The following is a 144,179-nucleotide window of genomic DNA, read 5'->3' as shown; positions in this document are numbered from 1 at the left end:
ATATTTTATAGAGTATTTTTGCATCAATGTTCATAAGATATCTATAGGTCTGAAGTTCTCTTTTTTGTTGGGTCTTTGTGTGGTTTAGGTATCAAGGTGACTGTGGCTTCATAAAATGAGTTTGGTAGTGTTCCTTCTGTTTCTATTTTGTGGAATATTTGAAGAGAATTGGAGTTAGCACTTCTTTAAAGGTCTGCTACAATTCTGCCCTGAAACCATCTGGCCCTGGGCTTTTTTTTGGGGGGGGGGAAGGGAGACTTTATGACTGCTTTTATTTCCTTGGGGGATATAGGATTAATCAATCTTTCTACCTGATCTTGATTTAATTTTGGTAAATGGAATCTATCAAGAAAAGTGTCCATTTCATTTAGATTTTCAAATTTTGTAGCATATAGGCTTTTGTAGTAGGACCTAATGATTGTTTGGATTTCCTCAGTGTCTGTAGTTATGTCCCCCTTTTCATTTCTGATTTTGCTGATTTGGATAATTTCTCTCTGCCTTTTAGTTAGTTTGGCTAAGGGTTTGTCTACCTTCTTGATTTTCTCACAGAACCCGCTCTTGGTTTCATTGATTCTTTGAGTAGTTTTGCTTCTAATTTATTGATTTCAGCCCTGAGTTTGATTATTTCCAGCCATCTGGTCCTCTTGGGTGTATCTGCTTCTTCTTTTTTTTTTCCTAGGGCTTTCAGGTGAGCCATTAAGTTGCTTGTATGAGATGTTACAAATTTCTTCTTGAAGGCACTTAGTGCTATGAATTTTCCTCTTAGAATTGCCTTCATTGTGTCCCATAAGTTTGGGTATATTGTGCCTTCTTCATTTTCATTGAATTCTAGGAAGTCTTTAATTTCTTTCTTTCTTTCTTCCCTAACCCAGCTACCACTGAGTAAGGGGTTGTCCAGTTTCCATGTGTGTGTAGGCTTTTTACTATTTCTGTTGTTGTTGAGGTCCAGCTTTCTTCCATAGTGGTCAGATAGAATACAAGGGATTATTTCAATCATCTTGTATCTGCTGAGGCTTGCTTTGTGACCAACTATATGGTCTAATTTTGAGAAGGTGAAGGTGTACTCTTTTGAATTTGGGTGAAAAGTTCTGTAGACATCTATTAGGTCCATTTGATTCAGGACCTCTGTAAGTGCCTTTATTTCTTATTTAACTTCTGTCTAGATGATCTGTCCCTTGGTGAGAGTGGGGTGTTGAAGTCTCCCACTATGAAGGTATTGGGATCGATGTGCAATTTAAGCTTTAATAATGTTTCATTTAGAAATGTAGGCGCTCTTGTATTTGGGGCATAGATGTTTAGAATTGTGATGTCCTACTGGTGGATTTTTCCTTTGATGAGAATGAAGTGCCCCTCCTTATCTTTTTTGATTAATTTTGGTTGAAAGTCTATTTTATTAGCTATTATATAGCTACCCCAGCTTGTTTTTTGGATCCATTTGCTTAAAAAAAAAACTTTTTCCATCCCTTTACTCTGAAGTAGTGTTTATCTTTGTTGCATAGGTGTGTTTCTTGGATGCAGCAGAATGTTGGATCCTGTTTCTGCAACCATTCTGTCAGTCTGTGTTTTTTTATTGTAGAGTTGAGTCCACTGATGTTGATAGATATAATGACCAATGAATGTTAGTTTCTTTTATTGTGGAGTTGGTGATTTTACTGTGATTAATTGCTTGTTTTCTTTTAATTTTTGTTGTGAAGGTTATCTGTAGCCTATGTTTTCTTGGGTGTAGTCATTTGTGTTGGATTGGAGTTTTTCTTCTAGTATCTTTTGTAAGACTGGGTTGCTGATTAGATATTGTTTAAATTTGGTTTTGTCATGGAATATTTTGTTTTCTCCATTTATGTTTTTTGAAAGCTTTGCTGGATAGAATAGTATGGGTTGGCATCTGTGGTCCCTTTAAATCTGCATGACATCTGCCCAGGCCCTTCTGGCTTTCATAGTTTCTGTTGAGAAGTCTGATGTGATTTTGATAGGTCTACCTTTATATGTTACTTGGCATTTTTCTCTTGCTGCCTTTAATATTTTATTCTTTGTTCTGTAGGTTTAGTGTTTTGACTATTTTGTGACATGAAGAGTTCTTTTCTCCACTAGTCTATTGGTGTTCTGTAGGCCTCTTTTATGTTTATCGAAATCTCTTTCTAGGTTGGGAATATTTTCTTCTATGATTTTCTTGAAAATATTTTCCAGACCTTGGAGACTGGAATCTTCTTCATCTATTCCTATTATTCTCAGATTTCATCTTTTCATGGCCTCCTTGATTTCTTGGATGTTTTGTGTTTGGAACTTTTCTGATTTTACTTTTTCTTTGAGAGAAGTATCAATTTCATCAAGTGTATCTTCAGGACCTGAGATTCCCTCTTCCATCTCTTGTTTCTATTGGTGATGCTTACCTTTGTGGTTCCTGATCTTTGATTCTAACTCTATTTTCATGCCTTGCACCATTTCCTTCATCTGTTTGAATGTAGATTCTTGTCTTTCTGTGATGGTTTCTATTTTTTGTTGTTGTTGTTGTTCATTTCCTTTCTATATGACACTAATTGTGCCTCTACTTGTGCCTCTATTTGTTTGGCTGTATTTGCCTATATTTCTTTGAGAGCTTTGTTCATTTCCTCTTTATTTGCCTCCATTTGTGTGGCTATTTCTTTGAGAGTTTTGTTCATTTGCTCTTTATTTCCCTCTACTTGTGTAGCTATTTCTTGAAAGATTTGTTCGTTTTTCCCCTTTATATGCCTCTAATAACTGGATAAGCACAGCTTTAAATTCATTTTCCTGTTTTTCCGATGGATTGAAATATCCATTGATGGTGGAGCCATGAGGTCCTGATTTTTGTTGGGTGTGTTCTTACACTGACCTCTGGCCATCTGCTTATCTGTAACTTTCACTGTTTGTTCCTGGAGTGTGTACTTCATACTGGGTCCTTCTTTCTCTGGTGCCTGGAGTATTCTTCAGGAAGATGAGAGAGGTCCACTGGGTTAAGAGTGTGCGTTGGTGTTTCAGCTGTACCAATTTTGGAGTTTCAGATCCTCTGCCCCTCAGATATGATGTGCACTGGTCACCACTGTCTTGGATATCTCCTATTCCTAACTTTTTATGAGGAGATAGGATCCACGGGTATCAAGCATTATCCTTTAAATGGATATAGGACTGCAGTCAAGGTCAGGTGAACCCAGCCCTAAAACAAATATGAGTGGGAATCATTTTTGGCACCCTGATTCTTTAATCCCTAGAGTTAAAAGTCAATGGAAATTTTTCTGGACTCTCTACCCCTCCTCATCATGAAGGCTATGTGAGTATTCTGGAAATAGAAGCTGTCTTCTGTCCCTGTCTGGAGAAAATCTCAAGCAGAGCTTGATTGCATACAAGATATGCCCTTGCCCTGGGTGAAAGTAGAGCATCATTGGCTCATGTTCACTGAGTACATTTTACTCTCATTCCAGCCTGTCTTCCAATTAGTCTTTATCAAAAACATGGATATTGCTCCAGGAAGGCATCTGGCCATTTTTCCCTAAGCTCATGCAAAGCTTCCAGATGAGGCAATGTGTGAATTGTCCATGAGACCTAAAGATGCTATCACCCAGCTGCCTACTCTGGAGTGAAAGGACATTCTGTGCCATGTTTGCTTGGTGGCTGTGTGTCTTTTCCCCTAGCCGAGATGATGCTTCTACTGCAGGACTCCAGCACCTTGAACTTCGTGTTCGTAGGTGAACATGGAAAAGCATATGGGCTCAGGACAGACATTTGACAAGATCATCATGCTAATGCTGGTGCCAGACTCAAAGGCAATAGCCTCCATGAATGTCTATTCTTTTCATTAACCTTCATTCTCAGCTTTCTTTTAGAACATTAAAGGCACTTTGTAGAACATTTTCATTATTTGACATTGGAAATGCTATGATAACAAGATATCAATGTACAATATTTACTCAGGGCAGATTTTCCTCTGTTTGATTTCTATCATCTTCCTTTTTGTGTAACCTTTAGCACTGCAATTTTTTTTTCTAAAATCTTTGTGCTATGTGTGAAAGGAAATTGAATTCAGTTTATTTTATTCTACATTTATCTTGTATCGGAAAGTTTGTGTTAAAGATCTACATTTTCTTTTTATTAGAAACTGCAAGGTGTACTGGAAAAAATGGATTTGTTTATAAGAAAAAGCCATAACACAGAAAGTATTGATAGCATCGAGACCTGGTTTTCTCTGTTTTCTTTAGAAATTAAAACTAACATGTTAACTGTGATGAATTACTAGAACAATGACAGATGTTTATTCTTTTAAGGTTTTATGTATTTTCTCTCTGTGCCAAGAATAGCCAACACCATATGAAATACAAGTGGATGATTTTTTTTTTAATCTTTAGTCACTGACTTTGGGTGAGTATGTCTTAAGCATGGAAAACAGATCTGACCGTGAGCTTTGCAGCTAAGTATATGCAAAAGTATATGCCCTTGTGAAGTAGAACACAATAGCTAAATTTAGGGGGGAGGGGGAAGCCAATATCAATATCAGTTTTTCTTTTTATTTAAAGTGTATTTGAGTTGCAAAATAAAATATAATATATTACATTTTGTGAGAGACCTATGTAGCCTGCTGTAAAATATCTAAGAGAAACATCTAAAATATCTAAGAGGGAAAAATATCTAAGAGAGAAAAGCTTGCTTCATATTTCTTAAGCAGTTATTTTTCTAAAAATGAGACTGCTTTTAGCAATTTTGCCAGTAATTTAGTAATGGATGTTAATCATAAAGTAGATGAACAAAACCACAAACATCAAATATTAGAGAACAAAAGCCAATGATTCATTAAAGATTTGAATGTTCAGTATCAATTATTTAGTTATTATATTAATATTCACATTTGTATATATTTACTTGATATTATTTTATGTATTATACAAATATTCAGAATATATGTAGATAACAGCAAGGGAGTAGAACTAGTATAGACACTTTATCTGTCTGGTATTTCTCAGGCAGACAGGTGTGATGCTCTGCCAGTTCATTTTTCATTTCAAAATATAAACCACATGAACTTACCTGAAACTATATGTCTGTTGAGGACAAAACTAAAGTGAATATGCCTCATGTGGAAAGATGTGGCAAATGTACTTAGTCCTTAGCTTCAGTTCTTAAACACAGCTCTGGTTAGATGGGGCTTATTCATAGCTCAGTTACTTTTAACAAGCAGCTTTTGTTTTCCTGCCTTGAATCACCTGTCAACATCTTGACTAATAGTATAAATGTGACTTTCTTTCTTTTTTATCTTTTTCCCCCCTCTACTGGTGGATAACACATTGCTATTCCAACATTCATGATACATTCCAGTAACAAAATGTTCTGACCGTATAAGAACACACACGCAAATAAACATTAGCTAACTAAAACATTAGCTTTAGATTTTCCTTAAAGCTTTATTTTGCAAAAACGGAATGTATATCATCTTGGTGGGAGGGGCGGGAGGTCTGACACTGCTTTCTCTATACAGGATTTATGGTTTGGTTTCTATCATCTACTCAGATCCAAACATCTGTTTTCTAATAAACTTTAAAAAAAAAATAAAAACCACTTAAGCAGAAACATTTCTTTTTAGTGTAGCTAATGGTGTTAGCATTTAGGCAGCCTGCTTCTCTGTTGCCTAGTAACCTATAATGCCATCATGTGTCCCCAGCCAGGTAGATGCACATGGCAGGCTAGGTTCAGCTGCTCAGGAGCTACAAATGGACCCCTGCCTCCTACCTCTCTCCCCTCTTTCTCTCTCCCTTTCTCCCTCACTTTCTCACTCTCTCTTCCTCTCTCTTGTTCTCTCCCTCTCTTCTACTCTCTCCCCTTTCTCTGTCAGGGTGCTCCCCCTCCCCTTCTTGTGCCATGTATCTCTATCTCCTTCTCTCTCTCTCTCTCTCTCTCTCTCTCTCTCTCTTACTCTCTCTATCTCCACCCAGTAAACCACTTCTATATAATATCTCTTGTGCACATCATTATTTCAAAAGGAGATCACTTTTCAGTGGACATAAAATATAATGGGGGATTATAGGAATTTTCATCATTTGAATGAAAAATATTTTTGTAATCAATGTAGTTTTTAAGTCTTCCTCTTTCTGTCCTTCTCTATCCAAGAACTCTAAAAGTCAACAGGGAAAGATCATGGGAAATGAAATGCTCTGCTGCAGGTGAAATGAAAACAACCTAGCTCTTAAGATGCTGGGGTAACACTGAATGCCTTCCATAGTTTTATAGGATATTTTCCTCTTTCCTCTGGCTTGAATCTGAAAGTATGAAGATCACAAAAAATGAAAATTCAATTAAGAAACAAATCATGAATAATATGTTTTTGTTGTACCCAGTTCATGAAACCCCAAAAGACCACGCCAAGAGTCAGAAATGGTTGGCAAAAACAAAGAGCCTTTATTTTGGCCTTAAACTTGGACTCCCAGAATGAACTGACACAGCAGTCAAAGGCCAGAAGCCCCTAGCCTAGAAAGAATCTGATTTTTATAGGGTTTTTAGCAAGGGGAAGAGGCTTCCATATTTGGCAGTTACATGATTGGCTAAAGGCAATTGGAATAACTATTTTGGCAACCAGAAGGAAAACATGTAATTGTTTTAGCAACCGCAAGGACAACATTCACTTCAACCAGTTTCCTGATTGACTGGTGTCCTGTGTCTTCTGGAATATTATGGTTTCCTGGAAGTACAAACACATTTTTCAGGTTCTGGGGTGAGAGCTAGGTCAATTACAAGATGGAGGCTAGTACCAAAATGGAGTCTGTTGTGCTCATATTCTTCATTTTTCATAGGTCCTACTATATGAGAAAAACATTTTTCTTTAAATGAAAAGCAGCTGGTGCCACATAATACCAGAAATGAGGTCCCTGGCTTAGCCCAAGTTCTTCTCCTTTTAGGTCACAGAGGACAATAGCAACCACTGAACAGTAGAAATGATCAAGCCCGAGGACAGGTCAGAGATGCTGATGCTTAGGGATGCAGTGCAAACTGACACAGGTGAAAACGCCCTCAGTCCAGATCTTACCCACAGCTCATAGGCTTTCTAATGCTGAGCTATGGTGCTCGTGAATATGGACAGATGGCTTAAAAATTAGTACTGAATATTTCCCTTGAGGGCTATGAAACTTCAAAGTTTGGACATTTTGCCACAAAAGCCAGAAGATGAAGCTTCAACCCTTCTTTGAGGCCCTTATCTGTGGAATCCTCCATTCTTTCTTCCTATTCCAGCACTCTACCATATCTCCAAATGAAGGTTATTTGCATTTCTATGAGAAGTCCAGGACAGAGAAAGGCTGTCTTGGGGGATTATGCACTGTCACTCTAGTCTCATCCAAGAGTTTTGGCTGCCCTTCTGCTGCTATACAGAAGCTCCTCAAAACCTTGCAAGAACTGACTGCTTCCTTGGTGGAGAGGAAATAGTTTACCCACTCCTCCTAGTCAGCCTTCCAATCTCCCAGTGCACAATTATGAGAAGTTTCTGTAGGACAAAGAAGAGACAGCACAGTCCTCTATGCTGATGAGTTGCTCAAGATGCCTGGAGAGGCTTATGGAAGAAGGATCTAAAACTAACCAAAAGACTTCTCAGTCATCCACCTTTAAAGCTGTTAACCTGGACTGTTTGGGGTCATAGGTCTGAGATTGTGGAGGTCCAGGGAAGGCAGAGCATAATTAAGGAAGTAGCACAAAGAATGTTTGGATTGCTAGAGCCGAAGTCCTTCCACAGATGAGGCCACTCTAGACAGGGAACAGACACTGAAGGTTGCAGACACTGAAGGTTGCAGGCACTGAAGGACAAGGGAGAGACACTGTGAAACTGTATTTTCAGATCTCAGTTTCCAGTCTGAAGAACTTCCACACCATTTTCCAAGGCTCCCTGGGGGAAGTGTGAAATCCCAGCAAGAAACATGCGTATGAAGTCAGCAAAATCCCAGACCCTATGTTTTTCTAGGAAAGCACTGAGGGGCCTTTTTCCATTCTTTCTCCATCCTGCTGTACCTCAGCCTGAAGTACATACCAACACCTCCACTGCACATGCCCTATGATCACCCCCCCATGGCTACTGAGTCACTCAGGAGTACCCTCACAGCCTCCCTGTCCCCAGCACCTGCACAATCACAAATGTAGCCTTTCCTACGTTTCCGCTCATACCCATCACACACACGGAGACACACACAGACACACAGGGATACACACACACAGGCACACACAGACTCACACACACACTCACACACACACACACACAGTCATACATTTCAAAATTCTACACTAACTCTTACTGCTGTGCAATCTGCCATCAACCTCGACTCTCAGACCGAGTGCATGCAGGCCCTACATTGTCAGGAAAAACAAAGATAAAAAGAAAAAGAAGCAAGCCAGGATTTCACTGTGCCCTTTATCACCACAAGCACTTTAGTTAGCTTCCTTCCTTGTATCATATACATGTGCAGCTTCTCACACCAAGCACAGGAGATGTGCTTGTTGGGACCCGGAGGAATTAAATGCCTTGGGCAATTTAGTCTGTCATCAGGTTCTAGCTTTGAGTGATCTCTCCTTGCAAGAAATTCTGCGTACAATGTGGAGAACAGCCTTTCTTCAAGGACCTCTGAAAAACTCATGCAAACACCAGTCTTGGGTAAATATTTACATCCTGAACTTAGAAAAAGAGAGGCAGGCACTCGGTTCCAGGGAGCCAGAGAGATTCTCAGATATACCTGCAGGACCCCACTCTGACCCCATCTGGTTACTCTCAGACATAACTGGATTTCCTGACCATCTCCCTCACATCACCTTTGCACTCAGTTAATGACAAGGTTTTGAGAGCCTTACCCAAGATTCAGCATCCTGGACATTCAATCCCTCCAGCTACCAACAGAAAACTCATGCAGGGTACCTTTGTTATTGCAGTCTGCGCTCCTCAAACCTGACACTGTGGACCTGAATACTGCTCAGTATATGGATCACCAGGAAGAAGAAGAGTTTATCACAAGAAGCTGGTTGGCCATGGGTGACCATCAGTGTGGCCTGCTATACTCTGCCTGATTTACACCTGTGTAAAATTATTACATAAATAGAGGCCACCATTAGGTTCATATCAATTTTTTTTTCTCAAAATTGGGCCAGGCTTTCAGTCTAAAGGGCCAGGATATGGTATTCATTGATATCTTTACTAGAATAAAAAGTTAGCCACAATTTCAATGTACCTAAAACAGGTTGTGACAGGCCCCATGTGTGACCTGTGCAGGTGAGCCATCAGCTTTAGACCTAGGATAAGTAATGAGTTATTCTAGTTCCCATAGGTAAGATCACCAGGTATCACTTAGAGAACATGCATCTGGGGATTAAGTAAATCAGTTTGAACTTAGTCCTCTGAAGGTACTAACCCTCATCATACAGCCTCCAACCGTTTAGTAAACATTCTTATGTAAGTGCTCAATCTTGGTAAAACTAAGGGTTGACTCATAACTTCTTAAATCACAGTTGAGTGCCATATAGTCCCCCATAATTGCCATGCAAGTTTCTTAGAAATCCCAGCATTCTACAAACCTTCAAAGCAGAACATCAATATCCCACTTAACACGGCACTAGTTTTGAATTTGTTCTCAGTGGTGTCTTATTTTCTGATTTCTTCAGAAAACAGACTTAAGGCCAGGAAGATGGCAAGGCAGGTAAAAGTACTTGCTTCACAAGAGTTAGAATCATGGCAATGTGTTACAGGGATGCATAAAGAGTATAGCCTAGGGCTGGGGAGATGGCTCAGAGGTTAAGAGCACTGTCTGTTCTTCCAAAGGTCCTGAATTCAATTCCCAGCAACCACATGGTGGCTCATAACCATCTACAATGAAATCTGATGCCTTCTTCTTGCCTGCACTCACACATGCAGGCAGAATTCTGTATAAATCATAAATAAATCTTTTAAAAAAGAGTATAGCCTAATAGCACAGGACTCTTGGCCTCCTGATTCAATATATGTATGATGTATATATTTTCAGATCCTTGGAGCAATTTGGTGATATGGTTCCCTCAACAAACATTTCTGCTGATGCCTCTGTGTTTGCAGTAGATAAAAATCATAGACCTTAAAATATGTGTAAGACTAATTCATGATCTCATACTATATATAATACTCAAAAATAATATTCCAACTCTATAGTCTAGTGGGAAAAGACCTATATAATAACATCATGACAGATGCATAGACATTGAAGGGTAAGATAATGTTTATCCTTAGAACTATAAGCATCTGAATAGTTTTCCAAAGTAAATGGACTACTGGTAGATGGCTCAGAGGTTAAAGGCACTGGTCAAGATGGACAACCTGAATTCTATCCCTGGGACATTCATGATGGAAGGTGATACCTGTAAGTTATCATTTGACCTTTACAATGTACTGTGGCATGCACACACACTCACAACCCAATACATCAACAAATGCAAAAGAAATAAAGAATCAAATTTAGGAGAAATTGTAAAAAATATATTGCCAATTACAGCATTCTAAAAACTGATATAAAAAAGTAATATTAAATAATTTACAAAGAATATGAAGGTGTTCCTAAAAGATACAGAAAAGCCACTGAAGAATGCCAATGTCCTAAGCCTCACCAGAAGGACTGAGGGTCATGTTCCTAAAACAAAATTACTGTGGCGATCCAGGGAGTGACTACAGTCTGCTTCCCTCACCAGGCAATGCTGCATGATGTGGTAAACCTATGTAACACTCAGCTTTCTGAGTGTTTCCAACCATGAGGACTGTCGAAGGTGGTATATGAGGATTCTAACAAGCCTTCTCTCTTTTTATTATTTGGCTTTTTAGAACATGAGTGATTATTGTGATTTTTGTTACTTTATGTAATATGAATAAAACAGGTTTTTTAGATATTGATAACCAGCTTCTATTGGTTCATAAATGATAGGGATAGAAGCAGAATTTGACTCCAGTTGGTCTGTCACTAAAGCATGGGCTCCTAATAGCTATTAATCACTCAACAGTTCTGTTTACTTAATCACTTGATGTCGCCTGTGTTTTTCTGCGTTCAGAACTGAGAATGTCCTCATGTCTGTTGTTTGATAGTCATTGTCCTGAGAACCTCTGAGACATACCTTCTGAGTTATGGATTCCATTCCACTTACTCCTGTAGCTGTGAGAGAGCACAGTGGTTCAAACACACCCAATTTGGGCTCCATCATTGAACACAGAGATGGGAGGAGTACCAAGAGTCTCAGTACTTCACATTTGCCAGACAGATGAGATGTTGGATTTTAAAATGCAACAGGGCCTGAGAGCAGCTGAAGTCAGAGGGAGGTTTATGTTTTGCCTAATGATAATCTGCCTGTTCTGGAGGAAGGCCAGCCCTGTGCATGCTCAGTCTTTCCTCATCTGCCTCAGCTCCCTTGGAGACAAAAGAACTTCCCTGATTGTTAAAAGGTAGAACCTGTCTCTTTCGCCTACCTGCAGATAGCCTCTGAAAGACTCTACCTAGCAGTGTATCAAAGCAGATACTAAGACTCATAATTAAACCTTCGGCAGAGTGCAGGGAATCATATGAAAAGAAGGGGGAGTTAATATGACGTGGAAAGGGTAGGAGCTCCACAAGGACCAAATATATCTGGACACAGGGCTCTTTTCTGAGACTGACACTCCACCAAGGACCATGTATAGATTTAACCTAGAAACTCTGCTCGGATGTAGCCTGTGGTAGCTCAGTAACCAATTGGTTTTTCTATAGTAAGGGGAACAGGGACTATTTCTGACAGGAACTCAATGGCAGGCTCTTTGACCTCCCCCCCCCAAGGGAGGAACACTCCTGCTAGGCCATAGAAGAGGACATTGCAGCCAGTCCTGAAGATACCTGATAAAACAGGGTCAGATGAAAGGGGAGGAGATCCTCCCCAATCAATGGACTTGGAAAGAGGCAGGTTGTTGATGAGGGAGGAAGGGATTGGGAGGGAATGAGGGAGCAGGATACAGCTGGGATACAGAGTTAATAAAATGTAACTAATAATAATTATTTTTTTAAAAAGTAGAACCTTCCAGAGGTTATTCTGAGCACCTCTGTCCTCACTGTGTGAACGATCATCTAGAACCTGCCTAGTGAGAAGTGTGGCCATCTGTTCTATTTTCTGATTGTGGTTCTATGGCCATCTGTTCTATCTCCATGGAATCAGAGAGTCCAAGTCGTAAACAAAGAATGTCCATCTTGTGGTGTGTGTAGATCTGTGACAACTTGGTGTTCTGTGGGAGAGAAATGACTTTCTCATGACACATAGTTGAGAGCCTTGGGGGGGGCGGGGCTGAGTCAAAGATACTTAGAATTTGTGCATGTTCACAGCTGGAGCAGCAGACACAGTACTCTCATGTTGTCTACCACAAATAAGAAACTAGAAATGTAAATACTTGTTACCGGGAGAAAAGGAAAGCAAGGCTATCTTACCAGAACACAAGCAGTGGGATGTAAACTGCCCTGTTCTTCGGTCTTCCCTCAGTGGTTTTCAAATGAATTACTCAGTCAGATCTTGGAAGGAGATTCCACAGTGTGTGTTTACAGTGTGGCCAGACCACACTGACCTGCAGGCTCTGGCACATTATCCATGCAGCAACTCCAACTGCTTGCTCAGCAAGGACATTTAGAACAAAACAAAATTTTCTCCTTATTTTAGAAAAGTTTGAGTTTAAATTAGTATGGTTCTTGTAGTCCTCAAACTCTGTTCTCTAAGCCAATGTCTTTAAAATGACTGCTTTTATTTTTCTTTCAAAATTTTTCCTCTAAGCCAGAGACTGTAGCTCCTACTGGGAAATAACAGTGGCGATGGTCTTCTGGTTCTAACTACACACACACTGCTACTTCAGTTAAATGCTTTCACTTATTTAGTTCCTATGGTAACAAGAAAAGGTGTGTGTTATTTTTTGTGTCCTTCTTAGGGAGAGCTAAGCTGACAGACAGTTGTCCTCTGACTTTCACAAACATGACATGGCATGCATGTTTGTTAAACATGCACCTCCTCACACATTCACACATGCATACATACACATACAAACATACAAACATACAGAAAGGAGAGAGAGAGAGAAAGTATTTTTAGCTTTCTATGAAACCTCCACATTACAGTGACTACAGCAGTTCATGCTCCCATGAACAGTAAATAAGAATCCCCCAACACACACACACTCACACACACATCCTTGCTAGCATTTATTTTTGTTGTTAATACCCATTTGTGAGTGGGGTAAAATGCAACTTCAAAGAATAGTTTCAATTTGCAATTCCTTCGTGGCTAAGGATGTGGAACACTTTTCTGTGGGCTGGCTTTTCCCAGGGTCAGATGATTGTTCAAGGTTCCTGAATAAACTGCATTGAAAAAAAAAAAAGAATATTTACTAGCCATTTATGTCCCTTCTGAGAACTCTCTGCTCTGCTGTATAGTCTATTTTTGGATTGGATTACCTATTTTCTTGATGTTTAGTCTTTGAGTTCTTTGTACAGTTTTCATATTAACCACTTGTCAGGTGAAGAGTTGGGAAATATTTTCCGTTATGTAGATCCTTTCTTCACTCAATTATCAGTTTCCTTTGTAGTAAGAAAAGTTTAAAATCACTGGTGGCCTCATTCTCTAAGAAAGAAAAATGCTGTTCAGAAAGTCTGTACCTATGCCCATCTTGTGAATGGTACTTCCTACTTTCTTCTCAAGTAGTTGATTTGATTTCCCACCAGTACTAGATCATAAGACCTTAATTCTTTTTAATTAAATTTTTATTTTTATATTAATTACACTTTATTCACTTTGTATTCCAGCTGTAGCCCTTTCCCTCATTCCCTCCCAATCCCATTCTCTCTCCCTCATCTCCTCCCTTGCCCCTCTCCAAGTCCACTGATAGGGGAGGTCCTTTTCCCCTTCCATCTGACCCTAGCCTATCGGGCCTCATCAGGACTGGCTGCATTGTCCTCCTCTGTGGCCTGGCAAAGCTGCTCCCCCCTGAGGGGGAGGTGATCAAAGAACCAGCCACTGAGTTCATGTCAGAAACAGTCCCTGTTCCCCTTACTAGGGTACCCACATGGAAACTGAGCCGCCATGGGCTACATCTGAGAAGGGGTTCTAGGTTATATCCATGAATGAGACCTTAATTCTTAATATATATATATATATAAACTTTTCTACCTCCATCCATTTGCCAAAAATTTTCATGATTTTCTTGTTTTTAATAGCTGAGTATAATTCCATTGTGTAAATGTATCACAGTTTCTTTATCCATTTTTTGGTTGAGGGACATCTAGTTTCTTTCCAGATTCTGTCTATTATGAATAAAGCTGTTATGAACAGATTGGGCAAGTATCCTTGCTGTGTGGTAGAGCATCTTTTGTGTATATACTCAGGAGGGTTATAACTGGGAGGGGTATAGCTGGGTCTTGAGGTAGAACTATTCCCAGTTTTCTGAGATAGCAGCAGACTGATTTCCAAAGTGATTGTACAAGTTTGCATTCCCATCAATAATGGAAGAGTGTTGCCCTTTCTCCACATCCTCAGCAGCACATGCTGTCACTTATGTTTTTTATCTTAGCCATTCTGATGGGTATAAGATGGCATCTCAGAGTCATTTTTATTTGCATTTCCCTGATGACTAAGGATGTTGAGCATTTAAGTGCTTCTCAGTCCTTTGATGTTGGTATAATGTTCTTGTGAAATGTATACAGTTTACGCTTATTCATTAAAATGATTTCTCTACACCACTAGCTGGTTTCAATCTAGACATTGCATTGTGATGCTTAGAATAAGCATCACCTGTCTCAAGTTTGTGTAAATATGCCACTATTTGTTCTCTGTGTTGCCAATAAAAACAAGCAAGCCAGTGCTGAGTAATGGAGAGAACAGGGTGGAACAACCTGGTCTTGAGGGGAGAAGAAAGAAAGAATGGGAAGACAGATCAGAGAGGAGAGGACCTGGAAACATCAGGGGAAGTGAACTGGACCTAAAATGTGACTAAAAAGCAATTATAATGTGGGAAATCTAAGGGGAGGAAACTTTGGGCTTGGAGGACAGAGTAATAATTGGCTAGCATTGTGCTCTAAGCTAATTAAATAAATCCTAGTCTCTGTGTAGTAATTTGGGTCCACAGCTGGTTTTGAAATAACTGTTGTTTAACTAAAAGATAAATCAATATTAAGTATTAATAATCAACATTTTGATAATCTGTTGAGAATTATGTATCTCTGAGCCCCATTTTTAAATTGGATTATTTGGTTTGTTGGTCTTTAATTTCTTGAGTTCTTTATGTATTTTAGATATTAGTCCATTATCAGATGTAGGGTTGGTGAAGATCTTTCCCCATCTGTAGGCTGATGTTTTGTTCTATTCACAGTGTCTTTTACGTTAGAGAAGCTTTTCAATTTTATGAGATCCCATTTATTGTTAATCTTACAGCCTGGGATCTTGGTGTTCTGCTCAGAGAGTTGCCTTTTTTACTAATGAGTTCAAGGATCTTCACCACTTTCTCTTCTAATATATTTACTGTATCCGGTTGTATGTTGAAGTCTTTGATCCACTTAGATTTTAGTTTTGTGCAGGATGAGAGATATGGATCTATTTCCATTTTTGTATATGCTATACCAGTACACTTTGTTGAAGATGCCTTTTTTCAATTGTGTAGTTTTGGATTCTTTGTCAAAAATCAAGTATCCATAGGTGGGTAGGTTTATTTCTGTGTCAGTTTGATTCCATTGATCAATTAGTCTGTTAATTTGCCAGTACCATCCAGTTTTTATTACTATTGCTCTGTAGTAGAGCTTGAAATCAGGGATGGAGATACCTCCAAAAGATCTTTTATTGTATAATATTGTTTTAGCTATTCTGGTTTTTTGTTTGTTTTTTTCCATATGAAGTTGAGGATGGTTCTTTCAAGGTCTATAATGAATTGTGTTGGTATTCTTGTGGGAATTGCAATGAATTTGTAGATTGCTTTTGGTAAGATGGCCATTTTTTTAACTTTTGATAATTACTTTATTCACTTTGTATCCCCCATTAACCCCCCCTTCCTCCCTTCCCAATCCCATCTTCCCTCCATCTTCTTCACACCTGCCCTTCCCCAAGTCCACTGATAAGGGAGGTCCTCCTCTCCTTCCTTCTGATCTTAGTCTATCAGATCTCATCAGGAGTGGCTGCATTGTCATCCTCTGTGGCCTGGTAAGGCTGCTCCCCCTCAGGGGGAGGTGATCAAAGAGCAAGCCAATCAGTTCATGTCAGAGGCTGTCCCTCTTCCCGTTACTATAGAAGCCACATGGACACTGAACTGCCATGGGCTACATCTGTGCAGGGGTTCTAGGTTATCTCCATGCATTGTACTTTGTTGGAATGTAAGACTCTGAAAAGACCCCTGTGTTCAAATTTTCTGGTTCTGTTGCTCTTCTTGTGGGGTTCCTGTCCTCTCCAGATCTTATTTCCCACTTCTTTCATAAGATTCCATGCACTCTGCCCAACAGTTGGCCATAAGTCTCAGCATCTGCTTTGATAGTCTTCAGGGCAGAGACCCTCTGTGGCAGGTTCCTAACTTGTTTCCTGTTTTTCTTTTCTTCTGATGCCCATCCTCTTTGCATTTCGGGATGGGGATTGAGCATTTTAATCAGGGTCCTCCCTCTTGATTAGTTTCTTTAGATGTACAGATTTTAGTAGGTTTATCTAATATTATATGTCTATATGAGTGAGTAAATACCATGTGTGTCGTTCTGCTTCTGGGACAGCTCACACAGGATGATCCTTTCCAGTTCCCACCATTTACCTGCAAATTTCATATATCCAAAAGAGGTTCAAGTACACAATAAGGACATTTGCTCAACCACGTTTGTAGCAGCTTATTTGTAATAGCCAGAATCTGGAAACAACCCAGATGCACTCAACTAAAGAATGGATACAGAAATTGTGGTACATCTACACAATGGAATATTACTCAGCAATGAAAAATAAGGAAATCATGAAATTTGCAGGTAAATGGTGGAAAACGGAAAGGATCATCATAAGATGGCCATTTTTAACATGTTAATACTACTGATCCATGAGCATGGGAGATCTATCTTCTCGTGTCTTCAATTTCTTTCTTGTTGGTATAATGTTCTTGTGGAATGTATACAATTTACCCTTGTTTATTCAAATGTTGATTTCTCTACCCCACTATCTGGTTTCACTCCAGAGATTGCATTGGGATGTTTATTCTAAGCGTCACCTGTCTCAAGTTTCTGTAAACATGCCACCATTTGTTCTCTGTATTGTTGATAAAACAACTAGCCAATGCTGTGTAATGGAAAAAATAGGGTGGGACATCCTGGTCCAGAGGACAAGAGTTGGAGAGGAGAGATTGGCAGGAGAGGACTTTGAACCACAAGGAGAGATGAACCAGACCTAAGATATGACTAAAAGCAAGTATAATGTGGAAAATCTGAATTGGAGGCAACTATGTGGGTTTGGAGGTTTAGGATAGAATAAATATTACCCAGCATTGTTCTCTAGGTTAATTAAATAAATCTTACTCTCTATGTGGTATTTTGGTTATATAGCTGGTTTAGGAATAACCACTGTTTAACTAAAAGATAAATAAATAATAATCAACAACACTTTCTTAAGAGACTTGAACTTCTCGTCATACAGATCTTTGACTTCCTTGGTTATAGTTTCACCAAGATGCTTATATTACTTGTGGATTTGTGAAGAGTGTTGTTTCCCTAATTTCATTCTCAACCCATTTATCGTTTTTTTATAAAGGAGGATTACTTATTTTTTTAGTTAACTTTTATCCAGCTACTTTGCTGAAGGTATTTATTAGCTGTAGAAGTTCTATGGTAGAGTTTTGAGGGTCAATTAGGTATACTATCATATCTGCAAATACTGATGCTTTTACTTCTTCCTTTCCAATTTGTATCCCCTTGATTTCCTTTAGTTGTCTTATTGCTCTAGCCAGGACTTCAAGTGCTATATTGATGAGCTATGAATAGAAGGCAGCCTTGTCTTGACCCTGATTTCAGTAGAATTGCTTTAAGTTTCTCTCCATTTAATTTGATGTTGGCTGTTGATTGCCTTATGTTTAGGTATATCCATTGTATCCCCAATCTCTCCAAGACGCTTATCATGATGGGGTGTTAGATTTTTTGTCAATGGCTTTCTCGCATCTAATGAGATGATCAGGTATTTTTAATTTTTTTCTTTCAGTTTGCTTATATGGTGGATTGTGTTAATGGATTTTTGCATATTGAACCACCCCTGCATGCCTGGGATGAAGATTACTTGATAATGGTGGATGATATTATTGATGTATTCATGGATTCGGTTTACGAGTATTTTTGCATCAATGTTCATAGAGGAAATTGGCCTGAAATTCTCTTTCTTTGTTGGGTCTTTGTGTGGTTTAGGTATCAGGGTGACTGTGGCCTCATAGAACAAGTTTGATAATATTCCTACTGGTTCTATTTTGTAGAATAATTTGAGGACTGTTGGTAATAGCTCTTCTTTGAAAGTCTGGTAGAAGTCTCCACTGAAACAAACTGACCATGAGCTTTTTGGTTTGTCTTTGTTTTTTGGATAGGAGATTTTTGATGACTGCTTCTATTTCCTTAGTGGTTATAGGACTATATCTTTACCTGATCTTAATTTAACTTTGGTAAATGGAATCTATTAAGAAAATTGTCCATTCATTTAGATTTTCGAATTTTGTGTAATACAGGCTTTTGAAGTAAGATTTTATGATTCTTTCAATTTCGTCATCATCTGTTCCTATATTCCCCTTTTTGTTTCTGGTTTTGTTGATTTGGATATAGTCTTTCTGCTTTTTTCAGTTTCACTAAGTGTTTATCTTGTTTATTTTCTCAAAGAACCAGCTCTTGGCTTTCTTGGTTCATTGTATTGTTCTTTTTGTTTCTAATTCATTGATTTCAGCCCTGAGTTTGATTATTTCCTTTCTGGATGTGTTTGCTTCTTTTTATTCCAGAGCTTTAAGGTGAGCTGCTTTAAGGTAAGTAGCTAATATGGGATCTCCAATTTCTTTTTTTTAATTTTATTTTTCTTATTAATTACATTTTGTTAATTCTGTGTCCCAGCTGTATCCCGTTCACCTCATTCCCTCCCCAGCCCCACACTACCTCCCTGGTCTCCTCCCTGCCCCTTTCCAAGTCCACTGATAGCGGAGGACCTCCTCCCCTTTCATTTGACCCTGTTTTATCAGGTATCTTCAGGGCTGGCTGCAAAGTCCTCCTCTGTGGCCTAACAGGACTGTTCCTCCCCTGGGGGGATGGGGAGGTCAAAGAGCCTACCCTTGAGGGGATCTCCAATTTCTTTATGAAGGCACTTACCATTGGTTTCATGGTGTCCTATAAGTGTGAATATGTTATGCCTTCATTTTCATATCTTGGGAGCATGTAATAATTTGGTATGTTAACAAATTGATTTCCTTAGTCTTGAGTGATCTGCTTGATTCTGGCATCAATGTCTTGTTTCTTTCCAGCATATCAAACCATGATGTCACATTTACTCTAAGAATTACCTCACATTTTCCAACACTCTATAGTCACAGGCTTAATCTTCTACACTGATTCCCTTCTAGTTTTTACTCTCTTAGGAGGAATGAAACTGCACTGTAGTCTTCAAGATCACACAATTTTTTCAATTATATATAATGCTCTTAAGGTGTGTACATGTTGGACAAACTTACTGCCAGTCATATGTAGAAGGTTTCTAAATCTTATTAATTCACTCAAGGTTAATGACAATAAAGTTTAAATCAAAATCATTCCACATTATTTGCATTTATAAGGTTTTTCAAGAAAATGAATATCTTGATATAAGGCTGTGTAAAATAACCTGTCACTGGAAGTTGTGGTAGATTCTCTTTAATGTGAATTTCTCAGGTTCTACATGTTTAGACTTGAGTTTCCTTTGTTTTCACGGGAATTCTCTCCAGTTTGACCTTTGTGGTTCAAACACTGATAAAAACCAATACAATGTTTATGATAGTATTTGTAACAGTGAGGCTCCTTTACAGCATGAATGCTGTACTGCAGACTTAAGGCTGGTGAAACCTCAAAGCCTTGTGGCACTGTCTCAACTATGGAGACTCTGATGATAACTACGGTATAAATAAGAGGAGAAAAATCCCCATATTGTTTACTTAGTTTATGTCTGTTAGTGTGATTAACACCATGATGAAAAATACTCAGAGGAGAAAAGGGGTTACTTCAGTTCACTAGCTTGCATGTCAACATCCATTGAAGCCAAGGTAGAAATTAGCCAAAATCTAGCGGCCAACAGGTGAAGTAGAAACCACAGAGGCATGCTTGCTTTCTGTCTTCAGTCTGGCTTAGGTTAGCCAGCATTCTTATACCCCTAGGACCACATGACCAAGCACAGAACATGCAAGGTGCACTGCCATCATCCAGTGGTCTAGACTCTCCTATATCAATTAGCATTAATGAAAATGACTCAGACATGCCAATCAGAAACAGTCATCTACCCAATTGAGACTCTCACATATTGTTTCTCTGTGTGAAGTTGAGAGCAGAAGTGGCATATGTCTTCAGGATTTCAGAACATCTCATCAGTGAAGGTTCTTTGCTGCTGCTGAAGAACAAAAGTATTTTCAAAGGCTTCTCCACATCATTTGGTTGTTTACACTTCTATGTTGATGATGGTTAGTGATATGACTGAAGGCTTTTCCACATAATTTGGGTATACAGAGTTTCTCACGATTATGAAGGCTCAGAGGATATGAAAGTAAAGGCCTTGCCATAACTATAGCATTTGTAGTGCACCTAACCAATATTAACCCTATGATGTCGATACAGGCATGAAAAACAGCTAAATGCCTGGCCACTCCCTACATTTACAGAGGCTCGTATGTCACTTCCTTGGTGTATAATAAGGAGTGAATGATAAATAAATACTTCAGTACTTTACAGTCATAAATTTGTTGCTCTGTATGAGTACTCTCCTTTTGTTTAAGGGAAAAGGAACTCTTAACAACATTGTCACACCCTTCAAAACTGTGGTGTTTCTCCGCAGGATAAATTCTATGGAGGTCAGAAATGTTGACTGAATGGAAAATAAGTCCCTATATTCTTCACATGTGTCTGGCTTCCCTCTACTATAGATTCTTTTAGGCTGTCAGGTTTATATGATTCCAAAGGCTTTACCACATTCCCCATACTTACAAGGCTTCTATTATGAGTGATTTTTATTATAACTTTTAGGAACTGAAGAAGTGTAAACATTTTATGAACATTCTGACATTTATACTTTTCACTCCAGTTTGAACTACCTTGTGTTCAAAAATATAAGAAAGCTCATTAAACAGTTTGCAACATTTTTTTCACTTGTGTCATTTCTGTCTATACAAATTATGAGGTGTTTCCAAAGTTCTTTGTAAGCTCAAAAGATCTGGCACTTTCTTCCCACTTGTGTAAGTTCTCCACAAATGAATTCATTGATATTGCTTAATATCAGAAGACTGCTACTATGTTTTGCCACAATCTTCACACTTGTAATCTTTCTCTTCAGTAAGAATGATCTGATCTTGAGAATGTGCTGTGAAACTTCTAAAGTCTTTGACACACTCTTTACATTGGAGGGTTGCTCTCCAGAATGAATTCTTTGAAGATCCCTAAAGTTTTTCATATGATTGCCACATTCGTTATATTTGTAAGTGCTCTCTCCATTGTGAGTTAGTTTGTGCTGACATAGGATTGACTCTATAGAGAAGGCTTTTCCACATTTGTAACATATATAGAGTTTCTCTCCAGAATGGGCTACCAAATGAACAGAAAGAATTTTGAAAGTTAAAAAGGCTTCCTTCACAATTGTAGGGTTTCTCACCTATATGAATTCTCTTGTGTTCAGAAAGTAATGATGGACAACGAGAGGCCTTGACACATACTTCACATTTGTAGGGTTTCTCTTCCATATGAATTTTCTTATGTTTAGAAAGTCATGATTGATACTGGAAGGCCTTACCACATACTTTACACTTGTAGGGTTTCTCTCCTGTATGAAGTCTTTTGTGTGAAGAAAGTAATGATGGATGATGGAAGGCCTTGCCACATTTTTCACACTTGTAGGGTTTCTCTCCTGTATGAATTTTCTTGTGTGAAGAAAGCAATAATGGAACACCAAAGGACTTGCCACATAACTTCACACTTGTGGGGCTTTTCTCCTATATGAATTTTCTTGTGTACAAAAAATAATGAAAAAACATGGAGGCCTTGTTACATATTTCATACTTGTAGGGCTTTTCTCCTGTATGAATACTCTTGTGTTCATAAAGTAATCATGAAAAACTGAAGGGCTTGTCACGTTCTTCACACTTGTAGGGCTTCACTCTTAACTGAATGCCCTGGTGCTTACTAAATTTTGATTTCCAATCAAAGTCTTTGCCACATTCTTTGCATGTATAGCAGTTCCCCCCTGGTGAGTAAAGATTGAGAAATGAATGAGTGCATAATTCTTTATATTTACAATGCTTATCTTCAAAAACAAATATTTATCACACTTACATTTTTCTATATAAATAATAATCTGCATTTAAAATTTTATACTCTATTCAATAAAGCCTAACTTAAAATACACAACAAGTGAGAATCATGCAACCTTTGAAGTGAAAAGAACATGACAACATAGAACACAGAAACAAAAGAGTATTTATCAAAGTCAAACATGGAAGGAAGGCACAGCATCAATGATCAAGACAACCCAAAATAGCATTATGCAATTGGAAATTTGCCCCTTAAACAAATATGGAAATATTATGACTAGACAAAACAATGTGTAAATATAGTCTAAATTAGAAAACGGCTGTATTCCCAGTTTGTACATATCTTAAGTACAAAATTTTGTTTTGGAAGTTATGAAAGTTAAGCCACACAATTAAAAATTTCCCATAATAATATTAAACAATAAATTTCAAGGATTCAAGAGAATGAGTGTTATATACATCTGTGAAGAAAGTAAATAGCTAAGTTAAACTTCATTTAGAAACAACAGACCTTTGGCTTTCACCTAAAACCAATGTAACTTCATGATAGGAGAAACCAATACTTATAAGACTCAAAGTATTCTAAATGTCAGATATATGTCCTCAACTGTCAGCAAAAGACAGAAAATTAGATCTTTAAATAATGACTTCCCTCCAAACATTGTGTCTCCATAGCTTCATGCTGTATCTTTGAATCTCCCACTCTGTGCTCTAACCCCCTCCTTCCAGCATACCTGGGGGCATGGTGGTAGCTGCTTGTCTCGTCACATCTGAAGACTCTTGTCTTTGCTCCAGAAATGTGATGACAAATGGCTTAGAGGAAACAAGACCTGTTAGTGGGAAAACGGAACAACAATTTTAGGGAAAAACAATTTTTACTCAGCTATTAAAAACAAGGAAATCATGAAATCTGCTGATAATGGATGGAACTAGACAAACTCATCCTGAGTGAAGTAACCCAGAAACAGAAAGACACACATGATATACACTCACTTATAAGTGGATATTAGCTGTATAATATAGTATAGTCATCTACAGACCTAAAGAAGCTAAACACTAAGAAGGACCCTAGGGAGGATGCTTAAATCTCATTCAGAATGATAAACAGGATAGGCAACAGAACTGGTGGAAGACAGGAAACAGGATGGGAGCCTACTACAGTGGGTCCTCTGAAAGGCTCCACCAAACTGGGGATCGAAGTAGATACTGAGATTCAGGACCAAACTTTGGGCAGAGCACAGAGAATCTTAAGGAAGAAGGGGGGGGTAGGGTTACAGGGACACAGAGGGGACAGAGGCCCCACAAGGAGACCAACAAAACTAAAAGATATGAGATCAGGGAGTCCCGCAGAGATTGATGCACCAACAAAGGACTATGCATGGGGAGGATCTAGAACACCTGCTCAAATTTGGCCAATTGGCAGTTCAATCTCTGTGTGGATCTCCGAGTGACAGGAGCAGTGGCTGCCTCTATTGTGAACTTGGTTGCCTGCACTTATAGCACTAGCCCCTGGTGAGGCAGCCTTGCCAGGCCCTGGTAGAAAAGGATACAGGCAATCCTGATGAGACTTGATAAGCTATGTGCAGATGGCAGAGGAGGAGAACTTCCCCTTTCAGTGGACTAGGGGAAGAGTAAAGGGGGAAGAGGGAGGGAGGAAGAGTGGAACCAAGAGGAGTTGAGGAAGGGGGATTCAATCGGGATATATAATGACTAAATTGTGGGGGAAAAAGTAATAAAAAAAAGAAAATGTTATAGCATACTGAAATCTGCAATCAAAAGAACACATTTATTACAAAAGAGCCAATTAATTTCTCACTGGAACCTTTGAAAGGCAGATGATCCTGGAGAAATGCATTCCAAGTCCGAAAAGACCAGGATATCCAACTTTAGCTACTACACACAGCACAACTCTCTGCAGTAGTTGAAGAAGAAAGAACATCAATCCACAATAGAAAGAGCATTAAAAATTTATATCCTAGAACTCAACTATACAGAAAATACTGGAAGCAATATTTTAGGCTGAAGAAAAGGATGAGCATTGCCAAGACACTATGGAAAGGAATAAGTAGTCAAAATTACTAAAACAATGAGAACACAACACCAAAAATCAGCAACAAAGTGACAATTAACACTATTCAAAAGACAGGCTGAGAGAATGGATCAAGAAACAAAATCATCTTTCTAGTGTCTATAAGAAATACATCTAAGAGACTTCTTTATAGAATATGACAGGTTTTCAAAATATTCCCGTAAGATAATCTAAATTTTTTGGTATCTGTTGTTGGTTTTTCTCATTCATTCTTAACCCTCCTTTTTCCACTCAGTCTATAGAGCCTATCTTTATAGACTTGACAGAATATGTTCTTGGACAGGTATGCTCTATATGTAGCTAGCTTTGTTCCTCAAGGAAATGCATGTATGCTTTGTTGTGCACACAGAATTGATTGCCACCAGAAGACTTTTCACCTAACTGTGCTGATGCAAGGACCTGCCTAAAACAAACAAGTAGGGATCAGACTCCTGACATTTGAACCTACACTTGCTCCAGAATTGTGTTGGGCAAATTGTCTTCCTGCCTTCTCTGCCTTGTTAACTGTACCCATGCCAGCCAGAAAAGGCCCTGCAGGGATACTGTGGAGGAGCAACAGAGATAGAATGGAGGGTACATGTGACCTCATGGGGAAACTGGGGAGACAAGTGAGGCAATAATTAGGGAGGCGGAAGAATATAAATATGGTTTTGAAGAGCGTCCTTGTACTCACTGAGAGAAATATTTTAACCCAAAAGCACTAAATGACACCAACCTGCGCTTCTCAGGTTTATTTCTTTTTCCTTTTGAAGGTCATCAAAATCAGTAGGGAACTGTCTCTGACATGAACTGTGTTACCTGCTTTTTGATCACTTCCCCATAGCAACGCTACCTTCCAGATCACAGGGTAAGAGGACTTGCTCAGTCCTGATGTGACTTGATGACCCTGGGTGGGTTGGTGGCAAGGGTGGGAGGGGCTCCCCTTTTGTGAGGAATAAGAGAGACGTGATGGGTGAAAAGGGAGATAGGGTGGGACCAGGAGGAGAGGAGGGAGAGGGCTAGATTGTGATGTAAAGTGAATAAATAAAGTAATTAACTTTAAAAATCAGTCAAAATAACACTGTGTCTTCTCTGCATGGCCTCTGACATGTACACAGCCACGACCAGGTACTAAATGACATCACCCAACACAAGCTCCCCTCACAGTGTCAAACATAACAAAGTTACTACTATCTGAGTCTGTTAAAACCCTAAGTCCTTAATTCATATCTTTGCTCACACTAACATTAGGATGAAATAAAATGAGCCTGCAAGGAAAAGGTGAGGACTGTATACCACAGGAGACTGGATACGTTCCTCAGGAAGAGGAGGAATACCACTGTAACAACTTAATGGCTGGATGGTGGTGATAGCACATGTGAAGGACAGTAGTAGATATGGTTGTCATTTTCCATTGGTAGAGTCTGAATTCTGTTCTGGAAAAACTCCAAAAAAAATTTAAACAAAGCACCATGAGGTCATCACAGAAAATAACAGAGAAGAGTATGCAAAGATAAAACTAACATTCCCTTCAAATACAGACAGTCAAGCAAGGCAAAGAGACTCTTTCTCCACACAGTAAATGCAAAGAAGTTTCTAATCATCAACACATGATGTCATTAACAAAAGGATGCTAGTGAAAAATTGGAAATTAGATTTCAAACACAGTCAGTAGAACTTCTCTAAGCACATGTTAAGTTTTGATAATTAGTAAGATGTCAATTGGATGGATTTCTGTCAGGTCGCTGGTTGCTCAGAAGTGACAGGAATCAGAAGAAGTGATAAACTATTTTTTTTAGAATCTTTTTAAAACACAGAGTCTCATGGAGCCTAGGCTCACTTTGAATGCTTATGATTCAGAGGATGACTTTGAACTCCAGGATTCCTGACAACTCCTTAAAATGCAAAGATAAGAGAGATTAATCATAGAATAGGCTTAAGTTCACTTTTCGATCTTAGGGCTATTTAATTCAAAATATATATACATATTTGGTGCCTGTAAGTTATATATGAACATGCTGCTGTATCATCCACTGTAAAGAAGCTGTTCTGCTGTCAAGCCAGTGAGCTTTTCCCACTTCATATGCTGTTATTATTTTTCCTACACATTAGCAATGTTAACTAGGGACGATCTATTATTTTATATATGGTTGGAAGCCCACTGAGAATTCCAGTAGACAGGACAAGGGGGTCTGAAGCCCATGCTTCCTAAGTATAGACTTCAATGTCATAAGCCAGTCTCCAGCTCAAAACACCTGGTTTGACTGAAAAGTGACAATATGTGCAAGGTCACCGGAGACAGGGAACGGATGTGGAGGAAAACCCTGAAAACCCTGTGTCTGCCTGAGAATGAGAACTCTTGGGAGGAGGCTGTCTGCAGAGACTGATGGCCCATGTGGGTGTTCAGGGCTGTGCAGAGACTGGAATGTTGCAGGTTCAGGGGGTCGTTGCCTTAACTTGGACTGGTTTTACCCTTCAGGAACAGTCAATCCCTGTCTCCCTCTGGGATGGACCAAACAGCTTGTGACAATAGAAAAAAAAAAAGCTTCCTAGAATCCACTGACTTTATTCTATGGACATGAGTATCTACCTGTCCAAAGCTAAGACTGTCATCAGATCATATCTTAGGACTACAGAATAGCCCCCGTGACACAGGACCTTCCCCTCTGGGTACTCACGTATATTTCAGACTTCCCTTGATTTATGACATTCTTTCTTCTGTAAAATCATGAGACTGCTTTCCTGTTGGAGCATGGAATTTGGGGTAACTTAAATATGTGTTTCAGAACATGGCCACTCAAATGGTCCCAGACTAAATTACCTCTTAACCCCTAACACCTGTGGGTTTTTCATCATCAAAAACCTACTCTGTGCAAATCACAAGACCCTAGTGTGACTCATATTTCCAAATTCATCTTATATTCTTTGTAACACAGTACAAAAACTTGGGCAAACTATTGTAGAACTATTCAGGAAGAAAGCATCAATGATCCTGGGTGCCATATTCAATGACAGAGTACATTTAAGGGTGTTCAGACACTGCTGATAATGGGGACAGAGAGATGAAAACCATATGATGAGAACAATGTACAGAGACAGCCAGATTATCAGGGCCACTTCTCCCCTCCCTTTCAGACATTCCAGCCGCTCCCAGAGATCACTTCTGTCATCACACCCAGCCATCCCTCACATATGAAAAGAAGTCCAAATACTACAGTCTCAGAATTGATGAAGTATTATTGTCTAGTGATTTTTACTCAAGTGTAAAATCTGTGATTATGTGGATTGTGCAAGAATAGGTTGATACCAATTACAAGATTTTTCTGCGCCTATAAACAGTGTGTTGTGGTGACTCGGATCACAGGGTACATTAAGGATTCCTGGCCAAAGCCATAATCTAATCCATTGATCTAATAATTCATTCCAAAGGAAAAGGCTCTAACATTCCAATCAACAACCGCTCTCACAGGACTCTCTGTCCTTGGAAACTAGGAACTTTGGGAAGCTTTGTGAACTCAAACCAGGAGTACTATGTGGAACATGAAGTTCAGTAGAGGCTAGATGTCCATGTGTTCTAGGAGTCCTGAGAAATCTGACTACAGCCATGTGAGCCTGGGTCAGCTAGGTAGCTGTTTTCCCAGCAAAAATGAGTCAGCTCCTCAGGCACAGGCAGTCAGCAGATCCAGCCAGCCCTTGAAATCCCGTTGTTTCCAAACTTCTTCCCTCCCTCTGGTCAAATTTGCACCCAGGAGCAGTGGCCCAGCCTAGGTCAGCACAGCATCTCCATGTCACCTTCCCGGTCTCCCAACCAATCAGCCCAGATCAGTTCCCTCCGCGCCGGACCCGCCACCGTGCACAGCCGCTCAGATTTGCAGGACGCCGCTGCTTCCTCCACCAATCTCCAGGTCAGAGATCCAAGCCCAGCGAGGAGCAGGACTCCCGCCTAACTTTGGAGAGAAGCTTAGTTTGAATAAGAAATGAGGACGTTTGATACCCACAGCCCTCTCTTGTGACGTCATAAAGTCAAGACTACATTTCCCACAACCCAGCGCGAAGGATTTCCAGAAACTCAAAGAAGAGGATTTGTACAGTTCCTTGTGTCCTGCTCAGCTGTGAGTGAGTAAATTTGGAAGGAAACCGGAAACCCGAATCCACGGGGATTCAGGTTGTTTTAAAGTCCTGTGGTCACAGCACTTGATATTAGTGTGTGTGTCGAGCCCGTCACAGTAATGTTTACATTTCCTAATTATTTCTGCTAAGACGTTGTGATTTTAAAACCCGATCTATTTACAGAACCTTACTGCCGCATGGGAAATTTAGATTAATGTGCTTTACTTAAAAATATGAAAGCAGAGGATGGAGAGTGCTGAGATCAGACTGTAAAGTTATTAAAGAAATAAAACGTAAAGAACATGAGTCACGTCCGTTTTCCACAAACTGTTAAGGCTAGGACCTCTATGATTGGCTCTAGCTGGTTGTAAGGGACCTAAAGGGAACAAGGGCCCACAAGTAGTACAGGCACATATTAAATACTTAACAGAAATTTATGGGTAGTTGCAGAGAAAGCTTATGGGGTAATAGAGCCAAATTGTGAAATCTAGAGTGGAGCAATCACGAAAATTCTAATGGAGAAGACAGAAAGATCATAGTAGATGATCAGTCTCCCTGTTTCTCTCTGGAATGGTCCCAGGAAGTCCCAAATGAGAGTGTGCATGCTGAATAAAGAGAGGAGCCTGTTTTTGTTCAGTAATTGTTTGAAGTTGAATTATGGCCAAATACAGAGGACCTTTAGCCGGTTTAACAACTGCTAAAGGTATGGCCTTAACATCATTAGAGCATATTGGCTGTCACTGAGAATATTAATGGGGTCTTGCCAATCTCCTAAATGGTCTAAGATAGCCAACAATTCCCCTTACTACACAGATCCCTTAAAGAAACTAGTAAGGGCTTTAGGTTTGTGGTAATGTCAAGAGTGAATAACATAGCCAAAATGTGTCTGTGAAGAGTCAGGAGTTGTCCTTTCTAATAAGTACCACCTATGAATCACAGCTTTAAAGGAAGCATGGATAGGATTTTAGTTTTAGAGAAATGGTTACTTTTACCTTGGAATTTAACCAAAAGAGGCGAGCAGCGTAGTGGGATGAGACCGTCCAGGCAGGTAAGTCCTGGGACACTAGAAGAGTGATTTTACCTGGCTTTTTACCAAGTAATAAAAGGGATGTTTTTAAGGACCTTTAGTGCAAGAGTGAAAATATTATCTCTAAAATGTGTAGCGTGAAGGGGAGAAGATTAAGCCAAATGAACCCAGTATAATATTATATTGGGCGGTTTGAAGAGGACACCAGTAGGAAATCCCTGCACAGGCATCACAAGGCCCAAAACCTCACTAGCAGAATCAGACTGATGTAGAAGGACTTGATTAAGGCCTACATTAACATCTTGCAGAGCCTGTTTTGCCGCCTCTATATTGGTTAAACTCTCCTCCGGCCCTTTGGCACCATGAAGCAGGAGAAAGAAGGGATGAGCTGTCCTGTGCTAACAGGAAGGCAAGGTCCAGTCCATGCCAAGTTGTCCAGAAAGGTCTGCATGGAAGCCAATGTGTGGGGTATGGGAAAGGAGAACTGTAACTTTTGGTACTTAATAGCATCGGGGGTAACTGTGTGCCCCCAAAACAAATATGGTTCTTGAGTCAGCACCTTTACAGCTGCAGTGTGAAGACCAGCTGTCCTTAGAGCAGCAGAGAAATCCTGGAGCTTGAGCTGTAAGGATTGTGCTCAGGGTGACCAATCAAAATATCACCCTTATATAGATCACAAAACTGGCCACCTTTTTAATATCCTCCCACACATAAATCTAACAAATAGTGCTACTATTTTTCATCCCCTGTGGCAATACACTCCACTGTAATCTGTTCACAGGTGTTTTATTATTAATTACAGTCACCTAGAAGGCCAATCTTTGTCTGGCTGATGTAGAGGAATAGAGAAAAAATAATCTTTACTGTCGATGGTGACAATATATATCCATAAGGGACTGTGTATAATACAGGGATACTAGTCCGGGTAGCTCCCATTGCTTGCATAGTAGCATTGATAGATCTGAAGTCATGTAAAAATCTAAATTTGCCTGACGTTTTTATAACAAAAAGAGGAGAATTCCAAGAACTAGTAGAAAGCTCTGTATGATCACAGTCAAGTTGTTCTTGGACACATTGAACAATTCCTGGTGTTTCTCTCCCTCTAACAGCCATTAATCCATCCATCTCAACTTTATGGGGGATTGGAATCCTGTTAAAACAGGGGCCCTTAGAATTGGGGGGTGCTTCAAATATAATTTATCTTCTGCAATGCAATTGTTATATGTCATAAAAGGCTTTACTGTCTGTGGATGACTACATCCATATCTTCTAAGACATCTCTTCACTAGAGGTTATTGGGAAGGTCTACTAGCATTAGGAGGGTAATTTCCCCCTTGATTACCATCATTGTCACACTATGTAATTGGTCTAGCTGTTTGCCAAGACTTCGTCAGGCCACCAACACCTGTTACAGGTGGGCTGAAATTTCCCAGAAGGAGGAACTTCGTCACATCTTAAGCAAGTTTTCTCTGCCCTGGTATCATTGATTTAACAAAATATGTTATCCTCTAGTTTTTTGTTGTTTTTTTTTTTAATGCAGTTTATTCAGGAACCTTGAAAAATCACCTGACCCTGGGGAAAGCCAGCCCAATTTAAATAGCCTCTGGGTAGCCAACCTCAGCATGCCACGTGGGCAATGCAGATAGGTCCACATACATGGAAGCAAGCCAGATCCTCAGCCTTAGCCAAATGTGGAGTTGTTTGTGACAGAGAGCACTCACCATCGGGAAGGTGGAAGGCGGAAACCAGCTCCATCTTTCAGGCGTGGCATTACACAGCTCTCTACAGTTCCCCCTTTTTGTTTTAGACGCATCAGGCAAGAGTAGAGGTCTGATATTAGAAATAAATTGGGACTTTGTACCGATGTTCATTTAGGTGTCATCCACCCAAAGAGCATCAGACCCGTCTGATACCTTTGTCTCAGAGGCGGGACCTGGGGCATCAACCCGCATGCAATCAGACATGCTCTTCTCTGGGTCCAAAGCGGCTGACCCTGAGTGCATGCTTAGCCTCGCATCCTGACCATAACATTGTGGCTTTTTATGGTAGCCAACCATGCTTGGGGAGACTGTTCTGCTTCAATGGCTGTAAAGGCCTGAATGGTCATGGCTGCATTACGCTGTTGTGAGACTCTAATCTTGCATTTATACCACAGGCAAACCAAGGTGACCAACACCAGAAGGCCTGCTAACACTCCCATGCCCGCCCATTCCTTCAGATGATTCATGGCTGCAGCAATCCATGATGATAATCCTGTGGCTAGTCCTGCGTCCACTCTGGTAGAATTTACCATGACAATGGCCACTCTCACCTGCTCCATCGTAGTATCGAATTCTCCAGTCCAATTACCTAAAATATAGCTAGAAAATTGTTTAGACAGATTTGCAGCACAGGGAAAATTCTCATGTTGTATGCTAGTGACACAAAGTCCAGCATACTTTCATTGACAGCCAAGTTGAGCGATTTTCCATAGGGTATCAATTTGCTCCTGTACGAGGTTAATCCTCTGATTGAACACCATCAAACCTCCTTTTAGTTGAGCATTAATTCCTTTTTGTACATCTAAGGCATGAGCTACATTGGCTAAAAGGTTATTCAGGGTCTGAGTAGGCTGCACAGTATGACTCATGGCTAATGCCGTGGTGGTAGCTCCAACAGCCGCCAATGAGATGGCAGTAACAATGGCAGCTGTAATTCCAGGATCCCTTATCTGTCTGAAGAGAGTCATAGTGTGAGGGCATTAACGGGCACAGGCACCCAGCGAGGCATGCGAGTAACCAGCTAGTAAATTTACTAGCATTACAGCATTGGGCAAAGAAGCAAGTATCATTACCACAATTACTTGGCTCTATCTGGCTAATAATGAATAAAAATGGGGGATATAAACAAACAGGTGTGGGCTTATAGGAAATATTATGAGAAGCCTTAACCCCCTCGTTGGAACATCCTGCATCAGTTCTAGAACTAGCAGTGGTGGTGTCCGAGGTCTGAGTAGGTTCAGGAGACCATTGCCCCCAGGGGCGAGACGTGCTCCATGTAAATTGACTAACTCCATGTTTTCCTCCACTTTTGAAAGTTATTTAAGGTTCTTAAATTATTTTTTCCCTTTTTTTTAAATTTTTCATCAATTATACTTTATTCATTCTGCATCCCCCCATAAGCCCCTCCCTCCGCTCCCAAGTCCACCCTCCCTCCTCCCTCTGCATGCATGCCACTCCCCAAGTCCACTGATAGGGGAAGTTTTCCTTTTCTTTCTGATCTTAGTCCATCAGTTCACATCAAAAGTGGCTGCATTGTCCTCTACTATGGCCTGGTAAGGCTGCTCCCCCTCAGGAGGAGGTGACTAAAGAGCAGGCCAGTCAGTTCATGTCACAGGCAGTCCCTCTTCACATTACTATGTAACCCAATTGGACTCTGAACTGCCCTGGGCTACATCTGTGCAGGGGTTCTGGGTTATCTCTATGAATAGTCCTTGGTTGGAGTATGAGTCTCTGGGAAGTTCCCTGTGTTCAGATTTTCTTGTTCTGTTGCTCTCTTTGTGGAGACCCTGTCCTCTCCAGCTCTTACTATTTCCCAGTTCTTACATAAAGTTCCATTCACTCTGCCCAACAGTTGCCCATCAGGCTTAGCATCTGCTTTGATAGTATGTAGGGCAGAGGCTTTCAGAGGCCCTCTGTGGTAGGTTCCTAGGTTGTTTCCTGTTTTCTTCTTCTTCTGATGTCCATCCTCTTTGCCTTTCCGGATGGGGATTGGACATTTTAGTTAAGGTCCTCTCTCTTGCTTAGTTTCTTTAGATGCACAGGTTATGGTGGGTTTGCCCTATGTTATATGTCTATATGAGTGAGTATATACCATGTGTGTCCTTTTGCTTCTGGGACAACTCACTCAGGATGATCCTTTCCAGATCCCACCATTTACCTGCAAATTTCATGATTTCCTTATTTTTCATTGCTAAGTAATAATCCATTGTGTAGATGTACCACATTTTCTGCCTCCATTCTTCAGTTGAGGCGCATCTGGGTTGTTTCCAGCTTCTGGCTATTACAAATGAAGCTGCTACAAACATGGTTGAGCAAATTTCCTTTTTGTGTGCTTGAGCCTCTTTTGGATATATGCCTAGGAGTGGTATGGCTGGATCTTGGGGAAGCACTATTCCTAGTTGTCTGAGAAAACGCCAGATTGATTTCCAGAGTGGTTGTACAAGTTTACATTCCCACCAGCAGTGGAGAAGGGTTCCTCTTTCTCCACAACCTCTCCAGCATGTGTTGTCACTTGAGTTTTTGATCTTGGCCATTCTCATGGGTGTAAGGTGAAATCTCAGGGTTGTTTTGATTTGCATTTCCCTAATGGCTAGTGAGGTTGAGCATTTCTTCAAGTGCTTCTCTGCCATTCGGTATTCCTCTACAGAGAATTCTCTGTTTAGCTCTGTTCCCCATTTTTTAAGTGGGTTACTTGGTTTGCTGCATTTCAGCTTCTTTAGTTCTTTATATATACTTGATATGAGTCCTCCGTCAGATAAAGGTTTGGTGAAGATTCTTTCCCAATCTGTAGGCGGTCGCTTTGTTTTGATGACAGTGTCGTTTGCTTTGCAGAAGTTTTTCAGTTTCATGAGGTCCCATTTATTGATTGTTGCTCTTAGAGCCTGTGCTGTTGGAGTTCTGTTCAGGATTTTTTTCCCCTGTACCAATGAGTTCTAGGGTATTCCCCACTTTTATTTCAAGCCGATTTAATGTGTCTGGCTTTATGTTGAGGTCTTTGATCCACTTGGACTTCAGTTTTGTGCAGGGATCTGTTTTCATTTTTCTACATGTAGACATCCAGTTGGACCAGCACCAGTTGTTGAAGATGCTATCTTTTTTCCATTGTATGGTTTTGGCATCTTTGTCAAATATCAGGTGTCCATAAGTGTGTGAGTTTATTTCTGGGTCCTCTGTTCGGTTCCATTGATCCACCATTCTGTTTCTATGCCAGTACCATGCAGTTTTTAAAACTGTTGCTCTATAGTACAACTTAAGATCAGGGATGGAGATACCTCCAGAAGATCTTTTATTGTAGAGGATTGTTTTAGCAATTCTGGGTTTCTTGTTATTCCATATGAAGTTGAGAATTTTTCTTTCCAGGTCTGTAAAGAATTGTGTTGGTAATTTGATGGGCATTGCATTGAATCTGTAGATTGCTTTTGGTAAGATGGCCATTTTTACTATGTTAATCCTACCAAGCCATGAGCATGGGAGATCTTTCCATCTTCTCATATCGTCTTCTAGTTCTTTCTTCAGAGATTTGAAATTTTTTTCATACAAGTCTTTGACTTCCTTGGTTAGGGTTACGCCGAGGTACCTTATGTCATTTGTGGCTATTGTGAAGGGTGTTGTTTCCCTAATTTCTTTCTCAGCCCTTTTGTCTTTTGTATACAGGAGGGCTACTGATTTTTTTGAGTTAATTTTGTATCCGGCCACTTTGCTGAAGGTGGTTATCAGCTGTAGGAGTTCCCTGGTAGAGTTTTTGGGGTCACTCACGTATACTATCATATCATCTGCAAATAGTGATAATTTGACTTCTTCCTTTCCAATTTGTATCCCCTTGATATCCTTCAACTGTCTTATTGCTCTAGCAAGGACTTCCAGAACTATGTTGAAGAGATATGGAGAGAGTGGGCAGCCTTGTCTTGTCCCTGATTTCAGTGGGATTGCTTTAAGTTTCTCTCTGTTCAGTTTGATGTTGGCTATAGGCTTGCTGTTTATCGCCTTTACTATGTTTAGATATGTGCCTTGTATCCCTGATCTCTCCAATACTTTAAACATGAATGGATGTTGGATTTTGTCAAAGGCTTTTTCAGCATCTAGGGAGATTATCATGTGGTTTTTTTCTTTCAATTTGTTAATATGGTGGATCACATTGATGGATTTCCGTATATTGAACCATCCCTGCATACCTGGGATGAAGCCTACTTGGTCATGGTGGATGATATCTTTGATGTGTTCTTGTATTCGGTTTGCGAGTATTTTGTTGAGTATTTTTGCATCAATGTTCATAAGGGAGATTGGCCTTAAATTCTCTTTCTTTGTTGAGTCTTTGTGAGGTTTAGGTGCCAAGGTGACTGTGGCTTCATAGAATGAGTTTGGTAATGTTCCTTCTGTTTCTATTTTGTGGAATAGTTTGAAGAGAATTGGTGTTAGCTCTTCTTTGAATGTCTGGTAGAATTCTGCGCTGAAACCATCAGGTCCTGGGCTTTTTTTGGATGGGAGACTTTCGATGACTGCTTCTATTTCCTTCGGGGATATAGGACTATTTAATTGATTTACCTGGTCCTCATTTAGCTTTGGTAAGTGGAATCGATCAAGAAAATTGTCCATTTCATTTAAATTTTCAAATTTTGTTCCGTATAGAGTTTTGAAGTAAGTCCTAATGATTGCTTGGATTTCCTCAGTGTCTGTAGTTATATCCCCCTTTTCATTTCTGATTTTGTTGATTTGGATGGTGTCTCGCTGCCTTTTAGTTAGCTTGGCTAAGGGTTTGTCTATCTTGTTGATTTTCTCAAAGAACCAGCTCTTGGTTTCATTGATTCTTTGAATTGTTTTATTTGTTTCTAATTGATTGATTTCAGCCCTGAGTTTGATTATTTCCAGCCATCTGCCCCTTCTTGGTGTGTCTGCTTCTTCTTTTTCTAGGGTTTTTAAGTGAGCCATTAAGTTGCTTGAATGCGCTGTCTCAAATTTCTTTTGGAAGGCACTTCGTGCTATGAACTTTCCTCTTAGCACTGCTTTCATTGTGTCCCACAAGTTTGGGTATGTTGTGTCTTCATTTTCATTGAGTTCTAGGAAGATTTTAATTTCTTTCTTTATTTCTTCCCTGACCCAGCTGTCTTTTAGTAGCAAGTTGTTCAGTTTCCATGTATGTGTAGGCTTTTTGCTATTTCTGTTGTTACTGAGGTCCAGCTTTATTCCATAGTGATCCAACAGGATACAAGGGATTATTTCAATCTTCCTGTATTTGTTGAGGCTTGCTTTGTGACCAACTATGTGGTCTATTTTGGAGAAGGTTCCATGAGGTGCTGAGAAGAAGGTAAATTCTTTTGTGTTTGGGTGTAAGGTTCTGTAAATGTCTGTTAGGTCCATTTGATTCATGACCTCTGTTAGAGATATTGTTTCTTTGTTTAATTTCTGTTTTGTTGACCTGTCCTTTGTTGAGAGTGGGGTGCTGAAGTCTCCCACTATTAGTGTGTGGGGATCTATATGTGGTTTAAGTTTTATCAATGTTTCTTTCACAAATGTGGGTGCCCTTGTATTTGGGGTATAGATGTTCAGGATTGTGATGTCTTCTTGGTGGAATTTTCCCTTGATGAGTATGAAGTGTCCTTCCCCGTCTCTTTTGATTAATTTTGTTTGAAAGACTATTTTATCAGATATTAGAATGGCTACTCCTGCTTGCTTCTTGGGTCCATTTGCTTGAAAAGCCATCTTCCATCCCTTTCCCCTCAGGTAATGTCTATCTTTGTGACTTAGGTGTGTTTCTTGTATACAACAGATTGCTGGGTTTTGTTTACGCATCCATTCTGTTAGTCTGTGTCTTTTTATTGGAGAATTAAGTCCATTGATATTCAGAGAAAGTAATGACCAGTGACTGTTAAATCCTTTGACTTTGATGTTGGCTGTGGTTATACGGTTGTGTGCTTGGTTGCTTTTTGTTTTATTGAAGTGAGGTTATTTATTTCCTGTGTTTTCTTGAATGTAGCTAGGTTTCTTGGGTTGTATTTTCCCTTCCAGTGTCTTCTGTAATGCTGGATTTTTTTGTAGGTATTGTTGAAATTTGTTTTTGTCATTGAATATCTTGTTTTCTCCATCTATGAGGACTGAGAGTTTTGCAGGGTATAGTAGCCTGGGCTGACATCTATGTTCTCTTAGGGTCTGCATGATATCTGTCCAGGCCCTTCTGGCTTTCATAGTCTCTGTTGAAAAGTCAGGTGTGATTCTAATGGGTTTGCCATTATATGTTACTTGGCCTTTTTCTCTTGCAGCTTTTAGTATTTTTTCTTTGTTCTGTATACTTACAGTTTTGATTATTATGTGGCGGGAGGATTTTCTTTTCTGGTCTAATTTATTGGGTGTTCTGTAGGCCTCTTGTATTCTTATTGGCCTCTCATTTAAGTTGGGGAAATTTTCTTCAATGATTTTTTTGAAAATATTTTCTGGGCCTTGGTGCAGGGAATTTTCTTTTTCCTCTATTCCTATTATTCTTAGGTTTTGTCTTTTTATGTTGTCTTCAATTTCTTGGACGGTCTGTGTCAGGAATTTTTTAGATTTATCATTTTCTTTGACAGATACATCTATTTCTTCCATTGTATCTTCCACACCTGTGATTCTTTCTTCCATTTCTTGTAGCCTATTGGTTATGCTAACCTCTGTAGTTCCTGCTTTCTTCCCTAAGTTCTTTCTCTCCACAATTTCTTCCATTTATGTTTTTTTTTTTAATTTTTCCAATTCTATCTTCAGGTCTTGAGCTATTTTGTTGGTTGCCTTCCCCTCTCTGACTGTATTTTCATGTTTTTCCGTCAATTCCTTCAGCTGTTTGTGTGAACAATCCACTGTTTCTTTTATTTCATTCAGTGATTTAAGCATTTCCTCTCTAAAGGCCACATACTTTTTGGCTTCAGCTTCTTCTATTTCTTTTCGTATTTTATTTGTTTCCTCTGTTATCATCTTCTTGAGCATAGATGTTAGGTCGTCTCCTTGAATTTCATTTATGCTGGGGTGTCTAGGGCTATTTGCCCCTGGATAACTGGGTTCTGGAGATGCCATAATGCTCTGGCTTTTGTTGGTTGAACTTTTACGCTGTCCTCTACCCATTGGGCTATCTTAGTTGTTTGAATTTAGTTTCTGGTTGTTCCTGGAATCTTGTAGTGGAGAGAATCCCTTTGGCAGGAAGATGTTTTTTCCTGAAGGAAGCCTTCCCAGCTTTTTGGGTATAGTCCCTGGATGTCCGCTGTTTTTCAGGAGTTGCTACAGCTCACGTCAGGCCTAGAGACCTGGGTGGTAACTGTGGTCCTGATTAGTCAAGAGGGCTCTCCTCTCTCCGGGAGAAGTCCTGGGGGCAGCTACCCTCCGTCTGGGTTTCTTGCTGTAAATTTAGTGATCAGCTGCGGTAATCTCTGGCAGGTGAGTACTGCTCTGGTGTCTTGGGGCACTCTGTTCTGTCTGTTTGCAATCTGCAGTCTGCTAGACTTTCCCTAGGTGACCCCAGCAGCACGGTTTCTTCCTTCTCTGTGGGGTCCTCTCTGGACAGGGGTTCCCAGTCCCTGTTGTCCTGGGGCGCACAGCTTGTCTGTACTGCTGAGCTAAGCGCAAAGCTCTCTGCGTGCGGCAGGAGCTCGGCTGTGATGGTGGCAGAGACCTTCCAGGGAGAGACTGGGTGACCTGCGATCAGACCCGCAACCTTGCTTCCCCGTCGGGTCCCCCCACGACTGGGACTCCCAGTCTCAGGTACCCTTGTGCCCACGGATCAGCCTGGGAAAGTGGCTGGGACCCGCCCACTTGCGGCTCCAGCCTGGAGACCCAAAGCCCGCGTTACCCGGTATTTCTTCTGGGTTCTGACTAGGTAGCCGTGAGTGGACCGGACCGATTCCCCCGCCGTGGGAGCCTCCCCTCACCACGATCGATGTAGTTTCAGGGCCCGAGTTCAGTCTCCTGATCTCTGCACGGAAAGTGCTGTCCTGCTGCTCAGATGCGCTGTTTTTCCGGCACCACCATCTTGGCTCCCCCCTATCCTCTAGTTTTAACAGAAGGCAGGCCTGGTGCATACTAACAGGAATTGTCCACAATATTTTCATGGGTTTCCCCTTTAATTGTGGGGCTGGGAGTTGTCCTGCTAGAAGTTTAAAGGCTGCCCATCTTTGGTAGCTTTGGAGCAGCAATTTTTGGTCCAATGAAATCCTTTTTTCACATTTTGGGCAGATTGATGGGGGGTGTTTTTTAATTTTGTCTGGTATCTTGTTAGGACACTGACAGCCAAGTGCCCCTGACCCCACATCTCCCATTCTGTCTTGCATTTACCTCCAGTGCCCTGTGTTTTTAAATAAATAGCTAGAGCAGCTCTCAAGCTTTCTGTCTAATGGAGGGTAGTACCTAGGTCTCTGGTGGCAGTTATCCAATCCCTCAGTTCCCCACTCTACACTATGGCAATGGCTCTATGAGCCTGCATGGTAGCCCTCCCAGGCGAGCACCTTTGTTAAGGAATCTGCGGCTGTGTAATGTTGTACCTGCCAATTGACCACTTCCTGCACTCTACAGACAAAGCTGGCAAAGGGTTTATTTAGTTTTTGTTTTAACCCACTGAGCGGTACTGCAGTACTTGGAAGTTTTGTGTATGGCCTTCATGACACACATGCACATCTGATCAAAATACTTAGGAGGGCCTAACATTTGAGTAGCGGGAGGACAGTTGACTTCTCCCTGAAGGTCCTGAGTAGAGATTTGAACATTTAGAGCCAAGTTCCCTTGGCTGAGGACTTCTCCCTCTTAGAAAGCAGATTTCCATTGAAGGAACCGCCCTTTGGATGAGCTTGCTCACGTATTTTTCCAGTCTTGAATGTAACCCATTATCATGAACTGCTTTTCTAAAATTATTTTTGGATGTTTGTTTATTATATAATTTATTCACTTTCTATCCCAATTGTAGCCTCCTCCCTCATCTCTTCCTGAGACCACTCTCCTTCTTTCCTCCAACCCCATTCCCTACTCCACAGAAACGGGGAGCCCTCCTCTTACCATCTGACCCTAGCCTATCAAATCTCATAAGGACTGCCTAGATCCTCTTACTCTGTGACCTGGCAAGGCTGCATCACCAGGGCAAGTGACTAAAGAGTGGGCAGCCTGTCCATGTCAGAGATGATCCCTGCTCCCTTACTAGGGAACCCACATGGAGACTAAGCTGCCTATGGGCTACATCTGAGCAGGGAGTCTATGTCCTCTCCATGCATGGTTCTTGGTTAGTGCATCAGTCTCTCCAAGACCCCTTGGGTCCAGATTTGTTGGCTTTTTTGTTCTCCTTGTGTAGCTCTTGTCCCCTCTGGGTTGTTCTATTCCCCCCATTCTTCCATAAGACTCCCTTCACTCTGTCTAACATTTGGCTGTGAGTCTCAGCATCTGCTTCAATCCCCTGGTGGGTAGAGTCTTTCAAAGGACATCTATGGCAGGTTCCTGTCCTTCTGTCACTCTTCAGCCACTTCTGCTGTCTCTTCTGTTTGGCATTTTGAATTAGAATTAAGCCTCCTCCCTATGGTTCTCCTCCTTATTTAGTTTCTTTAGGTCTGTGTATTTTAGTATGGTTATCCTGTATTATATGGCTAAAAGCTGCATATAAATGATTATAGACCATGCATGTCTTTCTGGTTCTGAGTTACCTTACTAAGGATGATCTTTTCTAGTTCCTGCTAATTTCATGATTCCTTTGTTTTTAATAGCTGAGTAGAATTCAGTTTCATTTTCCATTCTTTGGTTGAGGGACATCTAGGTTGTTTCCAGATTCTGGCTATTACTAATAAAGCTGCTGTGAACAATAGTTAAGCAAAGTAAATGTCCTTGTTGTACAGTGGAACATCTTCTGGGTATATACCCAGGAAAGGTATAGCTGGGTCTTGAGGTAGCACTATTCCCAATTCTCTGAGAGAGTACCAGATTAATTTCCAAAGAGGTTGTAAAAGTTTATACTCCCACCAGCAATGGAGGAGGGTTCCCTTTCTCCACATCCTCTACAGCATGTCCTGTCATCGCTTGAGTTTTTGATCTTGGCCATTCTGATGGGAATAAGGTAAAATATTAGGGTCATTTTGATTTGCATTTCCCTAATGACTACGGATGTTGAGCATTTCAAGTGTTTCTCCACCATTCAATATTCCTCTGTTGAAAATTCTCTCTTTAGCTCTGTACCCCATCTTTTATTTGGATTATTTTATTTGTTGATATATAATTTCTTGAGTTCTTTATATATTCTGGATATTAGCTTTCTATTGGATGTAGGGTTGGTGAAGATCTTTTCCCATTCTGTAGACTGTTGTTTTGTTCTGTTGACAGTGTCCTTTGCTTTACAGAAGCTTTTCAGTTTCATGAGGTCCTATTTATTAATTGTTGATCTTAAAGCCTGAGCTGTTGTTGTTTTGTTCAGGAAGTTATCTCCTGTGCCAATAAGTTCAGGGTTCTTCCCCACTTTTTCTTCTAACAGATTTAGTGTGTCTGGTTTTATGTTGAGGTCTTTGATCACTTGGACTTTAGTTTTGTGTAGGGTGATAAATATGGATCTATTTGCATTTTTCTACATGTAGACATCCAGTTCAACCAGCACCATTTGTGGAAGATGCTATTATTTTTCCATTGTATGGTATTGTCTCCTTTGTCAAAAAGCAAGTGTCCATAGCTGTGTGGGTTTATTTCTGGGTTGTTGAGCCCATTTCATTGATCCACCATTCTCTTTCTATGTCAGTACCGTGCAGTTTTTATTGCTGATGCTCTATAGTTACAGCTTGAGATCAGGGTTAGAGATACTTCCAGAAGATCTTTTATTGTACAGGATTGTTATAGCTATTCTATTTTTGTTTTTGTTTTTTTTGTCTTTCCATATGAATTGGAAAATTTTTCTTTCAAGGTCTGTAAAAATTGTGTTGGTATTTTGATGGGAATTGCAGTGAATCTGGAGATTGCTTTTTGTAAGATGGCCTTTTTTACTGTTAATCCTACCAATCCATGAGCATGGGAGTTCTTTCCATCGTCTTATATCTTCATTTTTTTTTTCTTCAGAGACTTGAAGTTTTTTCATACAAGTCTTTCACTTGCTTGTAGAGTTGCACTATATACTTTATGATATTTGTGGCTATTGTGAAGGGTATTGTTTCCCTAATTTCTTCCTCAGCCCATTTGTCTTTTGTATATAGGAGGGCTACTGATTGTCTTGAATTACTTTTGTATCCAGCCACTTTGCTGAAGGTGTTTATCAGCTTTAGGAGTTCCTTCGTAGAATTTTTTTAGGTCATATATGTATATTGTCATATCATCTTCAAAGAGTAATACTTTGACTTCTTCCTTTTCAAATTGTATCCCCTTGATCTCCTTTAGTTGTCTTATTGCTTTAGGTAAGACTTCAAGTACTTTGTTGAAGAGATATGGAGAGAGTGGGCAGCCTTGCCTTGTCCCTGATTTCAGTGGAATTGATTTAAGTTCTTTTCTGTTTAGTTTGATATTGGCTATATGCTTGCTATACATTGCCTTCATTATGTTTTGCTATATTTAGATATGTCTTTCCAAGACTTTAAATATGAATGAGTGTTGGATTTTATAAATGCTTTTTTGACATTTAATGAGATGATCATGTGGGTTTTTTTTTTCTTTCAGTTTGTTTATATGGTGGATTACATTGATGAATTTCCATATATTTAACTACCCCTGCATGACTGGAATGAAGCCTACTTGGTCATGGTAGATGATATCTTTGATGTGTTTTTGGATTTGGTTTGTGAGTATTTTATTAAGTTTTTCCACATCAATTTTCATAAGGGAAATTGGTCTAGAATTCTTTCTTTGTTGGATTTTGTGTAGTTTAGGTATCAAGGTGACTGTTGCCTCATGGAATCAGTTTTTCTTCTGATTCTGTTTTGTGCAATAGCTTGAAGAATATTGATATTAGCTCTTCTTTGAAGGTCTGGTTGAATTCTAGTTTGAAACCATCTGTCCCTATGCTTTTGTTGGATGGGAGAGTTTTGATGACTGCTTCTATTTCCCTATGGGATATAGGAATATTTAATTTGTTTACCTGATCTTGATTCAACTTTAGTAAGCGGAATCTATCAAGAAATTTGTCTATTTCATTTAGATTTTCAAATTTTGTGGTGTATAGGCTTTTGAAGTTAGACCTAATGATTCTTTGAATTTCCTCAGTGTCTTTCATTATGTCCCCATTTTTATTTCTAATTTTGTTGATGTAGATAGTGTCTTTCTGCCTTTTGGTTAGTTTGGTGCTTTTCTAAATTTTTGTAGGGTTTCCATGAAATGGGTTCCCAAACTCTTTGAGGAGGGATGACAACACCCCAAGGCTGGAGAATTACAGGAAAAGCTTGGCTGGTGTTTGTTGATGTGTTCTTATGCTGACCTTTAGCCATCTGTTTATTGCTGTTACTGGCTGTTTTTTCCTGGAGCCAGCTGGGATTTCAGGCATGCAAGAGAACCCCTGTCTGGGTTGTGTTTTGGGGGCTGGATGGCTTCAATATGCCTGCAGCTTTTCTCTTCTGGTTGTGACCCAATTGGACCTATAGGCAGGGGGATTCAAGTGTAGGTTTCTAACCTGTCTGATCCAGTGAGGTCCTGCCCATCTCCTTAAGACAGCTAGTAGAACCCTGAATCTTAGGCTGGATTGGCATGTCTCTGGAATACAGAGTAGTCTTCAGGATGGTGGGAGTACCTGAGAGGTCTGAGGGTGCTGCTGTGCAAGTCTAGCCATAGGGGTCCTCTCCTCTCTCTGGGGAGACACTCGGAGTCGCTGGCATTTCAGAGTCTGTAGTGTTCCATCTTGATTGACCTGCAGATACTGCATTCCACTATTGGTACTCAGACTCCACTGATTGCTGCCATCTTGGATTGGTGACCCTGTATGCTCCAATTGTCCAGCCATGCGGTGACCAGTAGAACCATGGATTAGAGGCTGGGACCCTGTCCCTGGTATCAGGGAGATGTCCTTGAGTAGGTGGGAGGAGTCTAGGGTCTGGTTGCTGGAACCTGTATTTGGGAATTCTGTTCTACTAGTCAGAAGGCACTGGGTGCTAGGATCTTAGGACCTTGTGTGACTCTTGGACCTGGGAATCATCGGCTGGGAGGTCTAGAACTGTGAGTCCCTGGAGCCTGGGATGCTCTCTCTCATCTGGGAAACACAGATGTTGGTGTTTTGGGGTCAACAGCCAGGTCACTCACTTGGTTGGTAGTCTCTGACCTGCTCCTCACACATGGTATGTACCAGTTGCCCCTATCTTGGAAAGTCCTCCCTCCCTCTCTCCCTTCCTTCTTTCCTTCCTTCTTCCCTCCCTCCCTTCCTTCCTTCTTTTATTTCTTCCTTTCATTGATCTTTTTACTTTTTCACTGGGTGGCAGTTAATGTAAACTAGTCAAAGCTGTGTCACTGCAAACCTACTATGGAGTATTCACCAAAATGAAGCATCTAGACTGTTTCCTCTGTTGTTCTTCACCAATTTCCCTTTATTTTGTTGAGCAAGAAGCCACCATTTCAGGAGCATGCTTTCACCTTCCTTGCCTACCTCTGTTCCTCTAATGCCCTTTATAGTTACTATGAAACCTATAACAATCATTATTACACACTGAGACTGGAGGACATGCTGATGACTTGTAATTAAATAAATATTCCTTACATAGAATAAATATGAGTAATAAGTAAATTGAAGTCATAAAATTTTTTAAATATATACTTTGAGAGAAAATAGTGTGGGCAAACAAAAACAAAACAGCTGCATATTCAGAAAAAATATTTCAGAGCTATTTTCTTAATAAGTAATTGTTCATCAACTGCCGAAGTACAAAATAAAATTCCAAAATAGACAAAGCAAAGCTGTGGAAGTGAACTTATAATAGATATTGCAGGTAAGGAACAAAAAATGCCCAACATAGTTATTCATTAGGGAGATGCAAATTAAAACTGAACCAAACACCACTACATATTCATGAGTAATTAATCTACTCCCCATGGCAGAATGAAATGCAAGCAATGATCAGAATGATTGGTCGTCTATGCATTTTTGATTCCCCAGACTGTTCTCATTATTCTGTTTGCCAGGGTAACAATAACAGAAACCATACCCCAGAGGAAATGGTGTTAGAATTTACCACAGTACAAGTTTATTTATAATTAAGTTCTTTAACCATTCCAATTGGAAACATTTTAAGCATAATTGCGTTCTATCATATATTTTGAGTTGAAGTATGTTCTTTAGGTTGCAACAGTAAAGGGATTTGGTATGTAATCATATATTCTCTTTATTCTTAAGGATTGATTCATCATAATCATCTTTGGTTTGAATGGCATATTCACACAATTTCACAGTCATAAAAGATGATGGCTGTGTCACAGAATGCGATTTTATCAATACTACATTTATGGATGTAATCTATTTACTTAGTCCTGATAATATTTTTGGATTCTTTTCTTTATTATTAGAAGCTGTGACTCACTAACCGTACTTTAACAAACAGAATTTACTGAGTGGAAGACTATCAATATAATTCTGCCACACAGAATCTTTGGTCAAAGTGTGTATATACTTACAGTTGTCCAAATTACCTTCCATAAAGCTGTGTCAATTTGTTGTTTTTAGCTTTGTAAGATTAGATGACTTAGTTAGAAGTGTTTTTTCATTAATCACTTCCAGTAGATCACAGCAAACTAAATCCCTAGACTGACCACTTTCAAGCTGGGCAGGTGCGTATACAGATACGAGCAGTGGGTGCTGAGTGTGGAGTTGAGCCCAACTCCAAAACATGGAGAGATAATGATGGATGATAGGCTGAAATGGATTATAAATAATATAATAAATGAGGATATGATTGATAGATAACAACTGGATGAAGAGAAAGATAGCAGATAAGGTAGATAACAGATGACAGATGTGATATGATAGATGATAGGTAAATGATGATAGATGGATAAATAATAGATAGATAGACAAATAGATGATAAATGGGTGGATATAGATGATAGATGAAAGACAGATAATAGATAGATGATAAATGAATGGATATAGATGGTAGATGACAGAGATAGATAATAGATAGATGGTAGGTGATAAATGGATGGATATAGATGATAGATACTAGAGAGAGACAGAGAGATAGACAGACAGATAGAATACATAGATGCTTATCTTACTGAATGTCTCAAGAATCTACAGAGATTCAAACTTTAAGGACTAATCATGACTGTTAAATGACATCAAGTATATTGTACGAACCCAAATTGTGCTTGCAAAGCATTTTTTTGCAGTATTTACTACTAGGGCTATTTACAGCCCCCTTTAACATGCTTCTCTAACTCAACAAGCTGTGTTTTCTTTCGGTACTAGATATATTTTCTTTGAATTTGGATTTTATTTATTACTTACAATAGCTAGATATCTTAATTTTGTTTTTATTTTACTACTTTTTTTTTGAGAACAGGTCTCATATTGTGACCCAAGCTGGCCTTAAACTCCCTGTGTATCTCAGACTAGCTCTTAACCCACACTTCACTCCCATGTCAGCCTCGTAAGTGTTGAGAGCACAGATATGTGCCAAATGCCTGGCTTACTTTGCTTTTTAATTTACTTGAATTATTTAATTTGTAAATTTAGTTGATATAGGAGCAATTCAAAGACATCAGAAGGGGAAAGAAGATAGCTTTACATTCTCTATGCTAAGTGTAGGGTTCACCTCAGAACATATACAGTCCTCATCAGTTCTGGGTCCTTCTTGTCTGGTCCATATTCCCAAGAGCAGCATAGAGAGACTATTTCTTTGATAAACTGTCCTTGATTGGAAGACACCTCCAGAATGGCACATAACACATATCAAAGAAAATAAGCCATCCCTTAATTCCATTTCTCCATCACATTGCATCTGCTTTCAGGCCACAGATGTTGGTCCCTGGGTGAAATTTCACTTTCAGCTACAAAAAAAAAAAAAAAATTCTGCTACTATCTTTGTCAAGGCACATGTGTGTGGCACTACAGACCTGGCTCGTTGGTGGTGTGGTGAGCACCCTTTATAGTTATTTCTTGCATGCATAAACTTGTTCATACAGCACACTGCTTGGGAGCGCCCACAATGTACCAGCCTTGTATCCAAGTTTTGAGAACAGTAGTCACATCTCAATCTCTCCCAGAAGCTCTTCCTAATCTGGTGCTCTGAAGTGAGAGGCTTACCACTTCTTTTTTTTTTTTTTTTTTTTTTTTTTTTCCGATCTGAGCTCACTGGGGACTTGCACATTACAATAAAGTGATGGAAAGCAAAAGGCAAGCTAGACCTCTGAACTCACCCTGAGTGCACAGAACAATACAGATCTCAGGTGCCAGAGCCTTAGCTCAACTCCCCTCTCACAGAATCTAACTGAAATATCTGGTTTGGCTGCTTGACCCTTTCAGATCCAGTTGGTCAATTGGGCAGGTCTTGATTCCCTTAGACATTTTTGTCCTTTGGATGCAAGGGTTTTAATGCGGACTTGTTTGGCTTCTGAACATTAGTCCATCTTTCATCTTTTTAAAGGTCTCTTCACCAGTGCTGACAGTCATTGTTATGTTTTCCATAATTAGTCCCCCAGAGGATTTTTATTTCTATTCTCTCCCCAATTTATTGCTTTCTGTGGCTCATTACTGCACAGCATTATTACCCAGGTGGGCAGAGATAACAGTAGCCATCAGCCTGCATGAGGTATAAAAGAGGGAATATGGAGCTAGCAAGATGGGTCAGGGTCAGATCGACCAGGTCATGTATGCCTAAGGAATCATCATTATGAAATTTTGTGCACAAGCAATCTCTAGCTTCTATTTTAAAAAGAAACTGGACTTTTTCCAAAAAAGAAATTATAAACAAATAGAAAAAATTCTAATGGAAAATATAGCTGTGTGATTGCTTTAGTCAAATACTAGACATTTTCAGTTGCAAATGGAGCCAGTTTTGCTTGCCGTCTTTGTATTTACTATAGTAAATATCTATGGCTAATGTAAGAGGGAGCTCTGTGGTTGGGATATAAAAGTAACAATAATAATAATAAAAGTAATAAACTTTAATTAATTAAAAAGAAACTGCTTATATAATTTTGTCATTGTATATAGACATGATGCTTCATATTTATTAATATATTTTTTGGAAATTTCATTCAATTTTTCCAGTATCAATTTCTTTCTTTAAAAAAATATGTCCTTTAAAATACATTAGCAAAGTTTGGTATCAGTGAATGTTTTCACCTTTAGATTATCTTGAATGTACTTTACCTTCACTAATGTCTAGCCAGTGTTTCTGGAAAGACAGTTCTAGGACATGTATTTTCTCTTGTTTCTTTGTTCATATGCTTCCTTGTCTTTTGTCTTCAACTTTCAAACCCTGGAAACTTTTTCATAACTTTCTACTAGATTTTTATTAACTGGGGTCTCACTAAATTGCCCAGATCAATCCCATACTCTTAGCTAACTCTTGCCTCGTGTCTGGTAAGTACCAGAGACTACACAACACATACTTCTACCTTTGGCTTTCTCTCTACTCTTTTGTCTGTGTTTTCTTTTCATTCCTTTTTGTTTGTTTATTGGCCTGCTACTTTGCAACATTCAAGAAACATTATTTTTTATTTTTAGTGACTGTATAAGCTGTCCATTCTATCTTTCTATTTGTGCCTTGATCATTAGCCATTTTACTTTTGAAATTGTTTCTCTGTTACCATCTCTACTTCTGTGATTCTGTTTATTAGTATGTCATATTTCCTCAGTTTCTTACCTTTTTCTTAATATCATGTGTGTAGGTGTATTTTCTAAAATGGAGCAACGTGATTTTCTTACAATGAAATCTTTACATCCATCCTCTAAGTAGTGGTATGTACCTAAGATCCATATCTTTTCTTATTTCTGTATTTTTGGTGGTGGTGGTAGTGGTGGTGGAGTAGGCTCTCTGATAGAAAAGACTCAGCATCCTGGAAGCTCAGTGTGTTTATCATATGGAATTGAACAGGGAGGCATGGTTTCTTCATACAGCCAAAGAAAGAAGTGAGATTACAGACAAACAAGGAAACAGGGTTTATATTATACATTTGACTAAGGAGGACAGGCTTACCTAATGATGGTGGGAACAGTCGTCAGGCTGTCAATGTCTGTAGAAATAAAGATATGGTGGACACTCTCTTCACACCAAATTGACACCCTCACATGGACGCAATGAAGGTTTTGCAATATTCTGAAGCCTTTTGAGGGGAGGCTTTGCCCATGGGGCTGCTATTAGAGTCTTTGGCCTGGCCATACCCATGTCAACAGCATATAGAAATTCAGGACTCAATTCACTTTGCTCAAGTTGATTTAGTGTACTTTGTTTTCTTGGTGTCTTCCATTCTTGTAGGCATAAGATTATTGTGTAATTAAAATGTTTATTTCTGTCCCCTCCCCCCATATCTCATTGCAGTCCTTGTTCTGAGACTCTCCTCTCATTGTTGTATAAGCTCTGATCTCCAATTGTACCCTGATATGCCAATAAAGCAGCCTACAGCCAATCGCTCAACAGGAGAGAGAATAGGGTTAGACTTTCTGCCAGACAGGGGAAGAATTAGAGGAGGAAGTAGAGAAGTCAACTACAGGAGAGGTCCAGGTGACATCATGAGAGAAGCTGAAGCAAAGAAGCAACAAAGTGCAAATATCTCTGGGATGTATGCTGGGAGGAAGCCAGATTAGCTTAGAGGGTTAAGAATGAATAATAACTGCTCAGTTATTGTGTTGTGAAGCTTATTATTAAACAAATATGAAAGAGTCTCAATTAGTTGTGTGAAAGCTGGGTTAAGAGAGAACCTGAGAAACAAACACAGTTTTATAACAATAACTTTAACATAATCTCCCAGGCTTCTACCTACTCTTTTTCTGCTTCTTTTTATGCAGGATTCTCTGAGCCCTCAGAGGAGGGATTTGATGGAGACATCCCATTTAGGGTTGGCTGATTGTTCCAAGGTCTCCCTGTGTCTGTCTCTCTTTCTCTTTCTCTCTCTCTCTCTCTCTCTCTCTCTCTCTCTGTGTGTGTGTGTGTGTGTGTTTGTGTGTAATATCTGGCTGGGGTCTCTGTATTTGTTCCCATCTGGTGCAGGAGGAAGCTTCTCTGATGATGGCTGAGCAGGGCATTGAAGCTCCCTAGCTTGAGATCTGCTGGACACTTGTAACTCTTAAAGAAAGGAATGCAGCAAATGTGATTCAGTCTGAATGTCAAGGCTAGGTCACAGCAATGTCACTGTCTTTAGGCACAGTCCTGTTGGAAGGAAGCATTACAGTATGAGAAACTCCATGTGCTGCATAGGGGAAATCTCAGGTTCAGGGGTCATATGTAATTGTTCTGACACCTGTGTAAATACCACTGAGAACCAGCATCAGGCTGAGAAGATTTCAGTCCCCTCTAGATTTCAGAACCTTAGTTGTTATTGATCATATACAAGCCAGCCTCATTTGTCCTTGTAGCCTGAACTACTGGCCTTAAATTCATTAACATAAGAAAATGATTGTTTTAGCTGGCACCTTTGGGAATGGGTGGGTAACATTATAGTAGACTCTGGGATGTGTATATTATATGTGTTATCTACGTTCTGCAGAATTTCCTGTTTTATCTCCAAAGACCTTATGGACTTTGACAGTAACACAAATTAAGCTTTATTACCAGTGGCTCCATTTTTCATCTCTATGTGCTTGCTTAGCTGTTTTTTAAATCTTGCTTATTCTGAAAATATATATCACTTTATATTTGGCTTTACAAAATTCTTGCATGTTTTATAAATCTCCCCTTTTTTAACAACCTAGAGTTGTTGTGATTTTGCTTATTATAGAATGATACTACTGGAATTCACTCATTGGAGGGCTTGTTTACTTTTATAGCTGGTTATATAAAAGTTTTCTCTCACTGATTGCAATGACTCACAGGAATGCCAATAGGTCAAGGCTCTAAACAAACACCAGCTAAATAAGTGGAACTCACACCAAGATTTCCAATTTACCTATTCTAAGCTCTGCTCTTTTCATTCCATTCTTGAAGCACTTATTTTTCTAGAGCAATTGTTTCCCAGCAATTTTTATGTTATGTTATGTTATGTTATGTTATTTATTTATTTATTTATTTATTTAATATGCATGAGGATATTTTTGGTTGTGTCTGTCATGCTGAGTATATTCTCCCCACTCTCTCTTCTCCCACCCTTTTCTCAACCTCAGTTCTTCCATTTGTCACCTTTGTTTGCACAGACATATTTCTGTTGCACCTGTGCTGTATGTACACACATAATTTTATACACCTAAGTGAACTCTAGGAATCACATGTGAATGAGAACACAAGATATTTGACTTTTTGTGTCTGGTTTAATGAATTTGATGCCATTGTTTCCAGTCCCACCCTTTTCCCTATGAGAGACATTACATACTTCATACTTCTTTTTGACTGAAAGAAATTCCATAGTATATTTATACCGAAATGTTTTAAAATCTATTTTTCTGCTGTTGACTAACAAGTTTGTATTTTCTTTTTAGATATTTACACTCTATGTAGATCCTTCAAAAAATCTATGGTATAATTGTTTTAATTCATTCAAGATCAATTTGTGCTGTAGGTAATCTGCCAGATCGAGAGAAAACCAAGAAAATCAATATATATGTATAGATAGATAGACAGATAGATAGATAGATAAATTTTACATAAATGTTTATATATATATGTACATTTAATTCATACCTTAAATGTGTTCTTTTGATTAAATTATATCTTTACATCAATAAGCAAATGTTGAAGAATTTTGAATGCATTTTGGAGTCAAAATTTATAGTTAAAGTGCTTATTAACATAGGTTAGTAAGGAATGTGAGTTTTAGTCGATATAAAGGGCAGAAAGCTGAAGGTGTGACAGTTCATAAATTAGGTATTTGATATATTTTACCTTTTAATGTTTTTTTATTCCTTCTTCAAAAAGGTCTAATTATACTTTTAAAAGAGGTTAAATTAGGTAATAAAAAGAAATTACAAACTTCAAATGTTCCCCCAGTTTATGGTTTAAAATATAAATGCCTTGGAATGGGACATTACCAGTAATTATTTTCCTCAACAGGAGATTTTAGATAAATCTCTCCTGATTTCATTAGTTTATTTTATGGGTTATTAGTCAACTATGTGTCTTCATACGTGTGGCGTTACGTGCTTCTTAAACATTTCAGCACATAAGAAAATAAATGCATTAACACCACTATTTTGGAGTCTGTTTGTAGTTCCTTATTAAGCAAGATGACCTTCTACCCCTAGCACATTGCTCTGAGGAGTTCAGGTTTGTTTATTATCCCTCCCTCCTTCAAAATAATAAAGAAACTGCTTTGGAATCACAGCTAGACTGTCATTGGTCACCTTAGCCTCCCAGCATCCCTTTCAAAGGGATTAGTTGGCATTCACATTAAAGATAATGCAGACTTTTACGGTAACTAAAATAATGGGATTCAGACAATAGATGCTAAGAACATATCCCCACCCCAAGCAGATTTAGAAAAACATCTGAGGACAAGAGAGTTTGAGATAGTGAAAAAGATGTTGATAACTGGTCAGGAAAACCTTATAATAAAGTGGGAGCACACCTTTCCTGAGGTGAGGGTGAAGACTGTGCATCCACTCATTTTACAGGAAAGTTCCACAACTATCTCGAAATTGCATCAACAGGAATTTGTGATCACAGGATTTACGTAGGATAAAATAAGAAAGAGCAAAGGAAGATATTGGTAAATAGTATCCTATAGAAACAAGATGCACATCCCATAATGGATGCTACAGGAGTCAAGGGGCAGGAAGCATACTGAAAGAGACAGGCACAAAGGAGAGGGAGGTGAAAAGGAGAGAGAGGGGAGGGATTTAATATAAAAATACCAGAATGGATATGTCATAATGATTTATTGCCCCATTTTGGACATGCTAAAGTGAATTTACATACAAACAGGCCTGTGCTGTGATCATATTCCATGCAAAGCTGTTAGCTCTGTGATTCCCTGAGCTGACCCACATGAGAGGCCATAGAGGCAGGGGTGATTTAGACTCCTCTTTGCCTCACCTGGCCATGAGTGTGGATAGGAAAAAAAAAAAAAACAAAACTACAGCTTTTTTTCCTTTTGCTTTTTAATTCAGAGTGCAACTTGAGGCCAATTTAACAGAGAGATTTCCAGGTTTTTCATAAACACAGGGTCTGACTAGTATTTTTTTTTTCTCTCAATGAATTAAGAGCCACAGTGGCTTACATATTAATTATTGAAAGAAATCAACTCTCATCACTAACGTTCTGAGTAAAATTTACTTTAAACTATTTTTCTTGTATTCTTTGAGAATTGCATAAAGTATTCAGTTGCTCATTGCACTCTGCATTCCTCTCCCCCAACCCCTACCACAACCTCTTTTTTCTATTGTTTGTTTGCTTTGCTTTGCTTTATAGCTTACTGAATTCAAAATTACTGCTACTCTAATGCTCATGGGTGTGAACCCACTGGAGCACGGGTAAAGTACCAAGGGCCAAACAAATCTGACTTTCCATTCTCAGCAGGCATCAGATGCCATACTTCCTCAGCCCAGGGAATGGGGTTCCATGAGCACCTCTCACCTCCATGCTGGAATGCTGACTGGCTTCAGCTTGTGCCGGTGAATAGGGCTGCTGTGAGTTCAAGCATGGCACAGCATGGTGGTACTGAGACACTGTTGTGTTTAGTTCTCCCCAACTTCTAGCTCTTAAAATCTTTCTGCCTCCTACTCAACAAGGTTCCATGAGCTCTGGAGGCAGCATGGATATCTCAGTTAGGGCTGAGCTATCTATCTTCTGGGATGAGTTACTGTCATCTCAGTAACTCCTCACACGTAGCTGACCGTATTATGAAAATCTTTCTTGCAATTCATCCTCAAAAGTCACTAAAGAACTGACCTAGAGAACAACTGAAGACCAAATATCTAAGCGTTTGGTGGTTGTAGGTGCATTAACTTCCATCTGAGAAAAATGGACACTTTGTCTTGTCTAAGGGAGCCAATGTGCTAGTATAGATATTTTTAACAATACATGGCAAGTTGGATTTGAAACGCTGATGCATTTTTTCTCATCTCAAAACAGAATAAAAGTGTTAGGCAGGCAGGTGTCGCAGTGGTGTACCATTCAGAAATCAGAAAAGTTACTTAATGTCTATTCAAATGATAGAGAGAAATGAGGCACTTGGGTGGTCTTTGAGTGTCATTGTAGCTCTTTTTGCAGTATTCGTTTATCAAAGACAAATGAAAAGCGTCTCATAACAACTCTGTGCACCTACTCTAGGCAGAGTACACTGTGAAGTACTAGGAAATAGGCAATTATTCAGATGAATCTGGTGCCCCACACCATGTCTGTGTGATCCGACTTGAACAAAGAGAATATGACAGTGTAAATCATGTGGAAGACAGTGAAAACATCCATTGAAGAGTGACATTGAAATTGAGATTTGAGTAGAAGGAAGGGTCAGCTCTATGCAGATAACTTGGGAAGGTAGTTGTTCCCAGGGTTCTAAGGCTGGTTTCAAGCTTTAGGGAGTATAAGAAGGGGGACTTACATGGAAGCTTTCAGATTGACAGGGAAACAGATGTGGCTAGAAGATGGAAACAGCAGGCCAAGACCACAGATCCTTGTAAAGCCAATACCTATTGTTTATTGTAAGCTGGTGAGCATCCATTACAGGATGTTAAATGGTGACATGCTAACACCTGGATCTGGTCACACTTTTAAATGGTCTCAAATTCTGTTAGAAAGCATGGAATGTGGAATTCAGGGGAGAAAGTGGACACTCAGATAAAAGGTAGGGGATATGGAAAATTCCAGATTATAATGGAAGAAGTGTCAACTAGGATCCAACATGGGTGAACTAAAGAGGCAAGGAATGAATAAAAATAAAGTCACATATAGCCCTGATCATGATTAAACACAAGTGTAGGCTGCAAAGATGCCAAACTCCATCCTGTTATACTCTCCCAGGGTGCTTTTCTTCCAACAAAATGTCCCATGATAGTCTCAGTGCTGGTCCTCTCAATAGTCATTTAACAACTCAAATGCTCCACTCTCCTCAGGTCTTCCTCAACAACACTGCTGAAGCCTCTCCCTGTGACATTGTCACAATAAGCACAGAGAGAGTAACCTGGTCCTGTTCATGTTCTTGTCACAGGGCAGATGGCCTCAAATGCTTTCTTCAACACTCTAATGTACTACTTGAACACATGGTTTTTAAACAGAGCAAGATAACAAATTAACAGCAAATCCATGGCCACAGGTATAGCAGGTGGTTGTGTGATGGAGAGAGGATGGAAAGACACTGGGATAGTACATGAAGGGCAGAGAAAACTTTCTACACAGAATGCTGCACGAACTGGAATGTAAGTGACAGGAAGGGATGCTAATTTGGGCTTAGCTGATTCTAAGAAATTTAGCTCCAGCTATCTAGTTTCTCTAAGATATACTGAAATGCTCCATTTTTCCCCCTTTGTTGTAAGCAGTGATTAATATTTACTATTGATTTATCTTCTGGTAATGCTTGCTGTTAAGCCTAACAGCTGTATAACCAAATCACCACACAGAGACTGGGTTTTTAGTTAACCTAGAACACAATGCTGGGCAATAGTTACTCCATCCTAAACCTCCATGCCCTCATAGTTTCCTAACATTTAGATTTCCCACATTATACTTGCTTTTAGTGATAGCTTAGGTCCATTCCATCTCTCCACATAGTTCAAAGATCTGTCCTCCAGCTCTGCTTTCAAGCTCTCCTCTCGCCCCTTCTCCTCCCACTCATTTCTTGCCCTCTGGCTCCTACCCTCTTTCCTGTCCTCTGGCTCCTCCCAGCTCAACATTGTGTCTAATTGCTTTATTTTAGCTTGTTTACACAAGAGTTGAGACAGGATGCTTAGAATGAGTATCACAATGCAATAACCGGATTGAAACCAGAGTGGGGGCGGGGGAGAAATCAGCATTTGAATGAACAAGGGTAAGGTATATACATTTTACAAGAACATTATACCAGCACCCCTTAATAGTCCAGTGGAGAGCACTGGTTGCTAATAAGGAACAAATTGAATATCTAGCTGTCTAGCTTGAGAAGCATGGCTCCAACCTTGGCTGGTTTTCCAGGCATTATATAAATGTAGTAGCCTATGTTGTAGCCTTTGCCCTTCCATAGATGCTGATCTGTTCTCTTAATAAAGTGACTATCGTAAGTTTTGAATGTCAACCAAAAGGTGGAGAAAAAGCCACTCTAATAGTGCAATATGGGATTGAAGAGGAGTATGGCCTTTGGCGAAGTTTGCCAGTGGGAGATACAGGCGTTAGTAGTAGTTAGCTAAACTCTGGGAACAGGAGTATCTGGATTTGGCCCTGGGTCAATTGTGTGTTTTAGCTCAGTGATAATAAATTAAGAGTCTCAGTCTCAAAAGATTTCCATTGTCTCTGCGTGGTTAAGAGAAGATATTGAAGTCTACTCACAGGGACTTCTCTGAACCTTAAATGCTGAATCATGCTCAGAGTTTCTCTCAACTTCTGAAATGTGGTGGAAATGAATTACTCAAGGTTCATCTCTCTTCATGAGGCAGACTCCTCTCTTTATGAGGCAAACTCCCTTGCAGTTCCAGGATGGCACAGCTTTCTGATCGCTCATGTCAAAGAAGATCCTGGGGTGCAGGCTCTCTTTACTCATGTGAGCCTACAGTCTTGCCTTGGAGTGAACAAGAGCCTTGTTCACTACCACCACATAGCTGCCATTAATACAGCTGTCAACACTGAGCCTCTGTGAGCCCCTCCGTGCCAGTATTACTTCTATACAGTCTGTGTGATCCTTGGTTGAAGGTAGGTGTCTGTACTCCTAAGAATACGCATAGGCCTGGCCCAGAGAGAGGTACCTGAGTCCTCACTCTCGTGGGGGACAGGCTGGCCCCAGACCCCCTCATTAATGCAGGCTATGTTTGTTCTTCACACCTTTTCACCTAGATTTAGTTTCTAAAAACATTTTACCAATCAAGACCTCAGTGGTACCTCCATGATTTCAGTTCTACACAGTGGAGTTTCACTGCAGCTCCTGATTGTACTTTTGGCTTTTTTCTTGTTCCTTGTTACCATTTGACAGTTTCCTGAAAAGAGAAGTGGCAATTTGCAGACTAAGTTTTACATGTTTCAAATGGGTTTTCAGAACATGAGATGTATTTTCACACTTAGCAGAATCCTCTGGTTTTTAAGCTTTTGTGAATTAGCGTAATCATCAAATGAATCCCATAATAATGAAAACTACTGGACTTGAGTATCCATCAGAACAACCAATTAAAAGTGCATTGATGTACTGCTCAGAGGTTTTAAAATTTGAGTCTCCGTAGACTCAGCGAGCAGACATAGCATAAGGCATTTCTCCCTTTGTCATTTAAAAATAAATTTACACATGAGTGCTATATTTACACCATTTCCTTTTCTCACCCCTCCTGTGTTCTCTCCAGCTCTCAGATCCATGGCTCTTTTACCTTTAATTATTATTCTTAAATGTAGATAAATACAACCTGCTGAGTCCCTTTAATGCTGTTCATATGCATATTCTTTGAGGAGTACCATTTGACATCATTAACCAATTAGCGGGCTCATCCTTTTAGGGAGCAGCTGTTAATTGCTTGTGGTTCTTCATCTAGGACTTGCTCAAGAAATGTCTTTCATCCACCTTTTCATATCAACTGATAGGGTCATTTTGCAGATCTGGTTTGGTTTGCCATATTTTGGTGATATCCTGGGGATAGCTTTCCCTGTCATATATAGACGACACAATCCAACAGCAGAAATCTTGCTTTTCTGGCTCTTATAATATTTTCATTCCCTCTTCCATGATGTCCCCCAAGCCTTAGATGTTACACTGTAGATGTATCAACGGAGGCTGCCCACAAGGTGAGTTGTTCTCTGCATTTTTACTAGTTATGGCTTTCTGTGATGGTCTCTGCTGCAAAGAGAAGGTGGTGTGAGGACAGAGCACTGAGCTGTGGGCATAAGGGTGCATCTTTAGAATGCCGTCAGGGATTATACTGCTTTGGTTCTCTAGGTTCCATGGCCTCAACAGGCATACGTAGTTGGCTAGGTTTACAGAACTAGGCACAAATTTCATTCTATTAAGTTGGTCTTAAGTCCAATTGAACAGCTTTAGGTTACTGCCAAGATACAAGTTCCACTATTGTACATTTAGAGATGACTTGCCATATTGGTAATTACAGTGAGGTGTCACTGTCATAGCCAGTGATATGTTACTTCTCCTGATGAAATAAGCCAATTCAAGCCGGATTTATGTATGACAGGGAATGCTATACCCATGATATCTCCAAAATATAGCTAACATAAACGAGATCTGCGAAATGACCCTCTCGGTTGAATGCCAGAAATTTCATGAGACGCAAGACCATATTGAAAGTATAAAAAAAGGCAGGTTTATTTGGGAACTGAGGCTCCTGAGTACTTTCAGCAGCCTCGGAGAACGGGGCCAGAGGAAGTTGCACCCAGACTATGGCGGTCAGAGTCAGTGGTTTTAAGGATTGCAGGGGAAGGAAATTTTCCTTCTATCCCCCCCCCATCAGTTTCCCCATTTCTCCCTTCACAGTACTTGGCATTGTCTTTTGCTTTCTAAGTTTTCAGGCTGATGTAAGCTCGGGCAGAAGCTGCTGAGGAAGCAGCTCCCTGGCTTCATTTGGTGTCTAGGGAGACTCCCTGCCATCCTGCCAGGAGGCTCTGGAGGAGGTGGGGACTTGGGGCTCTGAAACAGATGCTGCCTGTCAAAGAGTGAAGGAAGTGAAAACTGGTGATGAATTAGGGAGAACTCATGCTTCGCTTCACAGCACTTTGATTTTAATGATCTGTACAGAGCCACTGCAGCATGCAATGTTCCCAAATTAAACAAAAGGAAACTTCCCACATACAAAGATGCAATTCTTTCTCCAGACTGATAGGAAGGTTCAGAGACGTGAGCACATTACTGTGTGGGGGAGGGAGTTCAGCTTAGAGACACCTCTGGGTGCTTTCTTTTTCCTCCTGCCTGAACCTGAACCTAGACAACTGAGGAGATTGTGGTGGCTTCACTGTTTCTTTTAAGTGAACATATTTTATTTCTATTGCTTCACAGACTAGATTGTTATATCAGAAAAGAATGCAGTGACAAGTAATAGACAATTTTAACTGTATTCTTTTCAAAAGTTCTAGATGCAAAGATAATCCTTTTATGGGAAAGCAGAAGATAATTGTGGGGAAAGAATCCCTAGAAAGGATGAGAAGGAGATTTTGGAACCTCTCCAAAGCAACACTGTGAAGCTTACTTTAGAGCAACATAGATCAAATTTTTGAGGTCAATAATTTTCTTTGCCATCACAGTACTCGACTATCACACAGATTGCTCACAGATGAATAAAGATCCCCACATAAACCACTTTGTAAAGACATAAGAGACACAACGTAAGATTTACAACCAACACACCATTCTGTTCCAATGACACTCTTTATTAAGATGCAATCAAGAAACTCAGTGTGACACAAACAGGAAAGAGAGGTCTAATTCTGTTCACTCTTCAAAAGCAAACTCCAGCTAAATCCATGGTTTCACAGTTATCCACCCCTGTATCATGCCACCATGGAAACAAGCACAGGAGAAAGGGAGTTTAACCCTCCATTGATTCTTCCTTCTTAAGCTTGTACTGGTCACAGCCTTAGCATATACCAGTGTTCTCATTGTACAGCCTCCTAAAAAAAATCCCAGAAATATGGGTCCTTAGTACTTGCCTCAGGCTGGAATATTCACAGAATCAAAGAGGGTGATCATTTCTTTTCTTCAAATAGGCAGCTACAGAGGTGGATTTAAATTTTGATTATATATTAGAACTCAGTACTTTCTTTTTCTGTAATGAGCTTAGTAAAGATATAAGCTCTCATTGCATCTTAAGGAGGGTATAAGAATGGGTATAATATTGGTTTAAACAGTGCTCTAAAAGTCAAGACTTGAGTGGTAAGTTGGCATCATCGAGAAGGTGACCTCTGAAGGCACTCAACCCTGAGTTCAAATGCCAACTGATGGCACTAAGGATCACACACAGAATAGTTTAGCTTAATTCCCATTAAAAAGGATGAAAATAATTATGGCATTGAGACTCAAGCCTGACACATGGATCCACTATACCAATATACATGAAGCATTTTGATAATGGTGGTAAATGACAAGATATATTCAATTCAATATATGTTAATAACTTAATAAATTCTGGGAATTAAGGTAAATATTAGGTATCGCTCCAGAACCAAATGAATGTTGTACAGGTCCATAGGCAACTACCCTTTATTATAATTAATTGGAAACGGGAATTCTTTCAGTCACAATGACTATAATGTAGACTTATTGATATGAATAAGATCTGCTGCATAATCAGCCTACTGCCAAAACAAGTTCTTGGAGACATTTTGTGAACACACCGGTAAGAATTTGTAGGTGTTTCTTTAAAACCCCTAGGTTTCTGACTCTTTTGTGAACCTGACCTTGAGGACTCAGTCTGCCCTCCCAGAGCACCATGGTTGCAGTGGGTGGGCTGGCTTGCTTTTTCCACTGCCCTTTGAAGACCTCAGAGAAAGTCTTCAAAAACAGCTGCCAGAGTTCTTATCCATGTGCCTCTGACCCCTGTGCTCATATCCCTAGGACTTCTAATCTGGGTAGGGGACCTATTTGTGAAGGTATTGACAAGGGTGTATTTGTACAAGGAACTTTGTAGTTGACCCTATGCCTTTCAATGTCTGTTTTCTCTTGGACTTCTGGTAACAGGATAGAATATAAAAAGCAAGCAGATGCTGAGAGAGAGGAGAAAGAGGAGGGTCCAGCTGGCAGAAGAGTAGGGTCAGAAAAGACAATTGGTCCAGGGAGAAAGAATGAATAGGGCTAGAGAAGAGAAGACAGTTGAGCCAGTTGAAAGTGAATTGGGCTAGCAGAGTGAGAAAAGAGTGTTGGTGAGAGTTAAGCCAGGGGAAGTTGAGTTGAGCAGATAGACTAAAGCGGTTGTAATAGTTTGGAGATGCTAGTACTGGGAAAGCTGGGAGAAGGGACTCTTTAAGCACACTGTTGGGGAACTGAGGGAGGAAAACTTGGGAGAAATGTTTGAAGGGCCTGGGCTGGAAACTGGGAGAAGGACTAGACAGGGAAAAAAAAGAACATTAAAAGAAACATTTAAAAAGAAAAAGAAGAAAAACAAAAACAAAAATCACATTTTACCAGTGGTGCCCAATGACTCTAGGATTAAGAGTCCCATGCTCTACTGACTGAACGGTCCAGGCACTTAAATACACACACACACACACACACACACACACACACACACACACACACACACTTTAGTGTTTTCCTTAATGCTATTCTCCCAACTAGGACACCTATCTAGTTTTCCTTTTCCAGTTTCATCTCAGAGGAAGGGCATACAGCCTTCTAACCCAGTTCCTTCAAATGTTTCTTCCAACTATTCCTCCCTCAGTTCCCCAATAGTTCATTTCATTCTCTCTGGTTTTCTCTCCTGCTTCTCCTCTTCTGACTCATGGTCCCCATCTGACCTAAGCTCCACCTGCTTCTCTTCTGCCTGGTTACAGGTTTCTATATGTTTTATTAATCAACCAACTTCAACTTGTGGAGTAAGGTTTACACAACACCACTTGGTGTACATGAGAATGTGCTCCTCTGTAGGGCAGCCAGATCTTGGAGGCCAGTATTTAGCATTTGAATACATTGCACCAGACCAACCCCCAACACCACTATTTTCAATCTCTTGCTCAATCCCTTCTCTTCTCTAGCCCTACTCAATCTTCTTTCTTCCTGCACGAACCGTTTTCTTGAGCCCTGCTCTCCGACCCTACTCTTCTACCAGTTAGACCCTGCTACTACTCTCTCAGTCTCTGCTGGCTTTTTCTATCATCTCCTGTTCCCAGAATTCCAAAGGGCAACCAACACTGAAGGTCATAGGATCAACTGGGGATCCTTTAAAAGGCCAGGCACACAAAACAAATGACACTAAATGTTGTGGATCTAAACCTGCTTTTGTTTTGGTCTAGGGTGTGGGATGTGGGACTGATTCAGATGGTCCACAGCAGCAGACCTTTTGCCTCATGTGGGCTCTGAGAGGAGCTCTTTGCCAGCTGCAGATATTAAATCTGAGGACTCTGGAGAGAGAATAGATGCCAGAGCCCAGAGAGCGTGGAGATCAGAGAAAGAACAAGGCTGCTGCTGCTTCCCCCTGCAGCTCCTGGTTGCTGTTGTGAGACAAGAAGTTGGAGTTCTCCTGATTGGACTGGCTCCAAGGAACCTGGTGACCCTGTCCTTCAGGAAGCAGCTAAGAGAACTGTGCTTCCTCTCCCACTAACCCTTCTCTTTCCTACATAGTGCTTGGAAGGGATTGGGGTGGAGTAGGGAGAAAAAGGTATAAGAAACATAAGAGGGTTTTTGTTTGTTTGTTTGTTTGTTTTTAAGTGTGCCTACACTGTAGGATTTATTAGGGGACATGTATGTGATAAGATTGGCGGGAAACCCTGGAAGTAAATGAAATATTATAATTAAGTTTTGTTGTTTTTGTTTCAGTTATTATGGAATTTAGCCCACCTTCCTGAGTATATTTGGGTTTTGAAAATTGCCTAGAGTTGTAAAACCACCACGGATATTTAGAGTGGTGTCCTTCCCCAAAGCAGATCCCAAATACAGGGTATATGTTTTCTTGTCTTTTCTTCTCTCAACATGAATATTTTACTTTTTATTTTTCAGAAGAGAAACAAACTTGCTTGTTATGGTTTCAAGAAAGTTGGTGTGGGAGGAAGACAGGTGTGTGCCTGAGTTTTGGAGAGACCCTGTGACTCTTCCAGTGAGTACCATGTTTTCTTTTTTTTTAATTAATCTATTTTTTAATTAATTACAATTTATTCATTTTGTATCCCAGCTGTAGCCCCCTGCCTTTTTTCCTCCCAACCCCATTCTCCCTCTTCTCCTCCCACAAACCTCTCAGTCCACGGATAGGGGAGAACCTCCCTCCTCCCCTTCCATCTGACCCTAGCCTATCAGGTCTCATCAGGACTGGCTGCATTGTCTTCCTCTGTGGCTTGGTAAAGCTACTCCCCCATTAGGGGGAGGTAATCAAAGAGTCAGCCACTGAGTTCCTGTCAGAGACAGTTCTTGTTCCCATTACTAGGGAACCCACTTGGACACTGAGCTGCCATGGGCTACATCTGAGCAGGGGTTCTAGGTTATCTCCATTCATGGTCTTTGGTTGGAGTATCAGTCTCACAAAAGACCCCTGGGCCCAGATTTTTTGGTTCTGTTGCTCTCCTTGTGGAGCTTCTGTCCCCTCCAGGTCTTTCATCTCCCCCAGAGTAGCATATTTTCACATGAAATGAACACAGCAATTTGAATGTTCCAGACTCCCAACTGGAAGTCATCTATCAGTAGAGTAAACCAATGACTCACAGAACATAAGAAAGACATTAGGAGTTATACTGTAGGCAGGGGACTATATCTAGAATTTACAAAGAACGGCAAAAATAAAACACCAAGTAAATAAACTGATAATTAACAACAAATTAATGAAATAAATATAGTCTACTGAATATATTTGCTACATTAATTCATGTAGAAAAATTATTGTTAAGTTTGTTCTGAAGAAATTCGTTTTATAAGACAATCTACACCTCCTTTTCTTCCGTTTAAAACTACACCCAATCATTCCATCCAGTGCTTTCTAATATGTATTTTGCATTGCTACACGTATAGTTTTCAAAAATTTTTCCAACTTAAGAAAGACCTTTGCAGATCATTTGTCCAGTGCCAGCTGTGCTGAGGAGCCACAAAAAGATTTATTTTTAATTCAGAATTAGCCAATGCACTGGCAGCGAAAATGTCCCAGCACTGTGAAGTTTGTCTCCCTACAGACCTGTCCAACCACTCCAGGCCCGTCTTTTAATAAGGATCTGTTTGCATTTAAATTTTCTTAGCTGCATTTAGCAGCTTTAATTTTTTTTCTTTTCTATATTTCCAGTTCATTTAACTGTTTTGTATTGAACACCTCCAGTCTGTGCTGTTCACTTGCCACAAGGATATGTAAGGAAGGACAGGTGGTGATGTCTGCCGGTGCTGCAGTAATGTCAGAGAAGAGAGATCTGAGCTGAGGAACCCAGGTCTTTTGTAATTGTCAGTAAGCATGCTTGGAGCAGAACATTGCCTGTTTTGGATGGGGGCAGAGCAACTTCTTTCAAAGCTATGTGTGATGCAAGCATTTCTAAGTATGCCATGAAGAACAAACTCAGTAGTTCTTTCTCTCCCAAGGACTTGCAGAAAACTCAGGAATCATGTAAAGTTTTGTCTTCTGTGAGTGGTTTAATTATAGCGCTGAAATGGTTTCCCAAGAAGCAGTGTATCAATTATGTTAACAGCCTCCGGCAGCTTTGTTCTATGGTATGTTCTCTCTGCCTTCTGTTCACACCAATGAATACTGAGAATAAAAATGTGAAATGTTTTTCTGTGCTTTAAAATTATAAAGATTGATATTTTCTCATGTTTAGGTAAATTTCATTCTTAAATTTTAATACTAATTTGGGAAACTAAGGAGAATAGACAACCCAAAACCCCTTATGATACCTGCCACAAAGTGACCAATCAGGTTATTTTTCCTGAGTTAGACCTCCAAATTTGGAGAACAAACTGTATCATAGACATGTGCTGTTCAAAATATCCCAATCTTGGGTGAGCAATATGGTATTTTAAAAGTTTAAAGTAGCAAAGGGAAGGTATCTTAATTTTCAAAAGACAAATTACTAATTTAAAGCCTTATTCTATGAAAATATATTTTGTTGAACTCTATGCATTTAAAAGGGAAGATTTTTCTTTATATACAAAAGGACTTAACACCCTCACTGAGATCAAAACACATCATAAGTGTATGATAGAATTCTTGGACCTGAGATAGTGCCTTGTACCCCAGAAACATATATCATGCCACACTTCAGAAGGTCTAGGGGAGAAAAAAATCATGAGGCTTTAAATACAATGTGAAGTAATCTGCCAACATTGGGACTAGTTTGTGAAAACTTTAGTGAACATTGGCAGTTTGGTGTGAAGTGTGATAGAAGGAAGTTAGCTAACCCCACCTCTGTCTGCAGCTGCATCGCGAAACACTCATTCAGAGTTGTTACTTGTGTTTGCACATATCCAAAAACTATTTGACTTTTATAAAAAATTTCATTTAGAAATTCCATTTAGAAAGAAAGAGAGGAAAGGACAAATGGAGAGAGAGAGGGAGGGAGAAAAGAAAGAAGAGCCAAAGCATTCTTTAATGGCAGGGCAAACTTCAACCTTTTCAACCCAGGTCCTCTTATTGGTAGAAGAATAAAATCTTTAGAATTTCAAAGCTGTCATTCCAGGGTAGCAAATAGCTCATACATATGCAAATCATGAGTTGTCTGTTTTGTTTTCAGACATGGCATTTCTCTAATTTCCGATTCACAGCATCAACTGGCAGAGACTATCAGTGCTGTTTTTCACAGATTGCAAATGAGAAGATGCCACATTCCACACAGCAAGAGCAGGCATAGCTGTGTCCTGAACAGATCCTCTCTAAGGGTCCTGAGTGCCACGAGCATCTCACCTGCCTGCAGAAGGCAAACCTTCTCAACCTTTCATGCTCACATGCAGGCAGTGAATTGCATTAGTTATCACTTCTGCTCTCTGTTTGCTGTGCTCACAGGTGTGGAGCCCATTGGTATCCCCTTACTCTGGGAAACAAGGGTTAATTCCAGCCTTGGACCAGTTGTCATGGTGCCCAGAGTCACGTGACATTTGGTTCTCTGTCTTCAACTGCTTCACTCTGGGCAAAATGATAGTTCATCTACTGATGGAAACCTGGAGATTTAGTCGTAATCCATTCTCCCACACCTCAGCTGAAAACCCTGCAAAACATACCAGATAGTCTCTCATCGACAACCTAGTATCTAAGCTTCACTCTTCAAATAACTCTCTCTGGAGGGTTGCCTGACCAGTGGCCCACACTGTCACATGCCATTTTTCATTGAGACCCTTTGAGCCCATACTGTATTGGAAGTATAAATAGTCCTCTCTGGAACACTGAATTCTCCCCCAAGCGTTATCTTTGCAATTCAAGAATTGAAGTATAGAGAAATATTTGCAGGGGGAAAAAAGGTATCTGATTTCATTCCAAGTTTCAACCTGCAGACTCCTCCCAGTATTCTTCCTCCATCAAGCTTCTGGTGTGCGTTGACTCTAACAGTAAAAGTCTGTAAGGATTGAGGATCCTGCAAGCATCTCCAGATGTTGCAGAGAGCCTAAAATGTGAACAAATAGCTCTTTCAAAGATGGTTCTGGGAAGGAAAACAATATAACAATTTCCCACATTAAAGTATTTTACTTGATTTGTGTTTGTCATTAAATAATAATACTATTTAAAGGAAAGGGAAATTTTAAAAATACATTTTATTCATTTTTCCAAGGTAACAGGTAACACAAAAACTTAGTGGCTAAAAAAATGAGTGTCTTGGACCCAAGAGTTCAGAGGCCAACACCTTCCCCCGCACCCCAGCCTCAAGTCTCCTCTCACTCACAACTTGACCATTGTTTATTTCAGACAATGAGATTGAAAGAAACTGGTTGGAAGCCTCTTAAGGGGCAGAGAGAAGTGCTCAGATCCAGTGAATGCACAGATTACAGCAGCTCTTCATGCTTTTCAGAGCCTCTTCAGAAGTGTGGAATCCAGGCTCTCATTTGGATACAGAATTGCTGTGAGCTGACCCTTCCAGGTAAATTTAAACCTGGTTCTCAGGCTGTCCTCTTTTATTATTATTATTATTATTATTATTATTATTATTATTATTATTTTAATATTAGTTACAGATTGTTAACTTTGTATCCCTGCTGTACCCTGCTCCCTCATTCCCTCCCAATCCCACCTCCCATTCTCATCTCCTCCCTGCTCCTTTCCAAGTCCTCTGATAAGGGACAACCTCCTTCCCTTTCATCTGATACTGGTTTATCAGGTGTCTTCAGGACTGCCTGCAAAGTCCTCCTCTGTGGCCTAGCAGGGCTGCTCCTCCCTCAGGGTGGAGGGGAGGTCAAAGAGCCCACCATTGAGTTCATGTCAGAACCCTGTTCCCCTTATTAGGGTACCCACTTAGATACTGAGCTACCAAGGGCTACATCTGAGCAGAGGTTCTAGGTTGCATCCATACATGGTCCTTGGTTGGAGAAACATTCTCATAAAAGACCCTTGTGTCCAGATATATTTGGTCTTTGTGGAACTCCTGTCCTCTCCAGGTCAAATTAACTCCCCCCCCCGTTTTTTCTGTTTGTTTGTTTGTTTTTTATTCCCTGCACTCTGCTGAAGATTTGGTTGAGTCTTAATATCTGCTTTGATACACTGCTAGGTAGAGATTTTCAGAGGCCCACTGTGGTAGGCTCCTGTCCTGCTACTTATTTGCTCCTATATCCAATGTCTATCCTATTTGTCTTTCTAAATGAAGATTGATTATCTTACCCCGGGTCCTCCTTCTTGTTTATCTTCTTTAGGTGTATAGACTTCATTATGTTTATCCTATTTTATAGGACTATATAAGTGTGTATATACCATGTGTGTCTTTCTACCCCTGGGATACCTCACTCAGGATGATGGTTTCTAGGTCCCACCATTTGCCTGCAAATTTCATGATTTCCTCATTTTTAATTGCTGAGTAGTATTCCATTGTGTAAAAGTACCACAATTTCTGTATCCATTCCTCAACTGAGGGACATCTGGGTTGTTTCCAGGTTCTGGCTATGACAAATAAAACTGCTACAAACATGGTTAAGCAGAAGCCAAAACCATTCAGTGGAAAAAAGACAGCATCTTCAACAAATGGTGCTGGTCTAACTGGATGTCTACATGCAGAAAAATGAAAATAGATCCATACTTATCACCCTGCACAAAACTAAAGTCCAAGTGGATCAAAGATCTCAACATAAAACCAGATACACTAAATTGTTTAGAAGAAAAAGTGGGTAAGACATCGGAACTCATTGACACAGGAGACAACTTCCTGAATAGAACACCAATAACACAGGCTCTAAGAGCAACAATCAATAAATGGGACCTCCTGAAACTGAAAAGCTTCTGTAAAGCAAAGAACATAGTCATCAAAACAAAACGACAGCCTACAGACTAGGAAAGGATCTTCACCAACCCTTTATCTGACAGAGAGCTAATATCCGGTATATATAAAGAACTAAAGAAGTTAAAAAGCAGCAAATCAAGCAATTCAATTAAAAAATGGGGTACAGAGATAAACAGATAATTCTCAGTAGAGGAATACAGGATAGCAGAGAAACACTTAAAGAAATGCTCAACGTCCTTAGCCATCAGAGAGATGCAAATCAAAACCACCCTGAGATTTTACCTGACACCCACCAGAATGGCTAAGATCAAAAACTCAAGAGACAACACATGCTGGAGAGGATGTGGAGAAAGGGGAACCTTCCTCCATTGCTGGTGGGAATGTAAACTTGTACGACCACTCTGGAAATCAATCTGGTGCTTTCTCAGACGATTAGGAATAGTGATTCCTCAAGATCCAGCTATACCACTCCTAGGCATATATCCAAAAGATGCTCAAGTACACAACAAGGATATTTGCTCAGGCTGTCCTCTTAGAGGGACTTAGAGATAACCACCTGGCATTGCCAGGAACATGCCCAGTAACCATGACACAAACATGATTGGATGCAATCAGTTTGAAGATCATCTGACTTTATGAAAATATGGCGTTATCATTCTGAATTTATAAAAGTAGTTTGTAAAGCACTATTAATATTTTCGCAAACTTTGTGACAGGAAGAGGGAGAAGGAGGCTGGGGCCAGTTTACTCTGTAGTTACTAGCTCCCTAGTGCAACCGAGCATCATATTCACCTTGATTATTGCTAACATCCCACATGCAAACTGGCTGTTTCATGTTCATCTGCTCATCTGCTAATCTGTGTTTCAATGTATGATTCCCTTGATACAAAAGAATATCGGAGTTTCTTCTGCTGGCAGATTATACTTAAGTACTGCTGGGCAAGAACGATGATGGCCAATTCTGCTCCAGGGCACAAGCTGAGCCCTGGTACTCCTGTTTTTGTTTTTGTTTTTGTTTTAATTTTTTTTATTAATTACACATTATTTACTTTGTATCCCCCCTGTAGTTCCCTCCCTTTTTCTCTCTCAACCCCTCCCTTCCTCCCAGTTCTCCATGCATGCCCCTCCCCAAGTCCACTGATAGGGGAGGTCTTCTTTTCCTTCCTTCTGATCCTAGTCTGTTAGGTCTCATCAAGAGTGGCTGCATTGTCTTCCTCTGTGGCCTGGTAAGGCTGCTCCCCCATCAGGGGGAGGTGATCAAAGAGCAGGCCAATCAGTTCATGTCAGACACAGTCCCTGTTCCCATTACTATGGAACCCACTTGGACACTGAACTGCCATGGGCTACATCTGTGCAGGGGTTCTAGATTATCTCCATGCATGGTACTTGGTTGGAGTATCAGTCTCAGGGAAAATCCCCTGTGCTCAGATTGTTTGGTTCTGTTGCTCTCCTTGTCTTCTGTCCTCTCTATATCTTACTATTTCCCACTTCTTTCATAAGATTCCCTGCATTCTGCTCAAAGGTTGGCCACAAGCCTCAGCATCTGCTTTGATAGTCTGCAGGGCAGAGCCTTTCAGAGGTCCTTTGTGGCAGGTTCCTAACTTCTTCCCTGTTTTCTCCTTCTTCTGATGTCCATCTTCTCTGCCTTTCTGGCCTGGTACTCTTCCTGAAATACCACATACCAGTGACTTTCCAGTGAGCCTGTCCTCAATGCCTTCATGCTAGAATGCATCACCTTCTGTTGGGTTTAAACATGTCGGAGGGCAGGAAGCACAAATTCCAAGTGCTTTAGTTGTAAAACATTCCATAGGTGATGTGGGAAAGTTCACTGTCATTGTCTGTCCACAGCCTTTCCTCTCTTACACATCTTCACCCTCTTACTGTGCAATAGTGGGCCTGCTCTTTAAACCTTTCCCCGGTTTTCAGTAGAAAGATTTTGATCTGTGTCAGGAGAGGGTTCTACAGGCTTGCTGAGTGACAAAGTGCAGGCTAGGCTGTGGGTCAAAGAGCCATGCTTCCCTTCCAGTAAGCTTGTAAACAGTCTTGGTCCATGGAAACCTGACCACCATGTTTAGCTGGTCAGCTGTGGGTCTCCTCTGACCAGGGAATACTCAGCTTCTTTATAGCATCCAGAGATTTAAAAACACTTTCTCCAAAAAGATCCTAGAACTGGGGTGTGTGAACTTTCCAGGCTAGACCAGGCTTGTGACCCTTCCTTGGCTGGGCAAGACCCAGGCTATTCTTCACTTATGTGGGGGTGGGGGGTAAAGTTGTGTGTGCATATGTGTATGTAGCCTTTCTTTTCAAATGATTAAGTCTCAAATATATAAACTACAAGGAAAATATTCATGTCCACAGGTCACTTACTGTCCTTTTAAATCCACCCTGCAAAAGATGGGTAATGCTTATGATGACAGGTAGAAAGCCTGGGTTTGACAGTGTTGTGCCCACGGAGTTGCATCGAAATTCCATAGATTAGGTCGTTTAAATATTTGTTACTTTTCACAGTATTGGATGTCACTGCAAAGTCAAGATGGCAGTAGATCTTGTATGCTGTAGGTGGTTGGTGACCTTCTTCTGTGTCCCAAGAATGCAGAAATCATATGTTGGTATTTCTCTCTCATAGGGCCCCAATCCCACTCACATGCTGCATTGCTGTTTCTCTCTCTTAGGGAAGCATCAATCTCATTGCATTCAACATCCGAACTCACTACTTTTAAGGACTCCACTCCACATTGCCATCAGTGGTAGGTATTTTTTCAGTATGTATGAGTGGCAGGAGGCAGTGTTTAATTTATGACAGACATAAGGGTTTCCTAGAGTCAATCCCTGAGCTTCTAACCTGTGTTGGCCCATATAAAAGGAAAACTTTATAATAAAGAACTTCTACCTATAACAACCATAGCATACTGTCCTTGCACATGAATCCCACCTTTAGGTTTTTCAGGACAAACACCTGTGAACTTGCATTCCTCAGATGGGTAGAAAAACAATCTAAATCCCAGGCCTTATTAAACCTCTACAACAAAAACATGTGAAACTTGAGGTAACAGATCCAGAGAAGTATGAGCTGCCTTTGGGATCTAAGAGTCCCAGAGCTTCATGTCTCATTCAGATCAAGGAGTTCTCTCAATGCAATGCTGTAATGCCACCAACTTCTGGAAAGCAAATGTCACCTAATACCAAAGGAAATGGACAGCCACATTCATGGCACACTAGTAAAGACTGATTCCTAAAATGATATATAGTTTAAAACCACCAATTTGAACTTCAGAATTCCATGGGACATACTAAAGAATCCTTACAAAGAAAGGTTCCACCTTAACAATTAACTTAAATTGTATTGCCTGGTGGGTCCTTTGGGTGTGATCAGCTGGAGAGGGTGATGGATAAAGAAGGTAAGAACAGGCTGTGCGTATGAAGAAAGCACAATGATATCTGCATAGTGTATGTGTAACATTATTATGTATAAGTGCCACATTAAGAACCATTCTGTATAAGTAAATATTAAAAATAAAACTACCTTAACTATTTAATATGTCTTACCTGGGGAATAACTAGTAACATTTTTTTATACATTGTTTCACAGAATATAAAGAAATAGATAAGCTATTTGGTATCCCTGGAATTTATAAGTTCCAGACTGTAGTGAGTAGTGAGTTATTACTACTTCCATTATTGCAACAATTTGGCAAATATCCAAAGAAGTTCTCACAAGTAGTCAACTAATACTGTGTTATGTCAGGGTCCAAGAAACTCTAGGCCTCCTAGGGAGAATGGTATGGAGTCAAAACAAAGGGAAGTTCATATTTAAAGAACTCAACTATACATCTGCTGGTAGGTCATTCTGGATTCTCCAGGAAGACATCCTAGATCTATAGAGAGGTATATAGGAGGGTGTGGTGGTTTGAATGAGAATGGCTCCAAAGGCTCATATAGTTGCATGCTTGACCCCCAGTTAATGAAACTCTTTTGGGGAAAGATTAGAAGGTTTGGCCTTGAAGTAGGTGTGGCCTTGTTGGAGGAGGTGGTCACTAGGGATGGGATGTGGGGTTTCAACTGCTCATTCCAGGAGTGTCTATCTGCACCTAACCTGCCCTTCAGATATGAGTTTTCAGCTACTCCACTAGTGCAACACCTGCTTGCCTGCCTGCCACTTTGTTCCCTACCATGAAGTTTATGAACTCACCTTCTAAAACTGTAAGCAAGCCTCCAATTAAAGGCTTCCTTTTGTAAGTTGACTTGGTTATGGTGTTTCATCACAACAATAGAAAAGTAACTATGACATAGGGGATTTGTTTTATTTTTTATTGATAGGTAATAATTGTGCATATAATTGGGTTCACGAACATTTTAACATTAATCAATGCAATCCTTATTTATCCACATGCCTTGTATTCTTTTACAACGTCTAGTATCCATTGCTTTTGAGTCATGTCAAACTTCTTTAGCTCCCACATATGACAGTGAGCCTCTAGCACTTGTCTTTCTGTGTCTGAGTTGTTTCAGTTAATATAATGTCCTCTAGTTCCATCCACTTGTGCCACAGATGACAGGATTCCACTCTTCCAGGTAGCTGAATATTCTATTGGGACTACCTTGTTCCACAGGGCAAGACTGATCTTCATTGTCAGGATATCTCCAACCAGCAACCAACAACCAGCAACTGGAGCAGCAGGAGAGCAGCAGCAGCAGAAGCAGCAGCTGCAGCCTCTCTTGGAGCTCTGACATTTATATCCCCTCTGAAGAGTCCCCAGAATTCCAAATCATCAGCTGACAAAATCACACCCCTGCCACAGCCCGAGGCAAATCAGAGTCAGCTTCTGTGGACAATCTGAAGCAGCCCCATATCCCACACCTGGGATTAAAATGAAAACATATTCACATAACATTTCTCTGTTTTTAAAAAAACCAAAAGTCCCACAGGAAAAAATAAACTAAAAGGCAATTTTTTTAATTTTTAAGAACTTCCTTACTATATACTGTTCTCTAGAAGTGTATTAGAACTTTTTTAACATGTGCCATGCCTTAGCCCCTCCCCTTCCATTCTCTCTCCTTTTCTTCCTTTTTTCCTTTTCCTTCTTCCCTTCCTTATCCTTCTCTTTTCTCCACTTTCTCAGTTCATTTATTTACCTATAGTACTTACACACACACACACACACACACACACAATGTACCACCACACTCAGAGATCTCCATGGTGTGAAGTTTGTAGAAGAGAACAGGTTTGTTCTGTTTCTGGGCACGAGACAAACTGCTTTGCAGGACCAGTTTCTTCCCTGGGGTGTCTTGCAGGTCACTTACTTAAACTTGTACAAGTTCCCTCTTGAGCTGAATTATTAATGAATAAAGAGTTCATAGTTCTGTAGTCTGAATATGGCTTTTAATATTTGATATACATTCCCAGAGCTTTGATCTAAGATCAAAATCATACATTAATGTATATGGGGGTGAATTAAAAACACCTGGATTTGCAAATGATAAATACATCAAGGGGTAAATCTCTTAACCAACCCAACTTTAAAATCTCACATTGTAAAAACAACTATCAAAAGATCACATTATGCCTCATAAATATATAATTACTGTCATTTAAAATAAATTATAAAAATGTAGAAGACACAAAAATCAGTAAAGCAAATGTAGGACCTTGCTGGTAGCTCTCCACTTCTGAAGGTTGCCAATGTATTACTTTCTTTTTTTTTTAATTTATTTTTTTCTTATTAGTTACATTTTATTAACTCTGTATCCCAGCTGTATCACACGCCCTCATTCCCTCCCAATCCCACCCTCTCTCCCTCATCTCCACCCTGCCCCTTTCCAAGTCCACTGATGGGGGGGACCTCCTCCCCTTTCATCTGACCCTGTCTTATCAGGTATCTTCAGGACTGGCTGCAAAGTCCTCCTCTGTGGCCTAACAGGACTGCTCCTCCCTTGGGGGGTAGGGAGGTCAAAGAGCCAGCCATTGAGTTCCTGTTAGAAACAGTCCTTGTTCCCCTTACTATGGGAAACCAATTGGTTACTGAGCTACCACGGGCTACATCCGAGCAGAGGTTCTAGGTTGTATCCATACATGGTCCTTGGTTGAATGTCAGTCTCAGAAAAGACCCTGTGCCCAGATATATTTGGTCCTTATGGAGCTCCTATCCTTTCCCCATCATACTAACTCCCCGTCTTTCATATGATTCCCTGTACTCTGTCGAAGGTTTGGTTATGAGTCTTAGTGTCTGCTTTGAAACACTGTTAGGTAGAGTCTTTCAGATGCCTTCTGTGGTAGACTCCTGTCATACGTTCAATGCACATCCCATCTGTTTTTCTAAATGAGGATTGATCATCTTACCTCATGTCCGCTCTCTTGATTATCTTTTTTAGGTGTATAGATTTCATTGTGTTTATCATATTTTATAGGTCTATATAAGCGAGTATATAATGTGTTTGTCTTTAATTTCATCTTCATGAGCTTTGTTTTACTCTTACCCTAAAAATTTTCCTTCCCTAACTTGCTTCCTTTTTAGTCATTTGTAAACTATCTCCCAAAAGTACCTTCAGAGAGTTGTGTGAATTATACCTGAGTATCTTTCATGGAGTTTCCCTTTCTCTTCTATTGTCTTCCAGGCAGCTTGAGATGAAGGGGCCCTCCGAAAATAAATGGTCAGCCTTACCAACTTTCTTTTCACCACCTGTTGTCAAGACCCTCATCTTATTGAATATGGCAACCCACTGGTGAAATACCTTCTCCATTAGCATATGGTGTGTGCTTCTTTATCTAAGGATGCTCTTAATTCTTAGTACATATTTCTTTTCAAGCTTCCCACACAAACATACTAAAAGGTACTACGGTTCTCTCACTGAGTAAACCATGTGCCACTGTAGCATTTCCAACCAGGACTGATTCTTTTTTTTTTTTAGATGTTTTCACTTGCAAATAATTTCCATCTACACTACAGCATGTCTCGCTTCTCCCATTTCACACTGTGGGGGTTGGCTTTAGTGAGACTTCCTTGGATTTGGAACATGCATCCTCATATATGACCATGTCTACCCTCATTCCCATGGGAACAACTGCCACGGGGAGAGTCTCCACTCTGCCTGTCCCACCCTCCATTCCAGTGACATACATTTATCTTTTTGATACTGCAGTAAAAATGCAGGGCCCAATATGGGAAATGCAGGTGTGACATTCAGGGTGACCATGCATGTTCTTCAAGTACACCAGCTTGACAGAGAAACAACACTCAGCAGCTTAAGAAGACCAAAGAAACATCAAGACAGGCACACACCATACCATCTCATAGCATTATCCCAAAACTGAATTTTCAGTGTAGAAAACTCAGATCTCAGAAAAGCTCTTCACTGTAGACGCCCCATATTGTACACAGGAAATGAACATACACATTGTCACAGTGTGTGGGTCAGAGGACAACTTGCTGGGGTTGGTTTTCTCCTTCCACCTAGAGATCGAACTCAGCTCATCAGGCTTTATAGCAAGCACCTTTACTCACTGAGACATCTCCCCAGCCCCAGGACACAATCTTTTCAACAGCCCTATCAATCTCTCTTCTTGTCCAGGCCCTGAAGGCTTTGGCTTCAAGCCCTTCTCTCCAGCCTTGCTCTGAGTGAGCTGTTCTCAGGTTATTACAGTCTCTGAAGGATAACTCAGAGGAAAGTCTATCCTCTAGGAGTCTCCTTCCTCTTTTGGAAATGGGAAGCGATGGCTGTGAGAATTTAAAGAATGCCAGATGGGTAGTAACGTGCTCAGAACTTGTAGTGTCCAGTTCAGTTTCTTTGCCTCATAGTTTCTCCCTGGTTCCCATCACCCCAGAAGCAGGGATGAGAATAGAAATGCAAATAGTCTACATTGATAAGGTCAGGAAGCTAAGTGAGCTGCAGAGGAATCTGGAGAACTTCTATGGCTGTTCCTGTTGGCCACAGAGTTAGGCTGTAGAGTGAGAGATAAGCTATAGAGTTGAGTCCAGCTACAGAGGTAAGAGGGCTTGATGGAGTCCAGAAGAACAAATGGGTAAGCATATGGAAGGCAGGTCTATATGGGCAAACAGCAACCCTCAACAGGCCAAAGCAACAACAGGGGGAACCCAAGGAGAAGCCTCTGGGTCAGCTGAGACTTCTCTGCCTGTCAGAATCTGATGTATGTATACACTGGGCATTCGGATGACCAGGGGAGGGGCAGTCACCACCACATTGTTGTACTCAGTGTCGTCCACTCTGTGTGGCTTAGGGGAGGGAGCTGCATCCTCTCCTTGGTCTGGTGTATTCCTAAGTTATTGGGCCTGGTTTCCTTGACACAATATACTCATGCGCTTCTAAGGTCCCAATTTACCCTGATAAATTTATAGCCCCTTTCTGCTCCCAGGAACAAGTCATTTATCAGTCTGTGCTACACAGGTAGACAGATGTTGCCCATCACCTGTCTAGCAAGGTGAAGAATCATCTTCCATCCTCAGAGTGCAGCCGAATGCTGTTTGTAAAACAGGGTCTCTCAATACAAGGCACAATCTGAAAATCCCCTTATTACATATTAACTAAAAGCACGGCAAAGGCAGAGATTAACAGGAACATTAGCTGAGATTATTACGATGCACTTTTACTACTAACAAATGAATAGAATATTCCCAGCTAAAGTTAGTACATGTGATTGCTCTAATCTTTAAATCTTTTTCTTAGTTTTTATGTAAGGTCAATTTCTGCCCCAGGATCATTTATCATTGTCCTCATGCTTTAGTAGGCTGGGTACCTTCTCAGTACTTCCATGTTCCTTATGACCTTGATGGTTTTGTGGAGTGCTGATTTGGTCATTTGTAAAACATTGTGCAGCTTAGGTTTGACTGACATTTACCTCAAGGTTATATGGGAGTTATGAATTCTTAGGGTGAAGACTGTAGTGGGTAAATGACTTTGTCAGCATATCCTATCTAGGGTAAATGATATCACCTGACTTAGCACTGCTATTGTTCCTCAGGAGCTGGCTGAGATGGGGTTTGTCACTTTTCATCACTGTGAACTTACTCATTTGTCTCATTTTCTTTTTTATTTTTCACTATTCTGAAAGCAAGTTACTATGCAAGACCCTTACCCAAGACACAAAGAGTTATGTTCATTCCACGCTCCATTTCCATAAGGCCAAAGCACCAGCATAAATTGTTTGACCATTTTCTGCCTGAGTACATCTTGGTCTGGGCTTATTTAATAATTTATTGATAGCACTGTGTGTTCATGGATATTTATTTTTGTTTATAGCCCAATTGTCTTAGTTAAGGTTTCTATTGCTGTGATGAAACACTGTGACCAAAGCAAGTCAGGGACAAAGGGGTTTATTTGGCTTATACTTCCACATCACAGTTCATCATTGAAGGAAGTCAGGGCAAGAACTCAAACAGGCAGGAATCTGGAGACAGGAGCTAATGCAGAGGCCATGGAGGACTGCTGCTTGCTGACTTTCTCCGGATGGCCTGCTCAGCCTGCATTCTTGTAGAACCCAGAACCAGCAGCCCTTTGAAGGTGAAGGGCTAGGCCCTGCCCCATCAATCGCTAATTAAGAAAGTGCTCTACAGGCTGGCTCACAGGCTGATCTCATGGAGGCATTTTTCTCAGTTGAGGCTCCCTCCACTCTGATGATTCTAGCTTGTGTCAAGATCATATGAACTTGCCAGCACATGCATGATCTATTTTGGTGGTCCTACCAGCACATGTTGTTGGGGGCTGTTGGCCCCTCTGATCCTTTGGCTTTTATTTTGTTACTGCTGTTTACTGATATGCTTTGGGAATGTATTTTTCCTGGCTGCAGAAGCACTCAACTCTACGTTCTATTCTTACAGATCTTTCTTACTTTCTTCTGTATTTTTGGTTTAGTCCTATTGTTCCCAGTCAGCACAGGCACCATAAAATACTGAATTTTCTGTAATGGAGGCATTCATTTGGCATCAAAAAATATTACTGAGGAGCGAGACATAAAGAAATCCACAGGTAGTAGCACAGTTTGGTATGTTCGGAATGGACCATAGGCCAGCCACTCCTGAGACTTCCATCATGGAACTGTTAAATATTTTATGTCTGTCTTGTTATTTCAGAGCCTTCACTTATCTCAAATAAAAAATATTTGATGTCATTACTATTTATATATGCATACGATATGTACAGAAAAGAAAAACTTATTTTTTAAAAAATCTACTAGAAACGTATAAAGATAAACATTACTTTGGGGCATAGTTTTCTCTGTTAACTTTATTATATATTATGAATATAATGTTAAAATGTTACAGGATCATGGGAAAATATCTGAAGTCTGGGACATGTCTATATGAAGGTTGTTTTTGAATGGAACTATGAACACGTATTCACTTTTCTGCCCATATTAGACCTTCATAGTCAGGTTTCTTACTACTTTAACTGATAGTGATACCAAACAAAAGAAGAACCTGAAGTGTAAAGTTCTGTTGTCCTGTCTGTGAGCTAAACATGTAGCAAAAAGCAAAATTGAAAATTGCCACATGAGATGCTTCTTTCTATAAAATTAATTTTTATTTTTTTAATATTAATCACAGCTTATTTACTTTGTATCACAGCCGTAGCCCCCTCTCTCATTCCTTCCCAATGCCACCCTCCTTCCCTCATCTCCCTGCCCCTTTCCAAGTCCACTGATAAGGGAGGTCCTCCTCCCCTTCCATCTGACCCTGTTTTATCAGGTATCTTCAGGACTGGCTGCAATGTCCTCCTCTGTGGCCAAGCAAGGCTGGTCCTCCCTCAGGGGGCGGGCAGAGGCAAAGGAACCAGTCCTTGAGTACATGTCAAAATAGTTCCTGTTCCCCTTACTAGGAAAAACTCTCATGAATAATGAGTTACTATGGGCTACATCCAAGCAGGAATTCTAGGTTATATCCATACATGGTCCTTGGTTGGAGAAACAGTCTCATAGAGGACCCCTGTGCCCTGATATATTTTGTCCTTGTGGAGCTTCTGTCCTCTTCCAGTCATATTAACTCCCCCTTTTATCATACGATTCCCTGCACTCTACCGAAGGCTTGGTTATGAGTCTCAGCATCTGCTTTGATACGCTGGTAGGTAGAGTCTTTCGGCAGCCCTCTGTGGTAGGCTCCTGTCCGGTTTCTTGTTTTTTCCTACTTCCTATGTCCATCCCATTTGTCTTTCTAAGTGAGGATTGATCATCTTACCCTGTGTCCTCTTTCTTGTTTATCTTCTTTAGGTGCACATATTTTAGTAGGTTTATCCTATCTTATAGGACTATATAAGTGTGTATATACCATGTGTGTCTTTCTGCTTCTGGAATACCTCACTCAGGATAGTCTTTTCTAGATCCCACCATTTGCCTGCAAATTCCATGATTTCCTTGTTTTTAGTTGCTGAGTAGTATTCCATTGTGTAAAAGTACCACAATTTCGTATTCATTCCTCCTTTGATGGACATCTGGGTTGTTTCCAGCTTCTGGCTACTACGAATAAAGCTGCTACAAACATGGTTGAGAAATGTCCTTGTTGTATATTTGAGCATCTTTTGGATATATGCCTAGGAGTGGTATAGCTGGATCTTGTGGAAGCACTATTCCTAATTGTCTGAGAAAGCGCCAGATTGATTTCCAAAGTGGTTTTTTCTTCAACCACAGAGGAACTGTGATTATATTGTGTGTGTGTGTATGTCTGTGTTTGTATGGTATATATACATGTGTGTGCATGTAGTATGTATGTAGTATGTGGTATGTGTGTCTGTGATGAGTGTGTATGGTGTGTATGCATGAGTGTGTGTTTGTAATGTGTTTGCATGTGGTGTGTATGTGTACATGGTGTGTGTGTGTGTGTGTGTGTGTGTGTGTGTGTGTGTGTGTGGCAGGGTTTACCATATGTCTTCAATTTTGTGAAAAATGTTATAAACATAAAATTTCTCATAATCTTAACTTTTTGGTTTTTTGTACAACAAATTTTAAAATATATTCAAACTCTGACTCATACTCTGTTACATGTTGGCTTTCTATGTGATTTCTCATGCTTCAAAAACTAAGCATATTAAGAATTAGACTAATAACATTATTAAGGGTAATAGTCAATAGGTGACTTGAATGAAGATTTTTCTATCAGAGAAAAGTAATTGCTTTGACTCTCCTTGTTCCTCCCTAAATGACATATTTCTTTTCATCCAGTTTTGACCCCTACTGCAGTAAGTGGTGCTTTGTCTTTGAAGGTCCTATGAGCTGAAGGAAAGCCAGGTGTCCCTGTGGGTTCTGGTCCTTCCCACACACCATTCTGCAGAGAACATGAGCCATCAGCATTCCCATAGACTGACAGCCAGACTCCCTTTCATTTTCCTTTCCTAATTTAAGCATTCATTTTCTTCTTTACTCAGTTCCAGAGCATTCTTTCTTTTATAGTTCCTGTTCATAAAGGTGGAAAGACTGATTTCCTTAGGACCAATCCAGAGCCACATATATGATTTCCAGAGCCACAGTGCGAGAATTGCTGTGATGGAGACAGCATCGAAAAGTCAGAGCCTAGTGAGAGAGATGAAGCGATGGAGAGACAGAGACAAGGGAGTGGTGAGACTTTCTGTATTGTCAGCCTTGCATAGAGGTTGCTCAACTGTGTTGTGAGTGTTTACAGTGTAAAAGCCTGGGCCCTGGGATCCCCAATATGCAAGGCTCTTTTTCTAAGCTAATTAAGACAAGCACAGCAAACGGCAGAAGAACAATTAATCAGTGTGGACATCAGAAGAGCACACATTGGTCTAGTGCTCCAAAGTCCACTATATATCTGAGGCAATGGCACAAGGTTGAGATTTAAATAGAAAGTAAAAACAATGTCATTCACAGTTGACTCAAATATTGGAGTGAATCTAACCAAGGAAATGCAAGACATATGTAATAAAATCATTTAGACACTAAAAAGAGAAATTGAAGAACATACTAGGATGGAAAGACCACCCATGCTCATGGATTGGCAGGATTAATACAGTGAAAAGGGCCACCCTACCAAAGCAACCCACAGATTCAGTGCAATTACATGTTTTCTCTCTCAAATATGGATGTTAGCTTTAAATCTTTGAATATGTATTTCATTTAGAATGCCCAAAGTTTTCAGGAAATTAGTAAATAGCCTCAGGGATGGAATTTAAGTGAGGGAAGTTAGAACACACTTATATGAAAGGTTAAAAGGGAATAATGGAACAGGATGGGTTAAATTGAAGTGAGAAGGGAAGGGCAGGGTAGAGAAGAGAATACAGGAGAGATAGCTAACATTAAAGATCCTTAAAACAAGTCATATGGAAACACACTAATGGAGAGGGAGCGCAAACATGACAGAGAATGGAGTTCATCTATAATGCAACAATGCCCATTAAACAACATAGGATAACAACAACAACAACAAAACCCAGGGACAGGAATAGGTTACTTCTTTTGACTTTTTTCTTAGTTGGTGAGATCTCATAGACCCACAAATACTACACACTACACACTACTGCTGATGCTCTTGATTACCCTCCAGAACTTGGTGGTAAGCCTCTATTGCTGGAGACACTCTATGGTTGAGTCATAGAACATAGCTGAATCAAGCTTGTACTGATCTGGGACCTTTAACTCTATGGGCTAGCTTTCATAGTTCTGTGGTGTGCTATGTACACTACTTAAGAAGGAATGGAATCATTAATCATACCCAGCTATGAAGTATGAAGGCCCTCTTCTCTGTCCATACCTCCCGTTAAATCTTCAAACACATTATTAGTTCTTTCAGTAAAACAAACAAGAAAATTTACAAGATAAATTATTTCACAAAGATTAATGTCTTATTATAAGAATACACAAAACACTTTAAAATGTAATCTTAGTCACATAAAATAAAGACATGATTTCAAATAAGCTTAGAAGGAAAAAAGATGGGGACTAGAGAGACGAGATGTCTCAGTGGTTAAAAGCACTGGCTGCTCTTCCAGAGGACCTGGGTTCAATTCCCACCACCCATATGGCAACTCACAGAGTTCTGTTTATTCAGGCAAAACACCAATGTACATGAAATCCAAATAAATCATTAAAAAAGAAATTAAGAGAACAAGTGAGTATTTACTTAAAATATGCTTTCAATTAAAATAGAATTACATCATTTTCTTCTTTCCTCCAGACCCTCCCAGGTTCTCTCCCTTGAACCCCTCCCATGTTTTCTTCCATTTCTCAAGCTGATAGCCTTTTTTTTCTTTGATTAATATTGTCACATACATATGTACATGTATGTATTCATATGCACGAATACACATAAATTCAACCTAGTGCTTCCATTTTTGTAGTGTGTTTATGGTTTCAAGGCTGGCTACTCTGCTTTGGACAACCATTAAGAAAAACCATCTCTGGGAGAGGCTAATTGTTCTCCCAGAAGTCATTAGTTGCCTGAAATTCTTTGTCTAGGGGTGAGACTCCAAGAAAATTTCTCCCTTTTATGTTAAGGTATCCATTAATATTAATGGACAGTCTTGGTTTTGCAGCCACTTCTGGGAGAAACTGTTCCGCAGCTGAGTTCCTGGTATTCTGGCTCTTATAGTCCACCCTTTCTTCTTTGATGTTCCCTGAGCCATACATGCAGAGTTGTGATGCAGGTACAGCAATTGTGGCTGAGATTGCCTAGAACTTGTTCGCCTCTAGATTGTATCCAAGCATGGTTTTCTGGGATGGTTACCGCTGGCTGTAAAGAGAGACTTTTTGAGGAGGGTTTATGACTACAATTGTCTGTAGTTATAAGGACAAGCCTTATAATGTAATAAGGTATTATTCTGGTAAAGCAAAGTGGCAGAAGTAGGTTCTTTGAGATGGAAAGCCCATAATCTTTTCTTTCTTTCTTTTTTTCTTTGAGTGGGCCTTCAGTCCAATTAGACAGCTGTTGGTAGCCACCAACAGTGGGCCTTAAGTCCAATTAGACAGCTGTTGGTAGCCACCAACAGTGGGCCTTCAGTCCAATTAGACAGCTATTGGTAGCGGCTACCAACCTGTGAGTGTCAATTCATTGCACTTTTATGCATATCTTACCATGCTGGTAAAGTCTGTGCTTCATAGCTGTTGCAGCTTTTTAGGACTGTTTAATTGATCCCCTCACTTAGCAGCTCACATCTTATTTTCTGGAACTGTAGAAACCAGAGTCTCAGCCCCTGAGAGGCACACATGAACCGCATTGATAATCTATATAGTTTTGGACATCACTTGGCCTACTATGAACACCCATGCTAAAGGTTTCTTGAACCTAGTACTGAGGTGTTTGTTAGTTTTTGGCTTTTGTAGGGAGCATTGACAGACTAAGTGGTTTAATTTTCTTTAAGACACACACACACACACACACACACACACACACGAATACTATATAATTTGCCTGAATGTAAAGTAATAGTATTCTTTGATGCTTTATCAAATAACCTTGGTATTATTTGTTCCTTGTCTCTCCTTTGTCTTATGTGAAGACATTTTTTAAAAGTCAGACAATTATGGGCATTGTTGTTAAGTTAATTTAACTTCCTTCTGCATAATGTTAATAGAACAGAAAATTAATGTTGGTAGTGAAATGACAGACCTGAGTGCAACAGCTACTGCTTTATAGTGATAAATTAGGAACAATTACAACTTCTCAATGACAAAAACCTATCAACACTAATTCAAAATTCACTTCATGTGTTGAACAAGATCAATGGCCACAGTTTAGTAAGACTGTTGACAGTCTCACTAAATGGCTAGAGTAATGTCTTTTTGAGGTCTTACCCTGTTTAGTCAATGGTTCCCCCAAATCATGAAGGTGTTCAGAGTTAAAGCAGTATATGCTGGTTTCTTAAATACTCACCAATACACACTTGGGTGGTATGAGTATAACAAAATGAAGAGGTTTTTGAAGTTATAAATATAACAAATGGAAGTTTTGAATTTGGCATTTGGGGGGGGCACAATGGCCACCAGTGCTGTAGTCTGAATGCTTGTGTTTCCCTAAACTTCATATGTTGAAATTCTGATTTCCGGAATCACAGTGCTTATTAGGCAGTGGGATGGCTGGAAATAATCAAAGAGGGGGTTAGTCTCATTTAAAAAGATCTGGGATAAATCCCTTGCCCTCTTCTACTACATAGGATATAACAGAATGTCTTATGTTCAGGGAAGCAAGCCATCACCTGCCACTCAACTCATGGTATTTTGGTATAGCATCTTGAGCAGACTAACAGAAAGTGGACTAGATGGACTCAATTTGTCCTTTATTTCATATGGATTGCACACTCGGGGATACACTCCCCAGTACCAATAACTACTCACTTTATAAATAAGATGCATGTACAATGAGAACAGCAGCATGATACTACAGATGTTGAACTATACTTGTGAGAATAAGTGCTTCCCCCAATTCCCCTGTAACACTGAGTGCATTTTCCTCCACATCATCATATGTCCTTAACCTTTTTCAATGTTTCTCAGACCCACATTTGTTCCCAGGGTGAGATAGCTGGCTAAGCCAGTGAAAATCAATAGCTTTGAGGACTCAAGGATAGAAAAATGATGGCTTCTGATACTCTTGGCAGTAGAGCAAGGCATTAGAACCCTTCTTGATGGGTACAAAACTAAAGTCCAAGTGGATCAAAAACCTCAACATAAAACCAGATATTCTAAATCGGTTAGAAGAAAAAGTGAGGAAGAGTCTAGAACTCATTGGCACAGGAGACAACTTCCTGAACAGAACACCAATAGCACAGGCTCTAACAGCAACAATCAATAAATGGGACCTTATGAAACTGAAAAGCTTCTGTAAAGCAAAAGACACTGTCGTCACAACAAAACGACAGCTTATAGACTGGGAAAGGAACTTCACCAACCCTATATCTGACAGAGGGCTGATATCCAGCATATATAAAGAACTAAAGAAGTTAAAAAGCAATAAATCAAGTAATCCAATTTAAAAAATGGGGTATGTGGCTAAACAGAAAATTCTCTGTAGAGGAATATAGAATGGCAGAGAAACACTTAAAGAGATGCTCAACATCCTTAGCCATCAGGGAGGTGCAAATCAAAACGACCCTGAGATTTCACCGTACACCCATCAAAATGGCTAAAATCAAAAACTCAAATGACAACACATGCTGGAGAGGTTGTGGAAAAGGGGAACCCTCCTCCATTGCTAGAATGTAAACTGGTACAACCACTTTGGAAGTCAATCTGGCGCTTTCTTAGATAATTAGGAATACTGATTCCTCAAGATCCAGCTATACCACTCCTAGGCATATACCCAAAATTTGCTCAAGTATACAACGAGGACATTTGCTCAACCATGTTTGTAGTAGCTTTACTTGTAGTAGCCAGAACCTGGAAACAACCCAGATGTCCATCAGCGAAGGAATGGATACAGAAATTGTGGTATTTTTACACAATGGAATACTACTCAGCAATCAAAAACAAGGAAATCATGAAATTTGCAGGCAAATGGTGGGATCTAGAAAAGATCATTCTGAGTGAGGTATCCCAGAAGGAGAAAGACACACATGGTATATACTCACTCATATAGTCCTAAAAGATATGATAAACATAATGAAATCTATACACCTAAAGAAGATAAACAAGAAAGAGGACCCATGGTAAGATGATCAATCCTCACTTAGAAAGACAAATGGGAGGTGCATTGGATATAGGAGAAAACAAATAACAAGACGGGAGCCTATCTCAGAGGGCCTCTGAAAAAAACTACCTATCAGTGTATCAAAGCAGATACTAAGACTCATAACCAAACATTCAGCAGAGTGCAGGGAATCATATGAATGAAGGGGGAGTTTGTATGATGTGGAAAGGATAGGAGCTCCACAAGGATCAAATATATCATGGCACAGGGGTCTTTTCTGAGACTGACACTCCACCAAGGACCATATATGTATATAACCTAGAACCTCTGCTTGGATGAAGCCTGTGGTAGCTCAGTAACCAATTGTTTTCCTATAGTAAGGGGAACAGGGACTATTTCTGACATGAACTCAATGGCAGGCTCTTTGACCTCCCCACCCCCAAGGGAGGAGCAGTCCTGCTAAGCCACAGAGGAGGACTTTGCAGCCAGTCCTGAAGATACCTGATAAAACAGGATCAGATGAAAGGGGAGGAGATCCTCTCCAATCAGTAGACTTGGAAAGGGGCAGGGAGGAGATGATGGAGAGAGTGTGGGATTGGGAGGGAATGAAGGAGCGGGATACAGCTGGGATACAGAGTTAATAAAATGTAAGCAATAATAAAAACAAAATAAATAATAAAATAAAATTAAGAACCCTTCTTGAGCTACCTCCCTATCATAGCACCAGCAACTACACTAGAGAGTACAAAAAAACCTCTTCTATACTGGGTTGCAGTGCAGAATACATGTCTTCTGTTTCAGATTGTATGTTTGCATGGTGCTGAATTCTATGGAGTGGACTTCTCAAGTATTTCCTAAAGGCTTTTGTTTGCAGCCTCTCTCTCTAGGTTCTTCCTATTCCTCTACCACACCCCAGGGACAGTTGTTATTTGAATTCTGTTTGTTATAATTCCAAGGTCCAAAATACAGGGTTCCTTGGGTCTTTGGCTACTGTTGCATTGTAGATTTTCCACAGCATCCTCCATTCCCTCAGAAACACACCAACTCCAATTCCATCCTGTCTTGGAAATGCATGATGTACAGTCTCCCTAACCTGCCATCTTTATTTGCATCCCATCTATGCCAGTTTGGGGCAGTGGCTGCGTTCTGGCAACTCCTACCTTTGATGACTTCCCCTCATCCTGCCCTGTGGCTATCGTGCTCTGGTTTTCTGGTAACTGTTGGTATAATGTTCTTTTGGAATATATACACCTTAACCCTTCTTCATTCAAACGCGGATTTCTCTCTCTCATTCTCTGGTTTCTATTCGGACATTCCATTGTGATACTTTTTCTACGCATCACCTGTCTCAACTTTATGTAAACATGAGAAAATAAAACAACCAACCACAGTGTTGAGCAATGGAGAGGAAGGAGTAGGAGGGAGAAAGGAGGAGCCGGAGGACAGGAAGGAGTGGGAGGCAAAGGAGGAGGAAGAGCAGAGCTGGGAGAGAGAGGCTGGAGGAGAGGTCTTAGAACGATGTGGAGAGATGGACCAGACCTAAGATATCACTAAAAAAAGCAAGTATAATGGGTAAAGTCTGAATGGTAGGAAACTAAGTGGGCTTGGAGGTTTAGGATGGAATAACTATTGCCCAGCATTGTGCTCTAGGTTAATTAAGTAAATCCCAGTCTCTGTGTGGTGATTTGGTTATACAGCTGTTTAGGAATAACCGCATTTTTACTAAAATATATATAAATAGTAAATAATAAAATAAAATACAACAGGTAACATTCATTCTCTAGTCCACAAGTATTCTAAAGTCTTCCTGAGTTTATACCCCTGAGGATTGCCATAGTTTCTACTCACACCTCTATAAAGAGTATTATTCCACCAGTGTCCTCTCCCTCTTTTCTAGAATCAGCAGAGAACTCACCAGCAAGAATAAAACAAACCAGCAGATAAAAGCAATACACCAAGATGGTGTGGATCATTGTGAAATGTCTCAGACCAATGTGTACAAAATGCGTAGGGAAGGATCTTTACTAAGTTATCACTGGCGAGTGAGGAGGCAAGGCCACGTTCCAGTAAAGACACTTATTTCTCCTCAACAGATGAGATGTGATGATGGGCTAATGAATAGGAGGTTGTAGGTTATCTCAGGTTGCAACTTTGGGCCTGGGCTGCATCAGAAGATCCCAAGGTGATGCCTGATAGTGAAGCTGCTATTCTCTAACTTGGCTTTGACAGACTTTTGAGGAGAATACTTAGAACGGAGTTAATTTGGATAGAGAGAACAACTGTGACTAAGCTGCTTTAGTTTGGACTCAAGCTGAGAGTATATGGGTTGCTTTGAACACCAAGCATATGGCAAAACAATGGAGAAAACCTACTGATTAATTTTCACACGGTTAAACTGGATTTTACTCAGGACATAAAGGAATGTCTTTACAAGCCTCTGGATGTACTGGTGTTCTAAAAATATTCCTACAGTTAAACTGTATTACAGAAAGCATCTACATCAATGCCAGGCAAGTTTTCAAACAGTGCGGCCAAAGCCAATGCTTGAATACCAGAGTTTCCTGCTCTCCAAGAATCCCACGCAGTTGCCACTATGAGGCCTTTTAAATTTAAATACTAGTGTATTTAAAATAGTGGTGACTTATTTTTATTTTGTACAGATATTATAGTGGAAAATGGTCTTTTCTTGGCTGTCTATCTTTCAAAATGTTCAACTGGCACATGACTCTGTTGGTACCTGTGTTGCAAAATTGAGAACATAAAACAGTAATGAAGAAAGCCCTCCCCAAACACACACAGGCATCAAAATAACCTGTAATTTATATGTGCTTCTTCACACAATTTTTTATGAGCACCTATGGACATTAACATACAAAATTTTCTATTTTATTTTTTTTGTGCTTGATGTTGTTTTTAAACCACAGTCTTTCTTCAGAAGACTCAAGGAACCCCTGTTGGACTGAAGATTGTAGTTCTTCACTTCTTTCTGTTTCCATGTGCCTTGTAATATAAACTTTTATAGCCTCTCCCAAAATGTAGAGTCCACTTCTCTTCCACTTCATAAAATTTACCTGCTCTGTGATTTCAGCTGCTAAACAAGACAGAAGGGTGGTAAGTCCATTTTATATCAAATTTGTAAAAAAAAAAAAAATTGTATATTCCTGATTACAGACAAACTTTTGCTTCTATAAAGCCAACCATCTGCACTAATGGATGCTAAAAACACACTATAGTGCCTCACCTTACTGCCCTTGTCAACAGTCTAACAGCTGAAAATTACATAAAACAGATTCCATGTAGCAGCCCATGCTACTCCTCTCTCCATCTGAACATAGATATGTCAACCAGTCCAGCAAAACTCAGTTAAACCACAAGATAGCCAACTCTACTCCAGAAACAAGAACTCCATCAGTAGCTCTTTAAGAAGGATGTCACCCAGGAGAAGTCAACTGAGCACTGATAATAAAACCAGAAGATGAACTACCCTAAAAACAAATAATAAGAGGTAAAGAAAATTACCTCTTAACAAATAACAAATACATTTATTTTGTATTTGTTACAAACAAATACAAACACATTTATTTTGCTTTTAACATAAGCATTCTTTTTATACAGGTTCAGAGGATCTAATATACACTCTTTTGTATATATTGTAACACCGAGTAAATAAAATAAGGATGATTTTATTTTATTAGAGGTTAGTTTTCTAACAGGAGGAGTTTCAAGGTTGGGAGAAATACTAAGATTAGAGTGGAAAAGACCAGATGAAACTTCAACCAGACAGCAAAAATTAATAACAGCATTATCTAGCCTATCTGGAAAAACACAAATTAAATCAAGGTATGAATATATATCCTAGAGACTCAAATTGAGAAAAGTTTTCAAAATAATTAGTCAATATTTAAAAAGTAAGTGAGAAGGCATGACAGTATGAAGAATTGAATGAAAATAACAAGATGAAAAAGGAAATAATATTAAAATAGACATTTTTTGGAAAAATGGAGAGACTGCTCAGAGGTTAAGAGCACTGGCTAGAGGGAGATCTAAGATGGTGGTACAAGGAGGACACCGTGTCTGAGGAGCAGGACAGCAGTGATGGTACAGCAAACAAGAGACAGAACTCGGAGCCCTAAAACAGCAGCAGTTGTGTTGCCCAGGTGAGAGGAAACCCCACAGAAATAGAAGCAGTCATCGAAAGTCTCCCAACCAAAAAAAGCCCAGGGCAAGATTGTTTCAGCACAGAATTCTACCAGACCTTCAAAGAAGAGCAAACGCCAATTCTCTTCAAACTATTCCACAAAATAAAAACAGAAGGAACATTACCAAACTCATCCTATGAAGCCACAGTCACCTTGATACTAAACCACACAAGACCCAACAAAAAAAGAGAATTTCAGGCCAATCTCCTTTATGAACATTGATGCAAAAATAATCCACAAAATACTCATAAACTGAATCCAAGAACACATCAAAGATATCATCCACTACGACCAAGCAGGATTTATCCCAGGTATGCAGGGGTGGTTCAATATATGGAAATCCATCAATGTAATCCACCATATAAACAAACTGAAAGGAAAAAAACACATGATAATCTCCTTAGATGCTGAAAAGCATTTGATAAAATCCAACACCCATTCATGTTTAAAGTCCTGGTGAGTTCAGGGATACAAGGCACATACCTAAACATAGTAAAGGCAATATACAGCAAGCCTATAGCCAACATCAAAGTAAATGGAGAGAAACTAAAGTCATCCCACTGAAGTCAGGGACAAGGCAAGGCTGCCCAATCTCTCCATACCTCTTCAATATAGTACTTGAAGTCCTTGCTAGAGGCAATAAGAAAATTAAAGGAGATCAAAGTGATACAAATTGGAAAGGAAGAAGTCAACGTATCACTATTTAATATAATATAGATATTATACAGATAATATAATAGTATACCTAAGTGACCCCAAAAATGCTACCAGAGAATTCCTATAGCTGATAAACACCTTCAGCAAACTGGCCGGATACAAAATCACCTCAAAAAAAAAAAAATCAGTAGCCCTCCAGGATACAAAAGACAAAAGGGCTGAGAAAGAAATTAGGTTAGGAAAATATACTTCACAATAGCCACAGAGACATAAAGTACCTTAGTGTAACTCTAACCAAGCAAGTCAAAGACTTGTGTGAAAACAACTTCACGTCTCTGAAGAAAGAAATAGAAGAAGATATCAGAAGATGGAAAGATCTCCAATGCTCATGGATTGGCAAGATTAACATAGTAAAAATGGCCATCTTACCAAAAGCAATCAAAATATTCAATGCATTTCAAATCAAATTATCAACACAATTCTTCACAGACCATGAAAAAAAATTCTCAACTTCATATGGAATAACAAGAAACCCAGAATCCCTAAAACACTCCTCTACAATAAAAGATCTTTTGGAGGTATCTCCATCCCTGATTTCAAGCTGTACTATAGAGCAACAGTAATAAAAACTGCATGGTACTGACATAAAAACAAAATGGTGGATCAATGGAATCAAATAGAAGACCCTGAAATAAACCCCCACAATTTTGGACCTTTGATTTTTGACAAAGAAGCCAAAACCATACAATGGAAAAATGATAGCATCTTCAACAAATGGTGCTGGTCTAAGTGGATGTCTTCATGTAGAAAATGCAAATACATCCATACTTATCACCCTACACAAAACTGAAGTCCAAGTGGATCAAAGATCTCAACATAAAACCAGACACACTAAACCTGTTAAATGAAAAGTAGGGAAGAGCCTTGACCTCATTGGCATAGGAGACAACTTCCTGAACAGAACACCAACAGCACAGGCTCTAACAGCAACAATCAATAAATGGGACCTCATGAAACTGAAAAGCTTCCATAAAGCAAAGGACACTGTCATCAAAACAAAATGACAGCCTACAGACTGGGAAAGGTTCTTCACCAACTCTTTATCTGACAGAGGACTAATATCCAGAATATATAAAGAACTCAAGAAGTTAAACAGCAACAGATCAAGCAATCCAATTAAAAATGAGGCACAGAGCTAAACAGAGAATTTTCATAGAGGAACACAGATTGGCAAAGAAACACTTAAAGAAATGCTCAACATCCTTAGTCATCAGGGAAATGCAAATCAAAACAATCCTGAGATTTCACCTTATACCCATCAGAATGGCTAAGATCAAAAACTCAAGTGACAACACATGCTGGAGAGGATGTGGAGAAAGGAGAACCCTCCTCCATGGCTGGTGGTAATGTAAACTTGTACAACCACTTTGGAAATCAATCTAGCACTCTCAGACAATTAGGAAAAGTGTTACCTCAAGATCCAGCTATACCACTCCTAGGCATATATCCAAAAGATGTTCAAGTATACAATAAGGACATTTGCTCAACCATGTTTGTAGTAGCTTTATTCATAGTATCCAAAAGCTGGAAACAACCCAGGTGTCCCTCAGTTGAGGAATGGATACAGAAACTGTGGTATATTTACACAATGGAATACTACTCAGCAATTAAAAACAAGGAAATCATGAAATTTGCAAGCAAATGGTGGGATCTAGAAAGGATCATCATGAGTGAGGTATCCCAGAAGCAGAATGACACACATGGTATATACTCACTTATAAGTAGATATTAGACATATAATATAAAATAATCATACTAAAATCTGTACACCTAAGGAAGCTAATCAAGAAGGAGGACCCTGGATAAGATGCTCAATCTTCATCTAAAATGTCCAATCCGCATCTGGAAAGGCAAAGAGGACGGACATCAGAAGAAGAAGAAAACAGGAAACAACCTAGGAACCTACCACAGAGGACCTCTGAAAGCCTCTGCCCTACAGACTATCAAAGCAGATGCTGAGCCTGATGGGCAACTGTTGGGCAGAGTGAATAGAATTTTAGGTAAGAACTGGGAAATAGTAAGAGCTGGAGAGGACAGGGTCTCCACAAGGAGAGCAACAGAACCAGAAAATTTGAACACAGGGAACTTCCCAGAGACTCATACTCCAACCAAGGACTATTCATAGAGATAACCCAGAACCCCTGCACAGATGTAGCCCAGGGCAGTTCAGAGTCCAATTGGGTTACATAGTAATGTGAAGAGGGACTGCCTCTGACATAATCTGATTGGCCTGCTCTTTGATCACCTCCCCCTGGGGGGAGCAGCCTTACCAGGCCATAGTAGAGGACAATGCAGCCACTTTTGATGTGAACTGATAGACTAAGATCAGAAAGGAGAGGAGAACCTCCCCTATCAGTGGACTTGGGGAGTGGCATGCATGCAGAGGGAGGAGGGAGGGGCTTATGGGGGGATGCAGATTGAATAAAGTGTAATTGATGAAAAATTAAAAAAAAAAAGAAAAAAAAAGAAAGGCAAACGGGATGGACATTAGAACACGGAGAAAACGGGGAAAAGGACAGGAGCCTAATACAGAGGACCTCTGAAAGACTCTACCCAGCAGGGTATCAAAACATGCTGAACTTTATAGCCAAACTTTGGGCAGAATCTTATGAAAGAAGGGGGAGATAGAAAGACCTGGAGGAGACAGGCGCTCCACAAGAAGAGCAACAGAACCAAAATATCTGGGTACAGGGGTCTTTTCTGAGACTGATACTCCAAACAAGGACTATGCATGGAGATAACCTAGAACCCCTGCACAGATGAAGTCCATTACAGCTCAGTGCCCAATGGGTTCCCCAGTAATAGGAACAGGGGCAGTCTTTGATATGAACTCAGTGGCTACTTCTTTGATCATCTCAATCTGAAGGGGAAGCAACCTTACCAATCCACAGAGGAAGACAATGAAGCCAGTCCTGATGAGACCTGTTAGCCTAGGGTCAGATGGAAGGCGTGGAGGACCTCCCCTATCATTGGACTGGGGGAGGGCATAGGAGAAGAAGAGGGAGGGAGGGTGGGGTTGGAAGGGGATGGAGGAGGGGGTTACAGCTGGGATATAAAGTGAATAAATTTGTAATAAAAATAAAATAAAAACTAAAAACAAACAATAAAAGAAATGATAAAATATTTATCTAGCAAAAAAAGAAAGAAAGAGAAAGAAAGAAGAAAGGATGAAGGGAGGGGGAACGAAAGAAGAAGGGAAGAAAGAAAGAAAGAAAGAAAGATAAAGAGAGTAGGAGTACTGGTTGTTCTTCCAAAGATCCTGAGTTCAATTTCCAGCAAACACATGGTGTCTCATAACTATCTACAATGAGATCTGATGTTCTCTTCTGGTGTGTAGTCATACATGCAGGCAGAATGCTGTGTGAATAATAAATAGATAAATCTTTTTCAAAAAAGGGAAAAATTGACATTCTAAAAGAATATCATTGGTACAAATGAATTAGAATTTGAAAGGTAGGTTAGATTGAAACATAAAATTTGTTGAGTTTTAGATAATATATTGTTACATTTTAACCAAAGATATATGAACTTTTGTTCTTATGTACATAAGTAGTTTGAGGGCAAGACATGTCATCAAAATCATATCTCATGTTATTCAAAAGACTAAAATGGACCAGGAATGACTGATTGAATGTGAGAAAACAGAAAAAGTTTTATGGACTATTCTTCATGGCTACCCATTAGTATTTCAGCTGTTTGTCAGTACTGATGCGTAAGATTTCTCACTAAAAAGTTAATGTGTGTATTTTATAGAAATAGTGCATAACCACATTGAGCAAGTTAGAAATATGCCTGTTCAAATAAAAATCAGCACTTCAGTCATTTAATTGGATGACTTCAGTTTCTCAGAAAATAAATTAACATAATATTCCTGAATTCTTCTATATATTCTTTTCACATCTCTTTATTCTGTGGCAACTTCACAAGCCAAAGCTTTGCTTCTAATGGGTTTAAGTAACACTTTTGCTAGATCTGTACCATTTTATTTTTCAACTTCTTAAAAATATTTTCCAATATAATTATACTAGTACCTGGGCTGGCAAAGAATTATATAAAGAGAGTATGATTGAAGCAGAAACAAACATCTACTATTTCCAAGATAGCTATTAGTCACAGATTTTACCTGACATTGTTTTAACTTTATTGAGCTTAATGCCAAGATTTAGGGAGAAATTATCACTCAAGACATTAAATTTCTAAGACTTGGTGGGAGTTTTTTTTTAATATGATAGGAACATTGAAATTGAAGCTAAAATCATGACTGTCAGAAGAATATTAAATGTTGCAATTTAAAAGTCTGAAGGAATGGCACTTTGATGAATAGCTTCATCAGTACTTTGTGCTCCATTGCCCTGCAGAAAGTGTGCTTGGAGAGAACAGTTGTGAGAATGTTCCCGAAGCCCTACAGACATACTTAATCCAGCAGAGTCTATGCAGCCCTGAGGCTTCAGTGATGATAGGAGATGTTGGCAGGAGATGAGTGGGAAGTCGCTGTATGTAACTCTTTGGGCTTCTCCGCTGCATTGCAGAGTGAGCACGTCTGAGAATCCTGTAGTATTCAGGAGCCACGGGCTTTACCAAGCTTCGAAAGTTTCTATTCTTCACAGGTACTAAGAGTCATGAAGCCAGATTCCCTTCTATGTCTCTACTTTAATATTGTAAATGTAATGAATTCCTTCTGATTTGCATATTTCTAGGCTATGGGGAAAGATTATAAAATAGAAGAAAGAGTATTTAACATGGAAATTGATATGCCAAATTATGTGACTCATTGTAGGTATTTAGCTGTGGTTCCCAGTTAAGACCTTTCTGTCTTGGACTCACAAGTATCTTTTTGCCAACAGAAAATGAACCTATTACTAATGTCTATTTGCCACTGACCAAAGAAATGTTAGAAAAAAGCAATTCTGTAGAAGACCATACAGATGTCACTAACTTCACAGCTTCCAATCAGCGCACAAGTATTAAGAACTCACAGCACACTGGGGACAGTAGCAAGGGAAGAAAGTGAAGAAGAGTCAGAGAATATTAAAGCTCATAAAATACTATTTATGAGGTCAGAAAAAAAGGCAAAGGTCACAGAGCATAGGCTTATTTCTTCTCACAGCCAAGCAATGTGAGTGAAGCTGCAAGCTCTCTGAGCATTATTGTCTGATAGGTTCTATAATGGTGAATTTATAGTGATTTCAACATAATGCTTAGAACTCATCAAGGAGAAGCCGTTAGTTCATCTTGTCTTATTAAGTTAAAAGGGATTCTCTGACAGTACATTTTCTCTGTTATTTACAGGAGAATTTTATTGTAAATATAGCCACTCCTATAATTTTGTTCACCATTATTTATTGCTCATGCTGACACAATGGACAATCCCATCAGTAGTATGTATTCATTCTTCTATGCAGTTTGGTAAGAAAAAACATTTATTAAATCTTTGTAAAGACTAGTTTAAGGGTATTTGTCAAAAGATTTATTAATGTTAAGACTGTTTATCTGGAGATTACTCCTGCAGGATTTTTGTGTGAAAGGTATAATTAGGACAAAAATGATAAATATTTCCTGTTGAGCAAAAATAAGTTACAAGAGGGGAACTCCTGCTTGGCTGCATGCCTCCTTTAGGAATCTGTTGCTTTTTAAACTGCACAGGTCAGATTCATGAGGCCTTGACAGAAGCAGAATATTAAGATGTGTTTTGGGTGGCCTTCCCCTGTGGAGATGCAGAAATCAAAGCTGGGAGCCTGAAAGCTTTCACAGGCTGATGAGACCATGACCTCTAAGTTAGAAAGCTACACACAGGCTACAACAGATAAAGTAGTTCAGAGATATTTCAAAGTCTCAACTCAGATTAGATAATTTCAAAACAAAACCAGAGTATACTGATTTATATCACTACAGCTGTCTACCATACGGCATGGTGAGCTTTCCTAGAAATAACCACAGTATCAAGAACTTCAAGACAATGGCATTGCCAAAGGCTTGTGTATACTAGAAATTTTATAAGAAAACAGACATGAAAGAAATCTCACAGTTTCCAAAGACTAAGTAAATCTATTCACAGACTCAAGACACTTATCAGATGTGAGAAGTACACAAAGAGACCAAACCTGGACAAATCTCAACCAATATACTATAAATGGCAGGAAAATGGCAATTCAAAAGGTAGTCAGGAATAAAAATGCATAAAAAGGAACAAAAATAACATGGACAGCTGGTATTGCTGGTAGGTGTAATGAAAGTCAGATGACAAGAAATGATGTTAAATGGTTGAAAAATAGTTTCAAGTTAGAATTATACAATACATAAAAATCCTCCAAATGTGAATATGAAAAAATAAAGAATAAAAAAATGAAATGAATTTATCACCCAAAGACGTGAACTAAAAAAAAAAAAATTAAAGTATTTTATAGCAGTATCTTGCTAAGCTTTGGACCTTGCATGCTATAATACTAGCCTACCAAGCTAGAAGCACAGCTGTTTAGAGGGTAATGAACTGATTCTGCCTGCTACAAAGCAGGGAATTCATACCAAGTACTGTGTCAAAGGCCATTATTGGGGAGGTTATAGGCAGTAAGGGTCAACCTTCTACTCTTGTTTTGATAATGAACACATTATCAACTCCCACTGCATCTTTTTGTTTATATTCATGAACTAATGTTTTCCCCAACCTTGATCAAAAAAGTTCCTCTGCATGAAACAGTTAATTCATAGTCATGATGCTGAGAACAAGGGCCTGTTTAGTGTTCAGCCTTAAATGGGACACGCATATCAAGCCCTGGGAGGTCAAAGGAACGTAATGGAAGAGAGGACAGAAAGAATGTAAGCTCCAACCAAGAGGGAAGGAGGCCATGAAACACTGCCATAGTAGCGTAATACATCCATGACCCTCATACAATATACAGACAGCCTGTACACGGCCCGCACAACACAGAACCCAGGAAACATTCTGTCAGTGGGAAAGAGGCTTACTGTACTCCACTTGACCTAGGTGATGTAACGGTATCAGAAATACTGTAGAAGTCGTGGTCTTCCACGATGTAACTACTGATGAGTTACCTTGTCTCCATAGATAGCTTCACATCTGTCCTCATAAAAATGGTTCTAGTTGAACCCAATGGGCCACAGAGAAATAACATAAAAAAAGACTTTAAGTGGAATGGGGACTTGATAAAAACAAAGAATGTGTTGGTATGTTGGAATGAGGATAAGAGAGGTAAGAGAGATCAGTGTGATCAGAAAGTACAATGTATAAATCTGATTGTCAAAGACTAAACTAATAAAAATAAAATAAATAAATTGAATCCACTACTAAGCTTTTCCAGTTTCATATCTGTTGCAATGATGAAATGCTTTGACAAAAGGCAACTTATGAGAGAATAGAGATTATTTCATCTTACAGCTCGAACGTATAGTCCATCACTATGAAGTCACGGCAGGAATTTCAAACAACCATTCTCAGCACATCCACAGTCAAGAGTGGAACAAATAATACATACATACTTCTTGACTCCCTTGCATATACTCAGCTCATTTTCTCCATTCTTATATAGGTCAGGACCTATATGAGGCCTAAGGAACGGGGCCCATAGTGGTTTTTCCTTAGTAGCTAACTTAATTAAGATAATCCCCATAGGCATGTCCACAAGACAACCAGATGTAGACAATCCTTTATGAGACTGCCTTCTTGGTGATTCTAAATTGTGTCAAGTTGATAATTAAAGTTATCACATAATTATAGATTAAAAAGTAATCTTAGGCAATAATATCATGTAGTTTATAAAATATATGTAAATACAAAATCAACAATAACATTTTAAGAGGTGTGAGTGAAAGTACAAGTCAAACACCTCAAAATTTAAAATGCTCAGAAATATGTAAATATAAATTATTTTAGGTTAAAAGATAGCACATTAAAATATATATAAAACACCAACATAACTTCTACGCATATGTTATAAGAATGTACAATTACAACAAAGGAAGACAGAAGAGAACACACCACACTGACAAATTTTGTGGTTATATAAGCAAGAGAGATGCAGAAAATATTTGTGTTGAGAGATATGTGACACCACCTTCTGAAGCAAAGAAAGAAAAGTGGCCTTAGAAAGCAGGACACCGAGGACAGCAGAGTCCACTGCAGGGATTTAGCCTCACCAGGGAATTGCTCTGCCCCCTGTATAGAGTGAATACAACTTCATTGAGTTGGCATCATGCATCGATACTAGAAAAGAGTCTAAGAAATTTACAGTATATATTCAGCCTGAAAACTTTTAATTGAGAAAGAAATGTGAGAGACAAAATCTGTGAGGAAGCTGTCAGCTGTATTAAGAAAGGAAAGGGAGGAAGCCTAAAAAGGGAAAACAGATTATAAAACCCAACACTGAATATATCACACAGGAAATTTTCAGCCTAACTAGACAGAAATCTCAGGATATTGCAGAAATTCCCTGAATCTAAGGAAGGAAACATTTAGAATGGGAAACTTCTAAATGAAGTTTGGTTAATTTAAACTACATTTTTATTTTTCTAGCATAGAAAATGTGATTATTGGTTATGTTTGTTTATGTATAATTTAAGAAATCTTAAAGGATCTGCCTGGCCCCCTTGGGACACAGCCAGCAGACCCTGCGGAGGGTACAACTTGCCCAAACTTATGGGACACCACGAAAGCAGTGCTAAGACAAACATTCATAGCACTGAGTACCTTCATGAGAAAATTGGAGAGATCCTACACTGGCAACAGATCACCTGAAAGCTTTAGAAAAAAAAAAAAGGAATCAAATACACCCAAGAGGAGTAAGGAGTAGAAGGCAGGAAATAATCAAACTCAGGAATGAAATCAATAAATTAGAAACAAAGAGAACAATACAAAGAATCAATGAAACCAAGAGTTGGTTCTTTGAGAAAATTAAGATAGATATACCCTTAGCCAAACTAACTAAAACACAGTGAGACAGTATCCAAATTAACAAAATCAGAAATGAAAAGGGAGGGGATATAACAACACTGATGAAATCCAAAGAATCATTAGGTGTTACTTCAAAAACCTGTATTCAAAAAAATTGGAAAATCTAAAAGATGTGGACGATTTTCTTGATAGGTTTCACTTACCAATGTTAAACCAAGATCAGTCTCCAAGTAGGTCACCCAGTAAGAGGAACAGAAGCTGTCACTGACATGGACTCAGTTGCCTGCTCCTCAATCACTTCCCCCTGGCTGAGCTGCCTTGGACACAGAGGAAGAGGATGCAGGCATTCTTGATGAGACCTGACATGCTGGAATCAGTAGGAGAGGAGGGCTCCCACTTCCTGAGGACTAGGAGAAAGAGGGAAGATCTAGGAAGGGTGGGAATTAGAAATGATGAGGGAGGAGGCTATGATCAGTATACAAAGTGAATAAATAAAAAAAATTTTAAGTTAAAAACTTAAGAAATAAGAAATACTAAAGGAACATAGACTGCTTTGAAGCAGAGTCTGCATGCAGTAGGTGGGGGACAGGGTTTAGAAGAGCAGTCAACCTTATCCTAGGAATGCTTGAGATGTCATGAAAGGGTAAGTTCTAGATACTCATGGATGAGCTTATTACAGTTACTCAGCAGTGAAGGATAATCGTGATAGAGAATGTCATCTGAAGGCACCTTTAAGACTTGAATGAATGCCTCCCCAAATGCCACACACACTGAAACCAGTGTCTGTTAGTGGACCAACTGAATATGATGCACATCAAAGCAAAGCCATTTGAAATTATAACATTGAACGCATAAGAAGGACATGCCAAAGTAGGATTCTTCTAACCTGAACATGTCAATGGTAGACACATTGTCAAAATACCGACACATCAAATCCAAAGAAAAGGGAAAAATCCTTTATTCATCAGTTTAATTGAGAATACAGATACCAATTATCTTATGGAAGCCACAGGACTATCAAAATCTTCAGATAATCTGAGGCTTACCAATTAATATGCAGATTTGATATTGTAGTATTTTTAGCATAAACAATAGAAATCACTATGGACATTGGTTCTGTGTATTTAAGGTTGTTAACTTTAGGTTTTCCCCTTGGCACAAAGTACAAATGGGATGAATAACTTAGGTGAATACAGCATTTGGGTGTTTCATTTGCTCCATTTTAATGACACAGTTAATACACTAGCAATGTGCTGTGGCAGGAATCCCTGGAGAGACACACGCTAGCAAATCACTAGTAATCTTCAATGCTGTAACTTAGCCTGCTATCCCCCCTGACCAGAACATTTCTTTTCAGCACTTCATCTTTCACTCAGATCATGAACTGCATCATGAGTCATTTATTGAGAAGTCACTGACCATTAGAAAGCACTCATTTCTGGCTTGCAAAAATTTATAACCAATTACTGCTTCAATTATTGTAACCTTTCTGCCTTGCATTTAAATAATCATGTGTATCTTAACAAATCTTGTAAATAAGCATGTAACTTTAGGTGTAAATCTGCTTACTAGGGATGTGTTAAATTATTAATGTTGTAAATATATTATAAATTATCAATAAGTACTTACACCACACTGGACTGTCAATAAAATGATAACAGAAAGGGGTACAAATAAACTCATTGACACTGACTGTCAGCCTTGTTTAGCTTAACATTTTTTTTGCAATATGGACAAATAAAATCTTACATTTGTAAACATTAAAAAATTTTCAATGAAATGGTTTAGTTGTTAACCTATGATTTTATATATCCACATTTGAAAGCCCAATATCTGAAAACTTCTCATATCTTCAATTGACATATCTTCAATTTAATTCATCTTTTTAACTACTCTAATGAACAAAACACGTGTTTTTAACACTACATTCATTTCCACTATGAAAAGGCTAATTTCATCTTGTTAATTTTAGTGTTCCACGAAGGAATACATATTCCTTATGTTTATTTCTTTATTTTGTGTCTGTGTGCATATGTACTCATATGTGTGCTCATGTAAAGACATGCCACAGCACACTGTGGGGGTCATGGCACAATTACAATAAATTGATTCTCTCCTTCCACATATGGGTCACAGGGATGGAACTCAGGCCGTCAGGCTTAGTGGCAAGTGCCTTTATGCCCTGCACCATTTTTCTGGTCCATGAAGGAATTTATTGATTGTAGGACTCTTCCTGCAAGGCATGTTGGTTCTATGGACATGACATTCTTATCACCTCCTGTTCCTATGGTCAGACACTTTGTGTTAAAGGCAGCAGTAGTGCGTGTAAAAGGTCCTAGTACACAGCAGCTTTCTTTTATTTTCTATTAATTTTTTCATATATTTTGATCACACTCTTCAGTCCCAATTCCTCCCAGTTCTCTACCCACCCAACATCAAGCCCTCTCTTTCTTTTTCTCTCAAAACAAAACAAAATCAAAAGCATCCTTTTGTATCTTATAGTCTTGTATCAATACAAGCTAAAGTATTAGAGTATTAAAGGAAGGAAACTCAATTCAGAAAATGCCTCCATAAAGTTTAGCTGTAAGTCATTTTCTTTTTCTTTTTTTTATGTATTTTAAAAGATTATGTATTTCCAAAAGATTTTTAAGTACACAATAAGGACATTTGCTCAACCATGCTTGTAGCAGCCTTATTTGTAATAACCAGAAGCTGGAAACAGCCCACATGCCCCTCAGTGGAGGAATGGATGCACAAATTGTGGTATATCTACACAATGGAATATTACTCAGCAATAAAAAACAAGGAAATCATGAAATTTGCAGGTAAATGGTGGGATCTGAAAAAGATCATCCTGAGTGAGCTATCCCAGAAGCAGAGGGATGCACACAGTATATACTCACTCATATAGACATATAATATAGGATAAACCTACTAAAATCTGTACACCTAAAGAAACTAATCAAGAGGGAGGACTCTTGCTAAAATGCTCAATTCCTATCCAGAAAGGTAAAGAGGATGGACATCAAAAGAAGGAGAAAAGAGGGAACAAGTCAGGAGCCTGACACAGAGGACCTCTGAAAAGCTCTGCCCTGCAGACTATCAATGTAGATATTGAGACTTATGGGCAACCTTTGGGCAGAGTACAAGGAATCTTAGGAAAGAAGTGGGAAACAGTAAGATCTGGAAACGACAGGAACTCCATAAGGAGAACAACAGAACTAAAAAATCTGAGCACAGGGGTCTTTCCTGAGACTGATACTCTAACCAAGGACCATGCATGGAGATACCCTAAGACCCCTGCACAGATGTAGCCCATGGCAGTTCAGTATCCAATTGGGTTCCATTGTGATAGGAACAGGGACTGTCTCTGACATGAACTGATTTACCTGCTCTTTAATTACCTTCCCCTGAAGGGGAAGCAGTATTACCAGGCCACAGAAGAAGGCAATGCAACCACTCCTGATGAGACCTAATTGACTAGGATCAAAAGGAAGGAAAAGAAGACCTCCCTTATCAGTGGACTTGGGGAGGGCATGCATGCAGAGGGTGGAGGAAGGGAGGGATTGGGACAGGAGGAGGGAGGGAACCACAGGGGGGATACAAAGTGAATAAAGTGTAATTAATAAAGAAAAAAATTATTTTTTCACTTTACATTTTGATCAGAGCCCACTCTCTTATCTCCTCCAAGTCCCACTCTCCTTCTCTCTTCCTCCTACCTCCCTCTCCTAGTCCTCAAAAAGGGAGAGGCCTCCTCTTTTACCAACTGACCTCAGACTATCAAGTATCATCAGTACTGTCTTTATTCTCTTCCTCTGTGGTCTGGTAAGTCTGCCCCACTTACCAGGGGGAGTGATCAAAGAGCAGCCCCAACAGAGTTCATGTCAGAGATAGCCCTTAGTCCCCTTACTTGGTGACCTATATGGAGACTGAGCTGCCTATCAGCTATGTCTGAGCAGAAGACCTGGGTCCTCCCCATGCATGGTCCTTGGTTGGTGCATCAGTCTCCACCAGGCTCCCTTGAACCCAGACTTGTTGACTCTGTTGGTCTTCTTGTGAAGCTCCTGTCCCCTCTGGGTCCTTCTGTCCCCCCACTCTTCCATTAGACTCCCTTTGCTCTGTCCAAAGTTTGACTGTGAGTCTTAGCATCTACTCAATCCCCTGCTGGGTGGCATTTCAGAGGACATCTATGGAAGGCTCCCATCCTGTTCCCTTTCTTCAACCACTACCTCTGTCTATTCTATCTCCCCTTCTGGGTGAGATTTGTGCATCCTCCCTTGTATCCTCCTTGTTACTTATCTTTTTTTAGGTCTGTAGATTGTAGTGTGGTTATCCTGCATTGTATGGCTAATATTTGCTTACAAGTGAGTTTATGTCATGCTTGTCTTTCAGGGTCTGGGTTACCTCACTCAGGGTGATCTTTTCCATATCCATCCATTTGTCTGCAAATTTCATGATGTCTTTGTTTTTAATAGCTGAATAGTATTCCATTGTGTAAATGTACCACCATTTCTTTATGCATTCTTTGGTTGAGGGACATCTAGGTTGTTTCCAGATTCTGGCTATTATGAATTAAAGCTGCTATGAATGTGAGCAAATGTCCTTGTTGTATGGTGGAACATCTTTTGAGTATATGCCCAGGAGTGGTATATCTGTGTCTTGAGGTAGCACTAGTTCAAATTTTCTGAGAAAGTGCCAGATAGATTTCCAAAATAGTTGTATAAGTTTGCACCCCGACAAGCAATGGAAGAGTATTCCCTTTTCTCCAGCATGTGCTGTCACTTGTGTTTTTGATCTTAGATATTCTGATAGGTGTAAGATGGAATCCAAGAGTAATTTTGATTTACATTTCCCTTGTGACAAAGGATATTGGACATTTCTTTAAGTGCTTCTCAGTCATTTGATATTGCTCTGTTGAGAATCCTCTCTTTAACTCTTTACCCCATTTTTTAATTAGATTGTTTATTTGGTGTTTAATTTCTTGAGTTGTTTATATTCTGGATATTAGTCCTCTGTCAGATACAGGGTTGATGAAGATCCTTTCCCAGAGTGTAGGCTGTTGTTTTGTTCTATGTCAGTGTTCTTTGCTTTAAAGAAGCTTTTCAGTTTCATGAGGTTCCATTTATTAATTGTTGATCTTAGAATCTGTGCTGTTGGAGTTTTGTTCAAGAAGTTGTCTCCTGCCAATGTGGTCAAGGTTCTTCCCCACTTTTTCTTGTAGATTTATTGTGTCTGGTTTTATGTTGAGGTCTTTGATCTACTTTGACTTTAGTGTAGAGTGATAAATATGGATCTATTTTGCATTTTTCTACATGAAGACATCCAGTGAAACCAAATCCAAGAACACATCAAAAATATCACTCATCACGACCAAATAGGCTTCATGCCAGGCATGCAGGGTTTGTTCAATACACAGAAATCCATCAACGCAATCCACCATATAAACAAACTAAAAGAAAAAACACCACATGATCATCTCTTTAGGTGCCAAAAAGCATTTGACAAAATCCAACACCTGTTAATTTTTAAAGTCTTGGAGAGATCAGGAATACAAGGCACATACATAAAAATAGTACAGGCAGTGTACAGTAAGTATACATCAAACTAAATGGAGAGAAACTTAAATCAGTTCTACTGAAATCAGGGACGAGACCAGGCTGCTCACTTTTTCTGTATCTCTTCAATAGAGTACTTGAGATCCTAGCTAGAGCAATAAGACAACTGATATTCCATCTTACACCTATCAGAATGGCTAGCATCAAAAACTCAAGTGACAGCACATGCTGGTGAGGTTGTGGAGAAAGGAAAACACTCCATTGCTGGTGAGAGTGAAAACTTGTACAACCACTTTGGAGATCCATCTGGCACTTTCTCAGAAAATTGGGAATAGCTCTATCTCAAGACCTATTTTTATCACTCCTAGGCATATACCCAAAAGATGTTCAACCATACCTTAAGGCATTTTCTTAATTAGTGATTGATGGGGAAGGTCCAGCCCATTATGGGTAGTGTCATCCCCAGGCTAGTGGTCCTGGGTTCTATAAGAAAGCAGGCTGAGCAAGCCATGAGGAGCAAGGCAGTAAACAGCACTCCTCCATGACCTTTACACCAGCTTCTGCCTCTGGGTTCCTGCCCTTTTTGAGTTCATGTCTTGGTTTCTTCCAACGATGGATTATGATCCCAAGTATACCTTTCCTTCCCAACTTTATTTTGGTCATGGTGCTTTGTTGCAGCAAGAAAAGCCAAAACTAAGACAAAAACAAAGCCCAATAAGAAAAAAAATACCAAAAACATTTTGTTTTGGCCAACTACTCCTGGGCATGGGCCCTGTCCTGGAGTGTTTCTGATATATCCAATGACAATCCATTAGAGAAAACAATGGATACATTTTCCAAATAGGTATCAATTGCAAATGGCTTTTTGGATAAGAGTGAGAATTTATGCAATTTCTTATCTTGGTGCTGGGATTTTCTTTGTTTTGAACCTGTATATGTCTCTTGCATGTTGTCATAATCTATATGAATTCACTTGTGTATCGGTCCTGTTGTGTCTGGAAGATACTGTTTCCTTGGAGTCATCCATCACCTCTGACTTAATGATTTGTACCGCTGTCTTCTGTTTAGTTCGCTGAGGCTTGAGAAGAGGGGTTTTATAAAGACATCACATTTAGGTCCAAGTGATCTAATTAACAGCCATCTTAACTGTAGAGCTGCTACAAAGACTTAGCAGTAAATGCTCATGCCTCCTTGCTAAAGGAAAATGAATCTCTGAACTTAGATATCTTCAGTCAGAGTGTTATTGCAGAGGCCTGAAGGTTAAGTTTTAACTGATAAAGTTCATGTTGTACACAAAAATTCATTTGGAATTTAATCACACCTGAGACAATTATGTGCATCTGTATCCAAAATTAATGAAAAAAGAGGCCACGAGTTTTGAAGAGCAAGGAAATGTAAATGGAAGGAATTAGAAAGAAGAAAGAGAAGGGGGAATAATTTAGTCATATTTCAATCATCCCAAATAATGAAATAATTAAAACATAATGTCAAAAATAAAAAAGTGCAAGCTAGTCACACAAGACTGTAAATCACTAGCATAATAGCAACATAACACACTGATGCTAGCAGGCTAAGCTATCACCTTGTTGAACACAGACTGTCAGACAAGGAGGCCTTGAAGAAGCATCCCTGGAAACCCTCTTCCTCTAAAGTTCCAGTCATGGTGGTTGTGTAAGGCCCTCATCAATTACTTTCTACATCCTGTTGGGAAAAACTATCTATTCAAATAAGCATCACAAGAATCCTATGGCACCTTGTAGGATACTTCATGATTTTAAAAGAAAACAGTGTATTACAGGGTGGTGTTGGGGTGTTTATATTCATACTCCCAATATACAGCCTCCTTGCTGTTTCCAGGAACGTTCTCCAGCTCTGAGCAGCAACCAAGAATATGGGAGTTCCCTTCTCTGGAAGGTTGTTCCTTGAAAACAAAGAAGAAAAACAAGTGTTGGCTTGATGTTTCCCAATATCAAAAGCATATAAACAGATGAAAGATTTTCTTTAACGACCTAAAAAAACCACATTTTTTTTCTGTTCATTCTTCAGCTTTATCTATCTTCCAATAGGAAAGTTAAATGAAAGACTGAAAAAATGGCATCAGATCTTAGGGCAGCCCATAATCTCTGCTCAGTGTGAATAGCTACATTACAAAATACACTAAAACACTAAATCTATACTGGTTTTGAACTTTGGTTGCATAGTGATACACTTATTTAAATAATTTGCAGGAGCTTATAGCAAGTTGCTCCAAAACAATATCCATAATAATTTTTAATGCACAATTCAAAGGAAGAAAAATTTTAAGAAAACCATGAGAAATACATTCATTTGAACACCAACTGAGATCTGTCATCTAAGTAGTAGGCAAGCTAGTTAGTTGTGCTTTTCTTGACTGAGTTTCCTGAAAAAGAGCTTGTTCAGACTCATTTAAATAATTAGTTTAAAATAAATTTGATCTAAAAATAAATATTGAAATAAGCTAGAATGCAAAATGTACATGGGACACATGTAACATAAGAAAGCAAATTGAAAAATCTGACTTGCCATTGTATTTGAGGATCAATCTAAACATCATTACAGTGGTCCGGTAAACATATTTACTTTACTGCAATGGGGGAAAATCAATTTTTTTAAATAAAAATTTTAGGAATTGCTAACTTTTAGGTATTTGTCAAATAATATGGAATAAGAATCTATTTGAATAAGCCACTGGGAAGAAGTCCAAACACCTCAAGAAGACAACAGTATTGAACTTCCTTGTAGAATCGGCACATTCCACTGACTTGGAATTATCATTTAATTAAACAGACCTTAAAAAGGCTAATTTACTTCTGAGAAACTTTGTAATTTCATACAGGTATTATAAAGGAAAATTACTGTTCCCAGTTGTCTAAAACACTATTCAAGAAATCAATGACCCATTCACACTCACCAGCTCTATTTCTAAGGACTGTTGGGCATCCCTTTGACTTGAATGTAGTAAAGCTACCTCAGAGAGGTTTATTACTTTTGTCCTTGCAGCAGTTTAGGAATATCTGACCGAACATCCTGTGTGTGTCTGCTTACCCATTCTTGCTTGGTTGGTTGTTTTGTTTGTTCATTTGTTTGTTTCATTCTTGGGATACGGGTGGAGCCCTGGGCTGGTTTGCACTTCTCTATGTATACCAGGTTGGCCTCTAACATACACAGATTCAGCTACCTGTGAAGCTATGAATACAGCTTCCGGTGTGCATAACCATGCCTGACATTGCTCCTTATGTTTCGATTAATGTGTTATTTGCCATGCTGGTTTCTACCTCCATTGCACACCTTTAGTTCAGGCTCTGGTTTTGTCAACCACGGGCTGTAGGAGATGAGGGCATAAATATAGTAAAGCTGACAAAAGCTCTTAATCTCTTTGTTTGATTCAAGGATGGACTGATTAGAATGAACTCCAAATTGTCTTGAAGCTCCCAAGAAAATAATAGTCCTTTCACTTAAAACCTGAAAAATGTGTCTTGAAGCTGCCAATGCTCTTTCTTGAGATTTGAATCTCAACTGGAGATCCAGAAGAAAGATAACACTGGCACCGTTGTAACAGTCTCACAAGGCATGTGAGCTGAAGCAAGGCTCACATTTACACATTCCTATTAACGAATTCTCCCCCTCCTCTTTTCTAAATAGGGAATTTATATTTTGATTTTAGAGACAGGGTCTCTCTACATAGCCCTGGCCATCCTGGAACTCATAATATAAACCAGTCTGGCCTCAGACTTACAGAGACCTGCCTGTCTCTGCCTCCAGAGTACTGGGGTTAAAGGTGTGTACTCACATGCTCAGTTTAAACAATGAGCTTTGAATGAATTTCATCTGAGTAGCAAATTCTGCATGGATCTCCTTCTTCCTGAATGTTTCCACTCATGCCAGCATTATCTTTTCTTGTGTGTGTGTGCGTTAACAATTTATTCATTTTGTATCCCTGCTGTAGCTCCCCATCCCAGTCTCCTCCCAGTCCCATCCACCCTCCCTCTTCTCCCCCTATACCGCTTTCCTAGTCCACTGTTAGGGAAAGACTTCTTCCCTTTCTATCTGACCTTAGCCTATCAGGTCTCATCAGGACTGTCTGCATCATCTTCCTCTGTGGCCAGTCAAGGCTGCACACCCCTCCTCCCCCAAGGAAGAGGTGATCAAAATGACCCTAAGATTCCACCTCACGCCCATCAGAATGGCTAAGATCAAAAACTCAAGTGACAGCACATTGAGAGGTTGTAGAGAAAGGGGAACCCTCCTCCATTGCTGGTGGGAATGTAAACATGTACAACCACTTTGGAAATCAATCTGGCGCTTTCTCAGACAATTAGGAATACTGCTACCTCGAGATCCAGCTATACCACTCCTGGGCATATATCGAAAAGATGTTCAAGTACACAACAAGGACATTTGCTCAGTTATGTTCATAGCAGCTTTGTTTGTAATAGCCAGAAGCTGGAAACAACTCAGATGTCCCTCTACTGAGGAATGGATACAGAAATTGTGGTACATTTACACAATGGAATACTACTCAGCAAATGAAAACAAGGAAAGCATACCAGCATTATCATAGGATTTTCTTTCATTTCCATCTCTCTTGCTACACATTGGTGATTCCCAGGATCACAGTTCTGATCCAATTTCATTGTATTTCTGCATCTTTTTTTGTGAAGTCATACATACCATATTAATAATTTTATCTGTAATTAGTCTCAAGCTGGCAATCTTATCCCACCACCCCTTTGAGCTCCTTAGTCATATACTCAGTTTTATGTAAGAAACAGTCACTGTATGTTTCATAAGTAGCTCAAACTCAATAGAGAAAACAAGAGCTATATGTAGTTCCTGTTTCCACTCTTCAAATTAGGTTTCTGAAATTATCCGATTTGTTCATTCACAAAAATAAAAAGTTACATTATTAATACTGGATCGTAATGTGTTCCAATCAATGGTAAACATTACACTACATGAAACCATAATCATATGTTCAGGGAACTAAAAGGTTGCATACTCGATAAAAGATGGGGAAATGGGAATTCACAAAGTAAAAAACGTGCTTCAGAAGGTAGAAAGGTGTAATATTTAAAACTTTAAATGCAATGGATGGCCATCAGAACAAATAAGACTTATAGAAGTAGAATCATTGATGTGGAAGTTAAAGGAATTTAAGGTAATCAGAGCTACCAAGCAATGGAACATATGAGATATATTTAAAAATGGATAAGGCACTAAAACAGGTTTATATATTATTTAATTGTTAAGGTAAGGAAAGAGTGACAGGGAAAATCAGTATCATCATGATGGAAACTACCAACTTATATTCAAAAGTTTCTTAAAACTCTACCACCAACAAACATGATGAAAACAACATGTAGGAACATTGACATAAAATTTTCCAAAGGTAGAAACCAGAGAACAAGAGACACACAATTGCCAAGAAAAAACAGCACTGAAAGACTATTCTCTACATAAGGTATGGAAGACAAATGCAATAAACAGATGTGGCTGAAATGTGTCAAAAGTGTCTCTACCACAGAGACATGCTTGGGTCTACTGAGAGATTGGCAGGCAGCAGGTAGAGGGTGGTGAAGTCATTACCACAATTCTTCATTGAGCCTTCATAGCAATTAGCCATGTTCAGTCAGACACCATCACAAAAAGTATGCACCGTCATGGTGATCACACAAATTATGAAAATCCAAAGTGTGTTCCCATATACATTTGCCTCAATTTCACTCCGCTATCTTCCCTCTTTTGTTATCTTATGTTCTACCTCTTTCTTCCTGCATCCTTTCTTTTGAAGCCACACTCCTCCTTGTGGCAAGGCAACTGACAAACCCATAGGTTTTCTCCCCTTCCACTGGACTCCATAAATCACATTTACAATGGTTTGACCCCTTTCCAGTGGATGTCGTGAATCATATTTGCAATGGCTTGCTTGGTTAACTCATGCATAGGCGGTGTTTTGCAGAAATTAAATTATACCATTCTGATTATTTGATTATATAAAGTTATGTTCTTGATTAGCTTGTGCTTTAAATCAACTTTAGGGCCACCTTGCCTAAAAATTGAGCTAACACATTGGCTGTGTGATATCTTTGTGTTTTGCTTAACTTTAAACAAGAAAATGGTTTGGAAATTTTTATCTGTAAAATATTTTATCAGGATGTGTGTTTCTATAACAATAATAACTAAAGGAAAAGAAGTCATGAGCTTGAGAGAGAATAGGGGGACAGAGGAGGGCTGAAGAGAGAACACAGGAGGACATGGAGGGAGTTTTAATAGGTGACAGTGGACATAAATATATTTTAATTATTACTTTTTTAAATTATTTATAAAAAATAATCAGGAGTAGGGGAGCGTCCTGATCAAGCACTGGGCCTGAGTTTGAACCCCCATATAAAAGCCAGGCTTGAAGATGGGTCTCTACAAGTCCACTGTTGAGAGGCAAAAGCACAGGTGCCTGGAGCTTGCTGGCCAGCCAGCCTAGTGAAAATGGAGAGCTCTACATTCAGTGAAAGAGCATGTATCAAGAGAATAAGGCAGAGAACAATGGAAGACACACTCACAGTCCTCTGTGTGCAAGTTCATGGATGTCTGCATTACATACACATACCCAAACACACATATATCCCCTATACACCAACACACACACACACACACACACACACCACTATATAGATACAGATATCTTTGTTAAAACTATAATTATTTTTATAAGGGACAAAACCTATTAAAATGCATCTAGCTGAAAGTCAATGTGGGTCTCTTCTTTATTAGCAAAAGTGTTAAATTGAGGTACATAAGTATGACAGTTAATCACAAAATGTATACTGTACAATAGCAAAATTTTAAAAATCAAGACAATGACATGGTGGCATAGAAGTTATTCCCTAGCAGTCTAGACACGTTTCAATTTTAAGCAAATCAAAGCTTTTGACAAGCTTTGACATTACTAAATGCCTGGCAGAGTTTAGTCTGTGGCTTCCCCCACCGTACATGCTGAAATGCACTGATGCTCTCACAGTGTTCTGAGGGAGTCTGACAACCAACTCAGTCCATGAACGAGAACGGATTGCTTCAGAATTATACTAAGGAACTGACCCAAAGAATGCACACAACATAAAATGCACACGGGGAGAGGAGGAAGACGGGCTCCAGTTTTTCATACAGCTTCTGCCTCCATGGAAGACACCTTGTTAGTCTCATGGCTCACTTAAATCTGAACTGTGCATCTCTCTAGGACATCTGTAAGCTTCCAATCATTTGAATCAATTTGGATGAAGTCAGCAACTCCATTCCTGGGGGTGATTGGAGAGGGGAAGGGTGAATGCATGCATGCCCATGCATAGTAGGAAATGTAAAACCACAATCAATGTCGTTACTTCATCAATCCAAAAATGTGTCGATGAACAGAAGGCTGGCATGCTGCCTTAACATGATGACAGAGCAGAACCTACATTGATATTTTAAGTAGCATCAAATGTAAGTAAAATATTTGCCAATGATTTGAATTATAAAATCATCATTGAGCTGGAGAGATGGCTCAGCCGCTAAGAATAAAATCATCCTTTTCCCCTTAGTCATAAGGATAATACTAGCGTTTAAATGATTTTATTCAGTTGTATAAATCTAAGCTTCATTACTTAGAACTAAAATCTTAATTAGCAGGTGTGGTAATGCTGTAACGTTCCTTTCAACCGTGGTGCATTTTCTTTATTAGTATTTAATTTAGTTTGCTAAATTTAATCCTTTATAAAACATGATAGGACTTGGGAGCTGGGGAGACGGCTCAGTGGTTTAAGGAATCATACAGCTCTTGCAGAGTACCTAAGTCTTGTTCCCAGCATTCATGTCCAGAAACGAACAACCTCATGAAACTCCAGCCCCAGGTATCTGATGCCCTCTTCTGGCCTTTATGAGAAATACAACAGCAGACATTCCCAAAACATAATTTAAATACTAATTTTTGAAAGACTAAGAATAGCAAGACATAATTATTAGTTTATATCCTTCACAATTTATGCACCATTAATTAGGAAGAAAATTAATTACCTTACAAACAGAGAACTTTACTCTTTTCTATCTTTACAGAGTCTTAGTAGCAAAGAAAAGTATGTGTCAACGACAGACAATACTACCGGCTACGTTTTAGGTTACAATAGCAATAATGTTCCAAGTCTTAACATGTCTTAATCATTTTAAAATGCAGTTTGCTTAGCGGTTACTGCTATTACAGGACCATTGATGCACTGATACCATGAGGGATACATCGGTCCAGAGGCAGCGCTGCCAGGAATGAGAGCAGGGCCCATAGGAAGCTGGCCCTGTGGCTCTTGTTATGGTGAAAACAGTGCTCGCAGCTTTGTGCTATTGCTACAAACTCTCAGGGGGACAAAGAGAAAAAGGAAGTGTTCATTTCAGCTCATGGTTTCAGGTGTCTCCATCCTCCGTCAGTTTGCTCTCTAGTGTCTGTGCCCAAGCTGGCCTATCACAGAACATCACCGAACTCAGGCATAGCTAAGCGTAGCTCCTTACCTAATAGTGGGCAGAAAGCAGACTGAGAGTGGGGAACCAAAAACAAGAGTCTTCATCGTGACATCAGGGGTATGGTTCTAAGTATCCACTTCTTCCGATGAGACCTCCTCTCCCATGGTTTCCACAATCCCAGTAGTGCTCACAAATTTGCGACCTTCTGGATATATTGTTCCATTGGTTAGGCCAAAGCCCTTATGAGCCAAATTACCTATGTACACTGCAGTTTCAGTAGCCATGGCTCCAGTACAGACTCTCCACAGGGACACGTCATATTCAAACCACGACACGGTGGGTAGCAGGAAATGCAGCCTCCCTGCGAACGATCCTGCAGGACCCCTTGCTCTCAGGATCTGCTCCGATCTCCAGACCCGCCTATGTACACATTCTCTGTAAGATAGGGCCCACTTAGTTTCTATTACTGCCTTTCCTTCACAATAACAAAAACGGATAAGCGCAGAGTACTTCCATCTTTCCATAAATTACAATTTTCCCCAATGTAACCATTCACAAATTCTGCATGTCTTCCATTTGGCTTGTGAGTTATGTTTTAAAGCTATGCATGCTTAACAGATCCGTGCATGAAAAGTGCTTTATGAAAATTAAATTATACCACCACTCTAAAATCTTAGATTATGTGGATCTGTGTTTTTTATTATCCCATCATTTATTTCACTTTGAAACCTACTTCACCTAAATTTTAGATAATGCGTCTGCAAGGTGAGACTTTTTGTTTTAGAGCAGGGAAATAGTTTGCAAATAAATGATTCCAAAACACCTTTGTCAGGACTAAAATTACTGCCTGGCACTAGATAACATTCTTCTTAATGTCCCTTAGAATTTAAACAGATTGGAGATAAGAACTGACAAAGCCATAATTCAGGAAACCATTAATGGTTAAATCGATTTAGGTCATAATATAAACGACCTGGAGATATACAATAAAACTCTTTTTCGTTAAAACAGTAATGTTTCTTTGGGGAAACACAGTATGTTTATCTCTGTAACTTCATTTAGTCTGTGATGAGAAATGAATGTAATATTGAAACTAAATATAGGGTAGGTAACTGGGTATTAGTGTGTGAATTTCATTAGAATTTCAGCAGCATTAGTGGAAGTGTAAGGAGACCTGTTGGTGTGTGAGACCAGGCAAAGCTTTGGGTCTTAGTCGTTGTGTTATTGCACAGGGAAAGCCTCGTGTCTTCGTGTTCTGTTGCTGTAAGAGACACCATGAGTATGGCAACTTGTCTAAAGGAAAGAATTTAACTGGGGTGTTCCCACAGTTTCAGGAGTTTAGGCCATTATCAGCCCGGTGAGAAGCATGGCGGCAGGCAGGCAGACACGGCGCTGGGGAAGGAGCTAAGAATTCTACATGTAGATCTGCAGGCAGCAGGAAGACAGAGTCGCCGGACCGGGCGTGGGCTTTTGAAACCTCACAGCCCAGCCGCAAAGCCCAGCACACCTCTTTCAACAAGGCCATGCTTCCTAACCTTTTCAAACAGTACTACTCCCTAAGCCTTTAAATATATGAATCTACGGGGCCATTCTTATGCAAACTACCACACTCTGCATTTTCAGGTGAGAAATCAGGGTCTGATCAGGGGTGTTTAACACTAACTTACGCTTTTTTAAAATTAGAGACATTAATGTTAGATGTAAGAAAGTAAAGCACCTGCTTTTGAGATCTGGGTGTGGAAGCAAAGAAGGAAGTGCTTGACATAGCCAATAAGCCCATTCATTCATTCACTCAGTAGAACAGACACAGCAAGACCTGATTATGTTAAAATGCTATACAGTTTAAGAAAGTCCATCAAATTTCCTTCCAAAGTGAACTTGGTAGATGTTTAGAGGCCATGTATTTATTTTCTTTTTGTATACTTAATGTCCTCAGTGAAGGGTCAGGTGGCCAGCATAGTTTTTCACAATTAATTTAATAATAATAATAATAAGATTATTTTCTACATAACATAATACTATCAACTACAGATATGTTTTAAACTCCAAGTAAGTGTAGTATATGCAATTGAGCAACACTCAAAATGGCCTTTTCTAATTTTTATTTTAAAAAAATGTGTTTTCATAATAAGGCTTAAATCCTCCTCTGTCATGTTTTAGTGCCGGCAGCACTAAAACTTGCAGATGTTCTGACTTGCCAGTCATGTGACAATTCCTTTAGTACAAGAACATTCACCAGTATCCACAGTTAAAACTCTGCTTCAACACTGAGCTAAAGTGAAACCAGAGATCATTCCAACACTCATGTTTAGACTCGAGCTTTGAAAGTGAACACTGAAACCTCATTAAAGGCAGGGAACCCAGATGCAAACAGCATGAGGTATGTCAACAGGATATGCCATGCAGCATACTTGGCTTATTTTTCTATTTAAACCTTATGATCGCTTAGTTATCAAACCACTTTCACCAGTTTAATACCTTCTCCTTCCATCATTTAGAGGTAGAATGCTGTAGTTGCTGACGGTGGAAGAGGATGCCTCATCCTCAGAGCTGACTTCCCAGCGGACTCCAGAGAAAGCCCCTCTTCACCATCTGCTTGTCCGCTTCCCAAGAACTGTGAGCATGAGAGGCAGGCCTCCAGCTACTGAATGGGACTAGCGGCCATTTCCTACGGTGCAGGAAGCTCGTGTCTGCCCCACAGCCCTCATACTGGATGCTCCTTACTGACTTCACCTCATCTCCAGATGCTCCTGTGGTCTCTATGTACAGACTTGTCTTGGCAAAGCATAGTTTGTGTCTTTATAAGAGAGCCTTCTGAAATTCTAGCTACAGTTAGAATCAATCAATAGATACCACACTTTCAAACCGGAAGCAAGTGAAAATTGCTCATCCTGGTTAATTACACATTTTCCTGATGCCGGTGCCCACACTCTATTTTGGGCATTGCGTGATTTACATGTTACTTTGAATATTTCTATAAGCCATGTATTTAAAACCAGACTAATAATGCAAAAAGATTTATATTAAGCTCGGAGCCTCTAACTTATGCACACGTAGTTAAATTCTTAGCACATACTGCCTCTAACAAAGCTTATGTTCTGAACGTTTTTATTTTTGAATATTAATAAGATAAAGCAGTGTGCTAAGTCTTAGCATGCATACAAAATCTATCTTGAGCAATCTGGAGTAATTTAAGAGAAACTGTCTTGCACATTTTGTAACTTTTTCAAAGTAGAGAAGCACTGCAGAAGAGAAGGGCCTTGGGTTTTCTCAGAGCAGTGGTTCCTGGCACCCCCCATGCTGCAAGCCTTTCACACAGTCCTGTGTTGGGATGACCCACAGCTGTAAAATTAGTTCATCGCTACTTCTCAACTGCAATTTTGCTACTGTTATGAATTGTAATGTAAATATTGGAAATGCAGGATATCTGCAGACCTGAGCGGTCACATCCCACAGGTTGAGAACCACCATCTCAGAGGCACACCAGCCATTGCTCCTTTGCTATATAGAAGCTTTCTGATCTGAGACAATCTATCTGTTCAGCAGTTACCTGTGATTTGTGAAGCATGTTCAAATTATTAATTATTGCAAAAGATTGTAATTTCTTTGGTGCTCTAAGCTCCTTTTTCAAAAATCAGTTGTCTTGCACATGTAGCCTTGGCTGTCCTGGACTTGCTTTGTAGACCAGGCTGGCCTCAAACTCAGAGATCTGCCTGCCTCTGCCTCCCCAGTGCTGGGAGCATGTGACACCGCTCCTGTCTGTGGCTTTACTTCTTTTACTTTCTTCTGTGGTCTTGTTCTACATATCTTGGTTTTTTGACAGTGCTACAGTTTTGTAGTATATTTTAGAGCCTGATGATCCAATAGCACTTGATTTGTTCATAATGCATTCCATTTAAAAACTGATTAAAAGGTTATAAAATAAGAATAGGCTTCAAAAATATGTGCAAAATGCATAGGAACAAAATTCTAAACTGTTGCTAAGGGATATCTATAAAATTTGAGTAAAAAACATCCTGTTTTTATATCACAAAATGTTACGTTATAGAAACCAGTTAATAATAATGGGTCCATGGAGCTGATGGGCTATCAGTAGCCGTACAAAGAATTGTCTCTACAGGAACAGGCTAAGGAATCTGCTAGCAAGTCAAACGTTATCAAACAATATGTTTCCAAAACTTAAGACAGGGCCTGGGCAGATGAGGACATGACTTTGACCCCTAGAATTCATGCTATTTTTTTTTAACTTTCCTATATGTGTACTGTATTCATATCATTTCTCCCCAAACTTCTATTCCTCCAACTCTTCCCACATCCCCTCCAAACCTTTTCAAGTTCATGTGTTCTTTTCCTTTAATTATTACTGTTTTGTATACACACACATGATAGGTAAATATAAATATAATATAGATATAAAATAAACATCCACAAGTATATGGCAGATGTAATAGATAGATAGATAGATAGATAGATAAGTAGATAGACAGAGATATTAAATAAATACAGAAATGCAATCTGCTGAGTCCATCTAGCACTGCTCATTTGTCCACATGTTAGGGCTGACCACTTGGTATGAGGTAACCAATTGGGAAGTTTATCCCTGAAGAAAATTGATTCTCTTTTAGCAGTTACTAATTGCCTATGGGCCCTATGGACTCACCCCGCCCCCATGAAAGCGTGCACTGGTAATCATAATATTGAAGAGGGAGACACAAACACATCCCAGGGGCTTTCTAGCCAGTCGACATGCTTGGTGAATTCCGAGTCAGTGAGAGATCCTCATGCATGCACTCACAGTACACATCCCACACCCATTCATACATACTCGATAGAACTGAAGACAGGACAGCTGGGACTGGAATATAGATTTTCAAATTTTTTTATTTATTACAATTTATTCACTTTGTATCCTAGCTGTAGCCTCCTCCCTTATCTTGTCCCAATCCTGTCCTCCCTCCCTCTTCTCCTGCCCCTTCTGCAGTCCACTCATAGAGGAGGTCCTCCTCTCCTTCTATCTGACCCTAGTCTATCAGGTTTCATCAGGACTGGCTGCATTATCTTCCTCTGTGGCCTGGTAGGGCTGCTCCCCACCCCACCCCCCGCCCGCCATCAGGGGGAGGTGATCAAAGAGCCAGTCACTGAGTTCATGTCAGAGACAGTCCCTATTTCCCTTACTATGGAACCCACTTGGACACTGAGCTGCCATGGGCTACATCTGTGCAGGGGTTCTAGGTTATCTCCATGAATAGTCCTTGGTTGAAGTATCAGTCTCAGAAAAGACCCCTGTGCCCTGACTTTTTGGTTCTGTTGCTCTCCTTGTGGAGCTCCTGTCCCCTCCAGGTCTTTCTATCTCCTCCTTCTTTCATAAGATTTCCTGAACTCTACTCGTAGTTTGGCTAGAGTCTCTGCATTGGCTTTCAGAGGACCTCTGTGGTAGGCTCCTGTCCTGTTTCCTGCTTTCTACATTTTCCGAGGTCTATCCTGCTTGCCTTTCTGAATGAGGATTGATCATCTTACCCACAGTTCTCCTTCTTGCTTAGCTTCTTTAGTAATCCAACTAAAAAATGGGGTACAGAACTAAACAGAATTCTCAATAGAGGAATATCAAATGGCAGAGAAACGCTTAAAGAAATGCTCAATGTCCTTAGTCATCAGGGAAATGCAAGTCAAAACAACCCTGAGATTTCACCTCACACCCATTAGAATGGCTAAGATCAAAAACTCAAGTGACAACACATGCTGAAGAGGATGTGGAGAAAGAGGAACCCTCTTTTATTGCTGGTGGGAATGTAAACTTGTATAACCACTTTGGAAATCAATCTGGCACTTTCTTAGACAGTTAGGAATAGTGCTACATCAAGATCCAGCTATCCTAGGCATATATCCAAAAGATGCTCAAGCATACAACAGGACATTTGCTCAACCATGTTTGTAATAGCCAGAACCTGAAAACAACCCAAATGTCCCTCAGTTGAGGAATGGATACAGAAATTGTGGTACATTTACACAATGGAACACTACTCAGCAATTCAAAGCAAAGAAATCATGAAATTTGCAGACAAATGGTGGGAACTAGAAAAGATCATCCTGACTGAGGTATCCCAGAAGCAGAAAGACACACATGGTATATACTCACTCATAAGTGGATATTGGACATATCATATAGGATAAACATACAAAAATCTGTACACCTACAGAAGCAAAGCAAGATAGAATATTGATTTTAAGCACATAATTGAAATGATAATGATTAAAACTATGTGGCATTTAAGTTCTTTTTGTGTGTGTGTGTGTTTTTTTTCTGATACAAGATTTCTGTGTGTAGCTGTGACTGTCCTTGAACTCATAGGGATCCACCTGCCTCTACCTCCCAAATGCTAGGATTAAAGGCATGCACCACCACCAGCAACTTATAAATTCTTACTCTGGCTGAGATAAAGAGAATCTGTTTTCTCTCCTCCCTTGAAGGACTGAAAAAGTGAAAACGTAGACAAGATAAGGAAAGACAGAATGTAGAGAGCACATTTTTAGACATCAAAGGACATCCTGTAGAGATACAAAATCAAGGGAGAAAAACCTTCCTAACTACCATCTAGAGAAAGGCTTTTAGGTCATGTTACAAGTGAAGGGTCTATGTAGCACTGGGGAGTGGAGTAAAGATCTGAAGACCAAGGAAAGTTCACAGAAGGTAGTGAGGAGGAGAGGCCAGCAGCCAGGGACTGCAGTGCCCAGAAGGTCCCCTCCAGTGTTCTGTGAAGTCAGTTTAGCACCTGCATGCGAATGAACACCCAAGGCTCAGAAAAGAACCTGCGCCCTCGCTGAAAGGAGACATGCTCGGCACTGACACTTTGGTGGAAAGGGAGGACACGCCCAATAACCGAAAGAGAAAACCTCTGGGCTCATGGGTTCTTTGATAGAATTCCCAGATCTTGTGCAAAAGTTTGCTGTGGACTGAATTATTATTTTCCTGCTTTCATGTCATCAATTGGTTTAAAAAAAAAAAAGTGCTGTGCTCTCCAAAGGTGCAAAAATATTTTCTAGAATGCATGTAAGGAAATCTCTCTTTTTCTTTTATTATTTTTCTTTTGTCATTGTTAACATTTTTGTTAGTTTTGAAAAGACCTGGCTTTCTGAATACTTCTAATTATAATTCAAATCCTTAAGGAGAAAGACAGATTAATTCTGCCACACTCTATCTCTGGCATAGTTTATAATTCACAGGGCTTCAGTTTATAAAGAGAATCTCTTTCACTCATAACATGCACGTTGACCATCTGCCTTCTATCCTCGTCCTCTTGCTTCCTTTTTCCCTTTCTACCTACGTTTTGTCTTCTCTTTCTTTACCTGGTCTCCCTGAATGTGTATATGTGTATTTGTGTGCACGTGTGTGTGTGTGTGTGTGTGTGTGTGTGTCTGTTTATAAATCTAAGATCCACAAATGAAAGAAAAAATATTTTTTCATTCAAAGTCTGGCCTACTTCAGTGATGATGATCTTAGGTTATATACATTCTCCAGAAAATGGTGTAAGTTCCTTATTTTTTTATGGCTGAATAAAACTTTATTGCTCATATATACACACATACTTATATATATCACATTTAATTTCTTCCTTTTGTAATATTTTTCCTTGACAATTTTGTACATGCAAACGTTTTATGCTTATTCTTTCCCTAACCTTCTCCTAACTCCATTTTACCACTATCAACTCCCCAATCCCTATTAATCCTTTCCCCCAGATTTATGACTTTTTATTTATTTTGTTATAAACCATTTACTTTACCCAGAGCCATCTGTGTGACTTTTGGGTTGGAACTACCCCCTAGGGCCTAGTGGTGTCACCAGTAGATACTAAACTGAAAGTAATCTTTCTATCCCTGTCTTTTGGAATATATACAATTTACCCTTGTTCATTCAAATGTTGATTTCTTTGCCCCAGTATCTGGTTTCTATCTAGACACTGCATTGTGATGTTTATTCTAATCATCACCTGTCTCAAGTTTTTATAAACATGTCATCATTTATTCTCTATATTGTCAATTGAACAACCAGCCTCAATGCTGTGCAATGGAGAGAATAGGGAAGGACATCCTGTTCCAGAGGGGAAGGGAAGAAGCAGGAGAGAGGAGCAGAGAATCCAAAGGAGAGATCTTGGAACTACATGGAGAGATGGACTGTACCTAAGATATGACTAAAAGCAAGTATAAAGAGTGAAATCTGAATGGTAGGAAACTATGTGGACTTGGAGGTTTAGGATGGAGTAATCATTGCCCCACATTGTACTCTAGGTTAATTAAATAAACCCCAGTCTCTGTGTGGTGATTTGGGTATACAGCTGGTTTAGGAATAACCACTGCTTAACTAAAAGATATATCAATAGTAAATATTAATACCCACAACAAGCTGGTTTAGGGCTATCCGTTGATCAAATAAAAGATAAATCAATAGTAAATATTAATAATCACAACAATCCCTCCTCTCTCCCTCCCTCCCTTTCTGCCTCTCTCCTTCCCTCCCTCCTTCCTTTCCTCCTTCCCTTCCTCCCTGAATCTGCTAACTGCAGCTAGTCTAGAAGGGAAGCAAATGGCAGCCTGACTCCCTCCTCTCTCAGTTTTGACTGCTGATGAGCACAATCTTGCAGACCCAGCACTGGCAGCTGTTGCTGCCCTGGGTCTCAGGATCTGTGTCTCACCCAGATTACTTTCCCAGCATCTTCACCCTACATCCTTTCTGTTGTCTCTTCCTGAGCCTTGTGGGAGGAGGGATGCATGTAGCCCACTTTCTTTTTCCATCAATCTATTGCTGGAGGTCAAGGTTAATTCTTTCCTTACCTTTGTGAGTAGTGCTGCAACGAATGTGTTGTGTGAGTGTCCCTCTCGCATCTTTTAAAGGAATCAACAGTTGTTTGGAGTGTAGTCAAAATTAACTACATAGATCTGTACATACGGCAAAGTGCCAGTGTAGTGAACATGAACTCATTCTCTCCTCTAAAGAGCAAAAGTGTTCAGAGAAAGGGATGCAAAATTTCAGATCTCGTCTCCACGATGCCAGACTCCCCAGAACCACAAAGGTGAGCGGCGTGCTGGGCACGCTGGAGATAAGGCTAACGAAGACAGCGGGTATCTTAGACACGACTGTCAGAGCAGCACGGCTGAGCATTCCTAGACAAAAACACCATTTAAAAACTGTTTTGAAGTAAAGAATCCTGTCTGGAAGGTAGGACTAAACATTCAAAATCCATTTCTTCCAGAGTAGCCTGTGTAAACTGTGGATGGACGCATGGGCCCTGGACAATGCCGTCCAAGCTAGAGAGCATGGTGGACACCTAGCCTCTGCCTTCCCCAGGCCTCCAGAAGCATCACGCATTGTCTCAGATGTTGGAACAACATGGTATCACCAGGATTTACAGAAGGAACAAGGTTACTAATTATTTCTTTTGTCCGCAAACTAGTTCTCACTTATTATCCTCCAGCATTGCATCTAAAAACTACAAAGAGTTTCCTGTGGTCAGTTATTAAGTGTAAGAACATTTTGTGATTCTCTGACTATATGGGAAATGCACTATAATTGCTTAAGTCGATTTTTAAATAACAAGAACAGCAGATGTTAATGAATGAAAACACAGTGGATTTCCAGAAAAATGAGGTAACATCTGGAAGAGCCTCAGGTTTATGCACAAGCTGCCCAGATGAAGGCATTGGGGAAGGCTGTAACTGTAGATTTCAAACTCTAGGTAATAATAGCATAATGCAGTAAGATAACATAACTCAATTTAACTGCGAATGTAAATTTACAATAGTAATTAGTTAGCAAACTTATTCACACAAACTTTTTACATTTATAATATTAACAACTACTTTACCATAATGATATGCCATCCTTTTCCCAACTGCAATAATTATACTGCTAATATTAACTATAATTTTCTGGGCAGATAATATATGAGTGCTATCTGATTCTTTACTTGATTCTTTGCAGAGTTAATGTTTAAAAAAAAATTGGCACTGCATATTGCCTGCACTCTGTAGGTGATTTGTGTAAGTCTTTGTGTATGGAAGTTTGGTGGAGTAGTTACAATGGCTTTTACCTTTCCTGTCACATTTCCCGTTAAAAGCCTATTCCCCATATCTTATAAAGCTTCAGATAGAGGAAGAAATTAGAACACCTTCCTACAGTACAATCTATGTGGCTGTCCTAAGTTCAGAGAAAGCACAGAGCCTAGCCTGTTTAGTGACCTCTTTAAGTATCAGACTGTGATAACAATCGAATGTGCCAGGCCTGGGCAGCAATGAATGCAAGAAAGATGCAGAAGTTAAAGAGGAGTTTGCTTCCTCAAAACTGGGATCTTTATCCAACCTACAGAGAAGGATTTCAAAAGTCTTTCTGGGCCATCAGCCTAAAGGTGACGATGCAGAAGACTGTAGCAATTTTCAAAACACATATAGGCTAATAGCTCCTGGAAAGAGAATCCCAAGTGTCCTTTTGTTTGATTTCAGTGACACCCAGTGGAACTCCATGTGGACAAAATGGAGGAAACTTTGAAAAACAACTTAAGGACCTGGAAGTTTAATAACAAGTTCTGCATTTTTTTTTTTTTTTTGTCTTTTCTAACAATGACTTTGGTACTATGTACAGGTCACTGTTTATGTGGCTGTGATCCTATAGAGATAAAAAAAAAAGACTTAAGGGGAGGGTTTATTCTGGCTCATCATCAGAAAAGACACACCCGTCATGGTGGGGAAAGCATGGAGACAAAGTGTGAGGTGACTGGACGCATCACATCCACTGTCAGGAACCAAAGTCGGGACAGAAAGTGTGTCTGGGCTAAATAAAACTGTAAGACCCACCTCTTGGATCCACTTCCATCAGGAAGCCCCACCTCAAAGCCTGGCCACAGCAGGAGACTGAGTAGTCAGACACAGGAGCCTGCCTATATGGGGCATTTCATATTCTAACTGCAATATACTACATAGTGAGTTCATGTAATAAATATATTTTGATGATTTATGCAAGTAAGATTAGTATAGGTTATTACAAGAATTGTTTAATAAAACATTCATATTTATACAGAAAAAGAAAGTTGTGTTTCAACTATTTTAAAGGATAGAGAAATTCTATAATTCCCTCAAATAGTCCATCAATCTCACCAGCAATTTAGGATACATACTACCTTGCCTTCCTAAAAAGGATGCTCAAATATTCTTCATTTCTCATGTCCTGGTCATGCTTTAATGCAAAGCCCTTTTGTTGACATGGTAAAGAGTTTGCAAGGAGCTTTTGGTTAAAAAGGATTATTTTTCTTTCAGAAGCTGCATGTGTCCAGATACTTCAGAGTTTTCAAATGTTTTTAATTCCTTTGTGGCCTAATTTAGCAACTACCTGACAGTATCTTTAGTATAAATACATTTTGTAAATAATATTAGACAGTTTTGGAACTTGGAAACATGTCTTTATTTTTAGTTTATTCCTAAAGGCATATTTCCCCTGAATTTCCAGGAACAAAATAAGACAAGATATGATGCTAGCAAAGAGGAAAAATGGTGTTATGGCAGGTGCCACAGTTCCTGGCTTCGTATAACTGGATATGATTGAGTGCAGTCAACAAAAGCATGCACATCTGATGAGCTGCCAATCGCAGCGTGTCTACAATCGCTCAGAAACTCTCCCAAAAGTTTATTTGAATGGATTCTTTACTAAGTTTTGTTCCATTTTCTAGGCAACTTTCACTCATGAAACCCAGATCACTTCTGATCCTGCCAGACATTTTTCTCGAATGAAGAACACTAGCCATATTCTTACTTGTGCCGTGGACATCTGGGGATGACATTCATTCTGTCGTGTAAACATCACAGACTTTTTCTTCCCAAGACCATCTATGAGCAGAAAGAACTCAGACCCATGACTTGATGGAAGAGGCACACTTAGAAGACTAAGTCATGCACCAAGAGCTGCCTCCAGGGTTCCTGTGGATACTGTTTGTGTGTAGTCTATCCACACCTTCCTTTATGCCTTCTAATCATCTCCAGATTATTTATAATCACTGTAAAGTCAGTGTCTCTGAAACAGTTGCTATCTGTTGTAACAATTATAGTCAAGGTCTGCACATGTTCTGGACAGATGCAATTCTGTAAAGATACTTATTCCATAGTTGGTTAAATCCAAAGATAATCCCTCTTGTGAAGGTTCAACTTCATAAAGGAAGGAGCCACTACCTCACAGAGGTTCTTGCACATAAGAGACAGTAGGAACTGAAATGTCAAAGAAAGTCTTAGGAAAAAAGGATGTACTGACACATGCCTGTTATCCCAGCACTTGGAGGATAGGTATCCAAGTCAGTCTGGGTGACACAGCAAGAGCCAGTCTAAAAACAAAAACGAAAAAGAAAATTACTTTAAAGAAAAACGCACAGAACTTTGTAAACATGAAGGATGAAATTAAAGAGTGTACAGATGGTGAAAGAACAGTTAAGACTAGAGAAGAGCAAGAACTCAGTAATGGACACAGAGGAAATGGAAGCCAGTGCTTTGCACACTTGCCCTCATCTCCATGGCACATGGAGGTAGTGACAGTCACCCCATAGCTAACGGAGAGTTAGCTGTGTGTTCACCACTCTAGCTTAATCTTTATTCAAGGGGAACATCTACCACACTAGCTAACTGATTTCTAACCCATGATTTCATGAAATTAAAATAATATAAGAAGTGTAAAGGACAGGGTTGGAGAGTCACATGGTCCTGACACCGTGTGTTGGTAACTGGGCCAGATCCCAAATCTGTAGGAAAAGTGACCATCTTCATAGTCTCTACCATTACAGAGACTATGGAGCACAAAGCCACAAGGTAATAAGAAGAAGAACAAGAGGGAACAATTATAGGAAGCCAGAGTGACAGAGACAGGCTTGTTTTATATATATCTCTCCATGAACACAGAAAAATGGTCAAAATCTGTGATAAATGTGAGCATTCCATCTCAAATTAATGAACTCCCTACTTTATAGAAACCTGTACTCCGCTTTCCTACTATGTAACATTCCACTCACATTCACAGTAAGAACTCAGCAGCGCACGGGATAATGTCACCCGAGGAAGACATGGATAAGACACAATGAACGTCAATAGAGGAATACAGGACCTGGGTGAGCAATCGCTGATCAGTGATGAGGGAACTGGGACAATACACTTGGCTAAGAACCTGTCCCTTGGCTCATTCAACTGACTTATCATCACCACCATGAGGCAAGGAACCCATTAACTTTGTTGTGTATTAGAAAATTCTTCTCACAGCTGTGAAACAGAATCACCAGTGAGTGGTGTTTCTGACCATTATTCTACATTTGTGGTTTATTTATTTACCCCAGATGACTCTGTCTCGGGCTAAAACTCCAAGTTAATAATGCATTTTTAAGCAAAAAATCTTTTCAGCAAAGTCAAAAGTATGGAAAAGATTTTAATCAAAATTTTATTTGGACTCAGTAGTCTTAGGCTTGTTTTGTTTTTTTTTTTAACATCATCACTCTAAGATTACATAGTTTGATTTTTCCTCAGTTAACATACATATTTCCAGTTATATTAGTAGATATTTGATAGCACAATATAAATAGTGGTATTTGAACTCCTGTCTCCTTGTTTAATGTTAACTTCTTATTAATTTGTTAACTAATTAATTAATTTGTTTCTTGCTCCCCAAGAGCATACTTCCCAAGACCTCACTGAGTCTTCGGTGATGAACTGCAGACTAGCAGATGCAAGGGCTTTCCAGAGAATAATTCAGAAAGAAGCCTTCATCAGAAAGCTTGTCTTCACGCCTTTCCTGGAACTATATGTCCATCATCATCAGTGTTTCAGCAAGATTCCCAACTCAGGATCTCATCTACAGAGAAAAATAGGGAGAAAACTCTCATCCTTCCTCCAGGGCGAGGCATAATTCACTCTACCTGGGACACGTCCATTATCCATGTATTACAATCCAGTTTCCCAGAGGACGGCCTTGGATACTGAGCAATTGGCTTAGGGAAGTAGCACATATCCTGGTACCATGAGTCTTCTATGGACCCACACTCTGGATTGGGGAGTTGATGGCCAGCAGCATCCTCTACCGTTTCCTCCCTGACAGCCCGCATCTACCGTTGCGGCTGAACACGACACTGATAGGCTCAGGTGCTTACACCTTGGCAGCCCTTCCCCAATCAGGGAGCCTATAAGTCCTAGAATAAAATTAGGACACTGAGACAACTACTATGGGTACCGTCAGCTGCTCCCACTGCTCCTTTACTTCTGGGTAGCCAGGATATCATGTACTTTTGTTCTCCTTTACTTTTACCTTAGTCATCAGCCTTTAAGTTAAGTTAGTAGAACTGAGACAAGAAAAGTGAATGATACAATGTCAAAGAAGGCTCCTCACATCTTCCAGGGCAAAAATGAAGCTCTGGCAGATAGTTAACATTTGTAACCAGTTTCACGTTCTTTTTCCTTAGAAAACAGTCAAATTGAAATGCTGATAGCATGTAAGAATTTGCTGTCTCTGCTCACCTTGATCCTCATTTTTTCAGCATTGTGCCTAGTGTGTGTGGACCACTATCATAAACTGGGAAACCAGGAGGGCTAAGCATTGGTGAGGAGGCCACCGTGGACCTGACCTTAACCATGTGAGCATTTATCAATCAGGGTCCTGGCTGATAATGTGGCCATCACTCTCACTGAATGACTTTTTAATCATTTGTTACAACAGTACTACCAAAGGCATATTTGGATGCAGTCATTCATGTGAACACCTAAAATGTAATGATAACTTTCTTTACAAAAAGGGGGAACTGTAGAGAGCTGCGGAATGCTATGCCTTAAAGATGGAGCTGGTTTCCGCCTTCCACCTTCCCGATGGTGAGTGCTCTCTGTCACGAACAACTCCACATTTGGCTAAGGCCGAGGATCTGGCTTGCTTCCATGTAGGTGGACCTATCTGCATTTCCCCCGTGGCATGCCTGGGTTGGCTACCCAGAGGCTATTTAAGCTGTGGGCTGGCTTTCCCCGGGGTCCGAGGATTGTTCAATGTTCCTGAATAAACTGCATTGAAAAAAAAAAAAGGAATTCTGTCTAAACCTGTATTCCTCAAATGTTGATTGATTAGGGCCTTTCTGCTGTGTTTGGATATGTACTTAGGTCTTATGTAAGCTAAACAAACACTCTACCACTAAGCTCCATTCCTAGTTGTCAATGAAAAATAAAAGATAAAAATGAGTTTACAAATTCTTCTGAATTCATTACAGCTCTCTGATGTTAACACTTAGAATGTGCTTAGTGATGTGATCATTAATCTCATGTGCCTTAAAAAATCATACAACTCTAATGGACATGTTAACATGGGAGGGGGAAATCTCCCAGAGCCTACATCATACAAAGAACTGTAGACATTTAACAGCTGCCAAGAGAGGAAGAGTTAGTCTTCTCCAGAGATGAGCCCCCAACCAGTTATCAAATACAAAGGTGTCAACCCAGAAATCATACACATACAAACAATGCTAAAGGGACTCATCTGTGTGTGTGTGTGTGTGTGTGTGTGTGTGTGTGTGTGTGTGTTTTACAATAATAACCAAAGAAAGAGAGGCTGTGAATTTGAGAGAGAGCAAGTGAGGAATGAGAGTGGTGTAAGGGAAAAGATAGGGGAAAGGTTGGAAGAATGACAAGAAAATTATATAATTTTATTTTAATTAAAACAAGAATTACTAAGAAAAACAAAGTAAAATACAAATAATATAAAGAGTTTTATCATGTAATTGAACTGTTACATTAAAAACCACCCAGGATTAAAAGGGATATTATAGAAATCACATGCCACCAGCAATGGGACAGTACATTGTTTTCGTTGTAATTAATAAAAAAGTGGCTTTTGCTCTTTTTATAGTGATAAACATTCACCATTAATTTCTCCAGATTGAGCTCCAAGAATGTTGCTATAAGAACTCACCTAACCCCAACCCCAAACCTAATCCTAACCCTAACCCTAACCCTAACCATAACCATAACCATAACCATAACTGCAACCCTCCTGGTGGTAGAGAGATTGTGCTGGCTCTTTCTCTTCTGCTTCAGGCCATCAACACAAATACAAAAGAACTTCAGCTTTGCTTATGCAGGCTAGCCTGGTTCCCAGTAGGCTGAGAAAATACTTGATAAACAAGGAAAGCTTCTATTGGAATAATTATCATTTCCCCAATTCCTGCTCAGTTTTTGGCAGTTCATACAGAGCAGGAAGTGGCGCACTATCTTTTTTTATAATATAATCACACCATTTCTTCCTTCCCTTTTCTCCCTCAATCCCTCCAATATACTCTCTTTGCTTTCTTTTAAATCCATGACCTCTTTTTCATGAACTGTTGCTTTGTTATACTTTGAGCAAGACTGCAGAGCTAATCTGTTCAAGCGTCTTATTGCTTACAGGTTGTCCTAAGTTATCAGCCATATTTCATTCAGTCTTGTAGTGTTGCCCTAGAAAGCGGACTGAAGGCAGAAGTCAACATAGAAGGAATTACTTCTTCCTCTATTGCTTCTTTCTCTAGATTGTACTGCGGTATGGTGACAGAATTGAGCAAGAAATTGTATCATGTATTCTCAACCCTTAAATGTTTACTGCCTAGTCCTAGTGATACTTCAGACTAAGGTTATATTATAACAATGATGTGAATTACTGCCACCACAACATCAAGGTGAGGGATGGTCACAGAGACATCTTCTATTTCACTGAATCTTCCACAATATAACTCTTGTTTTTGGAGGTCAGTAATTATTTCTTTTCTGATTCATTACCGTACACATGTATAAAAGTAACTTTTATTTTCCTGGTTCAGTTATTGTCTGGGAAGTTTATTGCTTCTGTCTGCTAACTTAGGCCTAGTTCTGGAAGCTTCTAGCTTCCATACAGTCTAACCTAGGCCTAGAATATTTTCAGCCTCTGAGAGTTACTGATTAATAAGCTCACTGTTTCTTGTTCTTACTGAGCTCTGGGCTGGCTGGTTCAGTTCAGATTTTCTGGCTCAAACTCCTCTCCCAGATCATTTATTCAATCTGGCTTTTCTCTTGTTCTTCAGCTGGTTCTGCCTTCATCTGTGTCTAGCTTGTTCTCTCATTCAACCTCTCTCCTAATACTCTCCCTATAAAAAAAAATCATCCTCACCCCCTGCATTGCCCCTTCTCTTTCCTTTCTTCTCCTGAGAGTTGACGTATCCTATTCTGTCAAGTCTTCCTCTGACTCATCACTGTTTCTGTCACTCAATTAGACTTCACTTTCAAACATGGGTGCTTCTGTCTATAAATGATCTTTATGTTCATTGTTTGGGATTAAAGCTGTGTATACCTGGAATTAAGCTTATCTTTACTTGAAACTAGTTCTCTACCAGGCTGGCCTTGATCTGCTTGCCTCTGTCTCCTAGGTTAAAGGCATATTTTTATTAAGGTCTTTGGGTGTTATCTCTTGTCATAGCAGCCATGTTCTAAATTAAGATTCCTCTACAACTTTCCCCTTTCTGCTTAAGCTAAAAATTATACACAGCTGAAGGTTTACAATAGAAACAATTATCAATCCGACAAACTTAACAGCCCAAATGTCCTTATGAAGGTCCTGTTAGCCATTCATGTGATGATCCTCCAGTACGGATCTGTCCTTCAGCAACAGTTCATTTCAGCATCAAGGTTTTCCAGTCTGCCAGTCTGATGACCCATCTGCCCCTCTTCAGATGGTTTGTTAAGCTGTCTCCATGCAGGAGGATATGCTTTCTTTCTCTCTTCCTTGAGTCATGCCTTTCCTGTGGAAGCTTCTCTCTCCTCTCTCTCTCTCTCTCTCTCTCTCTCTCTCTCTCGCTCTCTCTCCCCACAGGGTATATGTGTAAACCACAAGATAAGACCCAGTGAACACGTCAGTATTCAGTATTAGCGTTGCAATCAAATCAAAGATGAAGCGTAGAAACTCTGAATGTGCTTGTATTTTAAAACCATTGATTGGCCTAAGCTAAGCTGTTTTTAGAGCAATGAGATGATTTTCCCACACATTTACAGCAAAAGCTTGAGTCAATGAAAGAAAAATAATTTGATTACAATTAATGTTCAGTATATAATCATATATTTGTGCCTATTATAGTTGTGTTCATTGCCTAATTTTTAGATTCACAAAATATTTTAAATTTATGTTGTAGGGCTGGAGAGATGACTCAGAGGTTAAGAGCACTGGTTGCTCTTCCAAAGATCCTGAGTTCAATTCCCAGCAGCCACCAATAAATAAAAAAACTCTTCAAAAATTTTTTATGTTGTAATTTAAAAAAAAAAAAGTTTATGTGGTTTCCATTGCATACAACTGAATGGCTTGATGATTCTGGACCAACACAACAGTACATTGAAAGCAGATAACTTTGTAAAACATACAGACAAGAAAAGAGTAAAAGAAATGTCTTCTTGCCATAAACACACACACAAATATGATCTTACAGGAACATTAAAAGATACTATGTTTGGTTTTGTTTCTTTTCTTTTTTCTTTTTTTATTATATATACATGTGCCTATGTATATATGTATTGGTTTTCAAGACCGGGTTTCTCTATGTAGCCTTGGCTATCCTAGACTCACTTTGTAGACCAACCTGGCCTCAAACTCAGAGAGATCCTCTTGTATTACAGGCCTGTGCCACCATGCCTTGCCCTGGACCAGCAGGGCTTCAACGGGGTTCCTAAGGGAGGAGAGTGGAAGGAATTGGGGAGGGGAACAAGAAGCACAAGGAAGAAAGCCAAGTCTGTCTGATCAAGGCTTCATTTATTAGAAATTTTTACCCAACTTATATAGGGAGAAGGCAGAAAAAGGGGGAAGGTAATTAGCTGCTGCAGGAAACAGGAAGAGTGCTTTCATGTGTTAAATAGGGTGCCTGCAAGATACAATATGGATGTTTTATGCTCTAACAAAGGAATGTCCTCACAGTCTCTCACCCATGAGTTAGGGTCCTAGATAACTTTCACTAAATAGCTTTAGGTCTCCACTAAATGACCTTTGCTCACTATTTGGCTTTGGCCTAGCAAACACATTTTGTCTCCACTAGATAGCTTTGACTCACTAATTGACTAACGCTTCTGTAGATAGCTTTGGCTCCACTAGATAGCTTTGACTTTGGCTTCAGTAGATAGCTTTGGCTCCCAGCAATGCCTGGCTGATAGTATGGTTTTGTTTTGTTTTCTTTTCTTTTTTCATTTTTTATTTAATTCTTATTTTTTATAATTTATTCATTTTATGTTCCCATTGTAGCCCCCTCCCTCATTTCCTCCTGGTCTCAACCTCCCTTTCTCTCTCCCCTTATCCTCTTCCCCTAGTCCCTCTTTCAGGGAGTCCTCCTCCCCTACCATCTGACCCTGTTTTATCAAGTCTCATCAGGACTGCTTGGATCCTCTTCCTCTGTGTTCTGGCAAGGCTGTATTGCCAGAGGGAAGTATTCAAAGAGTAGACAGCTGAGTTCATGACAGAGACAGCCCCTGTTCCCCACGTGGGGATCCACATAGAGACTGAGATGTCTATGAGCTACACCTGAGCAGGGGACCTAGGTCCTCTCCATGCATGGTCCTTGGTTGGTGCATAAGTCTTTTCAGAACCCCCTGAACCCAGATTCTTTGGCTTTGTTGGTCTCTTTGTGGATCTCCTATCCTCTTTGGGTCCTTCTATTCCCTCCCCCTTTCCATAAGACTCCTGCACTCTGCCCAAAATTTGGCTGTTGAGTGTCAGCAGCTGCTTCAATTCCATGTCTAGTGGAGCTTTTCAGAGGACCTCTATGGTAGGCTCCCATCCTGTTCCCTCTCTTCTACTGCTTCTGGTGTCTATCCTGTTTGCCATTCTGAATGAGACTGAAGCATCCTCCCTAGGGTTCTCCTTGTTGTTAAGCTTCTTTAGGTCTGTAGATTTTAGTGTGGTTATCCTGTATTATATGGCTAATATCCACTTATAAGTGAGTAAATATCATGCATGATCTTCTGCATCTGGTTTACCTCACTCAGGATGATCTTTTCTAGTTCCAGCCATCTGCCTAAAAAATAATGATTTCCTTGTTTTTAATAGCTAAGTAGTATTCCATTGTGTAAATGTGCTACAATTTCTGTATCCATTTTTCCTATGAGGGACATCCAGGTTGTTTCCAGATTCTGGCTGTTATGAATAAAACTGCAATGAACATAGTTGAGTAAATGCCCATGCTGAATGGTGGGACATCTTTCAGGTATATGCCCAAGAATGGTATAGCTGGATCTTGAAGTAGTGCTATTTTTATTTTTCTGAGAAAGTGCCAGATTGATTTCCAAAGTGGTTGTACAAGTTTGCACTCCCACCAGCAATGAAGCAAAGGTTTCCCTTTCTTTACATCCCCTTCAGCATGTGTTGTCACTTGAGTTTTTGATCTTAGCCATTTTGATAAATATCAGATGGAATCTCAGAGTCATTTAATGATTTTTTAATATAGATCTTCAATTTGGGTTTTCACAAAATATGGGTGTCTTCATGAGTTTAAACTACATTGCTCATAGCATAAAGGGCTTTGCATGAGATATCAAAATTTAAAAGATGTCTCATTTCTTCATATGTGTATTCCTTACCAGGCGACAAAAGATAACAATGCAGCCACTCCTGATGAGAGCTGATAGACTAAGATCAGAAGTAAGGACAGGAGGACCTCCCCTATCAGTGGACTTGGGGAGGGACATGTGTGAAGAAGGAGGAGTGAGGGTGGGATCGGGAGGTGAGGAGGATGGGACTTATGGGGGAATACAAAGTGAATAAAGTGTAATTAATAAAAAAATATTTTTAAAAAGATGTCTCATTTCTTCATATGTGTATTCCTAATTCCCATGAGCACTGAGAGTCACTTGCCGCTTTGTGATATTCTGTATTCTAAGGGAACAGACTGATACAACTGACATTAAAGGGGATGAATTACCCCTAGCAGTGGACTTGGAAAGGGGCAGAGAGGAGATGAGGGAGGGAGGGTGGGATTGAGAGGGAATGAAGGAGAGGGCTATGGCTGGGATACAAAGTAAATATCCTGTGGTTAACATAAACAAATAAAAATTAATTTTAAAAGGGGGATGAATTAGAATAACCTAAAGGATATAGTCTGGGAAGTCTAGCAATGTCTGCCTCACAACACAAAGGCTGAGAATCCAGTAGTTCTTCAGTCCACAAGGCTGGATATCTTCACTCACTATCTGGTGCTGGAGGTGCTGAAGGATTCCTGGAAGAGCTGCTGAGCTTCAGTCTATATTGGAAACCTAGCTTGATTAATACTGGATAGCTATACTTGCCAGTGCGAGTGAAGGCAAGCAGGTGAAAAGCAAAGCTACTTTCTTCCAGGTCTTTCTGTGTGGGCTGCCAGTAGAAGTTGTGCTCCAGATTTAGGTTGCATTTTCCCACCTCAAAGCATAAAATCAAGAAAATTCCTCACAGGCATTCCCAGCAAGTTCGGTTTTAGTTTATTACAGGTATAGTCAAATTGACAACCAAGATTATGCATCACATACAGAAGGCAAGATCTCAACTAGAGATTGTTTTCTACTTACTACACTGGTTGCTCTTGCAGAAGACCAAAGTCCTGTTCCCAGAACCCATCTCAGGCAGCTCACAACTACCTGTAACCATAGATCCAAGGAATCTGACACCCTCTCTTGTCCTCTGAGAGAACCTGCACACACACAATGTGTGTGTGTCTGGAAATTAAAAATAGTAATAAAAAAGAAGGCAAGTTCTTCTGCAACTACATCTCTGTCAAGCTTATCCATCTCTCACCCATTCATCATGGTTGTATTGTTAAGTTCTAGACCTCACACTGGTTCTAAGCCTTTTATCATTTTACTAAATGACCACTAAAATTTATTTTGCTCTAATGGCCATCTATTGTACTACCATTGGGAAAGAAGTTATTTATTTATATCCTCAACAGAATACAAGGAATTATAAGAAAAAATTCAGGTGTGATGATCAGACAAGTGTGAAACTCTCAAATTGGCTGTCTTAATTCTCTAGTGGAAAGAAAGATGAGATAAATACAGACCCAAAAAAATCACTTGTTCACATCTTGCATTCATTTGTTAAATTTTCCTAGTTCTAAGAGCTTGAAATGAGGATAGTTTTTCTGAAGCACTACACTGTGGCTAGTCTAACTCTAAGGATTTCTTTCACGGTTGCATTCCACACTACCAAATCTACTCTCTACCCAGGTAAATCACATATTCCATCTTATTGTCTCTTAACAAAAACAAATTTTCTAGTTAGAAGGTTCACTGGTAGCTTAAAATTTCCCCCCCATTTTATTTCTAAAAATACCCAATCCTTCTGAGTTATATATACAAACAGGTGTTTATTCCTATGCCTTTTGTCTTTAATTTGAGTAGATAATAAGAATCAGTTTACTTTGAAGTTCTCCTGAAAATTATGTCAAAGTAGTTCAACAAAACCCAGTGAGTGCTATTCATATTTGAGGACAATAGTAATGGTTCCAAACTCTTGAAATGATGGAAAGTTTCATTTCCACACCAAAGATAACAGCAGTTGCTTGTATAATATGATGGATCTGAGCTGTACTTCAAAAGGAAAAAGTGAATGGGCCAATGTTCTTTCCAAGGTTGGTCTGGCTACTTCTAGACTGAAAGCCATGACATTCTTACATTAGTTACCTACCGGTCTCCATAGTCTAATAGACTCCCAATAAAAGCTGTAGCTGCTCACCTAGTGTTTGGTGAGCCCGATATTTTTTTGTCTGGCATTTCCTAACAGTTCAATAGAGTGTGGATTGCAGGTACTTCTGCTGTTTCATTTAATTAGCAGGGGAGGGAGCTGTGAGGAAGAGGAAGCTGTTTCAATGCAACATTGCAAACACAGGATTCCAGCAATGTAGCCTTTCCATGTAAGGAGAGGCTCATAGTTATAAACTTAGGTATACTTCTTGAGTCTTGACCATGGCAGTTACAACAGTGCCATCTGCAAGCTTTGTCAGAAAACTCCAGATGATTCACAACCCCAGAGTTGTCTCCTCTAGATATAGCTTCAGTTAGAGATGTCATCATTCTGACATATCCATTCATTCTCAGTGCCAATGATATACTTCTAAATGTCCTTATTTGAGGATGTGAAAAAGTGGTCTTCAGTCACCTCTTCTGGGCCTTCTGAGTCATCATCTTTGGGTAAATAGGAGGAATTTGAGGATGCTTCTAACTTCCTATGTCAGTAATGAGAAAGTTTCTACCCCATACCCTTTGCTCTCTTCATCTTCTTCTACTTCAGTGTTTATAAAACTCCTGGAGTCTTTTGTTAGGGTATTTTGAGTGTGAAGTGAACCTAATGTCTGCACTAACACATGTAACTTACTATCCCTGCAGTGATGTACCTGGCTTTGAGGGAAAATCAACAATGGGCACACCTTCTTGATTTAGTTTCCAGCTTGGCTACTGGAAGAACAATGAGGAGCTTCAGCCTTTCATTTATGGCTCATTGCTTTTCTAGCCCATTCCTGTACCTGACAGCATGGATTTCTCAGGTCAACAGAGTTGCACCCACCTTCTACACTGTTCTCTTCTCTGGTAAGTACATCCTCTTCTGGTTTCACGTTCAGAACTAAGTACCCAATGAATTCCACATAGCTTCACGTAAACAGAAAACCTTTCACTCCATTGCCCCTGAGGGACCCTAGATGTTATCCTCAGAGGCTACCATTAAGGAATTTTCTCACAAACACAGAGAAAACTAAAAATATAAAAAGAAAAGACAGGAAAATCAGGTACTACCCACTCTCTTCAAAAGGTTGTGAAACTCTAATGAAGTTTCATGAGCAAATAACAGTAGAAGAGAAAGCATTCAAATGCAGAGAGGCATGTGACCACTCCAAATAAATCACTGGCTAAAACCATGGCACCTGTAGAGGTTTTAGGACACCAGCAGCATCTCAGGATTGGCAAGGGTTTCTCAAAGGCGGGACAAACAATGATCTATGAAGGGCAATAATTAATTGAACTTCATCAAACTGGGTGAAAGTATTTCTTTTTTTAATTAAATTTTTATTTTTTATATTAATTACAGTTTATTTACTTTGTATCCCACTATAGCCCTTCCCTCACTCCCTCTCAATCACACTCTCCCTCCCTCATCTTCTCCCTGCCCCTCTTTAAGTCCACTGATAGGGGAGACCCTCCTCACCTTCCATCTGACCCAAACTTAACAGGTCTCATCAGGACTGGCTGCAGTGTCCTCCTCTGTGGCCTGGCAAGGCTGCTCCTCCCTCCGGGGGGGGGGGGTACTGTCAAAGAGCTCACCACTGAGTTCATGTCAGAGACAGTCCCTGTTCCCCTTACTAGAGAACCTATTTGGATACTGAGCTGCCATGACTACATCTGAGCAGGGGTTCGAGGTTATATCCATATATGGTCCATGATTGGAGAATCAGTCTCAGAAAAGACCCCTGTGCTCAGATTTTTTGGTTCTGTTGCTCTCCATGTAGAGCTCCTGTCCTCTCTGGATCTTACTAACTCCCCATTCTTTCATATGATTCCCTGCACTCTGCCCAAGGTTTGGTTATGAATCTTAGCATCTGCTTTGATACTCTGCTAGGTAGAGTCTTTCAGAGGCCCTCTATGGTAGACTCCTGTCCTGTTTCTTGTTTTCCCATATTTCCAATGTCCATCCCATTTGTCTTTCTGAGTGAGGATTGAACATCTTACCCCAGGTCCTCCTTCTTGTTTATCTTCTTTAGGTATACAGATTTTAGTATGTTTATCCTATCTTTTAGGTCTAGTATCCATTTATAAGTGAGTATATACCATGTGTGTCATGAAAGTGTTTCTAAATCACATATCTGATAAAGAGTTCATAGCCATCAAATACAAAGTAGTGTGGCAATTCAATAATGCAAAAGGAAATTAAAAGTGGATAAAAGACCTAAGTTCACTATGGAGATGAAAACACCATGAGTTATTAAGAAATACACATTATATCTGCAACATGACACCAACACAAGTTTTCCCCCTATAACACCATTACTGTTAATTATAAGAAAATAAACTACTAAAAATTGCCAAAGATACAGAAAGGCTACATTCATTATAGTTCTTAATCCTCATGGGAAACATTTAAAATACAAATAAAACTTTTCATGTGCAGAAATGCACACTTCACTCCAAACAATTTTGTGCCAAACATATTTCACTTTTCAGGTTTGTTGTTGGCATTACAGAACAATATTTTTGAACAGCCAGGCAGCTCTTCAGAATTCTAAGATCTGTTTATAAAAGTATGTCAGTAGACTCTTTGTGATGCCCCAAGTTCAAATCTTAGTACTACTGTAGAGGAATTTTAATCCAGCAGCATACCTGCTCTGATCATGTCTAAAAACCTTCTAGGTCACAAGCCCTTAGCACATATCTTTAATCCCAAACAATGAAGGTAACGTTAGTTTATAGAAGGAAGTGCCCATGTTTGAATGTGATGACTAATTGAGAGTCATACAAAGTGACTAATCAAAGAAAGATTTAACAGAATAGGATATGCCCAACTTTCAGGAGAAAAGAGAGGAAAGAGGCAACTTGAATCAGCAGAGAGAGACAGACATAGACACACAGACACACACAGAGACAGAGACAGAAAGAGGAAGTTTTAGCTGGGCACTTGTACAGGGACAGGTTGCAGACAGAGAACAAGCTAGACACAGGTGAGGAGAGAATAGCCAGAGAATGAGATGGAGCCAGAAGATTAGAAAAGATTGCTAAAGTTAGTTTGAGGTAAAGCAAAGAAATTCAGTTAGAAGTTGAGAGAAGCCAGTTTGAATCAGTCAGCTTAGAAATGAGTTTGAACAAGAAGAGCTGAGTTGAACCAGCCAGCCAGAGTTCAGAAAGAGTTATAAAGGGTGAGCTTATTCAAAGTCAGCCATACAGGCTGAAAACATTCTAGGCATATATTAGATTGTATGGAGGCTAGAAGTTTCTAGGACTAGTCCTAAGTTAACAGACAAAGGCAATAAGTATCCAAGACAACAATTAATTCTGGCAAATAAAAGATACCTTTACATACCACAGAAACCAAAATCAAAACCAACATGAAGAACCCAGAAGCCAGCCTGGTATGGTTGTTTGGATTGTCTTTGCAGTATAGTTTGTTTCAGTCTGTTTTGTCCTCATGCATTGTGTCTCATTGTCTTTTGCACTTTCTAGAAAATAAATGCAAACAAAGATTGCTTTCCTGTACTCACATAAAATACAATTTAAATTCCATATAATTGAATTTTTGAGTTCTTATAACTTAAAGGCAAATTTTATTTTAATAAAAGTCTGGTGTTTTTATGTGAGTTCTATCATAAGGATAAAGTCTTATAAATTAGAATATTTTGATATGTTTATAAAGAATAGTAATTCATTCATTATAATGTGATGATTAGTGAGAATGAGTGGCTTGAGCATTCCTGCCTTTTATTTTTATGAATGCTTCATAAGAAGATGTTTGTTCAGGGCTGGAGAGACAGATCCATGGTTAGGAGCATTTGTTGTTCTTGCACAGTACCTATATTTGCTTCCTATCACTTAAATAGTGCCTTACAAGCATCTGCAATTCCAGTTGCAGGGGATCAGACACCAGGTACCCTCTTTGGACTTCTGCAGGCAACAAGCACTCAAGCGGTGCACATACATACATCAGGCAAAATACTCGTACTCATAAAAAGTTTTTTTTAATGATGCTATAATATAGATTACTGTTATACGCTCATCTTTCTCTTACAATTACAAACCAGGTCTTTATCTGCCTTTTGCTGGTGTTTAATAGTGATGCAAAGCTCTCTTTGGGATGCTCATGTCTTTTATTTGCTTTCAAGGAGCTCAGAAATCAATGAATTGCTTTTACTGTATTTTATGATTCATAAACTTATTTATGGAGATCATTAAATAAGCATGCCAAGACATTGCATATGACACAGTTGGTCTGAATGAGATATAAATGTCTTCACTGGATAAGGAAATATTCTCACAACAAATGGAAATGTTTGTGAACGTCACTGTACACAGTAGCTTGTTTTGGTGTTTTTACACATGCATTATGTCATTTATTTCTCACAACACACTACTGGGGAGATACTATCACTCTGCCTTCCAGGTGATGAATCAATGCTCAGAGACCTAAAGTAATGCAGCCAAGTGGGGCCTGGAGTGAACATTGTGCCCTCAGCCCTCTTCTAAACCACCTCTCCTTATGATCATCTGACCCGCTTCTCAAATTCATTGTAAATTTTAAACCCAGGAAGCTCACAGTTCAGATACCCAAATTTCCAAATTCCCAAAGGTTCCCTAAAAGAGCTAACAGTGTCATTTGTTTTCTTCTGGTACCCTGGGGTCACTCTGTGCAATCTGTGCAATTGCCAGTGTTGTTGGACAGCTCTGAGACTGTGTAGCTCAAACTCTCGAAAGCTCTCAGCAGCTGACCATCTGTCCCTTCAATACAACTCTTAAAGTATACAACACAGTTTGTAGTAGGTGTTCTCTAAATTGCTAGTTCTCATTTAAGTTTCTCCCAATAGTTTTGAGCATGTTCTTTACATAGAAGTGAATATGAGCGATTACAAATGATTTTTATATCATTCCAGTGATGGACTGTTAGAGTCTAGGCCCATGGAAAGTTATTTTTAAAAAAATGCTCAACCCACTTAATCAGAGGTTGTAGAGCTAATCTCATCCATCCTCTCAAATTACCTTGCATCTCGTTTTCAGCACGTGTGTGGACATTCTGTGTAAGCCCACATGTAAGAATTCTCAAATCATGATCTCACAGCAGCAGACGCTGCCAGTAATGGGCCTGCACAAGACGGGGCCTGTCAACAATCAGTCATGGAGTATAAAGAGGCCAGTGTAGCCTTACTGCTCACTGCTGAACTGTGAGCTACTGATGGATGCTGGAAGGACAGATATTGTCTTTAGCTATGTACCCACTGATGAATCCATCATGCTCCAATGTTCGCAAATGTGTTAGTGCAAACCCATAGTTACCCTGATGGACCTGGTTACACTCAGTAGGTCACAAAACAAAAAGACACGAATGTGGAAAAGGGTCTTGGAGGGCAGTTAAAGAAACAAGTTCTAGAAGGTAAGTGTAACAGTATTCAGAATGTCCTGATTGCTGATATATGAACTTATCAAAAGAATTAAGTAATAAAAGGAAGGCACTCTGTCCTGAATGACCACTAATACCAGATGGCAAACCTGTAGCGTTCCTACCAGCACAGCTCCTGATAGGGTTGCTCTCAACGAGTCAGGCACTGGGCGCACAACTTCTTTCCCTTATAGGACAGCTGAGCTCAGTGACCTCACTAATGATCTTTCCTTTTGCTGTTTGTCCTCTATCAGAAAATAACAGAATTCCTCAAGCTTCATATCCACAGTCTGGCAAAGCCCAAAGCTTTCCAAATTCCCTCAAATTCTGAAACCTCTGTTCAGCCATCAAAAATGCAAGTTCTAGCATCTTTGCTGCCTCCGAGTCTCTAGACTAAAAACTTTCTCAAAATCCCAAAACTTCTCAGAATTGTACTTAATCATAAAACATGGGTATAAAATCGAACTTGAAAATATTGTGAGCCATTTACAGGAATCATACCATATAACCCACAAAACCCCACCAACCTATGTTAAAAGATACTTCATCTCTTCAAGGCAGGGCTCCAGACACCAGCATACCAAGCATTTTCTTTCTCCAAGGCCCCTCTCTCTCACCCTGCAGCAGGCCCACACTCCTGCGAGTTTCCTCTAAAACTTAATGAAGCTGCTTCTCTGTATTTCAAGCTCTCAGGCACCAATTTGTTGACACAAATCATCAAGATCATAGGCCAAAAATAATAACAATGTCTTTATATTCAATTTTATGATGGGAGCATTGAGATAACCAACTTTTCTGACCATCCTCATATGTCAAATCAATAAGACATTCCAACAATTTAATTATAGAGATTTAAAAAGAAGGGATAAAAAATATACTACAGTCAGAGAACTCAACATTCATCTTTCAATAATTAAATGGGGCAGCTAGACAGAAAGTCAGTAAAGAAAGAAAATTCTAAGTGAATCAAAAGCTATCAGGATTTTGATAGATTTGCCATTTCCAGAAATTCCACAAATAACATATTACACAGACACAGTGAACATAAAAGGCTTATCAGTATAGAGTATGCTACAAACCCTTTATCAAGCCTCAGTAAATTTATAAGGATTTCAATATGAAAAATATGATCACTCAAAGTGGTTAAATTGAAAATAGTAACAGAAAAACATCTTTAAAACATGTACCAATTATTTCAATACTAAGTAATATATTTCTAATATACTAAGTAAGAATATAAAATGACCTTGGGGGTCCCTGCTCCATCCATGCACTTTTAACTAGCCTGGTCTTCTTCAGATATTATTAATTGATGGGTGGGGCAGCCAGATCATGTCCAGAAGTCAGCATGTCACAGATCTCCCCACCATTCACCCCTCTTCTTCAAAGTTCCCTGAGCCAACTGGGTTGTTAAGGATGGGCATACATGAGGTTTTATTCATCCACAAATCACAAACTCAGCATTTTGACCAGGTGTGAGTCTCTGATTTATCCACTACCCACTTCAAAAATAAGGTTTTCTGATGAAAATTGTGAACAGTAATATATATATATATATATATATATATATATATATATATATATATATGGAAATAAGCATAAATGATCAAGAAGGAGGACTCTGGGTAAGATGTTTAATCCTCATTCAGAAAGGCAAAGGGGATGGACATCAGAAGAGGGAGAAAACAGGAAACAGGACAGGAGCCTACCACAGATGGCCTCTGAAAGACTGTACCCAGTAAGATATCAAAATATATGCTGAGACTCATAACCAAACTTTGGACACAGTGCAGAGAATCTTATGAAAGAAGGGAGAGATAGGAAGAGCTGGACAGGACAGGAGCTGCACAAGGAGAGCAACAGAACCAAAAAAAAATTCTGGACACAGGGGTCTTTTCTGTCCTTGATAATCCAACCAAGGACCATTCATGGAGATAACCTAGTACCCCTGCACAGATGTAGCCCATGGCAGCTCAGTG

The 144,179-nt window shown here is 39.6% G+C and overlaps 1 long non-coding RNA gene across 3 annotated transcripts; it reads left to right on the top strand.

The window, feature by feature from the left end:
- Positions 1–28,386: 28,386 nt before the first annotated feature.
- Positions 28,387–120,401, top strand: LOC132653116 (uncharacterized). 3 transcript variants are annotated; one of them, XR_009590828.1, is made up of 5 exons: positions 28,387–28,673; positions 63,240–63,336; positions 67,102–67,273; positions 71,293–71,367; positions 116,576–120,401. It is a non-coding gene; the product is annotated as an uncharacterized LOC132653116 (long non-coding RNA). The 3 variants fall into 3 exon arrangements; XR_009590826.1 differs by lacking the exon at positions 116,576–120,401 and adding an exon at positions 73,231–73,863 and having other exon boundaries at positions 28,387–28,669; XR_009590827.1 differs by lacking the exon at positions 71,293–71,367 and having other exon boundaries at positions 28,387–28,669; positions 116,576–120,400.
- The last annotated feature ends 23,778 nt before the right edge of the window (positions 120,402–144,179 follow it).

The sequence above is a fragment of the Meriones unguiculatus genome, chromosome 3, assembly GCF_030254825.1.
Source record: "Meriones unguiculatus strain TT.TT164.6M chromosome 3, Bangor_MerUng_6.1, whole genome shotgun sequence".
Lineage (NCBI taxonomy): Eukaryota > Metazoa > Chordata > Mammalia > Rodentia > Muridae > Meriones > Meriones unguiculatus.
This window is presented reverse-complemented; position numbering and strand designations above follow the sequence as displayed.